This window comes from Loxodonta africana, chromosome 13 (genome assembly GCF_030014295.1).
Source record: "Loxodonta africana isolate mLoxAfr1 chromosome 13, mLoxAfr1.hap2, whole genome shotgun sequence".
Taxonomy (NCBI): Eukaryota; Metazoa; Chordata; class Mammalia; order Proboscidea; family Elephantidae; genus Loxodonta; species Loxodonta africana.
This window is the reverse complement of record NC_087354.1, coordinates 52,245,529-52,389,707: the sequence shown is the minus strand read 5'-3', so window position 1 is coordinate 52,389,707 and position 144,179 is coordinate 52,245,529. Positions and strand designations below refer to the sequence as shown.

General features: G+C 42.8%; 1 protein-coding gene and 2 long non-coding RNA genes across 4 annotated transcripts; 1 reads left to right on the top strand and 2 right to left on the bottom strand.

Annotated features, from left to right (window-relative positions):
* Positions 1-43,166: 43,166 nt before the first annotated feature.
* Positions 43,167-54,836, bottom strand: LOC104846707 (uncharacterized). Its single transcript, XR_002787754.2, has 3 exons — positions 50,160-54,836; positions 49,433-49,643; positions 43,167-48,657 (listed from the first exon to the last, which is right to left on the bottom strand). It is a non-coding gene; the product is annotated as an uncharacterized LOC104846707 (long non-coding RNA).
* A 262-nt stretch (positions 54,837-55,098) lies between these two features.
* Positions 55,099-142,999, top strand: USP3 (ubiquitin specific peptidase 3). 2 transcript variants are annotated; one of them, XM_003418345.3, is made up of 15 exons: positions 55,101-55,312; positions 82,221-82,281; positions 86,520-86,651; positions 105,412-105,495; positions 109,778-109,859; positions 111,067-111,149; positions 112,508-112,621; positions 115,455-115,568; positions 122,262-122,408; positions 127,176-127,282; positions 127,457-127,537; positions 138,799-138,917; positions 139,364-139,477; positions 139,629-139,696; positions 142,192-142,999. In XM_003418345.3, the coding sequence occupies exons 1-15, from the start codon at positions 55,222-55,224 to the stop codon at positions 142,355-142,357; spliced, it is 1,563 nt and encodes a 520-aa protein (XP_003418393.1). In that variant the 5' UTR covers positions 55,101-55,221; the 3' UTR covers positions 142,358-142,999. The 2 variants fall into 2 exon arrangements, with proteins under 2 accessions (XP_064123503.1, XP_003418393.1); XM_064267433.1 differs by lacking the exon at positions 122,262-122,408 and having other exon boundaries at positions 55,099-55,312.
* On the bottom strand, positions 74,494-79,270 carry LOC135227273 (uncharacterized). The gene is made up of 2 exons (XR_010317427.1): positions 77,102-79,270; positions 74,494-76,724 (listed from the first exon to the last, which is right to left on the bottom strand). It is a non-coding gene; the product is annotated as an uncharacterized LOC135227273 (long non-coding RNA).
* Positions 143,000-144,179: the final 1,180 nt, after the last annotated feature.

The following is a 144,179-nucleotide window of genomic DNA, read 5'->3' as shown; positions in this document are numbered from 1 at the left end:
TAGCGATTTTCTGTGGATTGGTGGCCTATGCAATTGTCATGGAAAAGGAAACAGAGGTTCAAAGGGGTTAAGAGCCTTAGACCAAGGTCACCCAGCCAGGAAGCAGCATGGGTAGGATTTGAACCCAAGTCCCCAGAACCCACACCTCTGCCCCTGCACCAGGCCACCTCTCCTTGTCTGGGCATCCCACTTAGATTCTGACCCCAGGCAGCCTGGACATTGGCCAAGGTGGGGGACGCATTTTTCTCTTACAACTGGTGGTTCTACATGAATAATATGCAACAGTTTAAAGAGATGAGTGAAGAGAGAATTTTGGAACATGACGTGCCTTCTGGGAAAGGAAGGCATGGACAGGACTTAACAGTGGGGTCTGGAGCAGGAGGTACAGTCATCAGAGAGCTCCAGAGGACACCAGAGAACACCAGACACAAACCCTTCTCCACAACTTTTCCTCAGGCCAGCCTGGTGATAAGAAGGGGTTTGGAATGAAAGTGTTTACCCTACTCACTCCCCTGCCACATGGCTTTTCCCCAAAGGAGCTGTCCCTGGTTCACATACCACATGTGGTTCCCTGGTGAGATCTGGTCTCTGGGCTCAAGGTGGTGTGTCTGCAAGCCCACCCCCCACACATGCTGTTTGAAAATAAGAGACCAAAAACAGCAAACCCTTAGACACCAGTGTTTTTCATCCTAACCAAAAAACCAGAGAGTTGGTTTCCAGAAGTTCTTTCAGTTGCCCAAGAATGGTATACACCTCCCACCATCTAAAGATGTTCAGAATAGCCCCCAGACAGAGCCCAGAGCTTTTTGAGGAACTCGGGAGCTCAACTGAGTCACAGCTTTGCCTTTTTTTAGGTCAAGACTATTTATCTAAATAAGGCACAAGGGAAGCTGGTGTTTTAAGCCGCTGTGACAAGATTAAAATAGCTCCCCAGCCTCCCTTCTGTCCACTTTCCACCTCCAAACACCTGATTTACAGAAGTCACCAGTCCTGTGGCCAAGGGTCTCTAATTCCACCTGTGGTTAAGAGAACGCTCATCAGGGAGGCTCCTGTGTTAGCACTGACCAACCAGTGAGTGCTGGCCTCTGGCTGCTGTGCTCTGGGCTGGCCCTACAGACCCCCGCGTGTCTGAGCCATGACAGACAGCACGTGTGGGGTTCTGCTCACCAGCCTTCTAAGGGCACCAACTGACCAAGCTGAATGAGGTGACGCAAGCCTTGGGCTTGAAGGAGCCCATTGTCTGCTGAGGAGCAAAAGTAGCTGCCTTTTCTAGAGTGTGCTCCTAGTAAGGATTTCTGTGTGGGAGAGATTCCTCACTGAAGTTAAGCTGTAAAGAGCAGCCACCCTAAGCAGAAGAACAAATTGGCACTGGAGACTGATGCCCTAGTCAAGCTCCCCTAAATTGTGGGTTCCATGAGGGATGGCACCATGGCCGTCTTGCTCACTGTTCTTCTAACACGTAACACAGTGCCCAGCTCATAGTCGGTGATCAGTAAATATTCAGTGACTGAGCGGATTCAGTCTCTGCTCTTGCAGCACTGGAGTCAGCGTGCTTTCTTGGAAATACCTGATGTCGTAGCACCAGTTCTGCTGAGTAACAGCCCACAGTTTCTTATCTGTGTTGTTAGGTGCTATCGAGTGGGTTCTGACTCATAGTGACCCTATGTACAACAGAACAAAACCCTGCCCGGTCCTGCATCATGCTCACAAATCGTTGTTATGCTTGAGCCCATTATTGCAGCCACTGTGCCAATCCATCTCATTGAGGGTCTTCCTCTTTTTCACTGACCCTCTACTTTACCAAGCATGATGTCCTTGTCCAGGGACTGGTCCCTCCTGATAACATGTCCAAAGTATGTGAGACGAAGTCTCGCCATCCTCACTTCTAAGGAGCGTTCTGGCTGTACTCCTTCCAAGACAGATTTGTTCTTTCTTTTGGCAGTCCATGGTACATTCAACATTCTTCGCCAACACCATAACTCAAAGGCGTCAATTCTTTGGTCTTTCTGTTCGTTGTCCAGCTTTCACATGCATATGAGGCGATTGAAAACACCTTGGCTTGAGTCAGGCACACCTTAGTCCTTAAAGTGACGTCTTTGATTTTAACACTTTAAAGAGGTCTTTTGCCCAATGCAATGTGTCATTTGATTTTTATCTGTAGAATGGCTATAACTGAAGCCCCCACCCCCAGCCTTTCTCCCAAGAGTACTGCAATGAATATGGGAAATGCCTTTTTTTTTTTTCCTTGTCTTATGTTTGTTGTTGTTATTGGTTGTTAGTTGCCGTTGAGTCAATTCCAAGTCATGGTGACCCCATGTGTGCAGAGTAGAACTGCTTCATAGGGTTTTCAAGGCTGTGACCTTTCAGAAGCAGATCGCCAGGCCTGTCTAACCAGGCACCTTTGGGTGGATTTGAACCACTGACTTTTTGGCTAGTAGTCAAGTACTTAACCGTTTGCACCGCCCAAAACTCTGGGAAATGCTTTGAAAACTGAAAGTGTTGCACAGATTTAAGGGATTATGACAACTGCCCTCAACTCTATTGTGCCCAACTTTGAAAGTTCTCAGAATCTGAGATGTGACTTGTTTCTTCTGATCATGAAAGATGGTATCTTGAATTTGAAGCTATTTTCACACTTCCTGCTTTCTGCTATGTCACTGAAACGTGGCCACCTATATGAGGCAAATGTTGGATCAACACACATCGAAGGGATGTTAACTGTCATATATACGGGACTTAACTGTGATCTCAGTATTCACATCTGAGCAGTGAAGAGTGAAAAAGTGGATATTCTTCACCTCTCCTAGGCATATTTAAACAGAACTGACTGCTATTGAAAATCAGTCGTTGAAAACCCTGTGGAGCACAGTTCTACTCTGACACACATAGGGTTGCCATGAGTCATTTCAACTTGACAGTAACCAGTTGGTTGGTTGATTAGGGTGTATGGAAGATCAGATACAGTGCACATAAAGCACCTGGTGCATAGTAGGTAATCAGTGAACAGTAGCTGAAGGAGCACCACAACCTCCAGGTGTCCTGCCACCTAGACAGTTGGAGAACCACCTGCACAGTTACATCGTCTACCCAGCAAGCTCACTGCAGGTGGAGCCAGGCATTTACCTAGGAAAAGAGAAGATTTCCAGAAAGCCAAGATGTCTGCTCAAAGGAGCAGAAAGGGATCCTAGGAGCCAAGACTCCTGGGCCTTGCTCTTGCTTCTCCTGTCACCTGACAAAGCAGGAGGACACTACTCCCTGTCTCTCCCCAGAGGCACCAAGTTATAGCCACTCCAAAGAGTGTGCCATCCTGAACATAACAGAGACACAAGGCTTCGTGGTAATCCCCAAGCCCACATTATGTAAATGTGGGCTAGGGAACAGCCCAGCATGGAAGGGCCTAGCTGGAGGGGACCCATGTGGTCTCCTGGAAGCCACTCCCTGACAGCACAGCATGTGGTCAGAATGACAATTCTTCTAATCCCAGCTTAAATGCATAATGTGCTCATTATACATTTAAGTATATTGTTTATGTTTTGAACAGACAGTTTCAACAACATTTCAGTGTATAACTACCATTAAGGAGAGGTTTTTTTTTTTAAAATAAGCTCCTTTGTATTTGCGTGGAGGTGAGAGTGAGACATCAACATGATGCTGTAATCTGACCTTTTTAGCTTTCAAATGATGTCACTTAATGACTTTGACCTAAATACACTTAGGACACAGACAGCCCCAAGGAGAGAAAGTCGCACCCATCTTGAAATGCCTCCCTCACCGCCTCACCCCTAGGTCTAGGTTTGGCACCATTAGTCACACTTTTGGGTCAGGACCCAAAGCGAGAGGAGAGAAGAGAAGGGACAGAAGTTAGGTGTGTTAGTTTGCTTAATATTGGAATCACCTGGGGAGCTTAAAAAATACTGGTGCCTGGATCTCACCCCCCAAAATTCCGATATGATCGCCCTGGGGTACAACCTGGGCATCAGCATTTTCAAAAGCTCCCCAGGTGACTTGAATGGGCAGCCCTCTCACTCCATGCTCAGCCCTCACCTCCAACCTCCAACTCCAGTCCTGGTCAGCCCAGCAAACCCTGGGGCTCAGCAGACACCCAGTGACAAAATTGCAAGGTAGGTATTGTGACCCCCACTTTACAGATGATGAAACTAAGACCCAGAAAGGCGAGGTGACCTTGCCCAAAGTCACACAAGTGATTAATGGCAGATGGGATCTCTCTGGCTCCAACGTGGTTCCCAGCTCTCCAGGCTGCCTTGGTAACTTGGGAGCGTTAACTTATTAAGCTACTAATCCGTCAGAGGAGTTCAGTTATAGTGATAATGACCCCTTACATTTCTATGGAGGTGTTGTGGTTCACAAAGTAGTTTCATATACATTAATTTATTTTATGATACAAAATATTATTCTCCAGATGAAAGATGAGGAGACTCAGGCCCAGAAACATTAGCTTCCACATGGTCACACAGCAGAGAAACCGGAGGTTGGGCCCAAATCTTCTTACTCTTAATTCCAAAGAAGGGAGCACATTGAAAGATGGATCAGGGGAGAGGTCGTTGTTTTGAATGTAGGGAAAGTTGGAACATTTCAGAGCAGAGTCAGCCCTCAGGTTCACCAAAGGTAGGATCCCATGGGTCTTCAACACCCAGAAGACAGCAAAGAGGGCAGGAGTTTGGAAAGAATGCTCCGTCACTTCTGCCATCTGGCCTCCTCCAGCCAGCCCAGCTCAAGGAAGCAAGTGTGTGTGAGTAAAAGCCCCGAGTGTCCAATCTGGTAAAGACAGAGAAGGGAGAGAGGTCTTTTGTCCAGCTCCCTGTCCAGCTGCCCCACATGATCAGCTGAGTTTATTTTATTTTTCTAAAATACATTCTATCGCACACCCAGCACCCAGATCTTGATTTCTAAACGCCATTCTCCATTAAAAGGAACCAGCTCCTTTGAGGAATGGCTGGTTGCAGGACTGGAGCTGGGAGACACAAGGTAAGCCTGGAACATCTTGGGAGGCCAGTATTATGTCTGATAATCTATTTAAAGACTGTCAGAGCACCCCATTGAGCCAACGAAGTCCACACTCCTTATCTGGGCACTGAAAACTCTTACAACTGGCTGCAACCCCCATTTCCAGAATCATCTCCCTTCCCACCTCCAGGTACTCTGTAGACCAAGGAGGGGGGACACCTGGCTCTTCCCCCAAGCAGGCAGTGTCTTTTCTTGCCAGTGTCTTTTCTTGCCAGTATCTTTGCAAACATTCTTTCCTGGATGGAGGCTCTTCCCCTGTCTCTAGCAGGTACAGTCCTTCACCAAGTCCCAGCCTAAGCTCAGCTCTGTCCCCAGCCCTCCGAGGAAAGGTGGCCCTGATTCCCTTCCTGCTGTGTAAATGTCCCTGAGGAGGCACCTGCCTCACTGTATTGTAATGACATGATATGGTAGTGGAGCCTGGTGGTGCAGTGGTTAAGAGCTTGGCTACTAACCAAAAGGTTGGTAGTTTGAATCCACCAGCTGCTCCTTGGAAACCCTATGGGACAGTTCTACTTGACAGCAATGGGTTTGGTTTGCTTCTCCCCCTTTTTTTTGGTTTAATATGGTAGTGGTAGTATTCGTTGAAAATTACAAAGCGCATAGGAGGGAGTAACTTTTGCTTATCCACTTTTGTAGGATAAAACCAGAACCTGGTGCTAATATACAGTATGACTTGAAATCCCTTCTCTCCTTCCTCCCTCCCTTCCTTCCTTTCTTCCTCTCCCCTCCTTCTCTCCCTTTCTTTCCATCTTCCACAAACAGTACCAGGACTAGCTATACACGTCGCCTTCTAGTGCTCCCAGTCCGCTGGGGAATATGCACAGTTTGTCTAACGATTCAACCGCTATCATCGGGTAAGGAATGGAGAAGAGTGGAATTTAATATCATAGAGTGGAATGAAATACAGTGGACTTGACAGAGCTAAGATACAAGTTCTAGACCCAGCTGTTATGACTAAAATTAAAAAACCAAACCCGTTGCCGTGAAGCTGATTCTGACTCTTAGCGACCCTATTGGACAGCGTAGAACTGCCCCACGGGGTTTCCAAGGAGCAGCTGGTGGATGCGAACTGCTGGCCTTTTGGTTAGCAGCTAAGCTCTTAACCACAGTGCCACCAGGGCTCCCTCTTATGACTAATCAACATTTACTGGGCACTTGCCAAGTGCCAGGTGCTGTGCTAGGCACTGGAATTGAATTATCTCCTTGCATCCCCTCAGACTGGGACTATGGTGAGGCCAGCGAGGGGCCCAACACACAACATTTAAGGATACACTCATTCTCAGGGTTGTACACCTGTGTCCCCATCTGGACCTGTATCTTTTCAACAACCTAAGCCCCATTTCATAGAGAAGAAAACTGAGACTTAGGAAGGTTTAGCAGTGTGTCCAGAGTCACTGAGTTAGTTACCAGTGAAGTCAGAATGCAAGCCCAGAAGGCCAGTTCCCAAGTCTGTGCCCACAATTCCCTCCCTGGACTACCCTCTGAGTAGCAGGTGGTAGAGCTAAGAGTTGAAGCAGTCTGCTTTCCACCACATGTTTTGTACACAAAAGTTCATTTGAAATGGAAGGAGGGTGTCATGGATGGAATTATGTTCCCCCAAAAATGGGTGTATCAGTTTGGCTGGGCCATGATTCCTGTATGTTGTGTGATTTTCCTGTATGTTGTAAATCCTTCCTCTATGATGTTAATGAGGGAGGACGGGCAGCAGTTTTGTTAGTGAGGCAGGACTCAACCTACAAGATTGGATTGAGTCTTGAGGCCTTATCTTGAGATATAAAAGAGAAAAGCAAGCAGAGAGACAGGGAAACCTCATACCACCAAGAAAGCAGTGCCAGGAGCAAAGCATGTCCTTTGGACCTAGGGTCCCTGCGTGGAGAAGCTCCTACTCTGGGGGACGATTGATGAGAAGGCCAATAGAGAGAGAAAGCCTTCCCCTGGAGCCGATGCCCTGAATTTGGACTTCTAGCCTACTTTACTGTGAGGAAATAAATTTCTCTTTGTTAAAGCCATCCACTTGTGGTATTCCTATTACAGCAGCACTAGCTGATTAAGACAGAGAGTGTAATTCATATGCTATGTATTAATATTAAATTTTCTTGAATTTGGTGATTGTGCTTATGGAAGAGAACATCCTTTCCTTACAATTTACGTGCTGACGTTTTAGGGGTGAAGAGTCATACTATCTCCAACTTACTTTTGACATCTTTTCTCAAGAGAAAAAGAATCTAGCTGAAGTGTAGGCCTTCATATTACAGCACTTTTCCTCCAATTTAATTTTTACTTCAGGGTGAACGCAGTCTCTATACACGGGGCATTGTGGACAGTACTGGGAGTGCGGTAGGGCATGGAATCTATGTAAATCTATGAGCTTAACCCCACAGTTATACATTAGAATCACCTGGGGAGCTTTTAAAAATCCTAGACCTCACCACAATATTTTTTTAACCACATCAATACTTTTAAACCTTCTCAGGTGATTCCAAGGTTGAGAATCAGATCCTTAGACTTAAGAGTGCCTCTTACCTGACTGACTGGACAATCCTCCAGACATTGAAGAGAACTTGTTTCTGCCTGAACCTCCACTCTCTGAAGGCCTGAGAGCTCTCGGGTGGCCAAACCAGGCAGGCTGGGGTGTGCCGTGTGAGGGGTGGATGGTGGCATGCTGGAGGCTGGTGACCTTTAGCCTTCCTGCTTTCCTATAAACAGCCAGGGCAGGAAGATAACAAGATGGGTGTTTGGATCCCAAACATACTTGTTTTAGGATAGGCAAGACTGTGACATTTTTTAATCCTGAATCGTGGGGTGAGGCCAGGGCTGGGGGGGGCAGGGAAGGGAGAAATTTTGCTTTCTCTGTGATCTTGCACATCTGTTAATACCATTTGCTTGGGGTTCTCTCTCTTGCCTCTTTATCCCCAAAGCTGCTATGTTTATATACCAGACCAGAGGGAAGATCTGAAGTTGGATAGCACCCTCCCACATGTCATGCTGAGCCAAGAGGGCACAGAACCCAGGTGGAGGGAATAGTGGTCTTCCACATGCCCAGGCTCGCCCAGGGACAATCCAAGTGGCCCTTACAGATCATTAAAGCTGCCTCAGCCTCAATTTTCTCATCTATAAAATGAGGATAATCCCTCCTACTCTGCTACCTCATGTTGTTGTTGTTGTTGTCATTACTGTCGAGTCAGCTCCAACTCATGGTGACCTTACCTACAACAGAACAAAATGTTGCCCAGTCCTGTGCCATCTTCACGACCGTTGATGTTTGAGTCCAGCCTACCTCACAGACTTGACATAAGCAGATTAAAGGAGATATTAGTTGCAAACCATGCTTGGAAAATGTTGATGCTCCATAAACTGTACATATTGCTACTAATATTTATGGTTCAAATTAGTGTTTCACATGTCAACTCTAGATTCTTGTGAAAGGCTATTCCCGTGGATACCTGAAAGGCCTTTAAAAAAAGCCTTTGATGGTATATCAGATCCTATCTTTGCAAGCAGCTTGGTTACAAAGCCATAGTAGTTTCTTTGATCACTATCTACCTTACATAGATATCAAAAGTTTGCCACCTGATGAAGGGTCTGTAGATCATTCTAGCGCAAGAGTTTCAGCAACTTCGTACCTTGCCATCAGGTGTGAGGGACCAGCAACATCAGCATCACCTGGGAGACTGTTAGAAATGCAGAATCTCAGGTCCACCCCAGCTCTACGGAATCAGAATCTGCATTTTAACAAGATCACTAGGTGATCCTTTTGTACAATTTTATTGTGCTTTAGGTGAAAGTTTACAGAGCAAATTAGTTTCTCATTAAAAAATTTATACACAAGTTGTTTTGTGACATTGGTCGCAATCCCTACAATGTGTCAGCATTTTCCCCCTTTCCACTCCGGGTTTCCCACATCCATTCAGCCAGTTTTCCTGTCCCTTCCTGCCTTCTAATCTTTGTTTTTGGGCAAGTGTTGCCCATTTGGTCTTTTGTACTTGATTGACCTAAGAAGCACGTTCCTTATGTGTGTGATTGTTTTATGGGCCTGTCTAATCTTTGGCTGAAAGGTGAACTTTGGGAGTAGCTTCAGCTCTGAGTTATCAGGGTGTCTAAGGGCCATAATCTTGGGGGTTTCTCCAGTCTCTCTCAGACCAGTAAATCTAGCCTTTTTTTGTGAATTTGAATTTTGTTCTACATTTTTCTCTCACTCTGTCCAGGACCCTCTATTGTGATCCCTCCCAGGTGATTCTATGTACATTGAAGTTTGAGAAGCCTTGCCCTAGTCACTAAACCTACAGAGCTTGAGAAAAGGAAATGGGAAGGACCATCACTCATCCATCAGTTTGTTGCACTGTGGTAGCCTGCATGTTTCTATGATGCTGGAAGCTATGCTACTGGTATTTCAAATACCAGCAGAACCACCCATGGTGGACAAGTTTCAATGGAGCTTCCAGACTAAGACAGACTACGAATAAAGGTCTGGCAACCTGCTTCCGAAAATTAACCGATGAAAACCCTGTGGATCACAACAGAATATTGCCCAGTATAGTGCTCAAAGATGAGCCCCATAGGTTGGAAGTCGGTCAAAATACACGGTGGCCACAACAATGGACTCAAGGACACTGACGATTGTGAAGATGATACAGGACCAGGCAATGTTTCATTCTGTTGTACACGAGGTCACCATGAGTCAGAGCTGACTCGGTGGCAACAACAACAAGCAGGCGAAAAAAAATGGCTCCTATGCACATTACAATTTGAGAAGCATCCACTGAGAAAAGTTTCCAGACCTTTGTGTCTAGAGGTTTGCTTATACTTGCCAGAGGATTCACGTGACCTCCATATTACTTGGGTGACTGTTGATATTAGAGAAGGGATGAGAAGGGGAAACAAATGGCAACTAAATGTTGAGTGCCAGGCACTGCCATTACCTACAAGACTGATTTTATTATCCCCATTTGACAGATGAAGAAACTGAGGTTGATGAAAGGTAAATAAACTTGACCAAGGTCATGTATCTGGTTAGTGGAGGAGCTGGGATTCTAATTATTTATCTGAGTAGCTAATTTCTAAAATAGGACCTTTTCCACTCCACTCTGCTTCTCAGAGTAAAGACCGGCTTATAAATGTTCTTTTAGGCTCAAGAATCTAGCCAAACTGTAGGTCTTTATATTATAATACTTTTCACATTGTGGCTTTTCTCCAATTTTATTTTCCTTAGATTTTAATCAAAGACCATCTTTTTTTTTGAGAAGCAATTCTCATACCATAAAATTTAATACTTTCAAAATGTATGATTTGGTGGCTTTTGGTTATTTTCATCACCACTATCTAATTCCAGAACATTTTCATCACACCCCCTGCCAGGAGAGCCCCCCAGAAAAACCCCCTACCCATTAGCGGTCATTTCCACTTTCCTCCCTCCCTAGCCCCTGACAAGCACCAATCCACTTTCTTTCTCTATAGATTTGCCCTATTCTAGATATTTCTTGTAAATAGAATCATATAATATGTGGTCTTTTGTGACTGGCTTCTTTCACTTAGCATATTTTCAAGGTTTATCCATGTTGTAGCATGTATCAGTGTTTCATTTTTTTTTTATTGTCAAATGATATTCCATTGTATGGGCAAACCATATTTCCTTTATCCATTCATCAGTTGATGAACATATGAGTTGGCTATTATAAATAATGATACTATAAACATTTGTGTACAAGTTTTTGTGTGGACACAATGCTCTCATGTCCCTTGGGTATATACCCAGGAGTGGGATCGATGGGTTATACGGGAATTGTATTAGTTTCCTAGGATGTCTGTAACAAAGTACCACAAATTGGGTGGTTAAAAACAGCAGAAATTTATTGTAGTTCTGGAGGCTGGGAGTCTGAAATCAAAGTGTTTGCAAGGCTGTGCTCTCCCATACAGTTTCCAGATCCTTCCTTGTCTCTTCTAGTTTCTGGTGGTTCCTGGCCATCCTTGGCGTTTCTTGGCTTATAGATGCTTCACTCCGAGCTCTGCCTCTGCCTTCACGTGGCTGTCTTCCTTCTGCGTCTGTGTCTCTTCGTCTCTTTCTATAAGGATGTCACTCACCTTGGATAGGACCTACCCTACTCCAGTATGACCTCCTGTTAACTTAAATAATAACATCTTCAAAGGCCCTATTTCAAACAAGTTCCCAACCACAGGTAATTTTGTAGAAAAATGAAACATATCTTTTTGGAGGATACAATTCAACCCATGGCAGGAACTCTATGTGTAACTGTTTGAGGAATTGCCAAACTGTTTTCAGGGAAGTTCTTGACAAATGTTTTGATACTAAATTGGATCTGAACAAGGAAGACCCAGGGAGCCATGAAAATGAGTAGATAAAAAAGAGAAGTAATTCAATGAACTTTAACCCAAACTACATATCGCCGTGCAGACTCTGAAGAGTAGGCAAAAAAAAAAAAAAAAATGGATTTCACCAGAACCTAAGAAAGTCAGTTTCTAAGGGCCTGTGATGGTGACATCGGCGCACAGGACTCTGGGGACCTGGGCTCAAGTTCCTGCTTGACACTGACTCACCGTGTGACCTTGGGCAACTGCCTTCCTCTTTCTGGGCCTGAGAAGTTACGTCCGGATGCATTCTCATTGCCCATGGCTCTATGGCCAATTTTTGGCATTCCCACACCTCTGTAGCTCATGGTTCTACAACAATGAGGTCATGTGATTTCCTGGTATAGATAGTCAGTCTGGGATCCCAGAAGCCTCCGGGAGTTTGTGGAATTACAGGTGAAGTGCAAAAATCACAAGCTGGGAAAACATGTGTGCTGTGTATACATTTCCTTACATGGCTCAGTTCAGAGAAGAATGTCTTAGTAATTAGCAGTAACGAAGAGGGAAAAGCCAAAAATGGATTACCGAGTCAAATGTAGTGTTTTCACCAGTGTGTTCTGCAACAGAACCAATGACAGCAACTGAGGAGGGTTTTCCAGTCAGCTGCTCAGTAGCAGGCAGAGTCTGATACCCCAGGGATAGCTGGTACTTAGCCACTGTGGACCGAATCAGGTGGGCGCTCTGTTCTTGGATCCTGCAAAAATGAGAATGAAGTTCACCTGCATAGAAAAAAAGAAGAAAATAGCAGTAATGGCACCCACCACACCACACTCCATGTTTTAAGCTTTGCATTTATAAAATAACATTTATTATATTTTGTTAATTATAAAGTAGCATGTGCTCGTTGTAGGAAAATTCAAAACACAGAAAATTTTAAATGATGAAAAGAAAAACAAATTATGATACTACCATCCAAAAATAACTATTTACATTTTGATGTTTGTCCTTCTAGTCTTAATCACTGTATATGATTTTTCTTCACTAAGTTGCTGTTAAAACCTGTCTTTAAAACCTGTCTAGTGGATTCCAACTCATAGCGACCCTGTAAGACAGAGTAGAACTGCCCCATACAGTTTCCAGGGAGCGCCTGGTGGCTTCAGACGGCCCACCTTTTGGTTAGCAGCCGTAGCTCTTAACCACTACGCTGCCAGGGTTTCCTCTTTTTTTTTTTTTTGTAAGTTGCTATTGGAAACCCTGGTGGCGTAGTGGTTAGGAGCTATGGCTGTTAACCAAAAGATCAACAGTTTGAATCTACCAGGTGTTCCTTGGAAACCCTATGGGGCAGTTCCATTCTGTCCTATAGGGCCACTATGAGTCAGAACCGATGCAACGGGTTTTTAAGTCACTATTATGTGCTATACACAGTTTTGTATTTTTTTCATTTATGTTCCCATGTCATTAAAAAATCTTCAGAAGCTTGATGTTCATGACTATAGAATATCCTATCATACAGGTGCACTATTGTTTATGTAACCATTCTTTTATTATTGGATCTTTATTGGGGGCATCCCTAAGCTTTGTCTCCGAAAATGAATTTTCATCTCTGTTTTGGAAATACCAAACACCTTGGACTTCAAAGCCCTCCATGATTTAACACCAACCTGTTTTCTATCCTCAGCCATCACAAGTCTGCAGTGCAGGGAGGATGTTTGGCTTACATATGCCACTGGAGCCATCCTGGTTGTTTAAAATACTAAACTATAGTTGTTGTTGTTATTAGCTACGGTTGGTTGAGTAGGCCCCTGACTAATGGTAACCCCAAATACCTCAGTAACCTGTTGGCATCGAATTGATTCTGACTCATAGTGACCTTATAGGACAGAGTAGAACTGCTCCATAGGGTTTCCAAGGAGCGGTTTGTGGATTCAAACTGCTGACCTTTTGGGTTGCAGCTGAGCTCTTAACCACTATACCGCCAGGGATCCCTCATAAAGATTACAGGAAACCTAGGAAAAAGCCTAGGAAACCCTATGGGGCAGTTCTACTCTGTCCTATAGGGTCTCTACGAGTCAGAATGGACAAGACGGCACACAACAATAACAACCACATAAACTGGTGGAGCTGAAAAAGTAAGGCAAAATCAAACACTCAAGCAGGCAAAAGACACCATGCCTCACTCAGCTTTAGGTTTTAGACTTTTTTGTGGTTCCCTAAGTGTTTTTGAACTTTTGGAGAGCCTGTAGTCATAAGCTGCAGGGGTTTGGGGCAGGTTTAAACCATAGCAGCATCTGATCCAGTAAAAAATTGTTGTTGAGGGACCCATTAAAAGATGGTAAGGAATTGGGAGGATTCTAAGAAGGAGACAGGGCAAGAGGTGGGAGGACAGGTTTGAAAGCAAGACTGAGAGGGGGCTTTTGTGTGGCTCCTTCAAGAATAGGAAGACAGTCCCCAGCTTGAGAGGCTCAGACCCGGGTTGAGGGTGGGGGGGCAGGCACCTTCAGACCCAGGGTTAGGGTGTGGGGGGGTGAGCACCTGGAGACCCAGGGTGAGGGTGGGCACCTGGAAGGGAAACCCAGGGTGGGGGGGGCAGGCACCTTCTGACCCAGGGTGAGGGTGGGGGAGGCAGGCACCTGGAGACCCAGGGTGAGGGTAGGGAGAGCAGACACCTGGAGACCCAGTAGGTGAGGATGGGCACCTGGAGAGTAGCAGGAGGGTGGCAGCCAAAGCAGAGGTGCTGCCTTACAGCCTGCAGGGAGGTAAGGGCGCCCCAGTTAGGGGCTGAGGGCAGGGTTGCGTGAGCCTGTGTCTGATGCACAGGCGCCCCCTAGGGGCCGGCAGCAGCTGGGGACTCACAGGACACCCGGGGCCTTTGAGAGCGGCTCCTGCCAGTCCTGTCCATGAACAGGAAGAGAGTCTTTCTCTGTGCACTCGTCAGAACTCAAAGCCTTTGTGCAGAGGGGAGGCCCGCTGGAATAAAAATTACCTCAGGCTTCCAGAGCCATTTTGTGGGAAGGTTCAGGAACTCAGGGACAGAACAATCCTAAAACAGACATTTGGAATTTTAAAACTTTTAGAATAAAATATGGGAGACTATCTTTATGGTCTCACGGTTAAAAAAAAGAAAAAGGATTTCTTGCACATGACACAAAAGATAAAAACCATGAAAGAAAAGATTGAGTTCAACTGCCCTAAAATTAAAAACGATTTATCAAACAGCATCACACAGAGAGTGAAAAAGCATGCCATAGACTGTGAGGAGATAATTGTAATATATGTTACTAGCAAAGAATTAGTGTCTGGGATCTATAAAGAGCTACTACAAACCAGTAAGACAAGAACAGACAACTTGACTTTGAAAACGGACAACAGACATAACAGGCATTTTAGCGGCAAAGACACATGACCAGCCACCAAAACGAAAAAACCAAACCCGTTGCTGTCAAGTCCGTTCGGACTCATAGTGGCCCACGTACTACAGACTAGAACTGCTCCATAGGGTGTTCTTGTCTGCAGTCCTCACAGAAGCAGATCACCAGGTCTTTCTTCTGTGGAACTGCGGGGTGGATTCGAACTGCTGACCTTTAGGTTAGTAGCCTATTGCAAACCCACTTGTGCCACCTGGGGACCTCCTTGAAAAGAGGTGTAACCTGCTTAGTAATGACAGAAATGCACACTAAAAGCAAAATGAGATACCACTTCACAGCCACTAGATTTGGAAAAAATTATAATACTAGACAGGGGCAGGGATGTAGAACAAGGAGGACTCTCACACAGGGCTGTGGGGGTGTGAATGGGTACAACCGCTCGGAACAGTTTCGCCTTCTCTGATAAAAATTAAAGGCACGTATTCCTTATGACCCAGGAATTCCACTTCTCGATATGAACTCTTACACACATGCAACAAGCTTTGTTTATAATGGTCCCCAACTGGAAACAACCAAAATGTCTACTCACAGTAGAGCGGGTCAGTGAACAACAGCGCATTTCCACAGTGGACTGCTATGGAGCGGGGGAGATAATGACCCACAGTCACGCCTGTCAACACAGGTCGGCCGCAGATTCAAGAGGGACGTTATAAAAGGATACTTGCAATGTGATTCCCTTTGTAAAAGTTCAGAGACTGGAAAAACTAAACAGTATGTTGCTGAGGGGTAATACTTCTGTTATAAGGCTAGTCTTTAAAACAAAATTGAGGGTAATAGAGTGAAGGGGATACTTTACAGAGGGACACATAGGGGCTTCACAGCTACTAGTGATTTTTTAAGCTCAGTATGTAGGTTGGTTTTATTATTCTTTAAATTATGATTATTACGTATACTTTAGAATGGTCCTTGGATGGTGCGGATGGCTTGTACCCAACTACTAACCTAAAGACTGATGATTAAAACCTACCCAGCAGTGCCACAGAAGAAAGGCCTGGCAATTGGCTTCCATAAAGATTGCAGCCAAGAAAAACCTATGGTGCAATTCTACCCTGCAACACACGGTGTCGCCATTAAGTCTGAATCAACTCAACAGCAACAAGGTTTTTTTTTCATACTCTAGTATGAGCGAGGACCCCTGATACCGAAGTGTTTAAGAGTTCAGCTGCTGACCAAAAGTTCGGCAGTTTGAAGCCACCAGGCGCGCCTTGGAAACCCTATGGGGCAGTTCTACTCTGTCCTATAGGGTCACTATGAGTCGGAATCAACTCGACAGCAACTTTTTTTTTTTTTTTTGAGTATGAATGAATTTGTCACCAAAGAAATATTTTTTAAGATCATCATGCTTGGTAAAGTATAGGGCCAATGAAAAGAGGAAGGCCTTCAACGAGATGGATTGACACTGCCTGCAACAATGGGCTCAAGCATAACAACAATTGTGAGGATGGGGCAGGACCTGGCAGTGTTTCAGTCTGTTGTATATAGGGTCGCTATGAGTCAAACTGACTCGACGGCACCTAACAACAAATATTAAAATGAAAGAAACCAAGTCCTAAAGAGGTGATGTAATGTGGTTGAGGACTAGGCACCGCCAGGACTGGGTCTGAGAACTCCTGGTCAAGTGCTCCACCCACCACAGCTGCTGCCTCTGTTTGGAGTGTGGTGGGCAGAGATTCCACCACAAGCGCCCCTCTCCTAAACAAAATAAAATCTAAACCCACCACTGTCGAGTCTACTCCAAGTCATAGCAGCCCTACTGGGCAGGGTAGAACTTTCCCACTGGGTTTCCAAGGTTGTGACCTTTAAGGAAGCAGACAGCCACATCTTCCTTCTGCGGAGCACCTGGCGTGTTCGAATCACCCATCTTTCGGTTAGCAGCCAAGTGCTAAACCACTGCGCCCCCGGGGCTCCTTGCCTAGTACACAGTATGTGCTAATCAAATGTTAGTTCTTATCTAATCATCCCAAAAAAGACCGGTGAGGTATTAAACTAAAAAGCCTCACTAACAGAGTCAAGATTGCTCACCCTCACAAGGCCGAGTTCCTAACATTTGCAGTCTCCTTCCAGGAGGAATGACTTGTGCCTGGGGCCCTGCGTGATACAGTATTTTGAGCTTCCAGAGAGGAAAGGCCCAAAGTATGCAGAAGAGGCATACCACTCCAAACCCAGAAAGCTTTCCCAGAGCTCTGCTCTAATAATCAAGCAGGCTAAGCTCATTCACACCACACTAAGGACAGATGACAGAGGAGCCCAGAGCTAGCCAGCTCCTCTAGTTTGCTCTGTCAGCCTGGGCAAGTCACTTCTCATCTCTAGGCCAGGGGTTTGGACAAGATCATAAGGACCCTTCCGACTCTGACACTCAAGAACGTTCTATATTTTTCAGAGTCACTAGGAAACAAATTAACTCCGCAATCACAAAATTTCCATTTGCATTATTGTAAACGAGGCTGCCGTCCAACCGTTTTTCCTAAACACTGGGAAATCATGTCATGTCAAGCACAGCCAAGGTGTTAGTCACTTTTCTCACTTAGTAGTTCTAGGCAGCGGAAGAGACTCGCAGAGATTCTAGGAACAGCTGGGTTTTCTTTCTTAGGAAGATTCCAGAAGGAGTTATTAACCTGGTGAATAACACAGTAAACACCATTCTGACTCCCTGGACTGCAGTCCTGAAATCTGCTGTTGCTTTCCCTCTTCTAAGGAAAGACATCAAACAAGCAAACAAGGAACTCATTCAAGTTTTTAACCACACCCTAAACAGACATTTCACACAAGAGCAATTATAAACAGTACCTGTGCAAAAAAGTGCATACCTACTAGCAGCCAAAGAAATGCAGATTAAAGCAAATTTGGGACCCCACCTAAAAATATGAATTTCTCAAAAATGTGTTAACCATATTCAGTGCCCCTGAGGTTGCAGCAAAATTGGCTCACTGATATGATATTGGCAGCACTGTAAATTAGTAATAGTTCTTTTGGGAAGTGATATGGCAACATATAGGAAGAACCATATTCATGATTACTGAGAAGTAACACAATTTTTTTTGACGTTGTATATTGTTTATTATGTGTTATATCCTCCATCTTGTATCCACCTACCATCTCGTATCCACCTACCATCTTGTACCCACCCTCCATTCTCCATCTTGTACCCATCCTCCATTTTGTCTCCACCCTCCACCTTGTATCTACCCCATTTGTATCCATCTTCCATCTTGTCTCCACCCTCTATCCTGTATCCACCCTCCATCTTGTCTCTACCCTCCATCCTGTATCTATCCTCCACCTCGTATTCATCCTCCATGTTGTTTTCACCTTCCATCTCGTCTTAACCCTTCATTCTATATCCACCCTCCGTCCTGTATCCATTCTCCATCCTGTATCCACCCTCCATCCTCCATCTTGTCTCCATCCTCCATCTCGGTTTATTGTATTAGGTTATATAATTGCTTATGGTGAGGCAGTGGTGGTTCAGAGTAACGCAGTTTTTTAATCTGCATAAAGAAGTTGATATTGGTAATAGCTAATATAACAACAACAAAAAAACCCAAAACAACCCATATGTCTAAGCTTAAGGGATTTGCTACATAGATTTCGATACAGGCCCACGATTGCCTCTTACATAGCTGTAAGGATAATTACGAAGATTAAATAGCAACATAGAAAAAATATTTATTATGAGTAAAATATAACAAACTTCAGGATATTATATGCATTATGATTATAGCTCTGTAACAAATGTGCAGGCCAGTGTACAAGGCCCGGAAAGTGTTGAAATAAAATAGCTGTCTTGCCGCCCTGTCAGGGAACACAACAGAGAGTCCCTGACGGAGCAGGAGAAAAGTGGGTAAAGAACTCAAATTCTAGTAAAAAGACCAGACTTAATGGTCTGCCTGAGACTGGAAGGACCCCGGAAGACATGGCCCCTGTTAGCCCAAAACTGAAACCATTCCCAAAGCCAACTCTTCAGACAAAGATTAGACTGGACTATAAGACATAAAAGGATACTCACGAAGAGTGTGCTTCTTAGCTCAAGTAGACGCATGAGACTAAATGGGCAGCTCCTGTCCGAAGGCCAGATGAGAAGGCAAAAAGGGACAGGAGCTGGTTGAATGGACACGGGAAATCCAGGGTGGAAAGAAGGAGTGTGCTGTCACATTACAGGGAGAGCAACTAGGGTCACATAACAATGTGTGTATAAATTCTTGTATGAGAAACTAACTTGAGCTGTAAACTTTCATCTAAAGCACAATTAAAAAAATAATTCACAGAATGAAAAAATTAATGAAAAATAGCTGTCTTGTTTGGAGGTGAAATATTGTGCTTTAAATTATTTATTTTACTTAAATTATTATTTTAATAATTTTCTATTTAGATACTATTTTCTGTTTTCATTTAAATAAATAAAAGAATGCATATAACAAAAAAGAGTGAACTATCACCAAATTTCCCCACTAGAGGAAGGCATGAGGAACTCGGCCTGTCTGGTTCAACTTTGTTTGCCAAATCATGTGCCCAGCACGTGATAGTGCTCTGTAAACATGTGGGGACGAATTAGCTGGCTGACAACTCACTCTCAGCCTCCTGGACAAGGTTTCAGAAATCACTGATGAAGATCTCTTCTTTTGCTCTTTCACAGTCTCCAAACCCAAACCAATCTTCATGTACAACCAGCTTTTCAAAAGCCAGCAGCTTCCTCTCTCTGAGTTTCATTGACCGGAGAAGGACATCGCCTTAAAGCTACCACCCACACCAGGGCCAGCCCAGGCTGGGAAAACCTCTCCCGTCTTCTTCCGCGGCTTCACTCTTGGGGCAATTCCTCACAGTGACACAAGGGGGAGCAGTTTAATCCCAAAGTCATCTGGACACGAGCCCTTTTCACCAGAAGGTGGCAGTCTACACATGTCCTTACAAGAGGGAACCAGCAGGGTCCATGACACTGGCGGTTAATTGTTCAAGTTCTGCTCCCCAGAACACCCTCCCCAAAGGTGGTGAGGATGTGACTAAGGTGGTCAGGGCCCCAGGCCAAGGTCAGGAACAGACGTAGGTAATGGACTCCTACCGTGCTTGATGCTCTGAGAGATAGCATCACGCCCATTTTACAGTTGGGGAGCCAGAGTTCAGAAAGGCTAAGAGACTGCCAAGTGCCCAACCACTAGCTGAGTAACGTTGCCCAGACCCGAGCCCAGCCCCCCTTACTCCGATGGCCACTCTCTTTCCACTACATCATGCCACCTCCCAGCTCCCCAGCAACGGTTGCCTGGGAACAAGTGGACAAAGATATTTCTGAACCCTCGGTTAGATGCTCTTTAAATCACCATGTCAAGTTATAAAACTGATCATACCCTTTGACCTTGGAACACCGGCTTGGATAATGTGTTCCAAGGAAACAAAGAAATAAAACTACAAAATAAAACAAAGGTACATAGAGAGACGGTTAGAACTGAGCTTTGAGATTTTTATATTGCTTAATAAAACTGGAGGCATCCCAAATGCCCAACAATTGGGGGCAGAGAGAGACACACTATAAGACTTAACAGTAAGTAAAAGGAAGTAGAACTTGATATAATGAATATAAAGAATAGCAAAGAGGCAAATTTATATTTGTATAAACAAGAGTTTCTAAGAAACCACCAAACCAAAAAAACCCAAACAAACCCGTTGGCACTGAGTAGATTCCAGCTCACAGTGACCCTACAGAACAGAGTGGAACTGCCCCATGGGGTTTCCGAGAAGTGGCTAGTGGATTCAAACTGCCAACCTTTTGGTTAGCAGCCCAGTTCTTAACCACTGCGCCACCAGGGCTCCAAGAAGCCACCAACCAAAAAAAAAAAACACCAAACCCGTTGCTGTCAAGTCAATTCCGACTCATAGCAACGCTGTAAGACAGGGTAGAACTGCCCCGTGGAGTTTCCAGGGAGCACCTGGCGGATAAAACTGCCTATTAATAGCACCTAACCACTGCCCCACCAGGGCTCCAAGAAGCCACAGGGTCTGTAAATATCTGGTAAATTAGCGGATGGAAGAGTTGACAGATATTGTCAGTTGTCTACTCAACGGCATCTCCCCCTCCTTCCTTCCTAAAAGTTGCGATTTTTTCACCCTCCAAGTCCTTCAGGGAAGGCTGAGTCTCCTGGTGGTCTGGGTAGTTGCAGTGGCATCTCCAGAGTATCACACTGGCCCCGGGCATGTGGCACCACTGTTAAACCAGCACAGCTCAACCTCATTCCTCAAGCATGGTAATGTGTTAATTAAGAGATGAACGAGCTTGACTTGTATTTTTGAGCAGATGTTATGGTACAGTTACCTAAAAGAGGGGTGTCAGTTGTTTGGACAGGGGTGCAGCTTCGGTGCTTGCCATAGATGCCATTTCCCATAGAGGGGCCACTGGCCGTTCCAGGTTAATAGAAAGCGCTCAGTGGCACCACTTGCCCAGGGCCAGTGCATTACCGCCATACCTGCCGTACTATGGTTACCCTTCAGGGCCGCAACGCAGATCTGGGCTGCCTAAACCAGGCATGGCGGTCCATTCCCCTTGCCAAGTGATGGATTTAGGCACAGGCTGGTGGTGACATGGCTCTGGACAATGAGGTGGAAGGGAAGTGTACTCAGAGGATTCTAGCAAGACTTTTCTTTGCTCATGTAAAGGGACCACGACAAGAAATGTCCTTTTTGTTTCCTTTCAGAATGTCTTGCTTAAAACGGAAGTGAACATTTTGCAGACCCAAAGGGAAAGTTAAGAGAATCTCAGAAAACCTAAACCTTAGCCATGATATCTCTGAGCCATTAAATTTACCAATCCTGGACCTCCGCTGGGTGGCACAGTTTGCACTAGAGTAACCGAAAGGCTGGCAGTTCAAACCCATCCAGCAGCACCATGGAGGAAAGGTGTAAAGATTACAGCCAAGAAAACCCTGTGGAACTCAGTCAGCCCTGTAACACAGTGGGTCGCCAATGAGTCAGAATCGACCGGCTGGCAACAGGTTTGGTTTTGTTTGTTTGGAACTGCAGTACCTCTAGCCTTCTTGTTATTGTTTGTCACTCTAGCTGGGTTTGCAGAGTGAACTCTTCACTGCAGTGTCCCGATTACCTATAACAGTGCATAGCAGGAGCCCTGGTGGTACAGTGGTTGAGAGATCGGCTGCTAACCAAAAGGCTGGCAGTTCGAATCTACCAGCTGCTCCTTGAAAACTCTATGGGGCAGTAGGCCCACTGTAAATGTTTGTTGAAGGGATAAGTGAATAAAAAGCACCCTCGCTGATGTAAAAGGATGTTTAGTGGTGTTGGTGTTAGGTTTTTCTGTTTAAAAAAAATTTTTAACATACATTCAAAGCAACGAATGTTACTGAGCATCTCTTAGCTCCAGGGCAGTAGTGTTATGGGACGTGGCAGACAGTTCTGGATTTGAATCTGGATTTGCTACTACCAGCTAAGTGCCCTTAGGCAAATTACTCATCTTCACTGCACACACCTGTGCAATGAGCAGAACAACCGAAATTACAGGCTTGCCGCGAGACTTGAGAAGCAGCCACAGAGCCCAGCGCATGGGGGTGGGGGGTCAGGCCGTGTTTGTTCCTCCCCTCCCTGCACCCTTCATCCCCAGGTACCTGGACACTAGGATGAATCAGCCTGAGTCCCTCCTCGCTCTTGAGAAGGGCCTTGTGGGCCAGGGAGTAGTTGGACATTTCAACAAATCAACCAAGTGGCCAAAGTTAACACTGCCCAAAATAGAACAAACTGGCTTCTTGTACCTCCTGGTAAAGGAACCCTGGTGGCGTGGTGGTTAAGTTCTCAACTGCTAACCGAAAGGTCAGCCGTTCGAACCCACCAACCACGCCATGAGAGAAAGATGTGGCAGCCTGCTTCTGTGTACATTACAACCTTGGAAACCCTGTGGGGTAGTTCTACCCTATCTTAGAGAGTGGCTATGAGTCGGAATTGACTCAGCAGCAAAGAGTTTGGTTTGGGTCACCTCCTGACAGGAGCCCCTGGGTGGTGTCAACAGTTAAGGAACACAGTTCAGTGTTTTACCCGTGTGGGTGCTGCAGGCAGGCCTGCCATGTTTCCACCCCGGGAAGCTAAAGGCCCGGTCCAAATTTGGTCCTTTTATTGCACAACAGTCCGGCATTTTAAAGTCAAATTGAGCCAATCCATTCATTCAGCTCTCAGTAAATATTTGCCAGGTGTTACTGTGTGCTTAAGGGACTAATCTAGAAGGAAAATGGGAAAGTGGGTAGGGTGAGAAAACATCTAGGTTATATTATGATGGGAGTGGATTTTCTCGTTGGGGTTTCACCTGGTGTATCCCAACTAGATAGGGATTTGTTCCCCCATCAAATTTGAAAACTAAATGTTACCTTTAAGTCATTCCTAGCTTAAGGATGATCTAACCAGGCAATGCCTGGCATAGAGTAGCATCCTGAGCAGCATATTAAACACTCGTGAAGCACGATGGGCCCTGTGTGGACTGATGAAGTTCCCTAAATGCATTACACTCCTGACTTACCCGGGGCTCCTTGTAGCATTTAGGTTAACGATGCCGGGTGCTCTGCTAAATGTTTAATGTTTAACCCCTTAAACTTAACTTCAACCCTGCAAGGTAGATATCTTAGAGTTGAGGAAACTGGGGTTCAGAGAGGTTAAGGGATTTGCCCAAGGCCACACAGCCAGTTAGGAGCAGAGGCAGGATCTGGATTCAGGCCTTCTTGTCTCTAAAGCCTGTGATCGTTCATTCCACTGTGGACATGCCATCTCCTACCATAAAATGGGAAGAAATTTTCAAGTAAATGAACAAAAGCATCTGCCAAGTCAGTGGTCCTCAAACTCTAGTGTGCTTCAAAGTCACTCAGGACTTATTAAAAGACAGATTGCTGATCTCACCCTCAGAGTTTCTGATTCAGTAGGCCTGCAACTCTAACAAATCCCCCAGGGGATGCGGATGCTGCAGGTCTGGGGGCCTCACTCTGAGAACCACTATCTGAAGGGCTAGCAGCAAGCTGACTGCCCTGGCTGCCCCTGGTTTTTTTCTGTGCAGTTCAGCATAGTCAAAATCTACCCATTTCACCTACCTAAAGAAGAAGGCCAAGGTAAATGACGCCCTCAGCTCCTACCCTCTGTGTTTTTGGAAGCCCATTAGACACTGCAGGCTCATCCGAACCCAGCCACAGAGTATTCCTGGTGGGGCCACTTGCTCCCAGGTGTTTACATCCTGGTCTCCTCTAAGGTCACTGCTGGCCTTCTGAGCCCTGGACCTAGAACCCCAGCTCCAGGGGCTGTTCTCAGGCCTCCTGGGCTTTCCGCTTCCTTGCTGCAGCTCTGTGGCCTGAACGGGCTTTCATCTCCTTTGACAAGTGTGGTCATGAACTCCAGTCACCTACAGTACCCTCTCCTTATCTGCCGGACTTTGGACGGGGAATGAGAAATCTGTTCCAGGACAGTGTGGGACCCAGAGCTTGTCTGTGTTGCCTGGGACCCTCGCTTGTCTTGGGAAGATAAACTTTCTAGCAGCTTGGTGACCAGCCCACATTATAGTTTAACAAGGGAACATGTGCTTCAAAGACGCCCTGCACCTTTAGACTTGGAAGAAATCTTAGCGGAAAAGGGGAAAGGAAGAAAATAAGTATTGATTGAGAATCTGCCACGGATCAGGCACAAGGTTGGGGGCTTAACACGTGTCATGGTGTTTACTTTTCACAGTAACTCTACGAGGCAGGCCTGTTCTGTTTTCATCCCTATGTACGGTTGAGAAAACTGAGATTCTAAGAAGATGAGCACCTGGTCATGATCACATGGTTAGTACGTGGCTGAGCGGACATTTGGACCCACGTTGGCCTGGGCTCCTTCCCTTACTGCTGGTTCATCCGTTCGCAGCATTTACGCTTTCCCTAAGTCTGACATATTTATTGAGTTTTGAGACACGCACTATCCCCAAAGCAGGGCTTAACAGGACAAAACCTGGGCCAGTCATACAGTGGCCAGTGCTGGGCAAGCAATGGCGGGTCTGGTTTAAGCACTGGTGTGGTATGGGCAGGAGATAGGTTGTAGGAGCTGGAGAAGACATGGTGGTCAAGTGCTGGGTGAGCAGATGGGAGATGCCAAGAGGCTGGTAGAGGTGGTAGAAGAGCTCCCGGGAGCAGGCCAAGGCATCAGGATCACAGGGACCTGGGTGCAGGCAAAGCTGGGCTGCTCTATAGGGCCAGGTGCCTGGCTTCCTGCTCAGGCTATGGGCCTGAGTAAAGGCAGCTCACCTGTCTGCCATGTCTGCCAGGTGCCTCCTTGTGTACCCAGAATGCCAAGCGTTGAGGCTACTTTTGTGTGTTTTAAATGAAGCATCCCTGTCTCCAAAGAGCTCACAGTTCAGGTACAGGTGCAGTCAATTAACTAAACAGCAGCCAGACAAGTATGATTTGTAATATCCTAACACTATGTGGTGCTCTGTAGCTTAGAGGGCCCGTTCATGTTTAACACACGTAATGCCCGTGACCCTCCCAGGGACGTTACTATACAGAGAGGGCGAGGGCACTGGTTGGGCATTCCCCCTTCCATGTCTGACATCCCAAGGACCTTGTAACAGCTCCCTGGGGAGCACAGAGGAGAGTCCCAGCTTCTACTTGGGAGTGGGCAAGGCTTCCTGGAGGTGAGGGGTTGAGGAAGCGTGGGACTTCGTCATGCAGAAAAGAGGAAGGGGGTTCTTGCTGGTGGAGGGAACACAGTCACTTCTTACATTGTCATTCTGGTGTCATAGACACTTTTAGCTTTACGTGGGGAGGAGGCGGTTGAGACCAGCCCCTTGACTTTCCCCATTCCAGTCTGAAAAGACCTAACTGGTTTTATATCTGTCTTCACGTGGCACCACCTTCCAGAAGAGCCAGAATGCCTGAGGTGCTGCCCAGCCACTTCACAGGGGCTGGGGGGTGTGCTTGAAGCTGACAAGGGCTGGCCTGGGGACAGAAGCTAAGAAGGTCTCTCCTTCCTCTCCCTCTGCCATCCTTTTTTCCTCAGTGACTCTAAGAGTCCATCCGGGTGACCATGGCAGGTCAGGGACAAATATGGGAAGAGCCACAAACCACGAGTGTCCTCTGGCCTCACAGAGTCAGTGAAAAAAATGTTAGCCTGGAATCAATGAAAAACTGAGCATGAAGCCAGAAAGGGGGTGGGGAGGGGATTTAAATGTGTGTCAGTCAGCTAGTGGCATGTGAGAGAGCAGATTCTGGTTTGGAATTCAGGAGAGTGGTTCACCGTAAGTGGCTGGAAGATCAGGAGAAGGGAAGACATGAGAAAGGACCCTGGAAAGAACTGGCATGGTGGGGGGCAAGACCCCTCATCCTCAGGCTGCTGGGTGGTCACTTGGCTGAGCTACCACCATGGGGAACACTAGAGGGACAGTAGTTAGTCCTACAGGACACAGACACCGCTGCCCCTTGGGAGTCCTCCATGGCAGGGTCAGGCTGACACTGCCCGAGGAGACTGCCTCTACAGTGGGCCCAGATGGAAGCAGGCGAGAACCCAGCCCTCCCTCCTCCCAGCAGCACCGACGAGGCTGCGGCTAGGAGGCAGGCCAGCAGTGGTGGTGGCAGGACAGGCCCCAGGAAAGATACCGTGAACCAGTTAGGCAGCCTTCCACTGCTGTCAACAGGCAGTCACTTGTCTCCTCTCAGCTCCACCCCTCCCCACACGCGCCCCCACAAAGCCAGGCACAGGCCCATCCTGTAGAGAAGCAGCAGCAGCAGCAGGAGGAGGAAAGGACCCTGAGATTAGAAAGTGCCTGTGACTGAGGTTTTAAGAGCCAGTTCAACTACAGAATCTCTGGAAGGACAAGTGGAATACCTGAAAGGGACCCAAATAAGCTGCTTGCTCTAAGACCATGGAGGGGTAATTTGCCAAGAAGGATTAATGCGATTACAGGAATAAGCTAGTTTTTGTTTGCCTACATCGAGGGGTGACCATTCACACAAACCCACAAGACAGCCTTTGGGGTGGTTTTTATGCCCATGTCGCCCTTGAGACTTTGAGGCTCAGAAGGTGAAGTGACCGATTCAAGGTCAATCAGTGGTAGAGAGAGGACTTGAACCCAGATCCTGCAACTTTCATGGAAAGAGAGAAGGTTTGTTGTCAGCTCCTCAGTGACCAGACCTTGGTAACAGTCTCTAGGGTGATGTCCTGACCTCTTGTCTCCCTCCCTCCGTTCGTCTTATACACAAGGAGCAGATTCATCTTCCTACCACAAGGCTGGGAGGCATCATGTGCTCCTCAGACTCAGCAGGTCCCATTATCATCGAAGACTGAGCTCCTTTACCTGCTTTAAGCTCAATGTTGATGTAATCACAGAGCAACCTCCTCTTCGGTGAGCAAGCGAGGGAGCGAGCATGAGGCCCCCAGGAAACACTTGAGCATCCTTCCCCGTGACAATGCCAGGAGTGGAGACTGATCCCAGCCCAGCCTTCTGCTTTAACTTGTCCATCAGCTGCCAGCCAGCCTGCATTTGCCCTTTAGATTTCTCAGGGGAAATCCAGCACCAACCCGGGATCCACAAACTGCAAGAAAACGTATCAAGTTCTCTGAGGGTCCCTATTGGAGCCTCCCTCACCTGACGTGGAGGAAAGGTCAGGAACTCCCATTTCCTCACCTTGGTTATAGCTAAATTACTATAACGGCAAATAATAGATGCAATGCAGACTGATATATATAGACACAAATATATATGTGTTAGCTGAAATTATACTAATGATGTTTTCTTAGATGCTAAAGGTAAAAATTACATATATAGTGTAATTCTGTTTCAGAAAAAAATAGAGAGAGAGGGAGAAACAGAGCGCGAGCATTGTTTTTGAAGCCATGCACATTATTGCATAAGGAAAAAGTCTGAAAAGACACAGTACTCCAACATGGTAATGATGGCTCCGTCTGGCTGGTGTGAGTTCAAGGGACTTAAATTTTTTCCTTATGTTTATTTTCACATTTGCTAGTTTTTTTTCCATAAAAATATGATGTTTGTAAGAATAACAGTGAGGAGGAGGAAAGAAGTCCCTGTAGTGTTTACACACCTCATCGTGGCCCCATACCATGACTCATTGTGTATACACATCCCTTCTTTTCTCCTCACCTGAGACCAGGGATCTCCTCTTACTCATTTTTGCCTTCTTCATGACAAGCTCAGGAAGTAATTAGCTAACTCATGAGCAGACTCCAGGCTCTACTCCTTCTAGCCCCTCCTGAGGTATGAATGGGGACACTCAGCTGGTGCAAGCGCTTTGATACCAAACACTTCACGACGGCTTAAGCTCCTGACACTGCCCAGCTCTGGGTTCCTCAGGTTTCCTTCCACACAAGGGTGCCAGTGAGTAAAAGAAGGGTGGCCGCAGACATTTGCAAAGAGAAGGAGCCCTGGTGGAGCAGCTGTTAGGAGCTCAGGTGCTAACCAAAAGTTTGGCAGTTCGAACCCACCTGCCACCCTTCAGGAAAAAGATGCAGCAGTCTACTTCTGTAAACACTGACAACATTAGAAACCCTTTGGAGCAGTTTTATTATGACCTATAGGGTCGTTAGGGGTCGGAACCAACTCTGTGGCAATGGGTTTGGTTTTGGACTAATCTGGAAGACAGGTCTGGAGATCTGCTTCCGAAAGGTTACAGCCTTGAAAACCCTATGGAGCAGCTCTGCTCTGCACACATGGGGTCACACAGGAGTCGGAATTGACCGGGAAGTAACTAACGACAACACTCTGTTCCTATATTTACGAGGCCAAAGTTGGAGGGAGGAGCAGCGAGTGTGTAGCCCCAGAAACACTCTGTGCTGTGGATTTCCCTGAGGTATGATTTCATTACTGGAAGGCAGACGTTCCATCGCCGGGGCAACCGGGAGGGGAATATGCACAGAGCCTCCGCCTTAACTCTGTTTTGTTAAGTTTACTCACATTTGTGGTTGCAAGAATGTAAACATCCTTACAATTCTGCTTGGGAGGGTGTCTTCAGCTTGTTTTGTCTCTCTTTGTAAGGTCTGGGCTTACATGTATAGTTTCTCCTGCAATTTACTAACTTGACACATTTTATTTTAGCAGCTACCCTTGATTCCTTTCCTTCCTCCTGTTCTCTCTCTCTTTAAATAATATCTTATTGTGTTTTTGGTGAAAGTTTACACAGCATCAAATTAGGTTTCCATCTGACAGTTTCTACACAAAGTGTTCAGTGACATTGGTTACATTTTCCAAATGTGTCAACATCTCTTTAAGTGCCCTCTGGTTGTTCCATTTCCAGTATTCTAGTTTCCCTGCCCCCTTATCTTCTCATCTTTACTTTAGAGTAACTGCTGACCTTCTTGTACTCTGTGACACTATTGCTCACTCAAAATAGATGAATGTATTTTCAATGTATTAAAAACTAACTGGGATTTCAGAATTGGAAATTTCCAGTTGACAGAATGAACAGTTTGCTCCCCCTTGATTTGCCCTTTTTCCCTTGATTTTTTTTTTGTTCCACACAAACACACGTACTTCCAGGCTGCATCAGGGAACAGCTCTCTGTGGCCTGTTTGGGGTGAGGCGCTGAGTTCTCCCTAGTGAGGCTCAGAGGCCTCCGCGTGAAGGGCAGAGAACTAGACTCGTCCACAAGAACAAAACTCCCGTAGGCTCCAGTTCCCTCTTGTGTTGTCACTTATTGCAGTAAAAATACCTGCTAATTAGACACCATTTGGGGAACTATGTCACTAACAAAGGTGTTTTCTGGGGAGCCTCAGCTGCCTAAACACATTTGCCTTGCCCAGCACCTGGCACTTAGTTGTTGAAAGGAATTACGTCTAATCGAATAGAATCAAACCAAACTGAACCAGCAGGCTATGAACCAGCCTTATAAAGAAGGGCCACCAGCCCCTTGAATGCAGGCCAGATGACCCCACAGTTCTCCCTGTGCCTGAGAGGAGCAGAGGCGTAGGGCCAAGACCCAGCTCTGGTAGTGTGGGGTGTTTCTCTCATTAGTGCTTTGGTCCTCGGGTCCCCTCTGATTTCTCACAGTCTCTGCCTGTGGTAAATGACTGGCTCTGGACCAAGTCAAGAGCGTGAGTCTCTGATGAGAGCCTGAATGTGAATGAGGACGAAGAGGGGGTGAGGGGAGGAGCCCCCACAGTTCTCAGTGAGAAACAAAGAAGTAACTATCAGAAACAGGAGAGAATTAATGATGTGAAATCAGCTGTGACACATAAACCACGGTCCTGTCCTCCCTGGATAGGTCTCTGCTCTGAAAATAGCTGAGAGCAGTCAAGCTCAGAGAGACACCTGTGGGGCAGCCTAGGGTGCGGCTGCTGTGCTAGGCTATGCAATTAGTTCCCACAACGAATCTGTGAAGTAGATGTTATTCCCATTTTACAGAAGCAGAAACTGAGGCCCAGAAGGGTTAAGCAGTCTAGTGGAAAGGTCATCACCTTTGGAGGCAGATAGAACTGGGTTCTAATATCACAGGTCCCGTCCCCTATCACCTGCATAACTTTGGGTAATTGCTTACCCTCCCTCACCCTCAGATTCCTCATCTGTATGTCGGAGATGTTGACGTTGACCTCACAGGGTTGTTGTGAGGATTAAATAAAGAGAATGATGCAGATAAAACAGACCCTGAGACTCAAGAGGCAGGTGTTCACTGAATGGGACTCCAGTTGCTCCAGCTGGGCAGGGCCACCAGGATGAAAACCCAGGCCACCTAATGGCCATGTAGCCCAGCCTTGTCCTCCAGGGGGTGAGGCGGAGACTCTGCTCTAGCATGGGATCCCTATGCCTGCTGGTGTCTTCCTGTGCCTGGCCAGGGATCAGGAGCTGAAATAGATTCTCCAGCATCTAAGGAGGAGACAGGCTCCTCCGTGCTCCAAGCCAGCTCTGCTGCCCCTCACATGCCCCACCACCGACCCCACCTCACTCTCCCACTTGGTGGCACTGCCGATGTACTCACATCCCGAGTGACACACCCTAAGGTCCAGAGAAGGGCTAGTTATGTCCAGTGATGCACACAGAAGCCCCAGCTCAGGCCTCACCACCCTGACCAGTCCCTCCACTTCAGCCTCGGTGTTAATACCACCATGCTCCCCTACTTGCCCATATCCCACCACCCATCTTCCACACAGAGGAGAAATGTTGATGGCCTCCTCTGGGAAGCCTTCTGTCACACTGTTAGCTGCAGTAACTTTGTCTGGCAGGGCCCACTTGCTCTTGACCCTCTTACAGCACGTGTCACTTCCTGTTCTGTATCCTGGTGGTTAGGGTGTGCCTCATCCAGGAGGCAGAAGCTGGAGGCTTATTTTTCTCCCTCTGGTTCCTCAGCAGAAACGAAGGCCCCTGTCTCCCTCCCTCTTCAGTGGCTTCTCTCCTGCCCTCTCCTCCACATGGGAGCCCACCAGGTAGGTCCTGCCATTTTAAGAGCGGTCCCCGGCTGTTACACATCTGACCAACTGAATTAGGTGGGAATGGAGGAGGACACCATTTGGTCTCCACATTTCTCTCATCCAGCTTTGTGAACAGTAAAGCCATTCTTTTAGCCCTATCTGACCCCTGTGTCTGTTTCTCAGTTGGAACTCAGAGGGGAGAGCTGTGTGATTACCACTCAAACCTCAGTAGCAGACTGGGAGCCTCTTCAAGGCAGAAATGTTTTCTGTCTTATTTTTAGTAAGTAAAAAATAATAAAAAGATTGCATAATATTTAATATATATAAAAGAAAAAGGCAGCATATATGTAAGTTATAAAGCACTCTAAGAAGTAATCTCTCTCCTCCCTATCCCATCCCCCAGCCTCCCCATAAAAGACGACCACTATCTTAGATTAGGACCCCTGGTGGTGAAGTGGTTAAAGCGATTAACTGATAATCGAAAGGTGAGCGGTTCGAAACCACCAGCAGTTCCTCGGAAAAAAGATGTGGCAGTCTGCTTCCATAGAGATTTACAGCCTTGGAAACCCTACGGGGTCACTATGAGTCGGAATATACTAAATGGCAGTGGGTTTGATTTGGCTCTTGGATTGTGTGCCTTTTTTTTTTTCTTTCCAGTTTTAGTAAATATGTATGCATTCCTTAGTTATGTATAATTTTGCTTCTTTGGTATCTGTATAAATGATATCAAACTGAATTTAATCTCCAGTGGCTGTAGGTTTACGTGTAAAGATAGACAGGCACTTCCCCTGTGACTTGGCAATTTCACGCCTAGGTATATACTCCAGTGCGGTGGTTCTCAAACTTTTAGGTTTCAGGAAGCTTTTGTGCTATTAAAAATTATTGAAGTTCCCAGAGAGCTTTTGTTCATGTGGGTAAATCAATATTTACCATATTAGAAATTAAAACTGAAATTTAAAAAAATATTTATTTGTGGCTGTTATTAGCTGTCGTCGAGCCGGCCCCCAACTCATGGCAACCTCACCGACAACAGAACAAAGCCCTGCCTGGTCCTGCACTATCGCCATTGCCTGTGCATCAGGCAATTGTGATCCGTAAGGTTTCCACTGGCTAATTTTTTAAAAAGTAGACCTCCAGACCTTTCTTCCTAGTCCGTTTTAGTCTGGAAGCTCCGCTGAAACCTGTTTAGCATCCTAGCAACATGCAAACTTCCACTGACAGGTGGTAGCTACGTATGAGGTGTGCTGGCCAGGAATCAAACTGGATCTCTCACATAGGAGAGAATTCTACCACTGAGCTACCACTGGCCTCATTGATTTATTCATTAAAAAATAACAAAATTAAACTTATTACATGTTAGCAACATGTATTACAAAAAGTAATTACATTTCTTAACTTAGGGAGACAAATGGCATGGTCTTACATTTTACAAATCTCTTTACTGTCTGGCTTAACAGAAGATAGCTAGAATCTCCTATTTGTATTCAAATGATTGCAGTGTGTTTTTTGGTTGAAGTACGTGAGGAAAATTCAGCCTCACATATAAATGCAGTTGGAAAAAGGAGGACTATTTTAATGATTTTTTAGATAATTGTGGTTATATCATACACCCCCTGGAAAACTCCACTGTGTATGCCTGACAAAATGAGTGAAAATTATAGTAAGACCTGCGAAAGCCAAAACCTGTGTAAGGCAGAAACCTGTCAGAGGAGGAAAACCCAAATATTTTCCACTAAAAAGAGTGATAGAAAATGGTAAGACTGTACCCTGTCAAAGGCAGAAAACTTGCGAGACTCAGAAAAACAAGACAGTCCCATCGAGTTCCAGCTCTCACAGGTTTCACTGTATTATCAAAATAGTTTTGACCTCATGGATCCACCTAAAGGGCCTGAGGGTTCCCCATGGGCCCTATTTGGTCCTGTAAAATTCAGTTGCCTTAGGGTAACTCCTGAACTGGTACCCCAGCAGGAATGTAGAGGATTGTTCACTGCACATTGCTTGTAATAGAGAAAAAACTGGAAGCAATCCAACTGGCCATCATGGGAGAATGGGTAAGTGGATCGTGGTTCAGTCACACAAGGAAATATTTTACATCAGTGAAAACGAAACCTCTTCTCCCATCTTTGTACAGGGGAAGTCTATGGCTTAGCAGAGTCCTTGCACTTTGAGTAGCTCATGCGATTGGTGTGAACTGACATGTTAAACGGGGCCACCCACAAAGTAGGTATTTAAGAGATGGACGAACGAACGAACATGTCCAAAAGCTGTGAACAGAGAGGCACAGCCAGAGTCACCTGACTTCCTGTTGCGACTTCTGCCACGTTAAATTCTCCAGCTGAAGCCTTCTCATTTTCTCAAGTACTCGATTTCAGAGCAATGACTAAAAGCTAACTTCCTGTTTTGAAACCATGTTTATGTTGTCATAAAACTCTCTGCAGACAGTGGGACTTAATAAACAGGAGCTCACTGAGAATTCAGGAAATATATGAAAGATCTTCCCTTTAATGTCTGGGAGCACAGAGCTAAAACAAGTACATTTATTTCGTGTTCAAAACTGAGCCTTCTTGCTGGAATAAAAACATTTCAAGGCAAAATTTTCCCACACCTCTGACCCCCAGTTAGAAGGGAGGAAAGAACAATTGAGTTTTACAGGACCAAATAGGCCACTGGAATGAGCCCTATCAACACAGATCCTCTGGGTTTTAGGGAAGTAGGCAATGACTCATTTTTCCTAAGAATGGAATTGATTCCCAAAGAGGCCCACCCCCTTCCACTACCACCTCCCCCAACACACACACACACACACACACACACACACACTCTTTCCTGTTGTGTACCATGTTCTCTGTCAGAGTATAAGTGGTACCATCGCAACGGCCAATGATGGCTGAGATGAGAGGGTGTATTAAAGGATCGCTCTGTATCTACACTTCAAACACATACCCATATTCAAACCAAAAACCCAATGCCATCGAGTCGATTGCAACTCATAGCAACATAGTTCATTGTTGTGATTTAAAAAAAAAAAAATCCATTGCCATCAAGTTGATTCCGACTCATAGTGCCCCTATAGGACAGAGTAGAATAGCCTTATAAGGTTTCCAAGGAGTGGCTGGTGGATTTGAACTGCAAACCTTTTGATTAGCAGACAAGCTCTTAACCACTGCGCCACCGGGGCTTAATATGGTGATACATCAGGTAACCAGAGGCCCTTACCAGCAAACTCACCGGTCTTGAACACAGATTTTCCACATAATGGTACTTGAATGCTTTTTTGAGGTATCAACTATTTTCCGAAAAGAATGTCCCATTTTGGTGTTCCTGTATTCCCCCCCATCTCTCGCCCTCCGCCGCCCAGCTTCTTCTCTGGCTTAACTCCTGAGGTGCACGCAATCAGGTGTGTACCCATTAGGCAGGAGAATGGAGTTTTTTTCCTCAGGAGAAACTTGACCAAGAGAAAAGACTTCAGAAGGACCGTTAAAGCTCACATAACTAAACCGCAGAGTAGCTGTCTAACCATCCTACTTTGAAGTCTTCTGACGAAGAACCTACATACTCTTTCTCAGTTTCCAGTGAGCTTTTTGATGCTCCACTCCTCAATAAGGACAAATAACCAAGAATCACACAATTGAGGAAATTCTTTAATATAAAAGACAGCCACTAAAACAAAACAGTGAACTCAGGAACATCAGAGGAAATGAGATGGGCAGAGAAGAGAAGGGAAAAATATTCTATAGTTTAATACTCAGAAAGAGAAGAGAAAATATTACATCCACGAAACAAGAACAGGATGCTATTTTTTAAAAAAGAACGTTCAGAAAACAATAAAAAGCTCTTGGAAATTAAAAATATGATATGAGAGCCGAAATGGGGGGCTGGTGTTGGGAGTGTCTAAAGCAGCTAGAGGCTGAAGCAGAGGCTGTTCTCTGCTGTTGGAGTGAACAAGAATAGGAAAAAAATCTTCCCACTCCCCATTTCCCACTAATGCCTCCCTTTACAGACCCTAACACGAAACCAGCCTTCAAGAGGCCTTAGCATTACAGAGCAGAATGTAAAAGGGTAGCCTTAGAGCTGAAAGACAGTAAGAAAATAACCAGTGCACCAATGAAAATCAGGGTCAGAAGCCATTAACAAGCATCTGTATCCAATCCCTTCTTTTCTCGATAAGCAAGCCGAGTTCTAGAGAGAATGTCACTTCTCAAAGACTCACGTCTAGTTATGAATATTGCTAAACGGAGAAGTCAGGTCCCCCCTTTTTTTTTTTTAATCATTTACTGAATTCTCCTATATCCCACTATATCCCTCCATGCCGGTTGCTGCTACATTCTAAAGTAGCCATAGCAATTCCATGTGACTGTAGAAGAATCAGGCACCATTAAGCAAATTGGAAATGCGCATTTACTCAGGCATGAAATGGCACAAAAACTAAAGCATCTCTGAAGGCCAGAATGAGGGTGCTGGGTAAGTTGGCAGTGGGTCCAGAATCTGCCCGTTCCTGGTCCAAAGCTCCTTATTATATCTCTCTGGAGGGAGAGCCAACTGGCCTCAAAACCTCCCTCTGCTCACATAGCTTAATACTGGCCAATGGAAGAGTGTGGAAACCAGAGGTAAGGTCCAAGTTTTCCTTTTACTCTCTTGTCCTGGTGGCGCAGTGGTTAAGAGCTACAGCTGCTAACCTAAAAGTCGGTGGTTCGAATCCACCAGCTGCTCTTTGGAAACCCTGTGGGGGCAGTTCTACCCTGTCCTATAGGGTTGTTATGAGCCTGACCCGATGGCAACTGTTCGGTTTGTTTTTTCTTTTTTCTCCTGTGAAGCACAGGACTCCAGGATTCTATGGGGATAGGCTTTGGCATACTCTGCAGGTGTGTTAGTTCGCCACTGCTGCTATAACAAATGACACAAACTTAGTGGTTTATAACAACACAGATTTATTGTCTCACAGTTCTGTAGGTCAGAAGTCCGACACTGGTCTGACCAGGCTAAGGTCCGGTGTTGGCCGAGCTGCATTCACTTCTGGAGGCTCTGGGGGAGATATTGTTTCCTTGCCTTTCCAGCTTCTAGAGGCTGCCCAGATTCCTTGGCTCATGGCCCCTTCCTCCATCTTGAAAGCCAGCAATATTATATCTCTCTGACCATTCTTCTGGAGACCTATCTCCCTCTGACTCTCTTCTTCTGCCTCCCTCTTCGACTTTTAAGAGCTTTGGTGTTTACATTAGGAATCCCTGGGTGGCAGTTTGAACTGACCCGGAGGTGCCTCAGAAGACAGGCCTGGCGATCTGCTTTCCAAATGTCACAGCCTTGGAAACCCTGTGAAGTGAAGTTCTACCCTGCAACACATGGGGCCACCATGAGTCAGAATCGACTCAGTGACAACTGGTTTGTTTTTTCTTTGGTTTGTGATTTCATTGGGTACGCCTGGATAATTCAGGATAATCTCCCTATTTAATTAGCAAACTTAATTCTATCTACGACCTTAATTCCCCTTTGCCATGTAACCTAACATACCCACAGGCTCTGGGATTAGGACCCGGACATCTTTGGGAGGCTATTATTCTGCCTACTATCGCAGGTAACAGTCACACCAAGAAGACGTTGTTCATCCAAGCCTTACCGGCATTCTCCAAGGACCACAGGGAACCAGTGTTATCGGGGTCATTGGCAGGGTGGAAAGGCAATTTCTGCAGTCTGTAGGAATTTTCAATTCCTTACTGGCTGATGCTCACCACTCAACTCGTCAAAATGTGGTCAAAAAAAGTACTTCAGAGGAAAGAAAAATAAATAGCCAACAAACATGAGAAAACAATTTTTAATGTTCAAACTCATTACAAGTCAGAGAAATTTAAGACAGTAAGACTTTTGTTTTCTTTTTACTTTTTAAATGGCAAAGGCTTAAAACAAAATAGCCCTCAGTTCAAGGCTGCCGTGGGGGCGTTGCGGGGCTTACTGTCCTGCAGGGCCACTGGTAACATCATCAGGGACTGCTTCTCTGGAAAACAACTCCCTGTGTATTAAGCTCCTTAAAGAGTGCCTACTGTTCGATTCCAATTCTAGGAAATTAACTTAAGACAACAGTCAGATAACCCTAACAAGTTCCTAATTAAAGACACCAGAACCATGTCATTTACGGTAAAAAACTGGCAACAACCTAAGTGTCTAAACTATCCATATTTTACTATAAACTGTGTATTTTACCATAATACAATAAAAGAAAAATGCATATACTGCCTGACTCAGCAATTCCACTCCCAGAAATTTATCATCCTAATATTTGTGCCCAAGTGCCAAATGATTTATTATGTACGGTTTTTTTTTTTGTTGTTATACAATGGAACACCTTGTCGCAATTAAAAAAAAAAACTGATTTGAAACCATCCAAAATATTTTGTTAAGTGAAAGAAGCAAGTTGCAGAAGGGTGCGACCATTTGTGTACAAATATATAGATATAATTTGGTTACACAATATGTGTAACACACAGAGTATATACACATTTGTAACACTGTAAACACTATGTATGTATATATGCATGTATGTATGTATAGGTGTGCGTACACAACAGTCATAATCTCTGAAAGGATAGAGAAGAATGCTAATAGTTGTTTTCCCTTCAGGGTTGGGAGCTGGGGAGCTGGGAAGGGGGGTTTAATGTTTATTGAATATTCTTCACATATTATCAAGAGTTCCGTAGCTTTACAAAACCGGCACTGGATCAATACGTGGTCTTCCAGGGCCTAAAAGAAACTGAGGCGTAGGAAATAAACATATAATCCAGTTTTAAAATACGACTCAGAGATACAGTAGTTCTTCAGGCTACAAATGCTACCCGTCATTAACTATTCCGGCGGCATTTCCCAGGTGAGCGTGGGAAGGGCTATGAGAAAGTTTTGTAGGTCCATTTTTTAAAAACGGTAAAGCCGTCATTAATGCTGATTTCCCACCAAAGGGCTGATCATTAACTGCTTGCTCAGAGAGCAGCGTTGACTCTCAGGAGGAGCCCCGGCTCCTGCAGCACCACCGGTGTCCTCTAGGGGGCGCATCTAGGAGCGACCTGAGCCCCCAGTGTAGCTCTGCCAGCAGGTGGCAAGTGAGAGAGAATTCGTCCAGCAAAGCCTTCACAAAGTACAGGCCATGTCAGAGAAACCAGCGCTAGGAGTACACTTGGGAAACAGCTTTCCTGAGCACTTTATTTTTACAAACCAGGAGATGGAGACCCAGAGTAGCTACTAATGGTCACTCAGGCTTTAAGCATGAAGTCAGCTATGTTGCAACGCACATTGTGGGGAAAATTGTCTGGGGAGAGTCTGACATAACTGAGTTGGAATCCCCATCCCCACCCGCCACCCCATTCCCGCTGCTTACTTAGATGTGTGACCCTGGGGCAGTCAACCTTGGTCAGCCTGCTTCATTATCTGTGTAATGGGGATAGTAACATCTGCATGAGGCTGATGCAAGGAAGAAGTGATACCTCGTGTATGCTGTTGTTGTTAGGTACCATCGAGTCGATGCTGACTCACAGTGACCCAGTGTGACAGAGTAGAACTCCCTCATAGGGTTTCTTAGGCTGTAATCTTTACAGGAGCAGATCACCAGGTCTTTTCTCCTGTGGAGTGCCACCAGGACTCCTTCGTGTACATAGCGGACTTCACTTATGCTTAGCTGATAAACATTTGTTGTGTGAATGAATCTTTCCCTCCTCTAGCTCTCCCAAAGGCCATGGTTCCACTGCCCAAATAATCTTTACTGATGTCGTTTTAGGATTATCCTTGTCACACGTCTAGTAGGCTGACTCCGGAAGGGAAGGAAAGGAGAGTTTGGTTGTTAGCCTCACTCCTGTCGGGGTGGGTAAGTTCCTTTTCCTACTCTACAAACTCCTCTGTGCAGCCCAAGCTGCCCCAGTTACTGCCCCGCTCTGCTGCCGACGTGTGGAGGCCTGCACATCTGTCACCCAGAGGTCCTCGGAGCTCCCAGGACACAGGGTTCTCTACCAGCAAAGTGGGGTCCCTGGTCATGGATCCAAAAACCTTTTGAAGCCAATAAAGACGCAGCCCTGTTGGTCTGCTTCCCACCTGCCCTGCCCCAGCGCCCTGACAGAGGCTGGGTTTGGCTGTACCCGAGTAATACCAATTGGAGCGTTTTATGAGCGCCGTTGCTTACGTCCGGCTACACAGATCGTGCATTACAGTTGACACATCAGAGTAATATGGTGACAAAGTTTATTCGGTTGCATTACGAAATTCAGGTCATGTTTGCTTAGTCTTCATAATTTATACCTCATGTGGCACAAGACTAAAAAATTAGTTGGCAGTTCGAGCCCACCCAGAGGCACCTTGGAAGACAGGTCTGGCTATCTGCTTCTGAAAGGTCACAGCCTCCAAACCCTATGGAGCAGTTTTACTCTGCACGCATGGGGTCGCCATGAGTCGGAATCCACTCTACAGCAAAGAACAACAACAACGTTGTAATTCTCGAAATTCTTCCCCCTGCCTGCCCCCCGGGAAGCAGGCTGGGAATGGGGCTCAAGTCTACTTTTTCATCATAAAACAAATGCAGCTACAATATGCAAAATGGGAAAAACAGAGGACAAGAAAAAAACATCTCCCATAATCCCATCACTCAACCACTGCTGTCCCCACCTCCATCCCACAAGCCGCCCCATCCCAGGGACCTAGATTTTGGACAGGCTAGTGGGGATGGATTTTTTTTTTTTTTTAGTGGGGATGGAGGGTGGAGGAAGGGATGGAGGGTGGAGGAAGTAGATGAGTTTATTCAGGGGAGTTCAGCTCTGAGCAAAGCTGGTGGCCCTGCCCATACTCTCAGGAGACTGGAGTGAATCAAAATATCCGTTTAATGATTTGCGCTGAGAGCCACAGCTGCCAAACATGATAGTGCTCTGCCACTGCTTTTCCCTTCTGCACCCCACTCCTATACCCTGAACCCACCGCCTCTTTCCAGTTTGGCTGCTCCTGGGAACCAAGGTAAGAAAAGAAGGATGTTTAGCAAACGTGAGCAGAGAGGAGGAGGCACTCTTGTCCTCCAATCCTCCAGGACTTCTGCCCCCTCATCCCCAGGGCCAGAGACACACTGGCCAAGCTCCTTTTGAAAACTCTCTCTCCCTGCTCCAAGCTGCCTTTCCTGTTCTCCTACAACCCTGCCCCAAATCAAAGTATGAAGATGGCTTTGGGGGAAGATCTCCAGTGGATTGTAATCTCTAGCAGAGGCCTGGAGATTGGAGGAGCTGATCTCCTGGATAACGTCTGACCTCTTTAGCTGGGGAGGGTGTGGCCCCACCTCCTATAGGCCCTAGGGCTGCCAGCTTTCTGCCTCTCCTTTCTTCAAATCCCTTCAGTTTTTTTCACCCACTCAGTAATAGGGCCAGGCTTACATGGAGGTCATCTGTGCCTTCCCATGTGAACATTCTAGTAGCCAGTGGCATCACTAGGGGGGTACAGGGGTACAGACCACACTGGGTGACACTATCAGAGGAGGTGACACCAAGATGACTGTTTATAAAATTTTGGTGCAATATTCCAGCAAAAATTTATTGTTTTTTTATAAAAATATCCCTGTAATTAGTTATAACTACAAAAACATTTTTGGATAGTCCAGTTTACCAAAACCAAAACCAAATGCGTTGCTGTCAAGTTGATTCTGACTCATAGCAACCCTATAGCACAGAGTAGAACTGCCCCATAGGGTTTTCAAGGAGCAGCTGGTAGATTTGAATTGCTGAGCTTTTTAGTTAACAGCCAAGCACTTAACCACTGCACCACCAGGGCTCCAAGCCCAGCTTACACCCATGAATATACCTACAGGGCTAACACTCTGTGCTAATTTACTTTTTCAACCTTCTAATTTTTTTTTTTAATGTGCTCTAGTCAGAGCCGTCATTATTACCCAATTACAAAATTGCCATGCCGCTTAGAATCATAGAATCATGTGGTTTCGTCTGTATGTGCTACAATGTTTTCATTGCCAGGGGTGTTTTCATAGTCACTGACTTTGTCTAATTTTCTAGCGTTTTAGCTACAATATTGTCGTAAGTGGTATTTGTGAACCTATAACAATAATTGTTTTGAGAATGAATTAATTAAAGGAAAAAAAATTTTTTTAAAGGAAAAGAAGGAGAAAAATCAAAAAAGGTTTCCGTTCAGTTACTAATAATGTTATAACCAATAATGTGATTCAAGGTAGAAAGATTTTAGAAAACAATTTTTGTTGTTAGTAGTCATATAATCTAAGAAATATTATATTAAAGCAATTTACAACTATATTTGTCACGTATTATTCTATGATTAAATTTGGTAATAAATATTACTAAGGATTCTGCATGGTAGAGGAGAAGGTCCGTGGGGGGACGGTGACACCAACCCTAGTGATGGCACTGTTAGCAGCCTTCTCTCCAGATACCACTTCAGGAAGGCCGGGCAAAAGTAAAAGTTCAAAGTGTGTGTAGGATGAATTGGGAGGAGTGACTCATGTTTATCAGGAACCTACTTTATGAATGGCTGGAGTTGTGTGTCCTATACACTATCTTATTCAATCCTCATCATCTTATGGGTAAAAAAAATAACCCCATTGCCATCGAGTTGATTCTGACTTATAGTGACCCTATAGGGCAGGGTAGAACTGCCCCATAGGTTTTCCAAGGCTGTACGTCTTTTTTTTTTTTTTAATCCATTCTGCCATTCTCTATCTCGTTATTGGTGCATTCAGTCCATTTACATTCAGCATAATTATTGATAGGCATGAGTTTAGTGCTGTCATTTTGATATATTTTTGTGTGTATGTTGTTGAGTTTCTTTGTTCCACTTAATTTTCATGCTGAGTTGTTTTCCTTTATATATTTTCTTTTCATCTTTTTCACTGTTCATTTTGTGTTTGCTGAGTCTTTGTTTTTCTTCTTTTTATTTTAATATGTAGGATTGTTAGTTTCCTTTGTGGTTACCTTAATATTTACCTCTATTTTTCTAAGTTTAAACCAATCTTTTATTTCTTGATATTGCCTTGACTTCCTCTCCATATGAAAGTTCTACGAGTACATTATTTAGTCCCTCTTTTTTGTTTTAATGTTGTCATCTTTTACATATTGATGTCTGTTTCCCTATTTTCAGTGTTTTAGCTTTGATTTATTTTTGTGACTTTCCTATCTGGGTTGATATCTGGTTGTTCTGTCCTGTGTTCTAGTCTTGGGTTGTTATCTGATGTTATTCTCTAACCGGAGGACTCCCTTTAGTATTTCTTGTAGTTTTGATTTGGTTTTTACCAATTCCCTTAATTACCATTTGTCTGGAAATGCCCTAATTTTGCCATCAATTTGAGAGACAGTTTTGCTGGATATGTAATTCTTGGTTGGCAATTTTTTTCCTTCACGGCTTTATATATGTCATCCCATTGCCTTCTTGCCTGCATGGTTTCTGCTGAGTTGTTCAAGCTTTAGTCTTATTGACTTTCCTTTGTAGATGACTTTGTTTATCCGTAGCTGCTCTTAAAATTCTCTCTCTATCTTTGGTTTTGGCAAATTTGGTATGTCTCGGTGACTTTCTTTTGGGATCTACCCTCTGTGGGGTTTGATGAGCTGCCTGCATAAATATCTTCTGATCTTTCACGATGTACATCTTTATGGAAGCAGACTGCCACATCTTTCTTCCACAGAGCGGCTGGTGGGCTTAAACTGCCAACCTCTCCGTTAGCAGCCAATCACTTAACCACTGTACCATCAGGGCTCCCTATGGGTGGATTGAAGATGGGTAGGCACTATTAAAGCCCTTATTTTATAGGTTTTAGACAATGCAGGTTCAGAGACGGTAGGTCACTTGTCCAAGGTCACACAGCTATTAGCAGGTGGAACGGCACTCAAACCCAGCTCTGTGCATTGCCAAAGCTAAGGCTATGTCCACCAAGTCACAGTACTCAAGTGCCAAACATTTCCTGAGAACCTACTATGTGCAATGCCCTGAGGCCAGTGGTACTTTGGTAAATATGCAGATGAATGAGGGCTGGGTAGCTCTTGCACTGGGGGTGGGGGGTGGGGAGGGATGAGAGTTTCTAACCCGGGAGGTTGTATGAACACGAAGAACATGGAGAGCTTTACTCCAAAGCAGAAAGAGAGAAGTGCCATCTCAGAGATACAGGCAGAACCCGATAGGAATATGGATGAAGGAGGGAGATTAATCCACTGTGACACTCTGTGTTAGGGTGTGTGTGGGTGTGTGTGTGAGTGTGTGTGTGTGTGTGTCTGTGGGTGTGTGTGTGTGAGAGTGTGTGTGTGTGCGTGTATGTGAGTGTGTGTGTGCATAGACAGAATATGAAAAGACGGGTGCTGGGGAGACTTCTTCTGGAAGATGGGCTTTTCCCTGGGCCTTGGTAGATGTGAGGATGTGCACAGGCCAGAGTAAAACAGGCAGAGGAAACAGCTTGAGGGAGAAGCCAGGTAGAGAGCATTCAAGATCTTCTCAGCAACCAGGCCTTGTAAGGTTGTAGGGAGAAGCAAGGCCGGCCGGTCAGCCAGGATTAAGTGTGGGGGATCTCTGATCCATGGAAGGGTCTGGGCTTGCTCCTGGGAGCAGCAGGAGCTGCTGAAAATGGCTGCTAGGGGTCAGGCAGGAAGGAGCTGGTGGGAGTTTGCCCTGAGAACTGGCAGTGGGGTTGAAGCCTTTGCATGGTCCTCCTGTTTGGGCGCTGCCTGCTGCCAGGCTGGACGCTAAGGGGGCTACAAAGAGGAGGGTGGGCCCTAGCATTCTAGTAGCTCCCTATCAGGCTAGCATTAGCGCCACTTGAAGGCTGTGGGAGCTGGGAGTTTCTTGGTATTTCCTGGGGGCCCAGCAGGAAATGAGGAGGGTCCAGGGCTGCAGGGGACAGAGAGTCCTGGGGGCGGAGGAGGGCCTGCGCATTAGCAGGGGATAAGGACTTCGTGAAAGAGAGGCTATTCAGCTCAGCCAGGACAAAGTAAGTGCTCTCACCCCGTACAAATTCAGCCTCATCCCTGACTGTGAAAATCTTTTTTAAGGAAGTGCAGGTGAATTTTTCCCCCCAAAATTCAGTAAAAGCTCAATGAACTTGAGAACTCAGTTGCCTGCAGCATTCAATTCACTAGAATTGTTTTTTGACTCAGTTATATGAAAAAGAGGTAAATGACCACAGACAAGTTAATATCAAGATGTCAACCATAAAAATACCTTCTACGGTGCCACAGTGGTTAAGTGCTCGGCTGCTAACTGAAAGGTGGGCAGTTTGAACCTACCAGCTGCTCCTTGCGAGAAAAGATCTGGTGATCTGCTTCCGTAAAGCTTACAGCCTAGGAAACCCTATGGGGCAGTTCCACTCTGTCCTATAGAGTCTCTGTGAGTCAGAATCAGCTCGACAGCACATACACCAAAAACAAGAACGATCACAGGCACAATCAGTGACACAGTGGAAGGTAACTCTGTGTAGGATGCGTTTGAGAGACATGGTGGAAGCAGCCCTGCCTCAAAGTTTGCTCCAGCCTCTTACTGTTTTTAGAGACCCTAAGTCCTGAACAACTCATGGTGTCCTCCTGCAATATATAATTCAAAATTTAAAATTAATATTTATGCTGTGTACATTCTCAACAAAAAATAAAATAAATTATAAAAATCAAAATCAAATGTAAAACAAAAAAAAGCTTACAAGCAGGCTACAATTCAACTGCTTTCTCTGACTGCAAAATCCTTACCTTCATTAGAAATCGACTTCTCTTTCTCTTGCTTGCTGCGTCTCCTTACCTGCTTTGCTGATTCCTTAACCAACACTCCCCTCAAAAGCCTGTCACCATATCTAAAGTCTGCCATGAGACTTCTGTTTTTTAAATAATTTTTATTGTGCTTTAAGTGAAAGTTTACAAATCAAGTCAGTCTCTCACACAAAAACCCACATACACCTTGCTACACACTCCCAATTACTCTCCCCCTAATGAGACATTCTGCTCTCTGAGACTTTTTTTTTTTAATCTGAAAAATGTTTGAAATTTAAGAATTCTCTATTGAGAGGCAGCAGAGTGGAGGTAGGGGCAAGTGCCTCAGCCTCTCTGGGCCTCAGTTTTCTCATCTGTGAAATGAGGAGGAGGAGAGTAGTGTCCCTCCCCTAGGGTCGCCCTGAGGATGAGACAACACACAGAAAACGTTCAGAAGAGTGCTTGGCACGTACAGAGCCTCTGTAAGTGTTGCCAGGTTTCACCCATCACCCTCACAACCACCAATGGAGGATCATCACCTCCATTTTAGCTAGGTGGTAGGCGGCTCAGGGTCCCTGGGTGGCACAAACAGTTAAGCACTTGACTACTAGCTGAAAGGTTGGCAGTTGAAACCCACCCAGCGGCACCTCGGAAGACAGGCTTGATGATCTGCTCCAGAAAAGCCACAGGCTTGAAAACCCTATGGAGCAGTTCTACTCTGTGCACTTGGTGTCACCATGAGTCGGAATCAACTCAACAGCAACAAGTAGGAGGCTCGGAGAAGGTCTGTTGTTGTTTTGTGTGGTCTAACCCATGCCGACTCACAGCAACCCTGCAGGACAGAGCAGGACTGGGTTCCCTAGGCTGTAATCTTTACGGGAGCAGATTGCCAGGTCTTTTCTCCTGTGAAGCCACTGGTGGGTTCGAATTGCTGACCCTTCAGTTAGCAGCTGAGCACTTAAGCATTGTATTACCGGGACTCCTTCAGAGAAGGTAGGTAGCTTGGTTTAGGACACACAAACAGGACTACCTGGGAGTCAAACCCACCTCTCCCTCCCACTGTTATATAAATGGCTTTGAGCACAAAATCACGTTAGGCTTTAAAAAACTTTTAAAATGTTATTTACTTATTTATTTTTTTTAGTACAAACTCAAAAGGAACAAAAGGGTGTACAGTGAACTTCTCTCCCTTTCCCTTCTCCCACCCAGTCTCCTTCCCCAGAGCCAACTGTGGCTGGTTTATATGAATCCTTCCAGAGATACCCTGCACATATACAAAGCTCACCTGTGCTGTACACGTTTCACTGCTTCTTGTTGGTAGTTGCCACAGAGTCAATTCCCACTAGTGGTGACCCCATGTGTGCAGAGTTGAACTGACCCATAGGGTTTTCGGGACAGGTCAGGGGCAGAGGCAGAGGCAGAACTCCAGCCTGATTGGGTCTAAAGCCTGTTTTTCCCAGTGAATTCGTTGGCTCTTGGAAGGGTCTGGGGCTGTGAAAATCTATGTTCTGGATATTTGAGTAATCTGTTTTCTGGCTAACTATCTGAATATTCCGGATAGCTGAACTGTCAGGTCAGACTAAGGCTGGGAGAGAAGAGGAGGCAGACATGGAAGGTGGACATTCTCTAAGCCCAGTATCTTTGCCTCACTAAAATTTTACTTCTTAAAGTATCTTGGCCTTTTCCTCGCAGTGGGTTGTAAGCTCCTCAGGGGCATGGGCTCTGGGGGATCAGCTTGTGATGAGGGTGGGTGGAGTCACGGCCACATTCTAATCCCTCCCTACTTGCTTCTAGCTAGGCATGCACCGTGGTTTTAATTTGCATTTCCTAGATGACTGATGAAGTTGAACATCTGTAGATGTTGAATAATTATTAGAAGGCCGCTGGGTGGCGTACACACTGTTAGGCACTTGACTACTAGCCGAAAGGTTGGTGGGTTCGAACCCATCCAGAGGCGCCGTGGAAGACAGGTCTGGCAATCTGCTTCTGAAAGATCAAAGCCTTGAAAACCCTACGGAGCAGTTTTACTCTGCACAAATGGGGTCACCACGAGTTGGAATCAACTCAAAGACAAATAACAACAACAACTAACCTAAAGGTTGGCAGTTTAAATCCACCCTGCCACACTGCTGAAGACAGGCCTGGTGATCTGCTTCCGTAAAGATTATAGCCAAGGACACCCTGTGCAGCAGTTCTGCTCTGCAACACATGTAACACCTGGGGCCGCCGTGAGTCAGAATCGACTTGATGGCAACAGGTAATGGTAACAGTTGTTAGCTCCTTTATTTATCCTGTCTTATAGCCCCTTCTTTCTACATCTGTGCTCTTTCCCCTTCTCCTAGGACCTGGCCAAGTAAAACCCTGACAGATGCCAGAATCCTGGGGACCCAGATTTCTCTGTGTTGGCAGCTCTCTGTTAGAGTCCTTCAGCAGTCCTTTACCATCTGTCCTCTGCCTACCTTGCCAGCCTCAACGCTCAGTCTTCCCTCCCTTGCACATGAGTCTCCAGCCAGACTGGCAGTCTCAGATCCTCTCTGAGCCTTTGCAGATACTGTTCCCTCTGCCTGGGACACTATGTCCGTTCCAGACACATTACCTGGCTAACTCCTAGTGTCAATCAAGTCTCAGGTCATATGTCATTTCCTACAGGAAGCCTTGCCTGATCTCCTACCCCCACCCTAACCCCACCCACCAGCCAGGGCTAGTTGCCCTCGCTTGTGGCTAAGCAACATCCTGTACTTCCTCTCCTCGGCTTATCACTCTGTGTTGCAATTGCCTGTTTGCTGGTCTGTGTCTTTTGCCCTCTCCCTTGGCTCTTTGAGGATGAGGCTGTGTATTGTTCACTTTGTATCCCACGCACCTAGTGCATCAGTGATGTTTTTTGAACAAATGCTCTGGCCCAGATCCCTTTAAAAGGGCAAAAATCTAGACTTACTAAAATCAATGATTTCAGGCCTTCATCTCCCAGCCCTTCTTCCTATTTGCCAAATTCTCAAGGAAACAAACGGACATTTATTGAGAGTGTACTCTACACAAGCACCAAGCCAGGCCCTTTACTCTCTGAGGTCATTTGCACAATTAAAAGGCTTAAAGCTCCTGGCCTAGCTACGTTTGACTAAAACTCACTTTGAAGTCCAATCAGGCATCCAGTGAGCCCAGGGGAATGAGTGGTATCACGACATATTCCGTCTTGACCGTGTAGAAGAGATGTCAATAGAGGTGGACCAGTGTAGTTCTGTGCTCCAAGTCTCTGTGTCTTCAGTGCCTGGCAGGTGGCAGGAGCTCAGCCAAGATTCATGAATGAACAAATGGTTGAAGAGGAAACACAGAGAAAGGCAGACTGGCAGCCTCAATGATCCACATTTCTTTCTGGGCTTGGCCTAATATATTTCTCCCATTTCCTCTATGTGTTGATAAACAAAACTGGACACTGAAGTATTTCTGTCGAGGGCAGCTGTCCACCGCGCCAGCTGGAGCTGATCCTTGTGATTTCTGCTCAGAAGCCACTGATGAAAACATGGCCGCGCCGAACTACAAGGGAAGCTGAGAGACTTGTAGAGTGAACTCAGGAGGAACAGGAAACCAAGTTAGGGTGAAAGGCTAGCAGTCTCCGCCACAGGATACAAAGACGACCTTGCCTCTTCCTGTGTCACTAGGTGGCCGTGAGCTAGTCACAGGATCATTGGATGCTCTCTCTGGAAAGACCTTTGGTGATATTTAGCCCAACTCTCTGATTTTACTGATGGGAATACTGAGGCCCAGAGACAGAAGTGATTAGTCCACCATCAAAGTGTTGCTGGGTGCTACAGCCACACTGCTCTGCTGCTTTGTCAGTGCTGTGTCTGCAATATGGGTCATCACCTCTGTAAATGTATATGAAGGCACATTTTAATACTCAAAAGTTAAAAAAAAAAGCAATGCAAATTAAGATGTTGATGATGTAATAATTATTAAAAATGGCTCTGAACATAAATGATCCTTTAGTTAGTCAGAAGGCTCTTCTGTATCCTGTGGTCTCTAAGAGTCTTCCTCACTATTAGGAACTTCGGCAACCTCCCTCCATGTAATACTGAAAACTCATTCAGCTGACCATGGGTATGAGGGGTGAAACTCTATCTTTGATAAAAGACCAGTTGCTAGTTTTGCAACATAATATTTGGTGCCTAGTTGAGATAAAAATAAATGGAAGTTTCTGTTTTTAGGTAGTTGAAATACTTTCTCTGCATAACCAGGGGGCCATTACACTTAATTATGGGTATAATCAGTCTGAAAAGGGGCATTTCCAAGGACATTAGATCAACAAATACAGTCACGTGCCACATAACGTCCGTTCAGGCAATGTCTGACCACATATACATCCGTGGTCCCATGAGGGTATAAAAGGGCTCAGAAATCCCAATCGAAGAATGGGACGTAGTAGATGTAACTGAATGTAGCGAACACAACAGCTTCGCAAATACAACATGTGTATCTCATGCCTCTTGCATACAAAGCGACTGTGCTGCAGGCATATAATGGTACAGTACACACATAACCTATAACACGTATGTCTTGACAGCCTAATAAATGCCTGCGTTGCTAGCTGATGTATGTACTGCACTTCCTCTTGTTATTTTAATGTGAGCATTCCCTACTTACAGATAAAAAATAGTCCATATAGCAGTGTATGCTTTGACTTGTAGGCAGCAGTATCCAATCTTGTGTATCAAGCGTCTCTTGAGTGTTGCAGCATTCTCTCTCTGTTTAATTTTCTTTCGAAAATATTACTGTGAAGTGTACCATGCCTTCCAAATGTAGCAAACACAGTGCTAGCGAGAGCAGCAGCAAAAGGCAAAGGAGAAGGATCGATCTGGAAGCGAAACAAAAGGTTATTAAATGACACAGAGGTGGAAAATCAGTAAAAGCTGTTGCTCGTGATTGAGACATGTTCGCACGAGGTCCAAATCACATCACGCCCTATTTCACAGAACGTTTTGTAGATGCTAAGTGACACATGACTGTATATATATTTTTAATACAAGCAGCCCCTAGATTATGAGCTAGTTCCAATTCCAAGTCTGTCTTTAAATAGAATTTGTATATAAGTCCGAACACTTAGGTACAGTTTGTATCTAACATTAGTTAGTCAAATGTTTGTCTTAGTACATGATGTATCTTTCTATGCATAAAAAACCATTAAAGAAACACTTCCAGATACACTGAAACATCTTTAACATACAGTAATAATAAAAACATTTGATGCACGTTGCAAAGTAGCACCCGTTTGTAATTACAAACCATTGTATGTACCCGGAATTTTTAATATAATAGGCTTTACAGGGCTGGTTCGTAACTACGGGTTGTACGTAAGTCAGACATTCCTAACCTGGCACTGCCTGTATCTGCTATTGCTGAAGCCGAGGCTGAGGGTCCACAGATGAAAAGCACCTTCTCGCAAGGGGAACTGATACATAAACACAAATAAGGACACTACGTGACAAGCTGCAGGGACAGAATGGGAGGGGGCTTAGAAGTCTGCTTGGGTGAGTGATGGAGGGCTTTCTTGGGGAAGCTATAGGTGCTGCTGCTTCACGGGGAAGGAGTAGGAGCTGGCCAGGTAGGAGGGAAACAGGTAGGGGAGGACACAGGCGTGAGGAAGCATTTGTTACATACTCAGAGAACCATTTAGGTTCTGCTGGAACAATTAAAAAAAAAAAAGCTTCAGTGACAGAGATGCTAGGTGATGGTGATGGCTCATGTATGCCAGGCAGGGGGCTTCTATTTTATCCTGGCAGAGATGGGGCACCACTGAGGAACTCTGGGTAAGATGATGCAAAAGGGCTGCATGGAAAAAAAAAAAAAACTGGGGAGAATGACTGCAAACATTCCTGAGTAGGGAAGACAGCTCATGGATGAAGTCCATCCCTACCATTCATTTATTAAGTCATTCAACAAATAGTTACTCAGGGCCTGCCATCTACCAGGCTGGAGTCCAGGAGCTGGAATCAGGCAATGCACAGGACTGCAAGCTCTGTTCTCATGGGGGAGACTGACAATACACGAGAAAACAAGCGAGGAGGTATCAGATACGTGCTGCTAGGAAAATTCAGCCAGGTGATAGAAGAGTCCCTGAGCGGCAGCTTCCCCCACTCCCCCTCCTCCCACCAACACTCTGAATACTCACCAAGCCTCCTTTTGATCTAACTTTAGTTTCCCAAGGAGGCTCTGCTCCTAGAAAAATTTCTACTATAATTAAACCAGTCCTCTAGGTATTTCCAATAAGCCTTGTCCGAGTCGGGTGGCTAGAGTTAGTTTTCCCCAGGGCCTGGTCACTTTTACTATATATATATAGAGAGAAAGAGAACCTAAATAGTTCTCTGATTATAGAAAAAATGTTTCCTCACACCTGTGTCCTCCCCTACCTGTTTCCCTTCTACCTGGCCAGCTCCTACTCCTCCCCCATGAAGCAGCAGCACCTATAGCTTCCTCAGAATTTTGTCAGAATTCTCAAGTTTAAGGCTACAGGAAGGTTGCAGCAACCTTGAGACCTTTCCTGATCATGATCCCAATGGCAACAGATGTCTTTCCCCACTCTTCCCATCCCTTCAAATATATATGAATATGTGTGTATAGATAGATAGGCAAATAGATAGGTGTAGACGAGAACCATTTGACAGTATGATCGAAATTGCGGCTTCCTGTTTGCCTGGAGATTTTGCTCTTTTAAAGAGCTCCATCTACATGGGATCAAATTGACAACAGCTACTTGAAAGGTTAGATAGGAAGCTTAGGGGGCAATGAGATTAGGTTAACGGGGGAGGAACAATTCGGAAAAGGAGGGTGAAAATGGTTGCACAACTTGAATGTAATCAACGTCGCTGAATTGTACATGTAGGAATTGCGAACTGGCGTATGTTTTGCTGTGTACATTTTCAACAAAAACGAATTATTTTTAAAAATTGTGCATTCCTCCCCTCTGAATAATACAAACTTTTAAAACACGTGGGCAGGTTGACATCTAGAGCACCCTCCCACGGCCCCCCCCCTTTCTCCACCCTGGCAGGCAGCCGGGCGTCCCCTCACACCGGAACAAGAGGCTGGTGCATCATCACTACGGCACTGATATGTCAGGGCTCTTCAGTGCCAAGGTGATGCAGGCCAAGAACAAGAAAGCCAAGGTTCCCTGAAATGCAGCTGAAGAAACAGGGACTGGAACAGCAGATTTCCCAGCGTGCCCTGTGGTCTTCCCCATGACACACTCACTGCGGTTTCTATCTTTTTCTTCTTCTTCTTTTTTAATCTTAATTACGAAAACTTTCAAAGACACTGGAAAGTTCGCTGTGTTTTTTTTTTTTTTCGGCCGGGGGGACTCTAGCGAAAGCTCCAGAAAGGCCTTTCTGATTTTGCCCAACTCCCTGACAGTCATATTTTGCTCTCAGGGACTCTTGTAGCTAGGGAGTCACTAACCAGAGCCCCTGCTCATAGGGGTTTTCATTCTAGTTGGAGAGAAAGAAAAACCCAGTGCCGTCGAGTTTTTTTGTTTTTTTTTTAGTTTTTATTAGTTGGAGAGAAGCCACTAATAAAAACTAAAAAACAAATGAACAGCTTACAATTTACAAGGTGCTTTTACTTTCCTGGTTCCATTAAAATCATAAACTCAGAGCTGAAAGGAAATTTAGAGATCCCCTCCAAGGAAGCAAATACTAGGTGTATATAGGTTACTTCCTAAGCTCCTGAACATGGTAGACACTGCTCGCTGATCACTCACTCCCTCATCCATTCACTTACTGAACACTTATCTACTGGCCACCCTCCATGGTCCTTCTGCAGGTTAGGTTAGGGAGAGAGCGGGGAACCAGACACACTTGTTTGCTACCCTTCTACAAGTGGAAGGCAGACATTAAAGAAAGAATCACATGCATGAAGAGTGGAGGGAAGCTGGGGGTGCAGCAAGGTCAGGAAAGGCTTCTCTGAGGAAGTGGTGTTCAAGCTGAGGTCTAGAGGATAAGGAAACAGAATCTCTGAAAGGCTGAAGAAGGAAGCAAGCACCTACCAGCATGAAAAAGGCAGGGCGTGCTCCATGGCCTATGCAGGGGACGTGGATACTAACTGGAGGAGGTATTCCGGCGAGAGCTGAGAAGTCTGGCTCAAGTCAGGCCTTAACAAGAGAACAGGACGATAGGAGGAAAGGTGTGGAAGAGCTTGAGCAAACGTCAGGTGTTAATCTATGCTCTTTATCCTCTTCCTTTCCAGGGAATTATGCTCTCACCCTATGCCATTAAATAACAAGAGCAACAACCTGTCATTTATTGGCCACCTACTACCAGCAGGCAATCCTCATGAATTCTAACATCTGTCTTGTGAGATCAGTATGATTTTTCCCATCTTACAGATGAACCAAAGTCTTGGGGGGGCTAAGGACACTTGCTACCGGTTAGCCATCAAGTAGTCAGCAGACCAGGATTTGAACCCATGCTTCCACAGCAGGCACACTTTCCACAATTCCTTACTGCCTACCGGTTAGCCATCAAGTAGGCAGCAGACCAGGATTTGAACCCATGCTTCCACAGCAGGCACACTTTCCACAATTCCTTACCGCCATAAAATCCGAGGACCGAGCCTCCAACAGTAATCAAAACTTGGAAAACGACAGGGGACCTTTCACTGGAGGAAAGGGTCGCCAGGATAGCCCCAGGTGGATGGACACCATTAGGGAAAGGAATGCGAGGAAGAAATCAAGTCATGGGGGAGGGCGGGCAGTGGAGGGGTGGGAGAAGTGACCGAGGGGACGTCCCTGGGTTCCAAGGCTGCACTGCGGGGAGGTGCCCCGCTCTAACCACTACCCTGCCCGGTTAATCATTTCCTGACCTTCCTTCCTGCTCTCGCCCTGCCTGCAGGATTGCCACATCAGCCTCCTCCCTGCCGCTGCTCGCCTCCTAGCCCGGTTGCTCCTCCGCCGGGTTTTACAAGGAGCCCCAATTTTGAAGCAGTATTTATAATTGCCCCGGACGCCTCCAAGACGGTGCCCCAGAGAGGTCTTTAGCTCCCTAGGAAGTAACCCCTGTTCAAACGGCCTCTTGAAGCTTGGACTTTACCCCCAGCGACTTTCTAAAAAGAGGCCAGACAGCAGAGATCCCATCCTGACCCTGATCAGTTACAGACTCGGTTTTCCCAGCGGTAGAAAGGGGCGGTAACAGCAGCGGGCAGGGTGTTGCCTGGTTAAACGAGGTAATTGTATGCAAAGCGCCCGGCTGGTGATAGCTGTGGGTGTTTAACAAATATTAGAGCCCTTCTGTTTTTATCTCCTGTTTTTTTCTTTTTTCTGGGCTCAGGTAGCAGACTCAGGTTATGTGGATCTCACTTAAGCTTCCAGCAGGGGACGAGGAATGCAACTCCAACGGCGAATCCACAGGCAGGGTCGGAACCCAGATCTTAGGCGCACCTTTGGGCTCAGCCACCCAGCAGCCAGGTGGCTGGCGGGGCCCCGTGCTCAGCCCCTGGCGCAGGGCCAGGCCGCACCTGCCGCAGAGCGCCAAGCACCCAGTCAGGGCTGCAGTCAGGGCCGCAGGGCGCCGAGCACCCAGTCAGGGCTGCAGTCAGGGTCGCAGGGCGCCAAGCACCCAGTCAGGGCCGCAGGGCACCGAGCACCCAGTCAGGGCCGCAGGGCGCCGAGCACCCAGTCAGGGCCGCAGGGCGCCGAGCACCCAGTCAGGGCCGCAGTCACGGCCGCCCTGAGACCCGCCAGTCCGCTGGGCCGCCCGGGCCAGCCCTCGGCCTCTCTGGGCGGGTTTCTTCGCGTGTAACACGGGGCCGAAGTGCCGCCCGCCCGGCCGCCCGCCTGGGTGATTCCCTTCCTCCCGCCGCCGCCTGGCCGGGTTGCCACCACCGAGCCGCGGTGCAGTCAGGCCGCCCCACACCGCGCAGGGCCAGCCCTCTCGGCCTGGGGGCGCTCGCCCGGCGGCGGGAGACGCAGCCGGCAGGACCGCCGTGCCCGGCTCGGCGCCCCACCCTCCCTGGGGCCAGGGAGGCAGCAGGCGCGGGGGACCGCGGACTTGGGGAGTAACTCTGTGCGCCGCCCGACTGTGGGCCGCCGGCCAGCTCGCCCCGACCCCACTCGGCGGGGGGGGCTGGGGGCGGGGCGGGCTGGGGGCGGGGCCTGGTGGGGGCGGGGCCGGGCGGGGCGGGGCCGGCCTGGGAAGGCGGAAGCCCCAGCCGAGGGGTAGCGGCAGAACCCGGATCTAGGACTCCCACGTTCTCCGGAGCGGCGCGCCGGGAAACGGCGGCCGGGAAAACCCGGCGCCCGGAAGCGCTTGCTTTCTTTGACGCAAGGGCTCGGGACGCAGCCGCCGTCGGCCGAGCGCCCGGCGAGGAGCGAGCCCAGACGGAGCCTCCCGAGTCCCTCCGCCCCCACGTCGCCCGGCCCCGGAGTCTCGGTCCTCCTCGTGGCCATGGAGTGTCCGCACCTCGGCTCCAGCGTCTGCATCGCTCCGGACTCCGCCAAGTTCCCCAACGGCTCCCCGTCGTCCTGGTGCTGCAGCGGTGAGTGCGGTCCGGGCCGGCGCGGCTGCGCACCCGAGGCCCCGGCTCCGCCAGGCCTGCCGTCTAGGGGCCCCGGGCGGGCGGGCGGGCGTCCCGGGCCGGGGCTGAGGGCCGGCGGGGCCGGCGGGCCGCGGAGGGGCGGGAGCGGCGGCCGCGGCGGCTCCTTTGTTTCCCGCGGCCCGACGGCCCGGCCGGCGGAGGGGAGGCCGCGGGGGCGGGCGGGCGGGGACCCCGGGCCGGGCGCGCCCGCCTGGGCGCCGGGGCCGCGCGCTCTCGCCGGCCGGCTGGCTGGTGGCGGCGGGGCCGGGAGCGTGCCGGGCTCGGCGCAGCGGCCGCACGTGTGGCGGCCCGAGGTGCGCCCCCCGCCGGAGCCGAGCGCGCTCAGGGCGCAGCTTTGTCTGGCGCGGGGCGCCCGGGCCCGTCTCCGCCGCCGGCCGCGCTTCCTCTCCTCCTCCGCGGGCTCGGGCGCTCCCAGCGCGGGCGGCCGGGCTTTCGTCAGCCGGCGAGGGCGAAGGTTGCGGACAGGCTCGGAGGCTGCGCCCGCAGCTGCTGTGGACGAGCGGCGGGAGTCGGGCTTTGCGATCTTCGGGGCCGTCTGGGATGGTTGCAGGAGCCCCGCGCTGCCGTGCCCCGGACACTGGCTGGGTTTGTGTAAAGCTTCTGCTCGCCCAGCTCGGGCTTTTTAACTCCTCCTGCCGGTCCCTTTGGAAGCCCCGGTGCCCGCTCATTGTCTGCTCCGGCGACTTCTTAGGATCGCGCCGGCCACACGGCTTTGATTACTTCCTGGTCGGGCCCTGGTGCAGCAGCGAGAGTCTTTGTTTATTAGCTCACAGATGGTCAGTGGTAGATGGAGTTATAGCGTAAAATTTGCCGTGTGCGTTTCAAAAGTCTTAAGTTCATTGGGAGAAATCGACGAAAGCAGCCCTGATGCCATTTAGGTGTGTGACGTTTCTCCTAGTGGGCCGGAGCCGGGAAGGTAGTTTTGGAGAACGCCATACCACTTTGACAGGTGGTTATGTCCTTGGAGAAAAACAGCGGCGCAAAGAAAAAGGTGCCCTGGGATAAGGAACATCAGTAACTGCAATTTCCTGGAGCTCACAGAGGTTTGGTGAGCTCACAGAGGTTTGGTGCTCGTGCCGGCCTTTGTAAAGTCGGATCGCTTTTTCTGCACGAAGCCTTTCAAGAGCAAACAGTTAATTGGTTTTTCAGTGCCGTATTGCAATTCTTTGCGAGGGTGCAGACATTTGCAGATATTAGTTCTGACCTATAAATGTACCCTCAACAGTGAAGGGTTGAGGATGGAACGAGGAAGAAGGTGTATAAAATTGCTTTACAAATTGGTGACGCATTAACGGTAGCTGGAGCTGTAACTTTTCATTTGCTTTTCCCAAAAAAAGATTTTGAGGTAAAGAGGAATGACCGAAGTAAACACTAGGAAAGGCATCCCTTGTGAGGAGTAATAAAATCGCGCTTGCTGATCCCGCCGTAAATCACATATAGGAAAAAAATGGACAGTTACCACACTCCTGGCTTTTCCTATGTAAAATCACATCAAACTTAAAAATGGCTTCACTGGGCACATGCATCTAAAAAAGGAAAAGAGTTATGCAAGTGGCCCATATCCTGTTGTGAGTCAGCCTTGCCTCCACGAGTCAGGGAGTCCACTTGACTGTGGAAAAGAGATGCAGAAGATTGAGCATCCTTGAGGGACTTAATAAGTTAAAGTGGAGCATAACTGAGAGACTTGTGCAGATAACATGAACAAAGGAGTGTGTTTAGCCCTAAAGGAGGGGTAATTTTTATCCAGGAGCTAGGATGGCCTGTTTTGTATCTTGCCACAAACTTTGCCTCTGACGTAGGTTAGCAGGGGTGGTTCTAGCCACTTGCTTGGATTTGTGGAACCAATACATCTAGTTTCTCAACTTTGTGAGGGTTATTTCTTCTGTCCACACTGTGTGAATTGGACCCATTTCACGTGGGCCTCCCATTTTAACATATTGGCATGTATTTGTTGGTATAATCTAGTGTCATTGTATTGAGCTTGATCTTTTTCTTGCCTGCCTGTTGTTTCAGTGATTAAATGATTAGTAAATCCGTGAGTCCTAATCTACCTCATCACCTTGGAGTGTTGTATGTTCTGGTATTTGTTCTCCAACACTCTTGGATTTCTTCTTTTTTTTGATAGGGGACTAAAAAGGCCGCTAATGTTTTGAATAATGCTGTGACTGGGTATTGAGTCTGGTTACGTTCTTATTAAGGTGTGTGGGGGTGGGCGGGATCCCTATTTTGGCATCAGGATGATAAAAGTAATGCCTTTACCTTGTTTTCTCTGGGAGCTTACAGTTACAACAGCATGAGGCAGCCTTAAGGTAGCCAAGCAAATGGCAAAAGACCAGCATCCTAGGGTGTATGGCAGTACATCCTTGGACAGGTAGCTCAGAGTATATATTTCATTATGTCATCTGTAAATAAATAAATAATACCTTACATTTACTTCACAGGTTGCTGTTAGGATGAACCAGGTAATTTTTTTTTTTTTTAATTTTTTATTGTGCTTTAAGTGAAAGTTTACAAATCAAGTCAGTCTCTCACATAAAAACTTATATACACCTTGCTATATGATGAACCAGATAACTTTTCTGAAAACTTGGAGAAAATCTTATACACTATTCAAGTAATAAAAAAATATAGGTGGTGTTATATAGGTCAGAACACCTTTGTAAAGAAGACTCTAAATGTATAAATATCTAAAGCCCCTTCAGTGGGGCCTGCGGCAAGCTCAGTTTTGCTGAATTCTGCTTTACGGGGAGATATTACTCAATGAGATTAGGGGGTGTCAGAAGTTAATTATACTTCAGAATAAACCTGAGTCTCTCATCTGTGGAAGGTACTGCCTTATGTAATTGTGTACTACAGGGGCTTCAGACTTTTTGTTCTCAGGACCCGTTATACTCCTAAACATAATTATGGAGAACCCAGAGAGTCTTTGGTTGTGTGGCTTATATCTATTGATATTTATTTACCATACTAGGAATTAAAACTGAGAAATTAAAAAAAATGTGTAATAATTCATTTACAAATAACAATTGTAAATTCTGTTAACATAAATAACAATTTATGTAAAAGTACTGTGTTTTCCAAAACAAAAAAAATTTAATGAGAAACCAAAAACCAAACCCACTGCTGTTGAGTCAGTTCCGACTCACGGCGACCCCACAGGGTTTCTGAGGCTGTAAATCTCTCCGGGGGCAAACTGCCACATCTGTCTCCCACAGGGCGGCGGGTGGTTTCGAATCACTGACCTTTCAGTTAGCAGTTGTTTTAGCCACTGCACCACTGAGACTCAGTGAGAAGAGTGGTATTATTTTACATTTTTGCAACTCTTTCTGTTATGTGGCTTGATAGAAGTCAGCTGTATTCCCCTATCTGCCAGCCCTTTCAGTCAGTTGAGATCTCATAGCCTCTGGAAAACCCCACACATCCTTGTGAGAGAAGGAGCGTGGGCAATAAAAGTAACATCTTAGTATTATTTATGAAAACAGTTTTGACCTCACGGATACCCCAGGAGGGTCTTAGACACACTTTGAGAAGCCATTGGTATTAAGTACAAACCTGTTCTTATCAAAATAGCTTTAAAATTTTAGAGAAATCTTTCTGGTTGTAAGGCTAGCAGTGTTTATGGGGTCTCCATGAGGCAGGGGCTGACTCAGCTATGACAGCAGCTAACGAGAGACTGGCAGAGTTTTTGAAATGTGTTTGCTGGGAAACAGATCATGGGATCCACTAGTCCCTTGCTTTCAAAAAAGTTACAGTCTAGTTGGTGAGCTACAGGAAGCTAGTTGGTTACAAGATAAATCCATGTTATGGTTTAAGGTAAATGTTGAAAATAGCAATCTCCTTATAAGGTAAAAGATGATTTATGTTTAATCTTTGCTAAAGGCATTCTAGTTTTAAATGAAAAAGTTTTAAATAAAAACTAGGAAATTCTCTCAAGCCTTTTCTTATGTGTACATACCAGATGTTATTTTCAGAAACAGGAGACTTGGGTATACCTTATTTTTGTGGGCAAAAGAGTTGAACCAGTAGCAAAATACAGAGAACACAAATTGTTGAAGAAGATACCCTGAACACACCTTAAAAAAAAAAAAAAATTATTGTGTTTTTGGTAAAAATTTACATAGCAAATTAGCTTCTTGTTTAACAATTTCTATACATATTATTCAGTGACATTGGCTACACTTTTCACAGTATGTCGGCGTTCTCATCCCATTTCCATTCTGGTTGTTCTGTTTCCATTAATCTAGCTTCCTTGTCCCCATTACCTTCTCACCTTTGGTCTAGGGTAAATGCTGACATTAGGTTTCATTTAGATTGTTTAGAGAAGCACCGTACTCACAGGTGGTATTATTTATTTTATGAGCCACGCTGTCTTTTGATTTACAGGTGACTACGAGTTCCAAGCTTAAAGGGTATCCCAGGGCAATAGTCTAAGGGGGTAAACACAAATGTTTTTAATAACTAAGGAAAGCCAAAGACCCAATGCTATTACGCCAAGCTTTTGAATTTCAGAGGTTTGGGTTATTTATTTAATCAGTTAAGTTGGAGACATTTTAATAGCATAGGCATGAGAATTTTTCCTGTTAATTCTCCAAAGAGTTGAGGGTGTCTTTTTCCAATCCACACTAGCCCTCATGTTACTCTACCCAGGAAGGTAGATGTGGGTGAGGTAAATGTTCTGCAGTTTTGAGTGGATGTTGGAGAGAAACCCTTTTATAAAAGATTTGTTCAGTGGGATGAGGTGCTGATTACTGGTCCTTTGTCAGTGGTAATAAATTTGTGATGGACTGATCAGCTTGTGATAGAGGTGAGAAATCACCTTGATGGAATCATGGGATGTTTTGTATTGTGTTTCTCTCACAGCCTACACCTAGAGAAGAGTCTTGTTTGCTCAGGAGACTGAATTTTCTAGAAAGAATCAGGGATTTGTTCGTTGTTAGATCAAATGCATTTACTCCTTTTTAGTACCGCTCGATGGAGTATTTATTAAGCACTTAATAGGGCACTCAGTAAATATTTGCTTAATGATTGAAGGAACTTTCTTCCATGTAGATCATGGCTGGGATGGTTATTAACTTTCTGTTGGAAATAAATGCATAGTAAGGGAGCTTCACCCAAAATGTCTGCACCAGTCCTTACTCCCAGCGTTTTAGTTGGTAAACTTTGGCTGGATTGTGAGCAAATGATCATCTATAGAGTGGTATTCTTTTGATGTTCTGTGTTATAGATAGGTAGGTGGACATTTTATCACCAAATTGAATGAGGCAGTTAAAATCAGTGGGCAGATGATAAACTTTTCATATTCTGAATATTAGTATTTGAATTTTATATAGCTTTTTGAAGAAATTAAGCTTTTTTTTTTATTTTTGTAAAGTATCTAAGCTTAAGTCTTTCTGGCAGTATTTCTGCCTCCCAGCCCCCAAACTTAAAGCTGCCTCAGTTTCTTTCTTTCCAGAGTCTGTAAATAATTGGTTGTGCATATGAAGGACCCAGAATTTAGTATGTGCTCCATGTGAGTGTTTGAAGAGGCTGAAATCTAGCATTTGTTGTTTTGAAGAAGTTTTGACACATGGCTCAGAAATTATTTTCCAAATAGTATACTTAGTAATATGCAAAGGACACCACCCTTCATGGCCGAAGCAGCAGAAGGGATGGCGGTTGTGGGGAAGAGGTCAGACTCTTTGGTTCGCTGAGTTATGTTGAGTTGTCCTCAAAATAATTCCTTCTCTTCAGTCTTGGCTTTTAGAACGTTCACCTCAGGTTTCGGGATATCCTACCTCTTCCTTGTTGAAATTTATGCGATTTCATTCTCAGCTGGAATGCCATAGATTAATTTCGGATCCTTCAAACTAGGTTTAGAAGTACTGGTGTTTTTATAGTGTTTGTAGCTCAGTGAGCATACCCGTGAGTAATTTAGTTTGTAGCTCAGTAAGTCGTTTAAATTCCTGTTTTAAAATTGAATCGAATCCCTCTTCCGTTGGGGAGTAACTGACATGTGTGGGGAATAACTTACGTGTGTATCTCCCCTTTACCTGCTTTGTTTGTTTCTTTTTGAGCTTCCCCCCCCCTTTCTAGCCTGATTTATGCTTTTTTCCTTCCTTTTAAAAAAATTAGTCCTTTGATTAAGCTGCAGTTTACAACCTATGTATGTGCAGGTTTTCTGTTCAACAGTAGAATTAGTTGGTAGCTTATCAATGTTGAAGTGGAAAATAGATATTGTTTAATATATTTTGGTGTTTTATGTTTATTAATACCCTGTTTAGGTTCTCAGTGGGGGCTAGTTCTTTTTGAGGTATGTTTATGATGAAGCTTGTCTTGATTGACAGTTTAGAATGCTGAGAATAGCATTAACAACAGTCGCAGCTTGTGCGTCTCACCTAGAATGTCTTGTGCCACCCCCTTGCAAGGCGTTCTGAGATTTGTGTGTAATAGTCTGTTTTGAGAATGTAGATAAGAGTAGGTGTATTTCTGACTAAAAGGAAATTTACCTAAAAATTGCTCATTTCAATTGTATGCTGAACTCTTCTGTGGTTGTTGAATGAATTTTGGCTTAGACACTTGTAAATAAAGATCATCTTTTAACTGCTTTGAGTCTGCAGATGTTAGTATCTAGTAATTCCAGATGTTTTCTCATCTATTCGTGCTCCGAGTAGTAGGAGTGCTGAGAACAACATAGAGTAACTTCAGAGTAGTTTGCTAGCATTTAATCCTGACAAATTTAATTAACTACTCTTCCATGTAGTTCTTCCTGTTTTACAGATTGTGAAACGGAGGCAAAGATTAAGAGAGTTGCTCAAGTTGCTGTTGGCATTAGAGATACCCCAGAGCTTAAACTCAAATACCATTCAATTTAAATACCATTCAAATCATACTTTTTAGGTTGCCTTTTTAAAAGCAGGATTTTTATTTTGTATTCTGGTAACTTAATACATGATCATTTCAATGATAAAAAAGTCAACATAATTGAAATAATTCTTTCGAAAAATTTTGACACGAAGTTTTAATTTTAAGCTCCACATTCTCAAGTGGTGCAAATGGTTAATGTGTTTGGTTGCCAACCGAAAGATTGGAGGTTTGTGTTTATCCGGAGGCACCTCACAAAAAGGCTTGGTGAGCTACTTCTGAAAAATGAGCCATTGAAAACCCTGTGGAGCACAGTTATACTCTAACACCCGTGGGGTTGTCTTGAGCTGACTCAGTGACATGTGGTTAGGTTTGTTTATTGATTACAGTATAGGCAAGTTGGAACAAGGAATTGGTAGTACAATTGGAAAACAACTATTTTCCAACATTTCAACACTTTGTGACGTCTTAACTTCCTTACATCTCAGATCTACGTTTTTTGAAGGTTGAAATTTACATCCAGCCATCCCTAGTTACCCATGATTTACATACAGGACCCTGCCGGATACGAAAATCCCAAGATGCCCAAGTCCCTTACGTAAAATGACGTAATATTTGCATGTAACCTGCGCACATCCTCCCGTATACTTAAAACCATCTCTAGATTACTTATAATACCTGATACAATGTAAGTGCTATGTAAACAGTTGTTATACTGTATTGTTAGGGCGTAATGGCAAGGAAGAAAGTCTTTTTTTTTTCCTGAATATTTTTGACTCGTTGTTTGAATCCAAGGATTTGGAACCCACGGATACAGAGGGCTGACCGTACTTTAGCACGTGCATTAAATCAGCCTCCTCAACGTAGTTAGGGATAAAATGTAGGTAGCTTTTTGGTGTTTTTGACCCGTGCTTCTCTTGTTGCAGTTGCCCCCCCCCCCTTTTCATTTTATTTCTGGCAGAGATTCTTCCTGCAGGTGGTTTACTGTGGGGTGGATGGGGAAGGGAGAGAATTCTTAAGGGAGGGCATTTTGATTTGGATCTTTGCTACATGCTTTGTTGCTGCCATGTAGTTACATTCTAAGATTTTTCAGTTGTATTTCCTGTAAAAGTTAATTATGGTCTTTAAACTGCAGAGCTTAAAACAGATTTTCCTGTCTCTTCAGATACCCTGAAAAGTATATATGTGGGCTGTTTACAGATGTCTAAAATCCAGATGAATTTAGGAAGGTTATTTCAGATTTTGAAAACTATTGTGGAGATTAAGAACAGTGGACGTTGAAAAATGAAGTTTGCCATTGTCTTAAGTGTTTGTGTTAGCCAAATGCTTCACAATTAATAAATGCTAGCGAATTAAAATTTACAAGACCCTTTTGAGGCAAGAATTGAGAATTTATTCTTAAAATGCACTAGATTGTATCTTTTAACAGATATCACTAACCAACTGGATTTTGTCTTCAGATTTTGTGATCTGCCTTAGGATGGCGTAGCTTTTTTCTACTCTGGAGTAGACATTCAGTCCCGATATCTTTGCTTTGTCTGTTCCAGCTGGGTTTAAGACAGCCTTGTAGAAATCTGCTTGTCTGTGTATTCGTGCCCCCCCGCCCCCCGCCTCCGAAGACTCTTAATTTTGTGAACTACTTTTACTCCATCTTAACCACCAGGAAGGGCAGGACGGCAGTTAACTGTCATATTCCTGCAGTTTTATTTTGAGTGATTACAAAACTTACTGTAAATGATTATAGAAGTTACTGTTTTAGCTTCTTTATATTCTTGTCTTTACTGTGCATTCTCAGTTGTTGGTTTTTTTTTTTTTTAAATAATAGATTACCATGCCTTTCTTTGTTTTGAACATTTGTTGTGCAATGTTGGGATGGTAATAATAGTTTCATCAGAGTTTTCGAAGATCATGCTGAAATTTGTAGGCAATATAAATTTCTGTGATTGACTGTTTCCCAGAATAAAAGTAACATGTTAGAAAAATGTTCTAATATGGTATTAAAACCAAACCAGTTGCCATTGCATCAGCTCTGACTCATGACGACTCCATGTGTGTCAGAGTAGAACTGGGCTCCACAGGGTTTTCAATAGCTGATTTTTCAGAAGTGGACCATCAGGCCTTCTCAGGCACCTTGGGGTGGACTTGAACCACCAGCCTCTCAGTTAGCTTAACTAACCAGTTGAGCCACTCAGAAGTGGCAGATATGACATTAGACATTTTAAAAAGCATTTTGAAAAAGAACTTCTGTATAACCTTGGGACTTGTGGGGCTGGCACTTATGTTTTGATTGACTGTGGTCCAATGAAATACTTACTGTGGCTCTTCTAGCCATAGTCTTTGTGACTCACATACAGCGTTTGAGTGGAACCATGCAAATAAGGTATATGGAGCCCTAATGAGGGATTGATCAATTTTGCCATCCTGCTAGGCTTAAAATGAGCCATCCCAGAGGCAAGCATGGAGGACCTCACCACCACCATCAAGGAAGAAGAGCCAGGAGTGGAGCACATCCTTTGGACCCAGGCTCCTTGCGCTGAGAAGCTCCTGGAACCAGGAGACCAAGAGAGAGAGCTGTGACACTGAGGACAGTGAGAAATGGCAGCAGAAAAACAGCAACAGGAGATGGCATGGTTGCCTTCCTGGTCCGTGGAGTGAGAAAGTTGAGCGCCTCCGGGCAGGAGTCTTATTGGCGGAGTAGGGTGCCTCTGGGCACTGGCTGGAGCTAGATTTGCCAGCCCCAGAGCTAGAGCTTGGTGCCTTCAGGCAGGAGGCTTCCTTGTGGAGTGGGATGCCCCTGGGCACTTATCGGCAGAGCTAAAGAGCTTTGTAATACTCCCACGAATAGGGCAGAGGCCAGGGACCAGAGAGAGACCTGCCCTCAGGCACAGCTGAGAAGAGGTTGTCCTGTTGGAAGAACTGTATTCTCAGCATGCCTCAACCTGAATTGTAACCTGTTCCTTCCCTAGTAAACCCCATAATGGTGGGTATGGTCTGTGAGTTCTGTGTGGCCATTACAATGGATTATCGAACCCAGCAGAGTTGTAGAAAGTGCCGTGGAAGGGACGGCTGGTGTCAGAATTGGTAAAAAGGTTGGACATAGGAGGTGCGTCTGAGCTCCACTTGTAGGAATCAGCCTTGGGCTGCTGATCTTGATTCTCCTTCCGTCTTGCGAAGTGAGAGGAGGTGAGACGCCACCCTTGTGCCATTTTTACATCGGCTGTAATTTTTTATTTTAGTTTCATACGGTAGAATACCCCTTAACTTAATTGAAACTCTCTTTTCCCGTTCAAATTATTTTGGATGTTAATAGCGAGATGCTTTAACACTGGAAAAATCACCCTTCGACAACTGAAGGGCTCAAGTTGCCCTTTATTTATATGAAGTTACTGCCAGAGCTGAACATTCACGCCATGGGAATTTAATGCATGGAGCTTAACTACGTCAGGTTCATTTTAGCCATTTTGAGTGTTGCGTTTGTATGTAGTCTTTAGCCTCATTTAAAAAATATATTTTCAGGCTTTTGTGGGGTTTTTCAAATTTGAAAATTGTGTTGTTGGTTATAAAAAAAGAAATAACTCTTGGCCTTTGTTAAATAGAACAACTTTTTTTTTTTTAATACATAGTTAATTTTAGGGTTTGCAGGTGCCTCTTTTCTGGAATGTTGGGTGTCTAGCCCTTTAAGGCGGGAGAAAGATGTGACAGTCTGCTTCCATAAAGATTTACAGCCTTGGAAACCCTATGGCACAGTCTTGCTCTGCCTTGTAGGGTCCTGCTTTGAGTTGGAAATGACTGGATAGTAACGGGTTGCAGCCCTTTAAGCAGAGTATAACTATATGCCCAGTTTATGTATTTTTTCTGTTTCTTCATAAATAAACCAGATTATAATTTTTTTTTATATAAGGATAGAGTTTCCCAGCACACCAGTAATTACTACAAATGTGATTTTTTTTTTGACCTCGTGCCTTAGTGTTAGCCTTTATTACATAATCACAAAAAACTAAGAAGAGAATCGTACAGTACGAATGTAAAACCTATTGTTCGCCGAATAAAGTCTTTGATATAATAGCTTCCTAAGCCTCTTAATTTTTTATTTATTTGGAGGATGGAGGGCTCCCATAAATAAATAGATCAGTCTGTGTTTTCTTATATTGCCTATTTACTGTTGTTCTGAAACAATAGTTGTGTGATGTTTACATTTATGACTTGATTGACTTTTTTTGAAGATGCCACTACTGTTTAACCATGTATGTGCTCACTCAGGTTCCTGGCAAGAGCATGGAATTGCATCAGATCTTGCTATGTAAATATATTAAATAGATGTCAGAATTTTTCTTAAGTGATTCGTGGTTTTTGTGTTCATTCTCCATTCTCTCTGATAAGTCTTATGATTTTTGCCATGAGATAATTAGCTTCATAGGAGAAGTTATTTTTGAAGCAGTATAAACTCTTGGTGATTTTTCTGTAGCTACTTGTGTCTGTTCTTCCAAAGGCAGAAATGGCCCATTCCGACTCCTTTAGTAATTTGCTTTGGCTTCAGTGGTGTTGCACCTTCCCCCACTCCCCTTTTTCCTCCTTTGGAAGGTAGAGGGCACAGTTCCAGTATTTAAATAAAGACTGGAGGGTAGATACAGCGTAAATTGCTTCATTAGGGGTGTTTCTCCAAAGTAAGTCTGAACAAGTCTGAGTTTATAATAGAAGGAATAATAACAAATTTGTTTAGTGCATTATAGTTTTGAGAATGTCATTTCACATACGTTGTTTCCATCTGATGTTGGAAAACTGATTTCAGAAATCCATTTAAAAATAAAATACTTGAGCCAGTGGGGGGACCAGCCTTCTGGATGGGAATTTGCCTCCATGTGGGAAGTCAGCAGGGCCAGCTGCCCTCTCTTTTCTGGCTCTGTAGGTATCTGGGTCTGTTAACATATAGATGACATGTTTTGACCAGCTTTGAAATTACTTTGGCTAGTAGAGGACACATACTATTAGCTCTGCAAATGGACTGGCAGTACAGAGGGGCCTCTAAGTGCCTGGCCTCCACTGATAAACTGCTATTGTAAGTTTTATACTGTGTGACAGATTTTAGATACACCCTTTTTTTATAACTAAAAAAAAAACGGTTTGGGCAGTTTCATGAATTGATATGACTGTTGAATCACTTTACCTTTTGAAGAGTAAGTCATGTTTTCAGAAAAGTGATACTTACACACAGCTAAGTAGTACCAAAGGGCTTAACCTGAAACAGCAGGCTCTTTTCCCGCAACCTCAACTCTCCTGGTCCAGGGACAACTGCTCTTAGCTTTATTTAGCTCTCTCTCATATTTATCTGCGTACTTCTAAGTAATACACTGCTCTTCCTTAATTTATTGAGTTTAGACGTTATCCGCTGGCATCTTGCTGTGGTAAATGAGAACACTGGTGCTTATTCCAGCCTTCTCCTCTGCCCTGCTCTCCCTTTCCCTATATAAGATCACCAATTTGGGTTAATATGGTGATTACTTTTTCTTTCTTGTTCAACATTTTATTTTTCCTTGAGTTAATAATTGCCTCTTTTTTTTTTTTTTTTACCTAATTGCTGTTTACCTCCTACACAGCTTCTTTGAGATGTACATATATATTTGTCAAATGTCTGTAAAATTTTCCAAGTGCTTAAACAGATTGATTTCTTAGTCCCACTTTTTTTCAGAAAACCTGCTTCTCAGAGTCCTCTGTCCTCTTGCTCCTGTTTCAACTGATTGCTCCCCGGGGCTACGAGACAGTTTTTATCCTGCGATTCTCTTCACTGGTCTCTCCTGTCTCCCGTTTCCTGGATTCCGTGTCTTTCTCTTTCTTGCTTATGCCATTCTTTTGCTGAAATATATCATCCCTTCTCATGGGAGGTAAAGGTTTGACCCCTTGCAGGTCAGATGTTTTTATTGTATGTACCTTGCTACTTGATTGCTTGGCTGAGTGTAGAGTATTAGGTAGAAATTCATTTCCCTTAGAAGTCTGAAGGCACTGCTTCCTGGCTTCCAGGGTTGCTGTTGAGGAGCCTGCTGTCTCCCTGATTACCGTTCCTTTTGTTTATATATTTTTTACTGGGATGCTTTTAGAATGTTCCTTTTATCCTTGCTGTTCGGAAATTTCAAAATGATGAGTCTTGGCATGGGTATTTTTTTCTTTTACTGTGATGGGTACTACTCAAGGGACCTTTCAATCTAAAGACTCACATCCTTAAGTTAAAAAAAGTTTTCTGTGTTGTAAATTTGACAGAACCCTTTACGTCCCCTAATTTGTTTGTTCTTTCTGGGACTCCTAAAATTGAGCGTTGAACCGCCTGGTGGAACATCTAATTTTCTTATCTTTTTATTTCTTTGCCTTTGGGTTCTCATTTCTGGGATATTTCCTTGATTTTCTTTTCTACTCCTTCTATTGAATTTTGTTTCATTTATCGTATTTTTAATTTTCAAGACCTTTTTCTCATTTTCAGACCATTCCTTTTTTTTAATACACCCTGTTGTTTTGCAGTATCTTCTCTTTATCGCTCCAGCTGTTTGGAGGTTTTTCCCCCTCGAAGATTGTCTGTGCCCCATGCATTGTTTCTGTTTCCTCGGGGTCCCTCTTTTTATAATTAATTCTTTTAGACATTTTCTTCAAGAGTCTGTTTTATCCTTGGCTGTCTGTTTACATAAGAGTGAGGCCCTAAAAAGCTCTGTAAGAGGGTGGAACTTATTTCCCAGTGGTCTTCACTGTGAGGTCAGGTGGCACACACTTTTCTCTTTGCAGGAAGATACCAGAAGTCTGTATGGAGCATTTTTTCTGGCACCCTTCAATTTTTCAGCCTTCCTCCTGTGGACAGACGTACACCTGGCAGCTGATGTGCTGACATCACGGTTCAGGACGCTCCATGATTCCGTGGTTTTCGGTACCGTCCTTACCCTTGCCCTCTGCTGTGCCGGGTGTCCCTGAGCCCAGAACCTCCTCCCCTCTCTTTTGCTGGCCATCAGGTTGTAGCTTCCTGTACACTGTCAAGGTTGTCACCTCCTCTAGCTTCATCCTGACTTCCCAAAACGAGTTGAAACCTTTTGTCTGTTTTGGTTGCCTCACATATTCTCGTTATCCTTATGAGCTTCTGTCTGTTTTATTCCTTTCTTATCATTTTAGTGAGGTTTTAGAAGGAAGAGGAGGTAAATGAGAAGTTCGTCTGTCATCTTTAATTTTGTGTCCATATTTAAATGAAATTTATCATTTTAAATCCAGTTTTTATGGCAGAACGCTTTGTCGTAATGCTAGTTCTTTCAGAAATGAATCTTACTAGTTATGATTTAGAGAGTTAAATCACGAAAATGGAAATGTTGCGTTAACCTGTCTGAAAGCCCATACTCAGATTTTACCTTCTCTGATGAACACAGCAAAATATTGTTGCTTTTATCGGAGTCAGCAGAGGGGAGGCAAGCCAAGGGGGTTGACTCTGCTAGGAAAGCCAAATCACAAGCCAGGCGTTGGCTTTGGAAATGAATGCCTGTGAAAGAAACATAGTTAGAAGGTCATCTGCACCATTGCTGTTAAGATCTGGGAACACTTTTACTGGACTGGTTCATCAGCCATCAGTAAAGGAAGCTAGTGTCAGGTTTGTAGGACTCTTTGCACATTGGTAATTTAATCCTTTTCTTTGTGTTTTTGTTAAAAAATAATCATGTTCTTAGTTGAAAGTAAAGAATAAGATATTTATATTGTGGTAAAACATATATAACAAAAAGTTTACAGTTTTAACCGTTTTAAATGTACAGTTCAGTGACATTAATTACATTCACTGTGTTGTGCTACCATCATCACTAGACTTTCCCCTAATGGTGTAGCATCCATTGGAGGGTTTTGATTATGTCAGTCATGACCAGGATGGTTGTAAAACGGCGACTTTGTAACTCTCATTCTTTCTACCTATATTAATTGGTTTTCTAATGTAAGAAAGCTTTTCTTATCCCCTATTTTTAAAATTCATTTATTTATATTAGTATGGACTCATAGATTTTTATTTTATTCCGTGATACTTTGTTATTATCATTATTTATTTTGATGTTCAAATTATCTCAGATTTGGCCAGTGGGAATCCCCCAGAGTTGTGATTTTGACATGTCTGCGTAATTCTTTGAGCTCTTTCTCATTTTCAGGCATACTAAGATGTTTGTCTTGCCTCAGCCTTGGAAATGGCCGTTTTTTGAAGTAGACCTCATTCCTATTGTTTGGGAATAATACGTATAAACTGTGATCTCTCAGCAGACAAGAGCTAATACATATTAATATACAGATACACACAGATCTGTGTGTGTGTGGTTTTGAACCATGAGTTCTATTGATACCTCCAGTTCCAATTTAAAACCACAGGTCTGCTTTTCATCCCTTCCATGTTTGTAATGCCCTTTTCCATCAGTGACAACCTGGTTCCCATACTAATTTGCTTATTTCTGTAGTCAAAGAAAGTAGTTCCAGAGTTGCTAACCCATAAAGCCGAACCAAACCAGTTGCCATCAGGTCAGTTCCAACTCATAGCCATCCCACTTGTGTCAGAGCAGAATTGCATTCCATAGGGTTTTCAGTGATTGATTTTCAGAAATAGATTGCCAATCCTTTCTTTTGAGGTGCCTCTGGGTGGACTCGAACCCCCAGCCTTTCAGTTAGCAGCTCAGCTTGTTAACCGTTTGTACTATGCAGGGTCTCCCACTCATCCGTATCACTGCAAACAAACCAACCAACTTTGTAAGTAGAGAGCAGTATTTGTCTACAGTTCTTTTTGTCTGTATACTGACATTATATAGAATATTATGTTCAAAAATTATTTGGGTTATCCCCCCCATGTACTTATATTATGTACTTGACATACAGTTGGGTTCATTTGTTTGTGTTTGATTTCCACTTTAGATTTTTTTTCACCTCATCTTTGTTGATTTTAAGTTTCTGAGTATATAAAACATTAACATAGTTCCAAAAAATCAAAACCACATAAAAAGGTGTACTGAGAAATGTCACTTCCCCGGCCCTTCCGCTCATGCCCACCCAGCCCTGTAGATAACCAATCTCATTAATTTCTGACATATCCTTACTGTGTTTCTTTTTTGTAAAAATACACAGATACATGAATCTTTTATTTCTGTCTTTCTTTAACAAAAAGTAGCAAACTGTGTGTATTCTTTTGGACTTTGCTCGCTATTTCGCTTATTTATTTATTAACAGCTTCATAGTACTCCTCTCATGGATGCGCGGTGAATTCACCCAGTCTCCTATGTGTGGGCGTTCGGTTGTTTCCAGTATTTAGCAATTACAAATAATGCTGCAGTGAATATCCTTGTGCAAATATATTTTCGTACTATTTGAGCATCTTCAGGGAAGAATAAAAGTTTTAGCTGTTTTACTATTTGAGCAGTAATGTGTAAGCTATTTTAAAACTTGAAGCTGTTGGCCTGCTTGCTTCTATCTTCCTGTCTCCTGTGGTCTTACAAATGTATTCAAGGCTGTTGAAGTGAAATACTTTATTGTAATTATTTTTTTGCCTGGAAAATCTTGAAATCAGAGAGCTAGAAGTGGCCTTGAGAACATTTTTAGTTAAGTAGTAGCTAATCATATGTTCTGGGCCTGAATCCATTTTAAGTAGTTTACTATTCTTTCTATGTACTCTTTAATGCTGCTTTACCGCCTAAGTGCTCAGACCCAGCTGTTTCTGGTGCTTCTCTCTTTCTTTTAATTTAGTTCACATTAGGTTCTTTCATGTAGTACTGTTGGCTGGCTGCTCCCTGGGGTTATAGAATGGCAGTAGGACAAGACAATTGGACATAGGTATGATAAAAACAGGGATTTGGGCATTCATTTTCTCTGATAGGTCCCAAAGTATTGTTGAGTACTATACACTGCAGCTCCTCAGAGGAACGGCATCTTGGAGTCTCTGATAACCCTGCTGGCTGTCTCAGGTGATTGATGACTTCTAATCTTTGTCCCAATAAGTAGGCATGAGGGTAGAAGGGAAATCTGCTGCATTGCTAAATAACCATGGGGAAGACTGGCTAGCATAGCTTGTCATCACAGGGGCCGCAAATGGATCACATGTGTGTTGAGATAATGATCCTCTCAGCCCAGGGGTGACTGGAGCTCCAATCAGACCACCTCTGACCCTGAGCAGCCTCTTCTGTTTATGTTACCATTTATTCTGCACGCCGTGACATGGGAAAGGTTGGGAAGGTAGGCAGTGTTTTGTTCTGTTGTACGTAGGGTTGCTATGAGTCAGAACCAACTCGATGGCACCGAGAACAGCAACAACATGGGAGTGACTGCACATCTGGATTTGAGTTAAGATAATGTTGGTAAGATGTAGAAAGAGCCAGTTCAGAGGACAATGGCAGCTCAGCTGAGGGTCATCTGCCATGCCTTTTCTCCCTCACCACCTCTGATGTAGTGGGGATAGTCTAGGCTTTGGATAGTTTTGATTCCTGTTGGGGTAGAAGAACCTCGAGAAGGTTCTCATCCTTAAGTTTACAAGAAAATGGTGTCAGTTAGTCCAGTGAGTTATTTGGCAGGGGTAACTGTTGCCGTCAAGTCGATTCTGACTCATAGCAACCATATAGGACAGATTAGAACTGCTCCATAGTGTTGCCAAGGACTGGCTAGTGGATTCGACCTGCCGATCTTGGCAGAGGTGGGTGATGTTATACCACTGACTACGCCTCCCTCTGCAGGTGGTGTTGTGGTTATCTATTGCTGTGTAACAAACTGTCCTGCATCTTGGTGGCTTCAAACAACCATTTTTGTTTTGTGGGTCATGAACAGGAAGAACTTCGCTGGGGTAGCATCAGCTGGAGTACCTGGCCTGGAGCATCCTCTTTAAAGATGGCTTCTTAACACACGTCTGGTATCTCTGTGCTCCTGGTGTTACACTTTCTCTCTGTTCACATGGTGTCACATTCTCCAAGGTCTCTCCCTATGGTTTGGGCTTCTCATAGTATGTTGGTCTCAGGGTAGTGAGACTTTTTTGCATGGTGGCTGGCTTCCCCCAGAACAACCATTCCAAGCAGTAAATAGCAAGGAGAAGCTGTCAGTTTCTTAAGGCCTGAGTCTGCAAGTTGGCACAATGTCACTTCTGCTGTATTCAGTTGATTAGGGCATTTGCAGAGCCTGCCCAGGTTCAATGAATGAGGACATAGTCCTTGACTCCCAACAGGAGGGATTGTCAAAGAATTTCTGGCCATCTTTAGTCTACCATAGAGCCATTAAGCAGAAAGGGAAAAATGAAAACGGTTATAAGAAATGCTGAACTGTGACTTTACCAGCAAATAGTTTACTTACTGAATGATTTAGGAGAGAATAATTGATTGCCAGACTGGAATAAGGGATAGAGGCAAGAGAGAGCTGCCAGAAGGAGGAAGGTGGAAAAGATTCTCATGGAGGAAAGAGGAAAAGCAGCCGAGATAAGTTTTGCTTCATAATTGCCTTCTCTGCCTTGGCCCTGAACTCTTGGTTCTTGTGATCTTGGCTATTGGTCTCAACTAGCCACTTCTGATCGCTTTGGATTTATGGATTTGGTGCTCACGCTCGGTCTGTTCTCCTCATATTTGGACCTCTGCTTAGTCTCCCAAGGTCTGCCTAGGCTTACTCTTTTGGCCCTGGGTACCTCTGTTGCTTTTTACAAGTAATCTCCTGTTGGCCTGTCCCCTGGGAATCCAATACCTGCTCCCAGAATGAGCAGCATTGGGGAGGAGGGAGGGGTGTGTACCAGACAGTGATTTGGGCTGTGTTCTTGCTCCGTTAATACCTTGGCAATTGCTTAGAATAGCTTGATTTCTTCTTTTCTGGACTACGTTATGGCCCAGTTCCTGCTCTTTTTGTGACTTTACCAACTCCTTTCCCACAGAGGAAGACAGAAAAGATAGACTTCAGAACTTTCAGCCAGAATAGGTTTGCGAGCATGTGGTTCACAGGGCATTTATGATACAAAGATGATATGCCTTGTTCTTAAACATCTACAGATACATCACTGAGGGTAAATTGAGTTACTCCTGGAATATATTTCCACTTACATGTACTGTAAAATCTATAGATTTTTTTAGGATGATACTTGCCCTATCCAATTTTAAGAGGACAACACTTTCACTATTGATAATTTATGAAAAGTTGGTTTTTTTTTTAATAACAGCTTCGAAAACTTCAAAGTTTTCATTGATCATATTTTTACAAACCCGTAGAGTTGTAATCTTGGATTTTGGTTTAATTTACCACTCATGATAATGTAGAATAAATTTGTGTAATTAGTGTAACTCTATTTTTTTTATACCAATATCCTCAAATTTAATACATTTTAAAATTAATTTTTAATATAAAAATAGTAATGGTTTTTGAAAAAACTCAAACAGTATAATTGAAAGTGAAAATAGGTCCACGTAGCTCCAATCCCCAATCCCATTCTTTTTATATAATTGGTAACGGTTATTGTATAACCTCCCAGACTTTTAAACATTTACATGCAGGTATATACACAGACAAGAGTCCCTGGTGATGCAGTGATTAAGTGCTCGGCTGCTAACTGAGAGGTCTGTGGTTTGAACCCAGCAGCTGCTCTGCGGAAGAAAGATGTGGCAGTCTGCTTCTGTAAAGATTTACAGCCTTGGAAACCCAGTGGGGGCAGTTGTACTCTGCCCTATAGGGTCGCTGTGAGTTGAAATCAACTCAACCAGTGGGGTAAATACACAGACACAAAAGTGGCATTCTTTTTTTTTTTTTTTAATTTTAATTGTGCTTTAAGTGAAAGTTTGCAAATCAAGTCAGTCTCTCACACAACCTTGCTACATACTCCCAATTACTCTCCCCCTGATGAGACAGCCTGCTCTCTCCCTCCACTCTCTCTTTTCGTGTCTGTTTCGCCAGCTTCTAACCCCCTCTACCCTCTCATCTACTCTCTAGGCAGGAGATGCCAACATAGTCTCAAGTGTCCACCTGAACCAAGACACTCACTCCTCACCAGCATCCCTCTCCAACCCATTGTCCAGTCCAATCCATGTCTGAAGAGTTGGCTTCGGGAATGGTTCCTGTCCTGGTCAGCAGAAGGTGGAGGGCCATGACCACTGGGGTCCTTCCAGTCTCAGTCAGACCATGAAGTCTGGTCTTTTTATGAGAATTTGGGGTCTGCATCCTACTGCTCTCCTGCTGCCTCAGGGGTTCTCTGTTGTGTTCCCTGTCAGGGCAGTTATTAGTTGTAGCTGGGCACCATCTAGTTCTTCCGGTCTCAGGCTGATGTAGTCTCTGGTTCATGTGGCCCTTTCTGTCTCTTGGGCTCATAATTCCCTTGTGTCCTTGGTGTTCTTCATTTTCCTTTGATCCAGGTGGGTTGAAACCAATTGATGCATCTTAGATGGCTGCTTGCTAGCATCTAAGACCCCAGACAAAAAGTGGCATTCTTCTGGACTGTTTGGCAACAGTCTGTGCCTTTAAACATTGTCTGAGTTTGAGTTCCAGCTCTGCCACTTACTAACTTATGTAACTTCTCTGTGCCTGTCTCCTCATCTAGAAAATGAGCCAAATAATGTGGATTTCACTGGATCGTCATGAGGATGGAGTGAAGTGATTTTCATAGAGTGGCTACAGTAGTGTCTGGCACGTAGTATGTACTGTATACATACTAAGTAAATAAAAATGAACTTGCTTAAAAAAAAAACACATGGGTGTTTCCTTATTGGTTGCTAATATTTTTAATGTTGCACTTTGAAAATTGAGTGTGTGTGTGTGCGCGTGTGTGTGTGTGGTGGGGGTGTGTCTCGAGTTTCACTGTCATAGCAGCATGCTTGTCCAGAATGGTTTTGAACAGTGATTCCACACCTCCGACCCCTGCTGTTACAGCAAGTTATTACTGATGGGCAATATGGTGGGACTGTGTCTGCCTTTCAGGCTGGCAGGAGGCAGGAAAAAAGCTGAAAACCGCTTATTTAGAAAATAATGCTACATTAGTGATCTTTTTGCTAAGCCTTGAAAAAAATTAGGTAGAAAATGGAATTGGAAGAATTTTGTCTATAGGGGAGGATGACATGACTGTTCCATCTAATTTTTGCCTGTCCTTGTCATGCTTTTTGTTTGAATCATTTTATAATTGAAGGATCACCACCTACTCTTCATCTTAGGTTAAAAAAGCAGACCCAGAATGGTAGTGAGATGCTCAGTTCTGTAGCTGGTACTGTAACAATAGAGCCAGGATGACAGTCTGGTCATCAGATCCTCACCTTTCTGAATTCTTGAGAAGATACAGGGCCTTCTCTCCCTGTTGAAGCAACTCCTGAATAATGGATGCGCTCTGAATAGCTTACCTGTTCAGGCCGTGTGCTTGAACTAGTGCTTGTAGGGACGGTGACTATGTTGTATCATAAAGCAGTAGTGTCTGATGTTTTGTTAAAAAAAGTAGAAGTCTAGAGTAATTGGTGATAGGCCTTGCATATCAAATGTACTATTCATCCTGGGTTCTATGTAGTGGACACCAGGAGGGTACCGAAGATCAGCGGTGGCCCTGCATATGTAGAAAGAACATTATATTCACTGTGGGTGCCATTTGTCTCTTAAACTCCTCCTTGTCTTATGAACACAACCTGAAAACATTTGCGTGTAGATAGGCCCCTTCCAGCACAGACCCCCTAGTTCCCTGCCCTTCTTTATTTGCTGTGCTGAAGGAGCAGAGGATTTCCCTTACAGGAATAGCAGGGTCAGCCCACTCTGCTCTGTAGATCTCTTGGGTGCCTTCCCTCTGTCTCTGTGCACTTTCACTTCTCACGTCCTGGCTTCCAGAAGAGTTAAAGCATTTGGGGGCTTTAGGAAGAAGACACGAGTCTGAGGCATGTTTTAGGGATCCCCCCGCCCCCAACCCCTCTGTATATGTTATAACTCTACCTTCTGGAGAAAGGCCCAGCTCAGGAGAGGATCAAGATTCTTTATTCACTCCTGCTTGAATTCACAGCTTAAAGAGCTTGAGGCTGAGGTGAACACAGGGCCACAGGGAGGCTCTGAGGTCATGGCTGAAGGAGAAGGGCAAGAGAAGGAGCCTAGTTAGTGCCAGCTTCCCGTCTGAGATGCCCAGGGGCTGAGAGGAGACAGGCTGGGGTCAGATTGGAAGAACCCAGGCAAATGGGGAGATTTGCTAGAGGCGAGAGTATCTTGGTTTGAGGAAATTTTATCATCTGAGTGAAAAAAGAGGAAACTTACTCAGTTTATGAGACTCCGCATGACCCCCTGTGGCCAAGTGTAGGGTTAGTGTGAGAGTACGTGGCTTCCTTTTCCTTGACGTCACCTTGAAGTATAACTAGGTAATGAAGAGCCCTGGTAAGTTTCCATACTTATCTGTTTGAACTTTTGTGAGTTTCCATCCTCATCACCTGCTTTCTCTCAGTACCAGCTTTTAAGATTAAATAATGAAAACAAAAATCTCTGTAATGTTTTTATGTTTTGCTGAATAGATAAGACGGTATATTCATAGCTTTAAAAATATTTTAAATGTATTTAATATTTATAATACTTATAATATGTAAACAAATGTTTATGAACTAGTGTGGTTTTATTGTATATGTGTTATATTTCAGCTATGTAGTGGTTCATGTAGAGTCTTATAGAAGAGCCTGGAAATCTCTGATACTGTTGCCATGGGAAATAGTGTCATCTTACAGATGAACTTCTGGAACTCAGCTGTCTGTAAATTGAGGCTACATTTTATGATAAGATAGTTCTCCTGAAGGCGATTAAAATAAATGATTTTAAGATTATCTGTAGTATTTTTTTATTCATGCTATGACCAGTTCTACTACTTTTACCAATAACTGAGAGGTAGTTTAATGGTGTTGATGTTTTTCATTGTATTTTATAATTGTCCTGAGTTCATTAAGGGCTCTTAATTTGCATAAGGCATATATAAACAGAGTGAATATTCCCCAGAATATTGCAATAAATGATTTCTGGATTTCCCATCATACCTCATCTTCTGTAGCTTCCTAGCCTTTCCAGTGCTTGTCTGATGTGAACATACTAAGCTAAGCCTTCAGAGACCACTGTCGTTTAAACAGCCAAGACCAGGTGTCCTAGCAGAGACTAAGTCTTCACTTTCTCATTGTAAATGTTCATGATAGAAGAAATTGGATTTCTTGACTCAGAAAGTGAAGTCGATTTCAGATTTATTAAAATGTTTCTGACATTTGGGAAGTCAGTACTATATTTCCTTTTATTCTGTCTCTTCATCCCTGTCTTAAGTTGCATGTTTTTGTTAGTTGTCTCCAAGTTGACTCTGATTCCTGGCAGCCTTATGTACAACAGAACAAAACATTGTCCAGTCCTGCACCATCCTCATGATCATTGGTATGTTTGAGTCCATTGTGACTGTGTGTCAGTCCATCTCATTGAGGGTTTCCCTTGTTTTTGCTGACCCTCTGCTTTACCAGCCATGATGTTCTTTTCTAGTCAAGTTGTGTGAGGTATTTATTTATTCACTAATAAACTCTCCCCTCTTTCCTCCTTTTCTCTTTTTTCTCCTCCTCTTCTCACCCTCATTGTTAGTTGCTGTTGAGTCAGTTCCAACTCCTGGCAATCCATGTGTGCACAGTAGAACTGCTCCATAGGGTTTTCAAAATTGTGACCTTTTGGAAGCAGACCACCAGGCCTGTCTTCTTAGTGCCCTGGGGTGGGTTTGAACCAACAACCGTCCCGCTGGTGGAGTGCTTAACTGTTCACGCCACCCAGAGACTTCCTCCCTCTTCCTCAAAACCAAAACCAAACCCATTGCCATGGAGTCGATTCCGACTCATTGTGACCCTATAGGACAGAGTAGACCTGCCCCATAGGGTTTCCAAGGCTGTAATCTTCATGGAAACAGACTGCCACATCTTTCTCCCGTGGAGCGGCTGCTAAGTTTAAACTGCCAACCTGAATGCTTAACCACTGCACCACTGGGTGGCATAGTGGTTAAGAGCTGTGGCTGTGCTAACCAAAAGGTCGGCAGTTTGAATCTACTAGGTACTCCTTGGAAACCCTTTGGGGCATTTCTACTCTGGCATAGGGTTACTAGGAGTTGGAATCCACTCGAAAGCAATGGGTTTGGTTTTTGGTTTTTTGGGAATCAATAGTAAATAACAAGTCAAACAATGGTACTATAATTAACGTATTAAGGAAAGGTGGAGCCCTTGGCTTGAAGGGGACTTTACCACTTGAAGCTTTAATCTTCAGAAATATTAGTAGTTAAGGGCTCCTCTGCTAACCAAAAGGTCAGCAGTTGGAATCCACCAGCCACTCCTTGGAAACCCTAGAGTACGTTTCTACTCTGTCCTATAGGGGTGCTATGAGTCAGAATTGACTCCTTGGCAATGGGTTTGGTTTAGGGTTTTGTGCTGGCTAGACAGGTGAGATCCTTGGGCAGTATATCACTGGGCTGTGTTTTGTTCATGTCCAGGTTCCACTGCTTACTGGCTCTTTGACCTAAGGCCAGTTACTTAGTCTCGCTGTGCTTCACTTCCACATCTTAAAAGTGGCGATGATAATACTACCTTTGGGTTGTTCTGAGGATTAAGTAAGATAATATAAAGTACTTAGAAAAGTGCCAGGCACCTAGTGAAGGCATTTTAGCTATCTTGTCTGCTGCTCTGGGCCACCAGTTTTCAACTTTCGCTCTTTTTTTTTTTTTGTGCCGTTTGCTTTCCTCTTCTCAACATATATCTGGATCGTTATTCCAAGACAAAACATACAGATCTAGCTCATTTTTTAAAATTGAGGTTTAACAGACGCACTGAAGAGGACAGAATCTTAAGGTGCATGATAATGTGTCATGTTAAAAACCAGTCTCTTGTTTTTATTGATTCAGTTCCCTCAACAGACATTTGAGTGTGTGTTTGTCACTGGTCTAAGCACTGTCGTTCTAGCATGAATAAGTTGGTAAGTCTGCCATAGATGGATTCTCCTTCCAAGTCACAAACCTTTGTTGAATACCCTTCAGTGATACGACTGAGGTTGGTGGCATAATAAGCATATCGATACCATTTACTTTTAGGGAGATATTTCAGGGAACTTCACTTCTCCACCTCCTGAGATGTTGAATTTATCATGTGTATTTCTTTGATGGTTTGGGTTTTTCTTTTTTCCTTGCAAAGATAATTGATATGAGAGTAAGCAGAGCAAAGCAACTGTGTGAAAAGCTTACAAGTTCTCGTTTTTTTTCCCGTTCCCCTTCTGCCCTTTTCTCTGTAGATTTAGATCGAGTTTTACAACTCATCTTTGGTGAGAGCTCAGGGAGGGACAAAAACTCTGAAACAGTACCTGAGAATGAGGAAGGGGAAAGATTGTACAAAGTTTCAGAAAAATACTGATAGCAAGACCAAAGCTTCAAAACCGTTTAGAAGAATTGCCCACCAATTCTGCTTGTATAGGTGTACCAGTTAATTATACAAAACTTTTCTTCTCTCTGTCTCAGAAAGCTGTTTTGAAATTATTGTTGAAAATTAAGTTACGTCCATCTGTGTGAAGAAACTTAGGCAGGGCATTTCTACCTTGCCTTTGTTGTTGTTGTTAACATTAGTTTAACTGATTTGCTTAATCCCCTCTCATTAGAAAGGATTTACAGCGGCTTCCTCAAGACATTTCACAGAAATACTTTAATTGTTTAAATAGAAGTCATCTTGACCTTCTGCCATATAAATTCACTTCCATGTAAAGAGAACAGTCTCCAACAACATGCTAATGCTGTGGAAGGGAGAGAGACATCTTATTGATGAGTTATGTGTAATAGATTTAGTTCCAAATTCATGAATTTAACATATTTGAAAGCCTAGATACGTTAAATAAGTCTTATAAAAATTACTGTTCTTCATAATGGAAAACGTTTTTGAATTTACAGATTGTGTGGGCTTTTGTCAATGAGTCCTTTCCCTTTTTCTTTCTTTTTTTTTAGCAGTGAGAAGGGCCTGCTTGTGGTGCGTGATAAGGCAAGAGGGGTGTAGGTGGTCACCACGTCTTGGAGGAGCTTGGTATCCTATACTAAGAAAGTTGAACTGACTTTATACAAGTATTGAGAACCCACTGTGTGCCAGGCAGTGGGTTTATTATAATCCTAAGCGCTTGGTTGTGCTACGATGCCCCTCCGATGCCCCTGGGAAGCCGACTAGAGTTTCCCAAGGATCAGCTAGGAGTCACCTGGGAAGCTGCTTTTCTCAAGATCGTGCGTGTTCTTGGCCCTCCTGTCCCTGTCCCTACTTAGATATCTACCTGTAGAACATATGTGCTTTGAAAAAGCTTCCCAGATGATTTTTATATCCCTCCCCTTTTGAAAATCATTGTCATATAGACTTGAGTTTTTTAATCAAACAGGTAAATAGCAAGTGAAATTGTATTCAATATTTTAAAAAGTTTCGGTACCCCTTCTTGCCTCCCCACCCCCATAATACTTAAACTGATGTAATTATGTCCTGGTGCACCTTCAGCAAGAATTAGGTGCAACTGTCATATTTAAAATTATATTTTATGACACCAAGACATTAATTTGGGAAAACTGGGCTTCGTCTTCTTAAATGTATCCCTATCCTATTACACCTTTTATTAAATAAGCTCGGAGAGATGTCATTTATATTGGTATATGACCTGTATGGCAAAGACACACGAGTAAAAAAAAAGCTGGACTTTTATAAAATGTGTTGGGCAAATAGCCTATTGCTAACTCGTCGGAGACCGTGGTGAAAGGAAATAAGTAATAAAGGAGAAAAAATGTATATGTGTCTAACTTGTGGGTGAGCTGTTTGAGTTGAATCAGCAATTAAAAATGAGCAGCCGTTGTGGACGTGCGTTGAAATTCTTTTCAATATAGCTTTAATTAGACAGCTGTTTTTGTATAATTGTACTCACAAAGCAGGGATTTGTGATTTCAGGACACCTAAGCAACCGTGGTATTTATAGCTTAATCACAGGGTATGGTGTTGCAGATTAGGGGAGAAATTGGGAAATAATATGATACAATTGGTATATTGTGTATTTTTCTTTTTATTAGTGTGCCGATCCAACAAAAGCCCCTGGGTCTGTCTGACTTGTTCAAGTGTCCACTGTGGAAGGTAGGTGACGAACTTATTAATTCACTACCCTGCTTTGTTTTTTAATTCGCCTTTCAGCTTTATGCCAAAGCTTTGTTGATTTGAACTTGTTTAGAACAATCTCGTAATCATAGTGTATAATTCTCCACGGGCTTCCCTTTTCCAGTAGAGTCCCTTTGTTTAGTGACACAACTGGGAAGAATCTGGGGGGAAGATCCTTGTTTTTGATACTCAGAAGAATTCTTTTGATGATCAAGAGAATCTAGTAATATTTGACTGGAAAATGAAACAAGAACTCCGAAATCTTGAATTAAAAGCTTACCTCGTGGTAGTTTTTAAAGCTTTTATTAGGGGAAGATTTCAGCGTATACAAAAATAGAGAGTTAATATAATTAAACCCCGTGTTCTCATCACCCAGCTTCAACAGTTATCAACACATGACTAGTCTTGTTTCACCCATTACCCCCGATCCCTGCCTTTACTGATTTATTTTGAAATGAATCCCAGATATCATTCTTCTGAAAAAAACCAAAATATTTACAAAGGAATTCTCTTTGAAAATGATCTCATAGAGTTCATTATTAATTCCTGTCTAAAACCAAAAACCAAACCCACTGTAGCTGAGTCAATTCCGACTCATAGTGACCCTGTTGGACAGAGTAGAACTCCCCATACGGTTTCCAAGGCTGTCACCTATATGGAAGCAGATCGCTGCATCTTTCTCCTGTGGAGCAGCTAGTGGGTTTGAACCACTGACCTTTTGTTTAGGAGCTGAGTGCTTTAATCACTGTACCAGCGGGGCTCCTTAATGCCTGTCTAGCATGTGCCAAGTGTTTCATAGTTCCATTAAAACATTTTGCTTCCAATTGACGTAGCCCTCCTCTCCCCCAGTTCAAGCCTGAGCATTTCTTCCCAGTTCTTGGCTTCAAAATGGTGTTAGTTTAGTAGCTCTTTTCTTCTAACACAAACTCAAATAAATATCAAACTTTGTGTTTTTTAGCCTGGTAGTAGCACATTTATTTTTACTGCTCTTTTAGCTTAGAAAATGCACTTGGAATGTGCTTCAGAAATTAATAGCTTTGCAACAGGCAGATGGGAAATCATAGTCATACCGGCTTAAATCTATATTGTATTTATCTGAAATATTTCCCCCATTGTTATTTTTAAACCCTCATTGCATGAAGAAAGCATCTTGGTTTGGTTAACTTTTGTTTTTTCACATATTTTTAGTCCTGGAATTGAGTGTTTTTTCCGTGTACACTTAAGAGTACCTTTGGAAAATGTTAACTGCGTATCTTAATTGTGGCTGTTGTGGTTTTGAAATCTCTAGGATTTGGGGAACCTGAAAATACTTTGTACAGATAACATTTTTTTAAAAGAGAAGAAAAGTAGAAGCACTTAAATTCTGCACTTGAAGAGACAGATTCCTCTCCTAGATTTTGAGAGGTGAGAATTATAATGCAATCAATTGATGTAGCTCTGTTCTCCAGCCGTCTCATAGTGCTCTACAACCTAAATCTTGAAGGTCATGTGCCAACGAAAAGACCTGGCAAGCTCTCAAGACTTGGAGAGATCAGTGTTCTTAATAGCAAGCAACAAACAATTCTCTAAGCATGTTTTGGAAAAATAAAGTAGAAATTTTCTAGTCTCTGCAGGTAGGCTGTTTCCAGTTACAAGCAATCTAAAATTTAGAAATTCAGCATGGTTTTGGAGAAACACGATTAAATAGATGAAACAGATAATAAAGTAGCCTGGACTTGGATCTCCATTTTACACAGCTGCTTGGTTAATTTTCTGTTATCCTGGGTGCCTGGGCGTGGCTTGCCACGTGTTCAGATTTTTCAGTGATTTTAAGCCACGTGTCTGAAGAGAACTCTTAAACCGAACACCCTTTCAGCTAGGAGAAATAGTTTATCAAGAGCACATTCAGTTATATATTCTCTTGGTCTTCATGACACCGTTGCATCTAAGTTTTTGAATTTTTAAGATTGTCATTAGAAATCTGTGGCTTCTGTGTAGCTTGAGACACTTCCTCTTGGGCTGCAGGTCAGAGTGTCTAGTTAAAATCTAAAACTAGATAAAGGAAACACTTGTTTTATGTTAGCCAGCTTAAACGAAGCTGTTACTTTCTGACTGATGTATTTGAGTATTAGCCAAAACATTGCTGATCTTAATGTCAGTGGTCATCATGCTTCTTATCTGGTCACTGAGATACACGGTAACATTTAAATATCCAGTACATTCAGACACTATGGTCTCACGATGAAATGAACTGTATGTACTTTACACAGTTGATCAGTTTTCAGAGAAGAGAAAGTGGTAATGCCATTTATTATTATTATTATTCTCTGATTCTGAAGGTATTCCTCATCATAAACATTGCTATCGTTTTTCATGGCGTACAGTATGACAACAATACAGTAAATACACTATGTATAAGGGTAGAAAATGGAGCTAATTAGATGTTGAGCTTATATGATGCCCTGGAGTTTACTTTTTAAGTGAAATATTGTGTGTTTCCTGTTTCATGCAGTAACATGTCGCAGTATGTGCTTAACGTGAACACTTTCTAAGCAATTATATTCTTTGGATTCCGAATAAATAGTAGTTAAGCAAGTAAAGGAGAATACTAATAAAAATAATTGCTAACACTCATTCATTTATTGTGTGCCATGGATTACTTAACTACCCAACAACCCATGAGATACAGGTACTATTAGGTCCATTTTACAGAGGAGGAAAACGAAGCACAGACAGGTTAAGTAACTCACCCAAGCTCACATGGCCAGGCTGTGACAAAGCCTGCTTTTGAACCCAGGCAGTCTAGTTTTAGAGCTTGTACTCTTAGTTATGATTTTATTTTAAAATGTATTTTAGTCCACTTTTTGGACAGAGGACCCATGAATACCCAAACGTTAGTTGCTTTTGCTACTATGAATAAAATGGGAAAAGATCAGGGTCAGATTCTGAGTTGAGGTTAGCAGTGCTCTGATGCTTCCAGCTTTCCTGGAATGTAGAGACTGGGCTTAAAGTTGATCCTCCCTGCTTTCCACAACTACTGTGCTTTCCCCAAGGTAAGTGTTACTCCTGATGCGGCTAAGGGGCCTTATGGCAAGATCGTCCTCTGAACTCCCGGAACCTGCGCATTTTGGTACCATTTGGCCAACATTTGTTTTGACTGTTCTGACTTTTCAAGTCAGCGATGTTTTCTACAAATTGGCTTATATCTAGGAACTGGGAGATTTTTGTTTGATAAGGGTCTTCACAGTAGTGGTCAGTTACAACAGTGTGCAGTATTTTGGTGAAAACCAAAAAAAAAAAAAAAGCAAACCCGTTGCCGTTGAGTCAATTCCAACTCATAGTGACTCTATAGGATAGAGTAGAACTGCCCCATAGGGTTTCCAAGGAACGCCTGGTGGATTTGAACTGCCGACCTTTAGGTTAGCAGCTGGAGCCTTTAACCACTATGCCACCAGGGTTTCCATTTTGGTGAAGGTGTAGATGAATTTGGGTGCATACCATCTGCATATATGAACCTGCATTTTGCTTGTTGTAATGCAATGATTTAATAAATCAGAGTTGGAAAGTATTACAGATTTTTATGAAGGTAGCCAACTTTTATTATCTTTGTCCATGTAGAGAAATAACAGTTTATGTAAGCTTAAAATGATTTGTGTTTTGTGTGGATCGTTTCTAAACAAACCCCTTTCAGTAGGAGTGGAGCCGATTATTCAGGTGTTGAAATAAAAGATCTGAAGCCGTATATATCAATGAGACAGAGGTGGAAGATTATCTTGTTTCCATATCTGACTCTCAGGTTTTATGTTAAGCAGCAACCAGAGTAGGTGGAGCATGTGGCCCTGTGGATAGTGGCTGAGCACTTTACAAAGCTGGTCTGTGATGACAGCCTGAGTTGGGAGTTACTGGTCTAAGAAAAAGCTTAAAAAAAACTGTAGCAAAAGCATCAGCAAAGGAGTCTATATGAGTGATAATATCAATGGTATTGACGCTGATTTGCATAGATAATGCCCTTCCTTGCCTGGTCCTAGTCTTGTGTGTATTTAAGAGTTGACGGTAATAGTTAATGGCAAAAAAAAGGAGCATGTTTTAAGTATTCAGCTTAAGAAATCACAAAATGATTGAATGTTCTTTAAGAGTGTTCTTTCTCATTCTGCTTTGATTAACATGTAATTTTCTTACTACTTTAACTTCCAAAGCAACATTTAGGTTAAAATGAATTTTCATTTGGTTTTTGGAAGGTATGTGAACGGCCATGCAAAAAAACATTATGAAGATGCCCAGGTACCCTTAACCAATCATAAAAAGTCAGAAAAGCAAGACAAAGCTCAGCACACGGTGTGTATGGATTGCAGTAGCTACAGTACGTACTGGTAAGTTAATGTTTTCTAGAAATGTTAATCCTTCCTGGTATGTGCAAGTGTTCTCCCAGCTCCCCACCCCCTCCCAGCCTCTAAGCTGCTGCCATGACCCCTTTCAGTCTCCTAAGGGTTCACAGGGGACTGGAGCCATCAGGAATGCCTACCCTTATTCACTCTGGTTTTACTTTGCATTGTTCCTTTCAACTTCTAGGCCTCCTCTCCTCTCCCACCCCCTGCTTCTTGTCTATCCCAGTAAGCTTCAGGGAAATGAGAAGTATCTGTTTCTTTGTGTCCGTTCATTATCATTCTTTTTCTATCTTTGTTGTTTTTGTTATTAATTGAAAGATGATATGATAAACCCTATGTGCCTTCTCTCCAGTTGACATTTTGCCATGTAAGCTTCAAAATTTTGACTTCTATATTGAAAAAAAAAGAAAACAAAAACGTTTTGACAGTTTTCTCCCAGCCCAGTTCTCTTCTCTCCTTCTCCTTCCCTAGAGGTAAATGTTAAGAATTTCTTGTGTAGCCTTTTAGTCTTTTTTTTTTTTTTAAGTATTATGTTCTTTAAAAGGAGGTTGAAGGCTCTGTTCTTTCTTTGTGATATAATATACGTGCCTGTTTCATAGAAATGACGATAAAGTAGATATCTATTTTTGTGGCTGCTTAGAACTAGGCTGGGTTATTTAGCTTACAAGTGATATTTAACAATCCGTATCTATTTAGTATACTCAAAAGGTCAATATATTATTGCCATTTTAACTTCAATGTAAAGCACATTTGTTTCCTTGACTAATAAATTATGATGAATAATTCTTTATTTGTTTTAATCAGTTTGGTTTCCGTTCAAGAGGTTGTTGACATTAAAGGGGGAAAAAACAGGCTTATGTTTAAAGGCACCCTTTGGGTTTCTTTTTCCCCTGCCAGACAGCTCTTGAATGTCACCCAAAGGCAGTACTGGACAGAGATGGGGACTTGAAGTCCAAAGATCATTTTGATTTCACACATTCAGTGCCTGTCCTTTTTACACTGTCCTTCATTGATAATTGAATCATAGAAATGTCTCCATCAAAGAGGGGAAGAAAAGGTCGGGAGTTTGCTAGGTCTTTTAAATTTTTACAGGTTTAACATTCAATTTTGGTTACTGAATCAAATATCTTAAGGTTTGGTCATTCAGATCACTACTGTTTCAGTGATCCTCTGTATGGAAGAAGGTGTCCAGGTCAAGAAGGGAGACAAGCTAGAGATAAGTGAAGATTTCAGTAAAAATGAACATCTTCCCCAGATGTGCACACAAGAGCTAGCGTTCACTTTTTGGTTAGTTGCTGTTATGTAACCTGCTTCCTACGAGAGTTAAGCAGGAGCCAGTCTGTTGAAGTATTTTCATTTGTATTTCCCATTCCTCTGGGAACCTCATGTATGAGAGTGACATAGGTGCCGCATTTACAGAGCCACGCGTTTGCATGTGGTTGTATTTCTGCTTCAGACAACAGAGATTAAGACCATTCTCAAGGTCTCTCACAATCATAGGGCATGCCAACTTCTACGTACCAGGAGTCAAAAACATTCAGTCTCTGTTTTTTATTTTTATTTTTTTAATTTATTTTGCACTCTTGATTTTCAGTTAGCAATGTATATGAATTGCTTAATAGGAACTTTGGAAATACACTTAAATCTCTGTGCGCTGTAAGTTTCCAGTAGGTTTTCTTGCAATTTGTAAGATTATGAGGAAACAGCTCTTTGAGGAGATTTTAAAAACAGTGGAGTGGCCTTATATTCACAGGGCTCCTTAAGCATGTAGGTTATATTCTTTATATATTGCATTTTGAGGGAATACTTTTATTAAACAGAAACTGGAATTTCATTTGTTTTATATTGGTATGGTGCGCTAAAGTGTGTGTCGTTTCATGACTGAATTGGAATTAACTGGCAGATCTTAAACCTTGGGAAATATATGCCATGGCGGAGGCTTCTTGGCCAGGTGCCAGCCTTTTGTGTGAAGTTATACAGAGCTGCGAGTGTGCAGACACCCAGAGCCTCTGAAAGGCAGGAAGGGAGCCGCAGCTGGTCACATTACTGTCTCGTTTATGGGTTTTAGAGCAAACTGCCAGGGAATCACCCTCATCACACTCACGGCCAAAAAGGAACCTGGGATACTTGGAAGCCAATGAAGCTGTGGTTTAGATTAACATTTTCCCACACCTCACTATAATTAAGAAATAAAAAGAAATTTCCTCTTTCTGTAGGGTGTGTGTGTGTGATTTTCCAGTGCACTTCCCGTAATTTCACTTCAGTTTACGTATTTTCCTTGTGGTTAGACGGAATGATTTGCTTCAGGTATAAAATATTGGTATATTGCGTTTAAGCTACTTGATTATGAATTACTGTGCTTGTAGTTGAAATATTCTGGCATTAGCTAATGTTAAAGCCCCTTTCCCAGTATTCTGTGCTCTAGAGAGGTTGTGAGATGCTCTCAGACTCACAGTTTTTCTGTCTTTATTTTCTCCCTACCAAGAATCCCTACCTTCTCCTATCTTTGCATATCCTTTATGAAAGTATTGCCGATCTCCACCCCCCTTCCCCAAGCCTCAATTGTAGCTGGCCATGATTTTGGCTGACCTTATAGTTCTTGGGATACTTGTAATTTCATGCTGCACACTTAGTTATTTGGTAAATGTCCTTGGGGGCTGCAGGAGCCATATGTCAGATCTCCATATCTGCTGTAGTACTCAGTATCTTGTGCAGAGCAGACAATGTGTGTTTGAAAGATTGAATTTTGTTAACTTCCAGAAGTGGGGAAAGTTATACCAGGTCAATAATATTGGGTCCTCTGGTCATCTTGGAGGACTGAAGAGCCACAGAGCTTTTTTCCTGAAGAAGACCTAAATCATGGTATTGTGTTGTTGGGTGCCGACAAGTCAATTTGGGCTCATATTGACCCCATGTGACAGAGTAGAACTGCCCCATGGGGTTTTCTAGGCTGTAATCTTTAGAGAAGCAGGTCACCAGGTCTTTCTCCCATGGAGCCGCTGGGTGGCTTTGAACCGCCAGCATTTTTGGTTAGTGGCCGAGTGCTTAAGTGTGCCCCTGGGGCTCCTTAATCATGGCATAGATGAGCTATTGTATTTCTCTTGCAAGAGGGATACCCTCAGTTCTGATATAAACAGGACATCTAGAAGAAGCACATAGTAACCAAGCAGAACAACATGAAACAGGTCACTATTCCAAAAGAGGGAAAGTGATACCAATACCAAAAGGGATAATTTTGATTTGACAGGAACTCATCCCTTTGGGGGATAAATCAGATCAACATGATACCAAGTTGGAGGCAAATGAAGATTTCAATACAAATGAAAATCTTCCCAAGATTTGCACTCAAGGGCAAGTGTTCAGCTTATTGTTTAAGTAACATTTCCTTCCCTCCCACCCTAACTTCCCTCCCTAACCAGTACAAATGGAATTGTGTATGGGATACAGTATTGTGATTGAAAAGAAACAAAGATTAAAATTAGGAACTTTAATATGATTTTTTATGTAGATAGACATTTGGATTAGTAGATGTAAAATACTAAAGAAATAGAATTTTTTTACTTTTGACATTGTCTTGGCAACTTTGATCCTTATCAACAATAACAATTTTTGAGAATATAAAAGTGTAAAAGGGATATTAAAACTAAATACTGGAATTTTCCTTTTCAGGCAGGTAATGTTTTAAAACATTCCCTTCAAACAAATATTATAAAATGCTAACCGATTCGTTTGTCTAGAAAAAAGACTTGTATTTCAGATTTTAAACAATTGTAATAAATAGCAATTTTATTTAAAATTAATAAAAGTAAAGCTCTTATTTGTGGGTTTAAATTGATACTGGATCAGTTCCAAAGGCAGTTGTGATTAAAAATAAAAAAGAGGAAAGTCTTTGTTGACTATACCTGTGAACTATTTGGACACAAATTTTCAGTGTTGTAAAATTAGAGAACAGGGAAGCTTTTTATTTAAAAATAGTGTTTTGAAGTTTAAAGGAAACTTTCTAACAAAGGTGGTCTGAAAACGTAAAAGGCTCTTCTTTAGTAAGCTGGTATTTGTCTCCTTTTAGCAAAGAATATGGGGCTTCTCTACAGGTATTCTTCTAATTTTCCATAATTGGCTTATTTGATGGCAACACATCAGAATTTAATAACAGATAATTTAAAATAGGCTTATTTTCTAAACGAGTTCTTTTGGGTTTTAACATTTCTTGGTTTGAAATAGATTAAGCCATTCTATTATCAGTGTTTTTTTTTTCCTTCAGTATTCTGCATCTGTCATTCGTCATAAAACCAGAGGTCACATTTACCTCTAGGCGTCAAAAGGTTATACAAGTGGAGGGAAAGGAATTTAAAACTTAGTGGAGGACCTGACACTGCCCCCTTCTGGAAGGGTACTTTTTGCACAAAGGTTTTTTTGTTGTTGTTGTGTTTTGTTTTTATATTAGTATTATACATAACTTCCTGTTTAAAGGTAACTTTACAGTAGATAAAGGACTGGTGATGGAAAGATTTCTTCACAGTTGCATAGAAAAATCAGGTTCAGTATATTATGAGTTCTTCTTTCAGAAGAGCGAAGGATAGTTTGGTTTGGGAATACTAGTTTTTCAAGAATATGATGCATAACCTTATTGCTTGGGTAGTTCCAATAGCACTGGCAACAGGAATGAAAAACAACTTAGAGTTTAAAAGCTGAGAAAGAGGTAAGGGTTTTTCTCTGTCTTGGGTGTGATACACTCAGTGAGGTGGTAACATTTTGGGTGAGAAATGAAAACAGGAAAAATGGCAGCTTTTGGTAGAGGAAGCTATTTATACAAAATAGTCTTAAAATACTCTTAAGAGAAGCTAGTTGATAACACATTCAATTCATATTGTGCTAAAAAAAAGGGGGGGGAAAGTAAAACACTAGGCTGATTCTATTATATGAAAATGTATACCCTTCACATATGTAAATCTCTCAGTTTTGTATTCTTTGAATAGAAGAAAATAGTGATAGAGATAATTTTAAAATCTCATCTGTTTGGCTTTTAGGGAATATTTTTTGTATGTGTATTTGTAATTAGGTTTGTCTAAAATAAAGTTTTAAACAAAGATTAAAGCTATACAATATAAAATAAATACCATTGTCTAAATTCCTCATTCTGACTTAGTCTGACTATGTTCTAACTATCCACTCCTGTTGAGGTAAAGTGGCCTTCTAAGAGTAAAAAGAAAGACTAACTTGAACAGAACTGTCTTCCCTTTTAAGCTCGTTTTCTATTTGCTTTTTCCACCTCTGGGCTTAATATAGACAATGTATCTTGATTTATAACATTCTCCTTTTATTTTCAGTTTTTTATTGTTTATTAATGGGAATTCTAGGCTAAGAATTTTCCTTTTGTGTGCAGGTTTAACTGTCTCCTATATATATATTAATATGTATTGTTTTCATTATTATTTCACAGATGTTCTGCAGTTTACTCTTTTATTTCCTTTGATTTAAAAATTGGGAGAGACTCTGTTTCCAAGTGGTCAAGTTGTAATTTCTACTATTGTTGCTCATTTCCATTTTTTTTTTTTTTGCATATGGCCTGTGCTGTTTCTGCTTTCAGGATCTTATGGATGCTTTCATTTTAAGAACTAATAAATAATCAGTTATTTTAAAGGTTTCATGGGCACTTAAAAAGAAAGTAAACTAAGCATTCAGCTTCAGAAGAAAGAAAAGTAACAGAATAAAAGAGAGCAGAACCAAAGGAATTAATAAAGCTAAACATATTTAATAAAAAGAAAAACAGTAAAACAGTAGCATTGGCAGATAAACTCAGAGGATGGTTTCAACAAAAGAAACCATTGTCTAGCCTAATCAAAAGTCCCTGGGTGGTGCAGATGATTTGTACTCAACCACTAATCAAAGGGTTGGCAGTTCAAACCCACCCAGTAGCACCACAGAAGAAGGGCCTGAAGATCTGCTTTTGTAAAGATTACAGCCAAGAAAACCCGATAAAGCAGCTGTACTCTCTAAACATGGGGTTGCCATGAGTTGGAATCAACTCAGTGGCAGTGGGTTTTAAGCCTAACCAAGAGAAAAGGGGGAACAGGATAAATACAAAAAAAAAAAATTTGGAGTAACAAAGGAGAAATAACCATAGGTATGAAAGAAATTAGAAATAATGGAAATCGGGATAAAATGAATAACTTTCATAGAAATATAAATTTTCGAAATTGATTCCAACCAGAAAACTTATTGACCAATAACTGTGGAAGAAATTGAGAAGAGTTGTGAAGAGTTAATTCTTGTTTTTCATGCACGAGGCTCAGCTTGCTTCATAGATTAATCCTTTCTCATCTCATGGAATGATACAATTTAAAGTTACCCATAGCACATGAAGAATAAAACAAAGCATTATATGGTTACCAGAAATTGAAATAGATAACACAAAACTAGTTTTTTTTATTAACTTAATCTGTATTTTGAGATAAGATTTTATTCTTTTGTGGCTCCTGGTGGATTATGTAGGCTTTTAAAGTAAGAGCAGAAGTTAAGGTATATATGTAAATGAAGCAGAGAAGAGTAATAATGTTAAAGTCAGGATCTGCCAGAAGCTCAGGGGTAAAGTAGAGAGGAGATTCTAGAAATTAAGAACTTAATTCCTGTTTAGAGAGACAAGGTTCTGTCTTAGGAAGAGCCCTGGGTCTGAAGTAGAATACCCAGGCTCAAGTCTTGACAGGCTTTGAAATATAGGCAGGGCCACAGTGGTGTCACTAGGGTTGGTGTCACCCAGTGTGGTAACTCATGTTGTCACCCCGACCTCTGTGGGCGAGGCAAGCCAGTGGGGGGTAGGGAGCCTCTGTGGGTGCAGCAACCCTTCCCGCAGCTCCTCCCGTCTCTCACTGGCCAAGGTGGAGACCCTCCTCTCCGCCCAGTGACAGGAGGTGACAAGTTACTGCACTGGGTGACACCAACCTTTGTGACTGGTGGGGGGGGATGGTGACGAGATGTCACACTGGGTGACCAGTACACCAACCCTAGTGATGCCATTGCCTTGATGGTCCGTTCCCCGAGAGTGCCAGCCCACTCACCTTTGCTGCGGTAGACCCTGGGGTCATTTTGGTGTCACCCCCTCTGACTGTGTCAGGAGGTGTGATCTGCACCTCCCACATGCCTCTAGTGATGCCACTGTAGGGTCAAAAAAAAATGAGCCCAATATTCAAGGTAAGAAGTTCAGGTATTCTTCTGTAGGCTGGCCAGTCTACAAAATGTAAAACTCAAGTAAGGGCTTGGCAAGATTCTTGGCTAGCTCCCCACTGGCCAACTCATCCTCTCGGGAAAGCATATTGTAATGAAAGTGAGGTGATACTATAAGGATGGTATTGAATATCTTCTAATTTATGAAAAAGTGAATTGTTTCTACATTTCAGTCATAGGGAAGATATTTTGGATACACTTTTAAGATATGTGATTTTGTGTCTGTGATTGAAAACTACAGCTGTAGATGGTGAATAACCACTAACGGCTTTTAAAAGCCTGACCATATTTGTATTTTAGAAAGCTCTTTCTAGTGATTAGTAAATATATATTTTTAAATTGAAATAATTATACACATGAACAGTAAAAAAAAAAATCTCCTCTCAGGCCTCAAATTCTAGCCCTCTTTCTCAGGGTTAATTGTTGTAAATTAAAATCCAGAGTACTTATGATTTGAATGAGGAGGGTGAGGGGAGGAGGAGCACCAAGAGTGGTGCCTTGGCCTGGGCTTTTGGGTGAATGTGGTACCATTAGCTTAGAGGGAAATTCCCAGAGGGAAATGATGGTTTTCCAGGTAGAAAATGACAAGTCTGTAAGTGTGGGGTGCTTCGAAATCAGGCGCCAGACACAAAGACTAAACTGGGCCTTAACTGCTGGCGTCTTAAACAGAGATGTCTCAAGAAGGCAAGAGAAATAGTTTGTGTTAAGGTGGTTTTGGGCATAAATCACTCACAAGTTTTCTGCGTGATTTAATAAAACTCTTTTCCCCATTCCTTGTGTTTCCTTTTTTAGCATTGTGCATCCAGACATTTTACATATGCAGAATAGATTTGTTTAGTCTTTTGGTTTCAGACTGGGAGTTTCTAACTAGGAGACTTCTCCCAGTGCTGTCCAGTGGAGCTGTCTCTGCGGAGGGACATGTTCTGTATCTGTGCCGTCTAATACGGTAGTGACTGAGCAATAAAATAAGGATGAGAATCAAAGCAACGTATCCATTATTCAGTGCTTTTTTGTTTTTGTTATTTACGTTATGTTTGAGACCTTCATGTAAGTCAGACTCTGTCCCATGTAGAAGTTTCAAAGATAAAATAAAAATTTCCTTGGGGGAGGGGAGGGACTGCTTGCTTGTAAGACTAAGTTTTCTTCATAAAGAATCTATACCTTTAACTTGTACCATTCTTAACACATTTATTCCTAGGTATAGAGGAAACCCTGGTGGCGTAGTGGTTAAGTGCTACAGCTGCTAACCAACGGGTGGGCCGTTCGAATCCGCCAGGCGCTCCTTAGAAACTCTGTGGGGCAGTTCTGCTCTGTCCTATAGGGTCACCATAAGTCAAAATTGACTCGACGGCACTGGGTTTGGTTTGGTTTTGGTATGGTTTATAGATCTTTATAGAAGGAGCCCTTCTGTAGTTAAGCACTCAGCTACTAACATTTGTTGGTGGTTCAAACCTACCAGCCGCTCTCTGGGAGAAAGATATGGTGATCTGCTTCCATGAAGGTTAAAGCCTTGGAAACCCTGTGGGGCAGTTCTACTCTGTGTTATAGGGTTGCTAGGAGTCAGAATGGACTCAGCAGCAGCGGGTTTAGTTTTTTTGGGTTACAGTATACAGTTTTTGTCATTATGGTGAGTGTTTTGAGCAATGAAAAGGTGCTTAATCCAATCTAGGAAATGAATGTTTTGTTTTACTTTATTGTAATTAATGTAAATTTAAATAGCCGCATGTGGCTAGTGGCTATTATATTGGATAGTTAAAATAGGCACAAAAAATTATACCTTAAAGCAAATTTAATCTGGTAAAATGTATCAAAAAGAAAAATCATGTAATTACGAAGTAGAGGCAGTTTCAGCTGAAGTTTGTCAGTAATCTGCTGTGGGTTATTATACCACTGAAAAAAAAACCCGTTGCCATTAAGTCGATTCTGACTCACAGCGACCCTATAGGACAGAGCAGAACCGCACCATAGAGTTGCCAAGGGGTGCCTGGTGGACTTGAACTGCTGATGTTTTGGTCAGCAGCTGTAGCTCTTAACCACTACACCACCAGGGTTTCCATTATACCATTAGAAGCAAAAAAAAAAAAAAAATTAAGAGCCATTTCTTTTTAACCTAATAATGTTGGAATAAAAGGAAACTATTAAAATGTAATAGTTTAGCAAAAAGAAAAAACACAGAAACATATTAAATGATGAAGTGCTAGCGCCATTTCTGTTACAACCAGAAACAAGACAGAAATAAATATCTCCTATCATTATCATCATCGTTATTATTAAACATTGTTTTGGCAGTTCTAGCTGTTGCAGTAAGACAAAGAATGAAATAATTAGGATAAACATTGGAAAAGAAGAAAAATTATTTCTATTTTTAAGTTCTATGATAAAATGCCTAGAAAATCCAGGGAACTTTAGTAGAAAACCACAACTGGAATTAATAAGAGAAGATGGAATGGTGATGTGTGATAAATATACAATAACTAATAGCTTTCTCTTTATTAGCAGTCATCAGTCAGAATTGGAAATGACAAAATCACAAAACAAACACCACCTAATGGCAAAAACTGTAAACTATACCTAGGACTAAATGTATTAAGAACAGTTCAAGTTAAAGGTATAGATCCCGTGTGAAGAAATCCTGGGATTATAAGCAGTCGTCCCCCAAGTTTTTATTTTATCTTTAAAACTTTTACTTGGGACAGAGTCTAATTTACATGATGGTCCTCAAACATAATTGTGAAACATTTAAAAAATCTGAATAATGAATATGTTACTTTTATTAATAGAGAAGTATTTATTTAGAACCTGCTATTTTATGTGCTAGCGTCCTTGTTTTTTAATGCAGTGGTCTTCAATATAATATACTGAGTATGGAAAGAAAATATTAGCATTTTTATTAAAAATTTTTGTCTGAAAAACATTAAGCTTTGTTAACTATTGAGTATGCCTGCTGCCAGTGGTGTGTAGATTAGATGGCCTTGTGTTATGAACTACAGTGAACTACACACTTCTAAACAGGACTTCTACAGATGTTAGCCTCACCATTTGTTCATGTTTTACAGTTTGCAGTGTATTACAGTTTGTTTGCTTAGTTAATGTGGATTTACTTAGTTTTAACCAATCAGCCCTCATCAAATGGACATAACATTTTAAAAGGTTTTTGCAAAAAATACCACATGGTGATGTTGATGACGTACACACCATTAACAAGAAAAAGGCAAGCTGGCATACATTCCTTCTCCGAGCACATCAAACATAGAACAAGGTAGAAATTCTGGAGGACACCATGCTTGGTAAAGTAGAGGGTCAGCGAAAGAGAGAAGACCTTCAACAAGATGAACTGACACAGTGGCTGCAATGATGGGCTCAAGCATAGTAGCGATTGTGAGGATGGCACAGCACCAGGCAGTGTTGCCTTCTCTTGTACACAGGGCTACTCTGAGTCAGAACCGACTCAGTGGCACCTAACAACAAGTAAAATCATGGATGACTCAGATCTAGTAAGTTGGACAAAAAGTTAAAAAATTATCAGGAAGAGTATACGAAGTACCAGTTTATACCCAGTATCATTAATGTTGAACCTCACTCTATGTGTATATTGTACTTTGAGATACTAGTTTAATAATAGTATAAGATGATCAGGAATAATGAAACATCTTAAAATAGTTTATTTCATCTCTAACTCATTCTCTTAAATCTTTATAACATACACATAATAATTTAGAAGTACTTGTATGTATGTAATTAATACAAATACATATTTTGCGGATAGTAGGTGACGAGTTTTGTAGTTTATTTGTAACTTGATTAGGAGCCTTATGAAAATGGTTTGAAGATCTCTTAGTAGACCGCTGTTCTGTCTTTTAGAACTAGAGGGCATAAGGAGTGCAGGGCAAAGATAGGAAGGGAAGAAGTGTTCTAAATTTAGAATTTTAAAAAGGAAGTAAACCCACATTAAATTTTAGGGCCAGAAAATGATTGAACCATACTGAACGTTTTCATTTTTGAAAGATGAGGAGAGAAAGTAAGGATGGGAGTACTCAAATGAGGAATACTTTTGGCTATTAAACAAATACCAAGAAATGGAAAATGTTGAGGAGTAAAGGAGTTGGTAGGATAGGAGATGAGGGCTCAAATAGAAAAGAAAGCGGACAACACTGAGGTAAGAGGGAAGATGGGCGGAGAGGGCAGGAGAGAAGAAAATTTAGGTGAGGCCGTCTCTGTGGGGACTGTCAAATTTAGCTGAATTTGGCTACAGATGGCTGTGGATGTGGGAGTCACTGAGGAAGGGAGGGAAAGGAGAGATCACATCAGAGGAAATAACCCAAGTGCGGAATAGGGTGTTAGTGGAAAGGGAGGAGAAAAAAGACAGGTTTTTGGGAGATTATAGGAGGAAGAATAACAAGGATTAGGCACTCTTAGATGCTAGCAATTAAATGTAAATCAAAATCTAAAAATGAGCACAAAAGAAATGTAGTGATAAAATGGAAAAGTTTCACTTTTTTGTTTATTAAAGTAAGCAGAATATGGAATAACTTAAGCTGCGATTTTATCAATTTTTTTAGCCCTTAATATAGTATAACTTTTTTTTTTTTATAACTTGTTTTTCTTATGAAAATTTACCTGCTACTTGATGTGTATTCTTTTAGTGCAAGGTAGTGAAAATAATGGTGTATCTTCTGTTCCTGACAGTGGTATGTATGTGTGTGTGTATATACATTATTACTGTGCCATGCATTTAATTAGGAGTTTATTAAATAAATACTGGAAACCCTGGTAGTGTGGTGGTTGAGAGCTATGGCTACTAACCAAACGGTCAGCAGTTCGAATCTAGCAGGCGCTCCTTGGAAACTCTATGGGGCAGTTCTACTCTGTTCTGTAGGGTCTCTTTGAGTTGGAATTGACTTGACGGCAATGGGTTTTTATTAAATATTGGCTTAAAGAAATTTAAAGCTACTTTAAGATCATACTTGGCTTAAGGAATTTGAGTTTGAGACTAATCTAGACATGGCCAAGATGACAGTGAAGCTTGTGCTAGGTGTTAGAAATAAGGCAAGACAAAATTCTCCCACACCTTGCGTTTTTATACCGTTTTCTTATCTAACATCTCTACTGTGTTACCTAAAATGATTTATAAATACTATTTTTTCTCTTTAATTCTCAAATTACTTCAGTTCTTTTCCATAGTTCTTTCTACTAATACAGAAATGAGCCTTTGTCTTTCTCTGATAATCTCACGATCCTATAGAATTAGTAGAGCTCATCTTTACTTGAAGAATCACCTAAAATTGCTAAATGAAAACTTGTTTAAATATAAATTTAATAGTATCAAAAGTTAGTCACCTAATGTTGGCAGTTCCTGATTTTTGTTTAGCACATGAAGTCTGACGTATATAAAGAGAATCCGGACCCTGAACCTTCTCTTCTACTGAAGTTCTCATCAAGTTATTGAACCCTGCCCAGATCCTCCCTTCACAATTTCTTGGTGCCAGTAGCACGTAAAGAACAAAGAAGGAGTAGAATTTTTTATAATATGATTTCAGTTACATTTTGGGAAACAGGTATATCTTCACCGAGGGCATTTAACCATACTTTTTTTTTTATAACATTTATTTCAAAATGGGAAATGTATTCTGTTATGGATTGAATGGTCCCCCCAGAAATGTGTGTATCAGTTTGGTTGGGCCATGATTCCCAGTATTGTGTGGTTGTCCTCCATTTTGTGATTGTAATTTTATATTAAAGAGGATTAGGGTGAGATTGTAACACCCTTACCAAGGTCATGTCCCTGATCCAGTGTAAAGGGAGTTTCCCTGGGGTGTGACCTGTACCACCTTTTATCTTACAAGAGGTGAAAGGGAAGCAAGCAGAGATTTGGGGACCTCATACCACCAAGAAAGCAGTGCCCGGAGCAAAGTACGTCCTTTGGACCTGCGGTCCCTACGCGGAGAAGCTCCTAGTCCGGGGGAAGATTGATAAGAAGGCCGACAGAGAGAGAAAGCCTTCCTCTGGAGCCGATGCCCTGAATTTGGACTTCTGGCCTACTTTACTGTGAGGCAATAAATTTCTCTTTGTTAAAGCCATCCACTTGTGGTATTTCTGCTGTTGCAGCACTAGTGACTAAGACATATTGCAAGTTGCAGAGGACCAGTCTATACGTATTGGAAACACAACCTATAAGTTAGGCACCTTTTTGTACTTCTTATTCTAGTGTAATCTTCTTGAAGGGAAGGTTAAGAAGAGTGGCTAATTTTTTTTTCAGGTGTTAGAAGTAAATTCAGTTCTGACCAAGTAGCTTAAGATAATTGTCGTCAAACAGGTAGAGAGTTTTAGAACTTGTTTCCTTTAAGTCCTCTGTTTGTCTCGGGATTTTCATAAAACACCAGTATTAGTGGACTAGTTTCAGTGTGAAAGCAGTGTCTCAGTTGAAGACTAAAAAAAAAAAGTAGCCAGAAATTGTTCAGATTCTCCATTGATTTCTTACCTTTGCCACTTCCTGTGTTTTGACCTGTAACTGGGAGGGGGAAGAAATCCAGATGGGGTGTGCAGGCAGCTAGTTTTCCTGGAGAGGAGTGTGCACGTGGCAGGTCACAGTCTGCAGAGGAAAGAAGGGAACGTTTATTGAGCCTCACCAAACGCCAGACACTCCTAGAAGTTTCAGCTTATGGATGTAGGTACTTTTCTGACAAAGATAAAACAACACTAGTATGGTGTGATAAATTCAGACAGTGCAAAAGTTACATCATGAAAAGTTGATGTCCCTGTTTGAGACTGTGAGAGCCTGGAACTAGACACGGTGGGTCAGAGGCTCCATGCTGTCCGTTTCCTGTTCTGATCATTCCTGCCACATTGTCTTTTAACGAGCTTATACCACTTTACACTTCATGAATAGTGATGAGATTATCTCTCCTTACAGACAACAGTTCTGATCTTTCCTTGCTGATATACTCAGTCTTTAATTGTCTACAATATTTGCTAAATGTCTTCAAATTTTTTTGATTAAAAAATCCAAATGATAGAGAAGTGTGGTGTGAAAGCCTCATCACCTGTCTCCAAAAATCCCACTCTTAAGAAAAAGTCCTTTTAATGGTTTGCCTGAACACCCAATCGGGTAGGAAGACATACGAATAAAGGATCATACTACACATGCTGTTTATGCAGTTTGCTTTTTTAACAAAATGCTGTGGACATTTTTCCATGTCAGTATTTATAGTTCTGTGTTTTAGTGATTATAAAGATGAATGGTAAGAAAAAAATATTTAACTTTTTAAACAGACTACTCTTAAAGCTCGTGGGGGCAGAGTAGCACATACTTCCCAGACATAACCACAAACCTCGTAGGATTGGTTAACTGGGTTTAAAGGCTTAGGACCATAGTCCCAAGGGACAACTTGGTCAGTTGGCATAACATAGTTCATAAAGACACTATTCTACATCCTACTTTGGTGAGTAGTGTCGAGGGTTTTAAAAGCTTGTGAACAGCCATCTAAAATACAGCTATTAGTCTCTACTCGTCTAAGGCAAAAGAGAAAGAAGGAAACCAAAGACTCAAAAAAAAAAAAAACTAGTCTACAGGACTAATAGCCCAGGGGAACCATGGCCTCATCTATCCCGTGACCAGAAGAACTAGATGGTGCCTGGCTACCACGAACAACTGTTCTGATCAGGGACACATAGGTAGTCCTGAACAGAATGGGAGAACATTTAGAACAAACCTCAGTTTCCTAAAAAAGGCCAGACTTACTGGACCATGTGCATGTATGGCTTGTAATATTTCTGTTAGCTAGGTCTGCTAGCCCAGGGAGTAGGATCCTTACTGCTATAAAATTCTATAATATCACTAGTATCCTACCAATAAATATAATTGTACTAAATTGTAAGAATCAAATTTTATTTTGGCCGGTTTTGTTTTCACTGGCTTAAGAAAATCTTTTAATTTTTTTTTATAGTTATCTGTTTTTCAGGGGCTTGTTTGAGGACCCTAAGATTAAAATGTAAAAGACTTCTTTTAACCTTACATGTTTTTTTCCTCCTGTGATCACTCTTTGTGAAACAACAATTTTGCATAGCTAACACATGGTTTAAAATCAAAACCATAGCACACGTATGGGTTTATCTGTAGACATATGCATGTAATGCATACCTGTATACTCATCTGTGCTAAGGTTGTGGTTTTAAACCATGTGTGAGCTCTCTAGAATTGTTGCTAGCTAACAGAATCTAATTTAACATTTTCTAGTAGCCACATTAAAAAAAGCAAAAAGAATCAGGGTGAAATAAATTTTAATCATGTATCTTATTTAACTTTATATAGCCAAAATATTATCCTTTAAACATGTAATCAATATAAAAATTAGAGATTATTTTCATTCTTTTTTTTCATGTAAAATCTTCAAAATACAGTGTGTATTTTACACTTAATGTCATATGTTCAGATGTTAAATTTTCAGTGGAAATATTTGATCCGTATTTAGAGTCATAAAAATTAAAGTAGATTCACACTATTCCAAACATTATTAAAAGTTTTCCAATAAGTAAATCAATTACCAAAAAATTGTTTTTCTTTAATATTCACATTCATATTGACAAAACTAGCTCATCTTTTTAGAACAATTGATTTGACTCCGAAGCAAAAGCATATCAGTTTCAAAACTTTGTTCAACTTAAGTAAATTCACGGACTCTGACATCTCAGTGCCACATTGATTTCAGAGAAGTGTTACATAGACTGAAAAAAAAAACTCTTAAATTTATCCATAACAACAAAGTGTTCTTCAAGTTTTTCTTGTAAGTTTTGTAGCCGATTTACATAATGCCCTCGATCACAGTTAAAGTCTCCTGCATATTGATTCATGTAGAAGAATGTGTAAAATTATTATTATTGATTTGTGTTATGAAAAGTTTCAGTATCAACATAAATTCACATACCTGTCTAGCAAGGTCACAAATAAACTTTTTCACTTCTTGGATCTTCATATTTAGCTCATTGATGTCCAGTGTGGCGTAGGTGAAAGTATGTAAATCACACGGTCGTACTTCCTTCGAGAAACCCTTGAATTGGAGTGAGCAGTCCAGTAAATTTTTGCTACTGTTCCATGACTCAAGCAATTGCCTTGGCACAGAACACACAGTTGTTAAATTCATTGTCTTCTGTTTCTTTCAACAGTTCCGTAAACCGGTGATGATTCATAGCATTTTAATAACTATCCATGATAATCTGCTTCAGAAAATTGAGCACAAATATTTTCAGTTTGTGTCACACAGTGGAACAAATGAGGGAAATAATCCCAATACATCTATTTTTGCTGTGGCATAGCTGACCCATTGTCTGTCTTGATAGAAACTTTTTTATATTTAGCTGAAAATGACAGATATAAATGATTCAAAAATATCTACAACATGAGACCCTTTTTTAAAGGTTGCAAATAGACGAAAACATGTCTTTGTGAATTTGGAAGTCATTTGAGATAAAATGTACCCAAAGTATTAATTGGGCAGTATATCTCTTACATTGTAAAACTTACCTAAAACTAGAAGGTACTTGCAGTTTTTTCACATTTTGGTTTACTTGCTCTGTGATATTGTCGAGAGGTCTAGAATTCACCAACAGTTGTGTGGTGGCTCAATTAAGATCTTCGACTTTTTGTAAAATACTCTTTAATCATTTCCTCATAATTTTAAAACAAGACTTGTTTTACTTGTGACGGTTTAGTTTTTCATCTCGTCATCTAAAAATGGTTGTCTGATACAAGAATACAAGCTGGCCAAAGTTACAAGCTCAAATCCTTTAAAAATTGTTTAAAATTTTTTTGTTCCGATTCCAGATGAGTAATTTCATGGGTTATTTTTTGACTGTTGAGAGGCAACTTCTTGTGTATTAATGTACATTTGCTCTGGAGTCCCTGGGTAGTGCAGTTGGTTAAGTGTTCGATCACTAAATGAAAGGTTGGAGGTTTGAACCCACCTAAAGATCCCTCAGAAGAAAGGCCTGGCGATCCACTTCTGAAAGGTCATAGCCTTGAAAACCCCATTTAGTCAGTTCTGTCCTGTGTGTGTGTCTGTGCACACGTGCACGCGCACGCACATACACACATAGTATGCATTTGCTGAGTGTCTCTTAATACTGTTCACTTTAACATCTTAAAACTTTTTGACACCAAGAGCTTTTTAATTTTGCTGTACTACAGCAAATTGCAATTCCATTCTTTGTAAAAATAACCTTCTTCGAATCTTTTCTTTATCTCCTCTCTATTCTACCTCAGTAGTATACTTTCATTTGGAAGTTACTTTTTTTCTATTGTATTTCATTTAATAACCAATTATGGTTTATATAGCGGTCACTGTAACTTAAGCTGTCTGCATAAAGTATTTAAACAGGCACATGACAGTGTTACATTTATTACACAGCAAAGTCCTTTGAACCAAGTCATTCCAATGACATGAACTAGATTGGTGATGTTGTTGTTAGGTGTCGTCAGGTGGGTTCCAACTCATAGTGACTCCACGTACAACAGGATAAAACTGCCGGGTCCTGCGCCATCCTCGCAGTCGTTGCCATGTTTGAGCCCGTTGTTGCAGCCACTGTGTCACTCCATCTGGTTGAGGGCCATCTTCTTTCGTGGACCCCCTCTGCTTTACCAAAGCGTCATGTCCTTCTCCAGGGCGCTAGAAATAGCGCACACACCCGGCACGTGCACTGTAGCGCAGCGTCTTATGGGATGCAGTGATAAAAGTGAAATATGGTTTTACCAAGACAGTATCTTGGTGCCGGCTTTGTCAAAATTGCCCTTATCCCGGGAAAAAAATTGAATGCTCTTGTACCAGTTAAAAATTATTATGTGTAATTCCGTATCTTAATTGCTTATTGACTTGTTAAAACGCACACAGACAGTATCAATTTTTTAAAAAGCCTTAGAGACCTTCAAGGCAGTTCTCAGTTTTCTAAAGATTTAGCTACTGTTTTATCCTTCCGTTTTTAGCACCTCAGGATGAAAAGAGTCAGTGCCCCAACTCATCTGAATTCAATTTATTTTAATTAAATTATGGTTAAGATATACAACTTTATTTTTAAAGTCTTTTTAAAATTCAAATATTCCTATAGATTGTTAATTACCTTTCCTCTCTTTTCACTTACATCCCTCCCGCCCTGCAGTTCCCCAGTAATTTCTGTTGGGACGTATCCCTGCAAGCTTTAGGTTTAATGTTGTATGCGTAGACTTGCTGCTTTTCATCTCATTTTCCATGTATTATGCATCACTAACAGGAATGTAACACGTGTAACAGCTTGTTTCACTTTAGGAGAAATTGAAGAGCGTTTGAGTAAAAATGTGAGAAGCAGCTAGTGTGCGCTGCCCACGTGGCTCTTCAGACAGGCTCTGAAACGGCATTCCATTGGGGGTCCAGGCCCCCTGTCGACTTGCCACCGAGGTAACTGCCCGCAGAGCCACGCGATCCATCGGCTTGGCAGCGGCGGCCCCTTCAAGTGACTCCCTCAGACTCTTCACACACACTGACCAGTGCTTTCCTTGCAGTTATCGCTGTGACGATTTTGTGGTTAACGACACCAAGCTGGGGCTGGTACAGAAAGTCCGAGAACACTTACAGAACTTGGAAAAGTAAGTAGTAGGCCTTGAGAAAGGCAAGGAATGGGATGGGTGGAGGGGTGTTTTAGAATTTTGGGGTGGGATTTTTGTTTATGAGCTTTCTTACCATATCCAGGTTTTTGTTTTGTTTTAATTATGGTAAGTATATATATATATAAAACGAAATATTTTTTACGTGTACAGTTCAGTGACATTAATTCATCATGTTGTGTGGCCATCACCACTATCCAAATTTTTCTATCACCCTTAACAAAAGCTTAGTGCCCCCTAGCAATGGCCACTTCTCTTCCCCTCCTCCACACCCGTGGTAACCACTAATAAACTTTGGTCTCTCTACATTTGTCTATTCTAGATATTTCATATAAGTGGGATTGTATAGTATTTGTCCTTCTGTGACTGGCTTATTTCACTCAGTTTAATGTTTTCAAGGTTCGTCCATGTAGTAGCATGTATTGGGGCTTCTTTTCTCTTTATGGTGGAGTAATACGCTGCAGTGAACGTTGGTGTACATGTATTTGTGTTCCTGCTTTCAGTTCTTTTGGGTATATACCTAGGAGTGGAATTGGTGGGTCACAGAGGAATTCTGTGTTTAGCTGTTTGAGGAACCTCCGAGTTGTATTCCACAGTGGCTGCACCATTTTACAATTGTACTAGCAATGGCTGATCTACATCGTGTTTTTAATGTGATTGAAATATTGATAAAATAAATCTTGGGTTTAGATACTTGAAACTGTATCCATAGTTAATGTTTGTAGCTCAGTATTTATTCCATTCAGTATTTGTCATAAACCATATCCAGGGGCCCAAGAGTTTTTTAGTTATTGTGCTCCGATTTATAAGCTAGTTTATTTGCAAGAGAGAGTTCGTGGGTACAAGAAAGGGGCAGAAAACAAATATGAATCATTATAGAGTTACCTTCGATAATAGAAAATCCATGTCAAGTGTCTTATCAGGTCTGCTTAGAAACACTAAGATTAGGCATTATTTTTAAGGGAAATTAGGTTTAATGATCATGTAATTTGTCCACTTTGCATCCGTATGATAGCACGAGATCCTGGTTTTACTTTTCCCTTCTAGTATGGGGCAGTGTATCATTTGAAGTTACAAAGAGCTGTGAAATGCTTGGTCATCATCAAGAAATTATTTATGTGAGTAGATGTTCTTGCTGTAGCCAAATAGAGTATTTAGATAATACTCACTGAACTTAAAATTCAAGCAATAAACAGAAACCCAGATAGCCATTGACGCTACTGTAGAGAGAGCCATGGCTCTGGAAGGCCTACTGACTCAAGTGAAATAAATGCATGTAAGTCGTCCAGACCATCCGGGGCTATCTAATTTATCTTAGCAGTTGTTGTATAAAAGTTATTGTGAGAACATGCCCAAAGCAGGGTCCCTTAGCAAACTTAAATGTAAAGAAAAGAGAATATTTTAAAATTATATACTGAGGGGAAGTAATGTAAAGCTCACTTCTTCAGGTGAAGCACTGTATGGTTTTGGTTAACCAGTGTCTTCATGCCTGTCTTCTTGACTAAGTAGATTATAAAGCTGATAAAAGAAAATTTATTTCTTAATAAAATTAAAATAATTAAACCACGTTGGATTTAAGTATTTTTGGCTTGTCATCTTTTGACTCTTTCCTTCTTTGAAGTGATTACACCCTTTCTTTTAATTTGAACTCAGTGGCATGAGCCCTAACTAGGACTAGAGACACAGATCTGAATATCCACTTTGTCTGAAATTGCTTACAGTTAACTGTCAAGTAGGAGATTCCTGCAGTGACTTATGTAACATCACTTTTTGGTATGGTGTTGTCATCGTGAATATCTTACTAACTTTGTTATAGAAATGAATAGTGAATATCTTACTAACTTTGTTATAGAAATGGGTAGCTACAAGCAGAATATTTTTCTGCCACTTATAGTTTTTCTTAAGAAAAGACTACCATCTTAATCCCAAACAAATTAATAGAATGAAGCCAAAGGGAGAAGAGGGCATTTAAGAACCTGCATGTGTTGTGCAATGTCTTGGTTACCTAGTGCTGCTATAACAAAAATACCACAAGTAGATAGATTTAACAATCAGAAATTTATTCTCTCACAGTTTAGGAGGCTAGAAGTCTGAATTCAGGACAAGAGCCCTAGGGGAAAGATTTCTCTTTTGGCTCTGGAAGGAAGGTCATTGTCTCCTTTCAATATTTGTAGGCCCAGTGTTCCTTGGAGATCTCCATGTGTCTTGACATCAGTCTTCCTCTGGGTGTAGGAGGTTCTCAGTGCAAGGACCCCAAGTCCAAAGGACGTGCTCTGCTTCTGGCTCTTCTTTTCTTGATGGTGGCGAAGTCCCGCCTGTGTCTGCTTGCTTCTCTCATTTATCTCTTGTAACATTTTTTTTTAAGATAAAAGGTGTGACTCAAACAAGGGTGTGACTTGAGTAAGGGTGTGACTTGAGTCTCGTGAGGCTGTTACTCAACCCTCTCGTAAGGCTGTTACTCAAGATACACCCTACACTGATTCTGCCTTATTGGCATGTAGAGGTTAGAATTTACAACACATTACAAAATAGAGGATAATTACATCAGATCACAAAATGGATGACAACCACCCAATACTGAGAATCACGGCCTAGCCAAGTTGACATATATTTTGGGGGGACATAGTTCAGTCCATGACATGCAGTTATCAAATCTTTCATTTCCATCGACCACTTCATCAGGTAAAAGGTGTCACAGACCACCTTGTCGTCATTCCTAACTGGCCTCACCAAGAAATCTACCTTGCATTCTGTTTCCTTTGTTGAAAACATTACCTACATTAATTTTTTTTTTTTTAAATAACAGGCTTTAATCTCCAGTAGAAGCTACAATTTAAAAACAATTATTGCATTTGTGTTTTATTAAGTTGAGATTGTTCTGCATATCATCTAGAGCAGCGCTCTCCATTAGAGCCTCTGCTGTGATGGAAATGTTCTGTAATCTGTGTGGTCCAGTATGCTAGCCGGGAGTCACATGTAGCTGTGAGCACTTGAAAAGTGACTCGTGCAACTGAAGAACTGAGTTGTTAATTTTATTTAAGTTTAATTAATTTGAATAGTTACACGTGGCTACTGTACTAGTGTGGATCTAGATAGAGAATTCTGCCACTCTGCGAAACAGGGTAAAGTTTAAAAACTTTTATTTTAAAAAGCTAAATGCTTTATTTATATACATCAAAACTGAAAGTTATTAGGCATTGTTGCTAAGTGTACATATACTATGGTTATGATTCAACTTCTTCACTTACAGAATTTGTGAAGGAATAATTTAGCACGATAATGTAAAGAATTCGCTCTCTGTCTTCCTTGGAATCAGCAGCGCTCAGACACGCGCACACAGTCCTGCAGTCATGTTTTGGGGGAATATTGATTGATGCTCTGAAGACATTATATCTCATTTGGAAATGTTGGAAAGAAAAATAGTTACAGATTTCCTTCAGATTAGCCGGGCACTGTTAGCGACGGGAAAGAATTGTCAGATTTAGAAGCCTGTGTGGTTTAACCATAATTTTTATTTCCTTTGGATTGCTTCTCCCGATGTGTAATTTTAAAGTGACCCTTTGAAGATAGGAATTACGTTCTGATAAATTTTACACAAAATGTCTCTTTCATCAAGAAAAATACTGAATAATGATTTTAATTCAGAATTTTTATGCTTTAGAATACTCATTGCAGTAGAGCTGAAACAAATAAATTCATATAATTTAATATTATATATTTTATTTATCATTCCTTGAGCCCAGATCATATCATAATCTATTAAGCCAAATGACCAAAATGTATCTGTATCAAAATTAAGAAAGAAGTAGCATTTTTTTGAGATTTAATGTTAAATCTTAGAATAATCCTATCAGATAGGGTTCCCCTTTTGTTGGGAGGAATGGGTCTTCTCATTTTTGAAGCTTCTCAGTTAATTAGGCAGATAGAGTGGTGGTGGAGAGGGAGTGAGTGTCTCACAGTCTCCACCTACCGGGCCAGCTTTGCTGGAAGCACCTGGTGCTGGCAACTTCCAGCCAGGCTCCCACCCCCAGCAGTGGACTACACCAAAAGCAGTGGGGTTTCCAAGGGAAGTGGACACTTCGGTCATTTTCAATACTTGTGGGCCCTGTGGGCCTAATGGATCACTTCATGGACTGATGGAGCAGCCAGGCTGGCGCCATGCCCTAGTCCCTTAGGGCACCTGGAGATTACTCCCTAACCTGTGGTGTAGCCTGTCACATGAATGCCTTTTTGACCATCTGTTTGTGTGTTTGTGTTTTAATAGCTCAGCTTTCACAGCCGATAGGCATAGGAAAAGAAAACTTTTGGAAAACTCATCACTAAACAGCAAGCTATTAAAAGTAAATGTAAGTAATTAAAATTTATTCAAAATAAGTTGAGATCTAGGCACTGTTTTATTATAACTTTAACATTTAATGTTGCCTTATTAACTTTTATAAATGTATGTCTTGGATTTAGAGTATTTTCCAACATGATTGCCGCTTGTACTAATGATTCTCAATGTGGCTAAGTCCCCGTGAGTCTGCCTGTCACTGTCTTCTTGCCATTAAATGACTCTGCCTTACAGAGCCGTTTGCTTGTTCCATCTACTCACGTACCCTGTGAGTTCACTTCTGCAGGATCCCAGAGATCCTTGCTCCTTCTGTTTACAGGTCACTAGTGCAAGTTACATGGTTCTGAAATTGTAGTAAATTTTATTTCTTGGGACTTCATTCATACAATTTCATCTTAAAAGAATATGCTTCCTCATTCTGGTAACCTTCATCTGTTACAATGGTGTGTGAGCCATCAGCGGATTAACAAAATTGTAAAGATGACTAAATAATTTTAGATAAAGCTGTGTTTACCTTGCATCCATCCCTCTACTGCCATGCCGACTGTGTTTAGACAGGTGCTACACTGAAGCGTTAGGATTCGGTGGGAGGAAGAGCTGAGTACTCTCGTGGCAGAGATGCTTTGGGTGGCGTTGGTAGATTCACCTCTTAGTGCAGTGTTCAGATGTCACAGTGCATTTGTAGAGCTAATCAGAAAACCAAGGTGTAGTCTTTAAGAGAAGTTCTGATAGTTTTTCAAGGTTTATATACCATCACTGGGAAAACATGGACTGATCATTTATGCATGGCTTAAAAGTTTGGGGACAGAAGTACTTTGGAGCATATATTTATATGTTTTCAATTTCTAGTGTTTTAATAGAGTGTTATAAAGGCATTAAGCCTTAAATTTTGTTTCTGTTAGGATTTTTCTGTGGTTTTGTTTTGTTTGTTTTTACGACGATGCTTCTTGGTACTCATTAATGCTGATTTCCTCATAAACTCCATAAGATTCTCCCATTGAGAGCAGTCCCAGGGTTGGAAACAGCCTTCTAAAAATATCTAGACGCTTAGGTAGAGATGAGAAGCGTTTGTTTGAAATACTAATTGCACAGAAAAGGACCAATTCCAAATTGGCTTGTTGCTAGACTTTCAGATAGAGGCTATTGTGTGCTTTGCTTTTTGAAATAGTTGACCTTCTCTTGGTGCTACTAATGGCCTCTCTTCTTGTCCCATTTTACAGGGAAGCACCACTGCCATTTGTGCCACAGGCCTTCGGAATTTGGGGAACACATGTTTTATGAATGCCATCCTTCAGTCACTCAGGTAACATATTTTAATGAAGGCTCTGGGTTCAGATCCTGTCTCTGCCACTTACTGTAGTCCTGTGGCCAGCAGGGTAAGTTACCACACTTCCCTGTGCCTTCGTTTCCTCATCAGTAAAAACGGGGATGTAGTTCCTGCCACATGGGGTAGTTGGGAGGAGTAAATAATATAATTGATACAAGTGCTTAGGACAATACCCAGCATAAATGCTAGCTGTTGTTATTTACTGTTTCCTGTTGTTTTTTCAGTAGGCTAAAGCAGGGGTCAGGAAACATTTTCTGTAAAAAGCCAGGTAGTAAATATTTTAGTCTTTGTAGGCTACATACAGTCTCTGTCACATATTTTCATTAGTTTTTTTTTTTTAAACAACTCATTAAAAAATGTAGAAAACCAATCTTAGCTCACTGGCCAAACAGAAACACCAGGCCATCCAAAAACAGGCTGAGGGCTGGATTTGGCCAGTGGGCTGCAGTTTGCCAACCCCTGGGCTTCAGGGAGCCCTGTTCAGAGAGCTTATTTCAATCGTTAGTTAAGTCATATGTATAAGATTTTGTGTTTGGAAAATTTTTAGAGCGTAAAAGTAGTACTAAAACAATCAGGAAAGCTGAGCTATGTTAAGTAGAAGTTATTTTTAAAGATGTGTACTTTTAGATTTTAATGAGACATTAAAAGCCAGAATAAATTACCTTCCCAAGGTCACGTTGTTAATAAGGCACAGAAGCTGTATTTGATCTTTCCCTAAAGGTGCTGCCTCTCTGCTTATGTATTCTTGCTTAAAGAAGGAATTTTAGTTTCTATTGAATTCTGATCATTATTCTGTATAACCCATTGCTGTTGAGTCGATTCCGACTCATAGCGATGCTATACAACAGAATTGAACTGCCCCGTAGGGTTTCCAAGGAGTGCCTGGTGGATTTGAACTGCCAACCTTTTGGTTAGCAGCCTTAGCACTTAACCACTATACCACCAGGGTTTCCAATAGTATATCTAAATGATATGGTTGGTTTCATGGTCTTTTTTACTTTAGTAAATTATCGAATACTTGGAAATAAGCACCCTGAAAAGAGAAATGGTGATAACCTATAGATGGGAGTAGGGGGAGGGTTGAGGAGTCTTGAACAGAGTAAGAGTCATCTTACTCTGTCTGGTCAGAGTTTTGGTCATCTGTCTATACTGTTTATCTTGGAGTTAATGAAGAAATTTAATGAAGAAGCTCAAGGTAAGAGATTGCATTGAGTGCAATTTAAATGAGATAAGTGAATGATTGCATTTTCAAAGTCTATATGTAGGTTTCATAGAACTTTCTTTGCAGTCCTATTAAATTCTTTTTTTATATAATTTTCTTCCTTTTAAAATAGTAACATTGAGCAGTTTTGCTGTTATTTCAAAGAACTGCCCGCTGTGGAGTTAAGGAATGGGAAAACGGCAGGAAGGCGAACTTACCACACAAGGAGCCAAGGGGATAACAATGTGTGAGTTATAAGAGTATGTTATTTCTGGCTTTGAGCTACAAAACAAATGACTCTTACTGGTGATTTTCATTGCGTTACATGAGTTAAGAGGCACAAATAAAAATTCTAAATTTTTTTCTAAAGACTGTGCTTAAATATCTAGCTGGCAGTCTGAATAATGTTGGAGTTCTTTTGTTCTTATTTACCATAACAGGCAGGATAAATTTAGCACTCTACTTACTGAGGCTTTTCGAATTTGGGCATCCTAAAATTGATGACATTTACATATGAAACGGAGACCTGGTGGCGTAGTGGTTAAGAGCTTGGCTGCTAATATAAAATCTGCAGTTCCAATCTACCAGCCCCTCCTTGGAAACGCTATGGGACAGTTCTACGGTATCCTGTAGGGTCGTTATGAGTCGGAATCGACTCAAGGACAGTGGGTTTGTTTTTTTTGGTTTAGTATATATGAAATGCAGTTTAGTCAGTGTGAATTAACATGTCATATTTTTTGGGTAATCCTGTCTTGGAAAATACAATGAATTTGTAGCCAGCAAATTAATTACAAGGCAATGCAGTCAACTTTTAGTTGATACGAATAGGGGAAAAAAGTAGATAATTAATTATTAAGGGCCAACCCTGTATTCGAGTTCAGGGCGGCCCAGACCTGTCTCAGGGTTAGAAGGTCTATCATATTTCATGATTGTAAGGGATACTTTTTTTTTCTGTATCTTACCATTACTGACAATAGGGCTCTGATTTAGGATCTGTGTATTGAGTGTAAAGCTTTCCCTGCCTGCTCATTCCCGCTCCCACGTACGCCCATTCTCGCATATTCCGAAAAGGTATCTTCTAATCTGACACCATCCTGACTAGGTGACTGAAGGAGAAAGGGACAGAATACGTTGGAACAGTGGGCAGTAGGGACAGAGCCACAATATGAGGGGACTTGAAAGCCAGGCATTGGAGCAAGGCTGGAGTGGCATCACTAGAAGCAGTGTTCTGGAAGAATCTCCCGGGGAGCAGCATGTGGGATGAGCCTGAGTGCGCCTGCACTCGAGGAGGTCTCATGCCTTACAGTAATCAGGTGGGAGGGGGAGCAGTGAAGTGAAGAGGAGGAGAATGCGCGTGCATGAAAGTTAAGGGAAGAATTGGTAGTACTGGTTGTGTTAGTGTCGGTTGGAGTTGGGTTTAGTTAGAAGCTGCAGAATTTGCCTCTGGGCCACTTTAGGCAGAAGGATATCTGTTGAAAGGCTGTTGGTGAGCTAGCCATTACCAGATGGGGAGAAAGCCAGGTCTGGAGTCCAGGCAGCCAGCACCATAGCCACAGTCACCCCACGGAACTGTCCCATAAGGACATGCCTGTCACTGCCGTGTGGCGTGATACTACAGTTCATGTTGTCAGCATAGCTGGAGCTGGTGAGCTGCTGTTACTGCCGCCCGTGGACTCCACATGACGCTGTTGCCACCAGAGAGGATTCGGTGCTGTCCTGCCTTTTTGTGTCGCTAACTCTTGATTCAGATGGGCAGAGCCCAGGTCTTGGCTGCGAAGGAGGCTGAGAAAGCAGGTATCTGGCTTCTTCAGCTTCTGTAGTGGGAGGCGAGCCCTGGCTCTCACCAAGTCTGGCAAGGTAGGGAATTTCCCAACACAGGAAGAGGGTTCAGGTACTGGACAGTCAAACATTGTGCCTCAGGGGCCTACAGGATAACAAGGGGTGAAAAAGAAGATGTTGCACTTTCTCTGGGGTATCAATTAAATATTCAAGAGTATGGTGGTTACGTCAACAGATGTGATCATCGAAGTTGAGGAGGTGTATCAGTTTAGCTACTTGCATAGAAAACCAAAATTGACTGTGACTTAAACATCCTTGATTTATTCTTTCATGTAAAAGTTGGAGGTCATCTGTCTAGGGTTGTTTCGCAAAGTCATGAGGCTGCTTCTAGCTTTCTGTTTCAAAAGCCCTGGGGGGTGGGGCTCTCATCCACATAGTCCAAGATGGTGCTGGAGCTCTGCCATTACGTCCTCATTGCAGCCAGCCGGAAGAAGGAAGAGATTAATGAGAAGGAGTGCTCTTTCCCTGTAAGGAAATTTCCCAAAAGTTGGACAAACTCACAGTCCTCTACTCTGGGAGGTCACGTGCACAGCAGAGAAATGGAAGTTTGATTCCTGTGGAAGAAGAGGAGAATGGAGGGAGCGTGTGGAACAGGCAAAGAGCAGGTGCTGAATAGTGTATGCACACTGACCTTGGAGTGATAAGAGTCCATTCAGTAGAAAAGCCCTTTTGGCAGCCAGAGAAACCTGGAGAAAAGTGGTCATGAGAAAGTCTGGTCTGGAGATTTGGAGTTGAGAGTCTTTGCTGTAGGATTGAGTGTTGAAGTTTTGTGGCAAACTTTCTGCAGCAGAGATGAGAGGTAGTCACAGACGGAGGCCTGGAAAGTGCCCCTTGTTGTGGGGGAGAAATAAAAGAGCAGGAGCTGGAGAAGAACCTGTTACTTGTCTTAGCTGTTTAACTTGTTAATTGTTAAGTCTGCATTCCTAAGTCATTTTGCTTGTGACTTATCCACTGCTTTATTGGATTTAAAAAAAAAAATTCAGAGTGTACAAGTATAGCAGTACTTGACACCCTCAAAATTCGCCATATGGTTAAAGAACTAGTTTTGTCCGTAATTACTGCTGTTCACAAAGGTTCATGGGATGCTTTTACAGAACTGTCAGACTTAGTTCAGAAAAGACCAAATCCTTTTTATGTTTTCACTTTTGACTGGTCTGCTATGCACTTTAGACAGTTGGACGTTATGGATTGCAATGGTAGCCTCTCGGTAATGCTACAGGTATCATCTTTCTTTTTTCCAGGTCGTTGGTGGAAGAGTTTAGAAAGACACTCTGTGCTCTATGGCAAGGCAGCCCGACTGCATTTAGTCCAGAGTCCTTATTTTATGTTGTTTGGAAGATTATGCCAAACTTTAGGTAAGTCTTACTTGAGGGGTATTTTAAAACCTTAATGTTACTCTTGATACTGCTCCTGAAACAATTTTCAGTGAAGTGGTATTCTTCTAAATAATAAAGACCGGTTTGTCTTTTGTCTTGTTTTGTTTTTGAGAAGAACAGAAGTTGAATGTATCTGACTAAACCAACATGTTTGTTTAAATAATAGATGTTAGAAATGACTTTAACAAAGGGTAGGGTATCCTGTTGTTATAAAAACAAAGCACTTATAAATAACTTATATGCTCTAGAAAAGTTACTGGCAGCATTTCCTTGTTTCTTTCAAAGTCTTATAATGAATAATCACCAGCATATACTTTCTTGTTCCAACTAAAAAAATCCAGATGTAATCTGTAAAATCCATGGTATTATATTCATTGTTACTGGTCTGGGTTCTGAGCCTCTTAGACGACTGTAGTTAAGTCCATGAGGATTCGCTCTACAGAAGGCAGCTGAGCCACATCCTACTGTAGCCATTGAATTCGTGCTTTCTCTGTAACCTTGCATGAATATGGACATGCTCCCGTGTTCAGAGGACTCCTGTCTCCTAGGTTAGACGTTGCGGTGGAGATTCGAGTAATAGCAGATTTAGGGCGCTGCGGGCATTTGACAACAGCCTTACCACCTTCTGCTGAAGCAAGTCATGGTTCTTACTAATTGTTATGGATTGAATTGTGTCCGTCCAAAATGTGTGTCAACTTGTCTAGGCCATATTTCCCAGTAGTGTGTAATTGTCCATCATTTTGTCATCTGCTGTGATTTTTCTGTGTGTTGTCAATCCTGCTTTTATGCCTCTGTGATGTTAATGAGGCAGAACTCAATCTACAAGGTAAGGTTGTATCTTAAGTCAATCCATTTTGACATATAAAAGAGAAAAGCAAGCAGAGAGACAGGGGACCTCATCACCACCAAGCAAGAAGAGCCAGGAGAACGTGTCTTTTGGACCCAGGGGCCCTGCACTGAGAAGCTCCTGGTCCAGGGAAAGATTGATGACGAAAACCTTTCCCCCAGGACAGACAGACAGAGAAATTCAGAGCTGGCACCCTGAATTCAGACTTCCGGCCTCTTAAACTATGAGAGAATAGATTTCTCTTTGTGAAAGCCATACGCTGGTGGTATTTCTGTTATAGCAGCACTAGATAACGAAGACGCCAGTCATGGTTTTAGTACCTCATATACATCCCTTTCTTCTTTGTAAAAAAACCAGCACACTGTAGGAAAACTTAGCAGTACACCTTGCCCTTTTGCCAGATTGTGATTTAAATATATTGTTAATATAGAGAGAAACGCGTAAAAGGTAACAGCTCCATGGGATTGTAATTTTTGGGTTGCTTAAGCATCTAACTTTGAGGTTCTGACATGAGTGACTACTGTTACCTCTAGGCTTTGTTTTGAAGGAAACTTCTTTTATGTATCATGCCATTTAAATCCCCTCTCAGCAGAGACTAATTTTGTGTGACTCTTAGTTTCTTGACTCTAAGTAGGAAGGGTGGAAATGACCGTTAAGTTACCTTTAAGCAGGCTTAGACTTAATATAAAATTTTTAATATGATCACCTAACTCGATTCTTGATAAGGATTTAATCTTTACATTTTTTTATTATGTATAGTAGTTTCCATTTATTGAATGCCTACTATGTGCCAAGCACTTTAGTTAATTTTTATATCTGATCTTCAGGAGCCCTGGTGGCGTAGTGCTTAAGAGCTCAGCTGCTAACCAAAAGGTCAGCAGTTCATATCCATCAGCTGCTCCTTGGAAACCCTGTGGGGCAGTTGTACTCTGTCTTACAGGGTCACTAGGAGTTGGAATTGACTCAACAGCAATGGGTATATCTGATCTTCCTTAAAAAAAAACAACAACAAAGCTCTGGCCAGGGTAGGAAGTGTTATCTCCCTTTCGAAGAAGACAAAACTGAGACTCAGGGAAGGGAAGCACCTGTCTCATCATGTACATCTAGTAGTTGTTAGGACCAGAATTAGAGCCCAGGTCTTTGTGGAGTTGGTTTATAATAGATGTGTTAACAGTAATCTGTCCGCACGAGACCCACTAACCAACTTTCTATTGTTCTTCTTCATTCTCACGGTGACCAGGTTCTCTCATTCTTAATTGAAAGTTTAGAAGTATGATGGTTTTATTCAGGAGAGTGCAACTTTTCATTCAAATCTGTACACATCTCAGCCCGTTTTAGTTTCTGTAGCCCAGCTGAGCATGATTTAGTTTTAAACTGATTAGTTTTACACATTCTGATATTCCTGCTAATGAAGAAACAGAACTTTTAGAAAAGGTAATCAAATTGAGGAACTGGGCATGGAGTTTCTGGGAGAGATTCTTGATATACTTGAACTCTGAGGTTTTCTTAGTCACTGATGGAAATAGGATGCATTTGTATTCTTAGTTCTGCAACTAATTGATACTGTTTCCCATTCATGTAATCCATGAATACTTTTTCTCTTGGTTAGATCTCGATCTGGAGATTATATTATGGATAATACAATCCATAATAATAAACTTTTTTTTTTTTTTAATAAGCTTTAGTGCAGGATCACTGTACAAGGCCCAGGTGTGAGACTGGTCGGGCTTATTCCTCTCAGGTACGCAGGGTGAGGGTCTGACAACAGGTATATATGGAAGGGCGTTAGTCTTGAGTTACGTTTCTTAAGGCCAATCTGAGTCGGAATCGACTCGACGGCACTGGGTATGTTTCTACGTTTATAATCCCAAGGGAAATTATTTTTTAGAAAGCCTTTTTACCTTGATTAACATGGGGAAGTGTCTAGAGAATTTGACCCCTTGGAATGAAATATGAGGATTCTGAAATACAAGCATGCAAGTAGAAGCAGGAACAACTTTTATTTATTAAACAAATCCAGGAAAATTATGCTCTAAATATCTTCAATAGCTTCGGATCTAGAAATCATCAAGGCTGTTATTTCACTTCTTGCACTCAAAGTAAAAGTCAGTTACTTAGCAGGGAGATTTTTCCTGAACTTTCAAGGTTTCCCAAAATCTGTGTTTGCCTACCACACTTCTGTGACTTCTAGGCTACCCAGCCTTTTCTGTCCTTTTTTTTAATAGTTTAAAATTTATATTTTAGTAGGCACAATGCATACATATGGTTCAGAATTCAAAGGCAAAAAAGGATATGCAATGAAAGTTTTTTTCATGCGGTGTTTCCCGGCCATTCATTCTGCTTTCTGGAGACAACCATAGTTACCAGATTTCCGTGTATCCTTCTAGTGATATTCTGTGTATATATACAAGCAAATATGTGTGTTTATATGTGTATCTAATTTTTAACATTAATGGTAACATACCATCTTTTTTCTCCCTATTTTGAGATAATTTCACCTTAGTATAAATAGCTTCTTCAGAAAAATACTAAAGACCCAAGGGAGCAATTAGTGCAAAGGACTAGTGGACTATAGGAACCACAGCCTATGTGACCCCTAGACCAGAAGAACTAGATGGTGCCCAGCTACCACTACCGACTGCTGTAACTGGGATTACAAAAGAGCACCCCAGACAGAGTGGGAGAAAAATGTAGAACAAATGATCAAATCCACAAAAAAAGACCAGACTTACTGGTCTGACGGGGACTGGAGGAACCCCCGAGACTGTGGCCCCCGGATACCCTTCTAACTCAGACTTGAAGCCACTCCCGAAGTTCACCTTTCAATCAAAGATTAGGCAGTACTATAAGACAAACAGAGCCCTAGTGGCACAGTGGTTAAGAGCTCAGCTGCTAACCAAAAGCTTAGCAGTCCAGATCCACCAGCTGTTCCTTGGAAACCCTATGGGACAGTTCTGTTTTGTCCTATAAGGTCACTTTAGGGCTGCTGTGAGTCAGAATCAACTTAGTGGCAACAGGTTTGTTTTTTCAGTATAAGACAACACATATGAGGAACATGCTTCTTAGATCAGTCAAGTATATGAGATCAAATGGGGGACACCTGCCCAGGAACAAAGCTGAGAAGGTGGGAGGGGACAGGAAAAGTGGACAAATGGACACAGTGAACCTGGGATGGAAAGGGAAAGGGGGAGAAACCTGGGATTGCAGCCAATGCCAGGAAACAATTTGTGTAGAAATTTTTGAATGAGAAACTAACTTGCTCTGTAAACGTTCACCTAAATCGCAGTAAAAAAAAAAAATTAAATAGCTTCCTCAATCTATAATATGGCCGTATAATATTCCCCTTTATGGCTGTGTTCTAATTTAGGTAATAGTCCCTATGGATAGTTGCACAGATTGCTTCTGATCCTTTGCGGTCCCAAAGAGTGCTGCTGTGAATAGTCTTACACATACAGATGCAGGTACATAAAAGAGGAGCTTCTGGGCAGAGGGCATGTGCCGTGTGGTTTTGATGGTATTCTCTGCTAGTCTCTGTTACTCCTTGCCTTCCTTAACACGACCTTGTCTTGTTGCCATGGTATCTTTGTATGTCATATGCTTCCTGTTCTGTGGTCTCTAGCTCTTATTTAGGACCCAGCTTAATGCTAACCATTCTCCAGGAAAGTCTCTTGATAATTTAGCTCAGGTCATGATGTTTATTTCCATGCTTTTCTTGTCATTTATGTGCTATTTCTACTTTGGTGTCCAATGTGATTTAATTTATTTGCGTGAACTTCCCAAAACAGAGGGTTTTTTTTTTTTTTTTTTTTTTTAGTTTTTATCAGTTCTGGTTGTGGTTCATGCTTAGAAATGATGGTGAATAAATTAATTAAACATAATTCTTGTATATATACTAGCTTGGCTTTGTAGACAGTATATCTTTGCATGTGATATTTTAATCTAACAATTATTTTTTAGGCCATTTATAAATAGCAAAGGATGTTAAAAATACTATACTGTTGATATTTTATATTTAAACACTATTCTTCTAGATAGGAATTTTGCTGTTGTGTGTTTTTTGTGTGTTTGTAAACAAAGTTTCATCTTTGTCATCCTTCTTTTCTGGCATTTTTGTCTTGAAGAAACTTAGCCATGATAGGATGCCAGATACTGAATAGGAATAGCTAAATTTAGCTGACTTTGGTTTTGCAGATATTTGGGACAGAATAATAATTTGAAATGCTTTATGAATGTTAAAGATATTTTAAGTCTGAACAACCTAAATTCTAATGTGTCCTAGGAATTTTAGAGGAAATTTGTTCAAGAATGATAAAATTTGATCCTGTAGAGGCCTATGATATTCTCTGTTGACCTTTGCCATTTTGCAGATCATGTCCTGGCACTGCCAACACATAGAGACTAGTCAGTAGTGCCCAGGTGTATGCACAGCTCAGCACGTTGGGCATCACCACTACCTGTGTGTGTCACTGTTTGGTGGTGTCTGTCTCATTATTTGGGATCTCTGTTTTTCTCACTCAGGCAAGCAAAAGTACCATTTTCTTTGACTGTTCTTTATTGGAATATTTCTTTGTCTTTAAGAGTTGGATAAACGTGATTTGTTTTCATTGTGCCAAAAATGGTTGTGAAGAGACAGTTTCCACCACATTTCTATATGTTGCGTCTTGGCAGCATTCCCTTTCTCAGCCCTGTCATTCAAAGGGGAGTGTCATGATCAGCAAGGCTTTTCGTATTTGCAGTGTGGTCTTCAGCGGTATTGCTCACAGCCTCTTGATGACGTAGATTTTCTGTTGCTCTCCCTGTAGACATTGAGGAGAAAGGCTAGTAGTATCTGAAGTCACAAACAAGTGAATGTGAGGAACAGTGTTAAAATTGGATCCAATGTTACTTCCCTCTGTCTTCTTTTGGCTGTCTGCCACAGTGACACCAGTTGGTGCGTCACCAGTCCACTTCCTCCCTAGCTCACAGACAACTGCGTGGGTGACATTACTGAAATAGTTTGTGTAGAAAACAAACATTGCACCCAAATGTAAGGAGTGTCTCCTTTAACCTCACTAGAGAATGAGAGAAACCTGCAGTGACTACAGAGGAAACTGTTAAAAAGTAGTTTAAAAGAAAGCTAAAGTTTGTTGAGATTAACATACTTACTAAGTAATATTTAGAAAGGCATTCAGAAATAATATTTAAAAATGGAATGGTAAATGTCTTTTAGTCAAACTCAGAAAAATTCGAAGCAGGGACTGTATGTTTTCAGGTAAATATCACAAGTTGAAACAGAAGCCCATAACCTACATCTGTAGAACAGCTGAGCATCCCAGATCTCACATGGGCCCAAAGCGGTGTTTGTAAAGGTGGAGGAAATGTCAGAAATTATGTATGTTGATATAAAAGAGAGGGTGCAGTTGGAAGGATTCATTAATGTACATTAGGCAGATTGTTTTAATGTGGTGGTTTAGACCTAGTTTTCTGGAAAAGGTGTGATGTGGAATTTCAGCCTTGGAGCACCTACTGGAGGGGCTCAGTGGGACAGTGGAAAGATTCAGGGTCCATCCAGGAGACTTGGGTAAGTGAGGGGTCTGTTGAAGAGATGACCATAAGGCCAACTAGCTCTCATATTCTTTAGTTTTCAAACTTACTTTCAAGTATTAGAATTTTTTCTTGAAAGGAGATTTTCTGTGTAAAATGTGAAGCTCGTGGAGGTGAAAGCTGAGGAGCCCTGGGTGCTGCTGAGCACAGAGCTGCAGCAGCCGTTTCCAGCTCTCTGCCCACCTGTTTGTTGCAGTGGGTGGCAGAGCCTCCCAGTGACCGAGTGTTCTGTTTGTTTTAAGGGGCTATCAGCAGCAGGACGCCCATGAGTTCATGCGCTACCTTTTGGACCACCTACACTTGGAACTCCAGGGCGGTTTCAATGGTGTTTCCCGCTCAGCGATTCTGCAGGAGAATTCCACTTTGTCTGCAAGTAACAAATGCTGCATGTAAGATTTAGTTTCCTTTTAATGGTTTACTGGCTTCAGACATTTCTGTTGGTGTTGCTATATACTAAACTTATACTGGTGGGAGAGAGGGTGTCCTGGATGTTTGCTGCAACTTTTGTGTACTTGAACTTTGTGACCAAGTGAACTAAATGTGCCCCCTGCGTCCAGCCCAGCGGCATCTTGTATTTACATGCTGGAATGGTGCTGGTTTTTAGAAGTCCCTGGGTGGCACAGATGGTTATGCGCTCAGTGATAATCAAAGGGTCGGAGGTTTGAGTCCACCCAGAGGCACCTGGGAAGAAAAACCTGGTGATCTACTTCCAAAAAAAATCAGCCACGGAAAATCCGGTGGAATAGAGTTCTACTCTGCCACACATGGGGGAATTGGAAAGGACTCCATGGTGACTGGTGTGGTGGTTCTAATTGTTACTTAGTGTCAATTATTTTTAAGCTTGAAAAAAATAATAGAAAACGTGTATGATTTAGCATTTAAAAGGTTTTCTCACAGATGTACTTTGCAATGGGTGGAAGACTTGATTTTCATATACCAAAATAATTGCATTTGTTCACTAAAAACAAAAGTTTAAACGTGAATTTTCCTGAAACCGCATTTTGGACTGAGATTCTCCTAAAGTATGTCTCTTCTTTAATGGTATTGAGGCATCTGTAAGTCCTCAGAATTTTTCTTGCCTGTCAGTCTGAATGAACACAAGCCCTCCGGATTGCTTTCCTCCGTACTAACAGCTGCAAACCTACGCTGAGATCAGACACTTGTTTTCCTTGAGGCAGGGATGACTTACTGTTATTTCAGCCTTGATTTCGGTCAATAGTGCCCTCCTTCTGTTGTTGGTACTGAGCTGTGCAGGGAAGCTGAAAAGAAAGAAAAGGGTACATACTATATAGGGTCGCTGTTGTATTGTCTGGCAGTCCCTAAGTCTGATTTACTAAGAGTACCAAAAAAAGACAAACCCACTGCCACTGAGTCAGTTCTAACTCATAGCGAACCTATAGAATAGAGTAGAACTGCCCCACAGGGCTTCTAAGGCTGTAATCTTTACAGAAGCAGACTGCCACGTCTTTGTCCTGAGGAGTGGCTGATGGGTTCGAACTGCCGGCCTTTTGGTTAGCAGCCAAACATTTAACCACCGCACCACCAGGCCTCCTTTAGTAAGACTAGGTTTTTTAATAATGAAGCAAGGCACCCTCAGCCTCATAGCCAATCTGGCAGTATCAGAAGTGCAGCCAATATGAATTGCAGTAATTCTTGAGGTGTTTGTCCCCTCTGTCCCCTCCCCAGGTCTTGGTAGCTGTGATTCCAATTAGGATCCAGTTTAGAACCAAAGGGCCTGTGACCTGGTAAAATGTATTTTATGATGGCATACTCATACACAAAGTATATTGAACTGGACTTGTATCAAAGATAGTCTGTGTGAAGTGAGAGGGTATGTGTCTTTATTATGATGCCTAGGACAGCCTTACGGACACACACTGTAATACTCATACCATTGCCGTCAATTCTGACTCATAGCGACCCTATAGCACAGAGCAGAACTGCACCATAGGATTTCCAAGGCTGTAAATCTTTACGGAAGCAGACTGCCACATCTTTCTCCTGTGGAGAGGCTCGTGAGTTAGAACTGCTGACCTTTTGGTTAGCAGTCGAGCGCTTTTACCACCAGGGCTCCTCTAATACTCATAGCGTGCTATTTTAGTACCTAATGAATTTTTCAGTATTAATTCATACTATTTCATGATATTTTAAAGAATGGTAATTGCAAATTCCATTAATGAGTTAAAAGTGAAAAGCATATCACCAAATTGACTACGTTCTGAATCCCTTATATTTCCTTGAAGTCACTGGAGGAGGTATTTCAGGATGTAAGGATCATAGTCACTAAAATTAGGAAATGCAGCATTTGTATTCAGTTGTACAAGCACACCCCACCCTACCGAAGATGGGGTGGTGGTGGTGGTGGTGGTGGTGTGGTAGAAATAACTGGCAAATTCCTTCCCTTTGGTACATAGAAAACCATTAGTGCCACTCTAAAGGACTCTAGCAGCATAAGGGAGTTCCTGGGTGGTGCTGATGGTTAACATGCTTGGCTGCTAACCAGAAGGTTGGAGGTTCAAGTCCACCCAAAGGTGCCTCAGAAGAAAGGCCCAGTGATCTGCTTCTGAAATGTCAGCCATCGAAAACCCCAGGGAGCACAGTTCTACTTTGACACACAGTGGGGTTGCTGTGAGTTGGAATCAACTGGAGGGCAACTGGTTTAACAGCATAAGAACCTGTCCAAGTAGTCAACGTTGAAACACACTTCATGTGTACTTACGGTAAATGGAGCCATTTCAGAGTTTATTTACGAGCCTTGTTTAAGTCATGGTACACCTCAGATCGCCACCACACAAATCAGTCGTAAGTTATTGCCAGACTTGGTGGGCATCCTTTTCTCAGAGGGGAAGGTTATGAAGGAAGAACCATATTGAGTTGAGATATATTGGGTTTTTAATAAAAGCCATTTCCGTATTAATAAAATACAACATCCGCATGAAGAATCAATTATAGCCCCTTCATTTTCAGTTGGTGTTTTCTGGCGTGTCTTCTGTTCACAGCACGGATATTTAGCCTGAGAGCTGAAATGGCCTGCATGTCCTGCAGTGCCCAGTGTAGCTTCCATGTTTATTTACCAAGGCCAGAGCTCCTCTTTTTTTTAATAAAGCTGCAATATGTTTCTTTTGCCAGGAAAGGAAGGAAGCTGTTTCCTAGAAAAGGAGGCAGCCTTTTAGAATGATAGAATTGGTTGATTAGGTTTAGTCTGCCTCATCTGTCTCGTAGGTTTAATTCAGAGCAGCTGAGAAAGCATGGTTCATTGATTGCAAGTGACAGAAACCACCTCAAAGTGCTGTTAGCAAAAAGAGGCATTTACTGACTCAAATAACTGCATTACTGCACTAACATGCAGGTGTTTGTTGTAGCACTGTTCACTTTAGCAAAAACAACCTCACTATCTGCCAGCTTATTGGTTAAATCTTGTATAGTGTTACCAGCACAGATGCTCAGGCCAGACCACCTGAGTGACTTATGCTAAGTTACTTACCTTTTGGGCCTCAGCTTCCTTGTCTGAAAATGGGGCTAATAGTATCCATCTCATGGAGTTGTTGCGAGGATTCACTGATTTGATAAATGGAGAGGAATGGAGCCTGGCACGTAGGAAGTGCCGTCTAAGCAAGTGTTTGCGTTACTTGGCTGTCATGGTGCACTTTCTCGATCATTCCTCTGTCTGTTGTATGTCCATACTGTGGTGTACTGAGCAGCTGTCAGAAAGATCGCAGTCCATGTTCAAGAAACACTCTAGGGGGAAAAAAAAAAGCCAGAAGCAAGCATGATTTAGCTTTATGCTAATAAGGTAGTGTGAACATTTTTAAGTGGTTTCCTTTTGCTCAGCACGCCTCTAAAAGCACTTTGCATGTTCTGCCTACACACCAGGCCACTGAGGTGGATACTCTTCCTGTAATCCCTATTTTACAGACGTGAAGTTGAGGCATGGAAAGGTGAGGTAACATTAGAACAGTGGTGTTTCCACTGTTCTTGACCTCTACAAGGAAATTACCGTATTTTTTTGCAGATAATACACGCCTTCTGTGTTTGTTTGCCAGCCACGCCCTCCCCTCATGAGACACTCCCACCGCCATGCCAATCCTCTTTCACGTGTTGCTGTAGAAAAAAATCAGCACAGCGCTTACAGAAATACTTCATGGGGGGAGGGCAAGACCGGCAAACAGACGCAGAAGCCACGTTTGAGTAAAAATACGGTACTTACACTTTTTTTTTTTAAAGTGGGCTTTTTAAAAAGGCTTGTTTATAGTAACATTCAGCACTTTCAATTATAAAGTCACACCTCCAGAAATAAAAATTACTGAATCTGTATTAAATTTCTTTACCTTCTTTTCCCCAAATCTGACAGATGCCTATCTAAAAATATCTAAAAGGATCTCTGATTAAGGCTGTTCAAAGTAAAGTAATAGACTTTCCAAAGATTCAAATACAAGGCAGGTTCCTGTTTTCTGAGAGAGATACACCTACTCCTCACTTACCAACTATCTCGTTAGTCAATGTTTCGCATTTGCGACAATAGTAAAAAATCTACTCAGCGTGTTAGCAGTGTACATCTGGCAGTAACGAATGCTAATGTGCGAGGCGAGAGGAACGCAGGCTGTAATGATTAAGGTTATGTGTCAACGTGTCTGGGCCATGATTCTCAGTGGTTGGCAGTTACGTAATGACGTAGTCATCCTCTGTTTTGTGATCTGATGTGCTCATCCTTTGTTTTTACATAACAGAACGACCTGGTCTTTGGAACCTAACCATGTTGATGAGTGAAGAGTGGGTGTATTTCTGCGTGTGTGTGTGTTTGTGTGTGTGTTGGGGGTAGGGTCATTATGGCCCAAGTATAGGCATGTAGGTGATATGCTAATTAATAGAGAGCAAAGGTCTGAAGGGTAGTCCCACACCCGTGTTAGTTACTTCTGGAGAAAATAATGGGTTTAGAGAGGGATTTGATCTTCCAATTGCATTACTCTTTTATTTCGTCTGTGTCTGTATAGCTTTGAAGTTTTTGTATTATTTTGTAATTTAAATAAATATAAGTGATGCACATATTCCCCCAAAGCAGTCACCTACAGGGGCTTTTGCAAATATTTGTTTCAGTTTTTCAAATGTCGAAGAGAGTGGTTTTTACTGAGATGTTTTCCTGTGTGTGTTTTCTTTAGAAATGGAGCATCTACTGTTGTCACGGCTATATTTGGAGGTGTTCTCCAGAATGAGGTTAACTGCCTCATATGTGGGACAGAATCTAGAAAGTTCGACCCATTCCTAGGTAAGACATATTTGGCTTGTGGATATATGATATTTTATTAAAACATTAATTTTAATGTTTCCTTTGAAGACTTAGATAGCAAAGAGATAAATCTCTAGAAATACATGTTTTTGAAGTTATTTATTACTGAGCATATGCTTTTTTAATGGCTCTGTTTTCCTATCTTCTTTTAAGATCTTTCATTAGATATTCCAAGTCAGTTCAGAAATAAGCGCTCTAAGAATCAAGAAAATGGACCAGTTTGTTCACTACGAGGTAAAGACACTTTCACGTTCTAGAATTTTTTTCTCCTCGCCTTAAATAGCTGAATAAGTTTATAAGTTCCTTTTAGCACGTACGTGGTTAATATCCTTCATGAATCTGGGTTGTAACTTAACAAGTCTAGCCTGAATTTCTTTTCCTACTTGAAAAAACTCCATTTAATAAGGATTTCATTAGATAATTAGGTCAAGCATAAAACATTTCTCACCGTTTTCTCCCTTTGTTTTAAATACTTGATTTAAAATTGAAAGTCTATAGCAAAAAATTTTCTGATCAAATGAGGTAGAATTTATTCAAGCACCATTTTAAAATCCACAGAAGGAAAAAAACAGCAAAGTTTTATAAATTATTGTGTTATTTAGCCTGTGTGGATATTCTGTTGGAAAATCTATTATTGAAAACACAGGAAACTGTTGGTTAAGGCTGAAGCCTTGTTACTAAACTGTAAGACTATTAAAATTCACATTTACTTTGGGAGATTTTTTAACATTTTTTTTCATTGGTGAGTATTAAGGCAGAAGACCTTGTTAAAAATTTTACTCCTGAACATAACTGTACCGATGGGTCACAGTCACAGTTATTGATCTTGTTAGTCATAAAAAGAAGAAACTGGAATAGAAAAGAAAAGACGTAGTCTTTTTTCTATCATGAAGTAACTCTACACTGAGGGTAAATAGCAATTTCTGTTCTGCATCGTGTGTTCACTAAAAGTAATGCTTTTCTCATTCTCAGCTTTTTTAGGGGTATTGACATGATGAATGAAATGACGAATGAAATTGAAATAAAAAATACTATACATATATATGTGAGTGTTGTATCTTAAAAAAAAAATAAAAAACAAAAGATTCTTTTGGTCTAGAACTGCACTGTCCAGTAGGTAACCACGAGTCACATGTGGCTATTAGAATTTTAATTAAAACAAGCTCAGTTCCTCCGACACACTAACCACGTTTCAGGTGCTCAGCAGCTACTGTATTGGACGGCACAGATACAGAACATTTCCATTACGTCAGAAAGTTCTGTTCGTCAGTGCTGCTCTGGAATCAGATTATACTAGTAGAGATAGAACTTTCTAAGAGACAGGCGTCTCCGTGTCACAGGTGTTGTACGCATTGTGAGGCATTTGCTTTTTAAAAGCACAGCAGCAAAATTGTTGCTGGTAGTTTGAAATCCCTCCGGGAATGACTATCAAAGACCTTGGATGACTGGAAGAAATGAGAGCAAAGCAGCTCTGTGTGTGAAAGCATTTTGTGGATGCTGTCAGTTCTTTCCCTTCCTACCCAACTGGTGTTGAATGCCTTCTTTGAACAGAAATACAGAAGAAATTTAAGGAAGCCCTATCCGCTCCACTTCCCCCCAAAATGTATAATAGCCATAGGATGTTCCTCCAAAACCTTTTTGGCCTATTTGAGATTAAGAAAATGTCATAATATGCATAATATCAAATGTCAGATCATTATCTCCTTACGTCTGAGGCATGTGAATACATGCTAATTTAATCATAAAACAAATACTATTTGATCATTTAGATAGGAAATCAGGGAAAATTAAATTATTAAAGTAATTAGCCTCAAAGCATATAATTTAAATTGGACTATGACTTCATTTTTATAAATTCTTTAAGAATTATAGTAATATTGACATAAAAAAAACAAAAACCAATGATTCCGACTCATGGTGACCCTATAGTAACACTAGCGAAATATAAAATACCATTCTTCTATATAAACACATGAATATATATATATTTGAATAATACTTCTTCAATGTTTAATAATACTCTGTAGGTCCAGATGGCCTCTGGTTGGAAGATACAGACACTGGTTTGTCAAGGCCTCTTTCCTTCTCGCCCTTCGTACAATGTCCCCCATCCTGATTGGTGGTACATGTAGTTCTTGTGTCTCCCATAGCATGGCAGTCACTGCCTATCCCAGAATACTGCAGTACCAAGCAGACTCACCTTGCGTTGAGCCGTCCAGAAGGAGCGTGTCTGACACAAAATGCGCGGTTGGTTGGTAGTACATATGAGAACATCAGCTAGGCAGAGGCACTTGCCTCACATCCAAGGTAGTATTTTTCTTAGCATAGACTCGTTACAATCTGGTGTGATTGTGATGAGCTTCAGGGGGCCCAGACCATCCCGAGGGGTTTAGGGTTTGGCTGGAAGCATGTTTTCTGTGTTCTTAGCTGGCTTTCCTTTGAATTCTCAGACCTGATTTTTATTTTGTTAAATAGCTTAATGTCAGCTTAAAAAAGTAAATGATAGGGTCTGGTAATTCCTCATTTTTGCAATTTTTTTTATTGTGGTAAAGTATATGTAACAAAAAGCTTGTCATTTTAGCCATTTTTAAGTGTACAATTCAGCGACGTTAATTACATTCACCGTGTTGTGCAGTCATCACCACCACACGTTTCTGAAAGTTTGCCATCCCCCCAAACGGAAACTGGGTGCCCTTTCAGCAGTCCCTCCCCGCTGTCCCTTCCCACAGCCCCTGATAGCTGCATTCTGTTTTAGTTTGCCACTATTTTCAATTAAACCCACTGCCACCGAGTCGATTCCAACTCACAGCGACCCTGTAGGGCACAGCAGAGCTGCCCCACCAGGGTTTCCAAGGCTATAGTCTTTCCAGAAGTGGACTGCCACATCTTTCCCTTGAATTACCAAGTAAAGGCATTTCTTTCTTGGACACCCACGGTGTGTTGAATTTTAGTTGATTTATACCCATTTCTTTCTGACCTGGAGATGGAGATGTGGGATTACCTGGTAAGTCTCAGTGTACACAAGAAATGTGTGCTTTTTGGATATGGAATCGTTAAGGTTGGTTTTAAAAGGAAAGGTGATGATGAGAAAGACCCGCGGGGACTGAAGTTCTTTAACCAAAGGTGTGCATATTACGAGAGGCTAAAAAACCCAGTTCTAATGCCTGACAAAGATAGCATCAAAAAAAAAAAAAAAAAAAAAACTCAATTTCACTAATATTATAGATCAAAAAAAATCCTAAATAGAATATTAACAAGGAGGATCCCATAACGTACTGTTCTAAAACAACACCGAACCGAGATCAAGTAGGATTTATTCCAGTAATTGCAAGGATGATTTAATATTAGAAAGTGTAATTTATTGGGTTAAAGGAGAAGACAAAATGCTCAGAGAGGTTTTGATCAAATTCCAAAGCCATTACTGATTAAAAGAAGAAGAAAAAGCTCTTGGAAAGCTGGGAAAAGGAATGTAAATTTACGTGGATTGCAGTCAGAAGCCATCAGTGGTCACCACGGTTCCTGGTGAAGCCCTAACAGCCTCGGTTAAAGTCAGGAATCTGCCAGGAGGCCTGCTACTGGCAGTGTCCCCCAGCCTTCTCCTGGAGGGCCAAGGCAAGACACAAGAAAGACCTATTGGTCAACATTTGCTGATGAATTGACCACGTCTAGAACATTTCAAGAGAATCAGCTGGAAAATCATGGAAGAATGTGTAACAATAATTGCCTCTGTGGAACAGGACTGTGCAGGAGACCTGCTTTTCTAAGACCCCTCAATTTTTTTGTTTTTTAAATCAAACACAGTACTATTTTGATAAATACGTTTTAAACATTGGACTAAAAAGTTTAGTAAGGTGGCCATATAGAAACTAGACAAAAAACCAACTGCTTTCTTACATATAACAAAAGGTCCTGTTTACCGTAGCAGTAAAAACGCAAACATTACTTGTACTTAAAGAATAAATTTAGATGATGAAAATTTAGAAAGCTTTAGCCAAAGGGCAGATAAAAGGCTGAATAAACACAGCCATGTCATATTTTTGGATGGGGAGATCCAATATGATAGAAATGTCCATTCTCCCCCAAATTATTCTCTTTTTTCTGATTGGTTTATAAGTTCCCCTGGAAGCAGAAATTCTGAAAAGGAGCTAAAAACGTTTTTAAAATGAAGATGAGGGGGCAGGGAGAGATAGGGTAGGGTAGGAAATGTCCTGGAAGTACTAAAATAGCATGTGCTGGTACAAAAACATGTACATGGGGATTTATTTTATGGCAGAGATAAAATTTTAAATGAGTGGGGAAAATGAAAAATTAGTAAATGGTATCTGTAAATGAAGACTGATTTGGGAAAACATTAATTTCATTCATACCTCGTATCATTTCCCAAATTAATTCAAGAAGTCCATGAGGTTTTATGAAAAATAAAACCACGAGGGCACTACAGGGAAACAATTTTGTGATCTTCGTGCAGTGGAGAGCTTTCTAAATCCAGTAACTGTGAAAGCTGGTACTTGTGTAAGGCGGAAACCTGTCAGAGAAGGAGTTTTCCACTAAAACGAGCGATAGCAAAGTGGTCATACTGCACCCTGTCAAAGGTGGAAACTTTCAAGACCCAGAAAAACAAGTCAGTCCCGTCAAGTTCCAGCTCTCACAGGTTTCACGGTGTATCACCAAGGCCAGAAACCATAAAGGGAAAAATCTGTAAGTTTAACTGCATGATGCTGAAGGCCACCATAGACAACGAGAAAGGAGATGATAAGCTTGAAACGGGTATCTGTAACATGAGAAAGAGCATTTGGGGAAAGTACAGTATATGAGGAAGAAAAGAAGGGCAGCTGGATAATTTCACATGTGAAAAAAGTATTAAGCCTCACTTATGGTCAAGAAAATGTTAGTGAAACAAGATTGGTGAAAATGATAAAGATACATAATATCCACTGTTAGTGATGGTTTTGGAAGTAGGTAGTCTGTCTCTTGGTATTAGTATTTAGGTAGTACAGTTTTGTTTGAGGGTAATGACCAACATTTTTAATGTCAGTTCCTTGGACAGTTATTTCAGTTGTAAACATGCATAATAATAAATGTACAGAGATGTTCATTAAATCACTTTCTTGTCATTGCAAAAAAATGAAAAACAACCTAAGTGCTCATCAGTAGGGCACTGGTTTAATAAATTGTACTGGGTAGCAAGTGAGTCAGTGGTTAAGCAGTCGGCTTGTAACTGAAAGGTTGACCGTTTGAACCCACCAGTCTCGGGAGAAAGATGGGGCAGTCTGCTTCCGTAAAGATTACAGCCTTGGAAACCCTGTGGGGCAGCTCTGTCTATAGAGTCACCATGAGTCAGAATCAACTTGAAGGCAACGGGTTTATATAACAAGAAATAAAGAAAAAGTTGATCGGTAGCTATGGCCAGACAAACACAGCTATTACATAATGAAGAGTAAAAAAACTCATCCTGGTTTTTTATATGTACATGGAAGTATAGATGTACAGTGACTCCATTTATGTGAGAGAGAGAGAGAGGGGAAAAAAAAAAAAAAATCTGCGCACCGAAGCGCATGCGCCATGCTGGTCCATCACCATCTGCTCACTGAAGCGCGTGCGCCATGCTGGTTCATCTACATCTGCGCACTGAAGCGTGTTTGCCATGCTGGTCCATCTACATCTGCGCCCTGGAGGGTGTGCGCCATGCTGGTCCATCTACATCTGCGCACTGAAGCTAGAGCGCCATGCTGGTCCATCTACATCTGCGCCCTGGAGCGTGTGCGCTGTGCTGGTCCTAGCTGTTAATTTAGCAGTGATTGCCGGGGAGGGGGTCGGGTCAGTTTCTGGAAGAAATGGAACTGGAACTTATTTTTCACCCACTTTTCTATTGTTTGAATTCCTTTTTTTTTATTTTTAATCTATTGTGTCTCATCTTTATAATTATGTAATTATATAATACTTCTTTTGGGGATGGAGCCTTGGTGGCGCAGTGGTTAAACTGCTAACCAAAAGGTAGACAGATCATAATCCACCAGCCACTCCTTAGAAATCCCCATGGGGCTGTTCTCCTCTGTCCTATAGGGTCGCTCTGAGTCCGAACTGACTCGATGGCAGCAGGCTGATTTGGGGGGAGTAAAACAAAACATATATTAACTTATGCATACTTCCCGTCTACTGCTTTTTAAAATTAAATTTATGTAATACGTAAAAGTGATCTAATAACGTCAGCACACCAGTGTTAGTCCCTGCCCTCCGTCGGGATGCTCTTAAAGCAGTTTATATAATGTGGAAGGCGGACATTGTGCAACATATGCCGTGAAACCCTTGAGGATCTTTAAAGAGTTCTGGAAACCACCATGGCATATGTATATACTTTTTCCTCAGGAAATGCAATAAAATGCGAGTGAAAAATTTAAGCTGCATCAGATCCCTAATAAGAAAGGCGAAGGTTAGGCAGCAAATAACGAAGCTTTCCTGAGGTGTGCGTGCGGGGCAGCTAGTCCTGTTCACTGGCCACGTGATTCACTTCCACGGCTGAGCTTTGAGGCGAAATTCGTCTGCATGCTGCCACGTATAATTGCACTGTAGACTATTTCTGGGTCATGGAGGCTTCTCAAATAGTTAAACCGCAAAATCAAGCTCATTACCTGCGAGTCCATTCCAACTCATAGCAACCCTATAGGACAGAGTGGAATTGCCCCACAGGGTTTCCAAGGCTGTGACAGCTGCTAACCAAAGGGTTGGCAGTTTGAATCCACCACGCGCTCCTTGGAAACTCTATGGGGCAGTTCTACTGTGTCCTACAGGGTCGCTAGGAGTTGGAACTGACTCGAAAGCACTGGTTTTTTTTTTTTTTTTTAATCTTTACGGAGCAGCTTGCCACATCTTTCTCCCTCAGAGCAGTTGGTGGGTTCAAACCACCAACCTTTCGGTTAGCAGCTGAGCACTTAACTATTGTGCTGCCAGGGCAATTGTTAAATCCGTGAATGTCAAGGATATGCTGTGTCTAAGTGGTCGTCCTCTTTAAAAAAATGTGTGTGTACACGTTTCAGTATGGGTTTCCTTACTACAAAGAGGGGCCCTGGTTGCATGGTGAGTTAAGTGCTCTGTTGCTGCCAGAAGAGCTGGTCGTTCAAACCTACCACCAGCTCTGAGGGAGGAAGACATGTAAGTCTTTGGTGAGGTTTATGGCCTTGGAACCCCTGTGGGGCAGTTCTGCCTTGTCCTATAGGGCGCCTGTGAGTCAGAATCAACTTGGTGGGAACAGTTCCGTGTTTTTTGTTATTACAAAGAAATATACGCTCATTGTAGAATTTGAGGAATGTTCTACAAAGAAGGGAATAAACATCCTCTCAGGAGCCCTGGTGGTGAAGTGGTTAAAAGCTACAGCTGCTAACCAAAAGACCAGCGGTTCGAATCTACCAGCCACTCCTTGGAAACCCTGTGGTACAGTTCTGCTCTGTCCTGTAAGGGTCACTATGAGTCAGAATCAGCTCAACGGCAATGGGTTTTATAAGCCCACAATGTAGAAATAACTTGTGGTTAAGGATTTTTATATTTAAAAACAGTGATTTCAAATTTGTTTTATAACACATCACTTGAAACTTTAGAATCTTTGTGTTTTGTTGGTTTTTTTTTTTTTAACCCTTTAAAAACTGTTAGAAATAGGCAGTGGGTTTTCAGGAGAGGCTCCCCAGGGGCACATGTCTTCTGACAAAGCTGTAGTCCTAAGGACACCCACCCCCTTGGCTGGGGTGCAGCGGTGGGCGTGGGGCTTCTGAGCCCGTGGTGACAGCGGGGTGTGAGGACACAAAAAGGGTGTTGTCAATTGGGCCACTATTTCTTAAACTGAGTGTTTGAAGATGTAAGCTCTGTTGTACTGCTTGTCTATGAATTGTCTGCTGGGCCTGGTTGTGTCTTCTATTTCTTTTTGGTTTATCATGGTATCTCATTGTTTATCGTATGAAAAGGAGAGAACTCTGCATGCTCTGTGCATAAATTAATTGTGAGACCACTGTGTGGCCACCCTGCAAGTTTAAGCACCTCGGGAAGGCAGACAAACACGAAGGAAGAAAATGTTGGAAAACAAGCAGAGGCTGGGAGGAGGAAAGGACCTCGGTTGCATTGGAGAGAGAATGAGGACAGGAAGGGGGCCACAGAGAGGAGGAGGACAGGAAGGGGGCCACAGAGAGGAGGAGGACAGGAAGGGGGCCACAGAGAGGAGGAGGACAGGAAGGGGGCCACAGAGAGGAGGAGGACAGGAAGGGGGCCACAGAGAGGAGGAGGACAGGAAGGGGGCCACAGAGAGGAGGAGGACAGGGAGGGGGCCACAGAGAGGAGGAGGACAGGAAGGGGGCCACAGAGAGGAGGAGGACAGGAAGGGGGCCACAGAGAGGAGGAGGACAGGAAGGGGGCCACAGAGAGGAGGAGGACAGGGAGGGGGCCACAGAGAGGAGGAGGACAGGAAGGGGGCCACAGAGAGGAGGAGGACAGGAAGGGGGCCACAGAGAGGAGGAGGACAGGAAGGGGGCCACAGAGAGGAGGAGGACAGGAAGGGGGCCACAGAGAGGAGGAGGACAGGAAGGGGGCCACAGAGAGGAGGAGGACAGGAAGGGGGCCACAGAGAGGAGGAGGACAGGAAGGGGGCCACAGAGAGGAGGAGGACAGGAAGGGGGCCACAGAGAGGAGGAGGACAGGGAGGGGGCCACAGAGAGGAGGAGGACAGGGAGGGGGCCACAGAGAGGAGGAGGACAGAGAGGGGGCCACAGAGAGAGGACAGGAAGGGGCCACAGAGAGGAGGAGAACAGGAAGGGGCCACAGAGAGGAGGAGAACAGGAAGGGGCCACAGAGAGGAAGGGGCCACAGAGAGAGAGGACAGGAAGGGGCCACAGAGAGGAGGAGAACAGGAAGGGGGCCACAGAGGAGGAGGAGAACAGGAAAGGGGCCCCAGAGGAGGAGGAGGACAGGAAGTGGGCCACAGAGAGGGGGCCACAGAGAGGCACTTTGGCTTTCAGAAAAGGACAGGGGTGATGGCCAGGCTTGGGTGCTGGGCTCTGTGGACCCGTGCTGTGGTGCTACTCGGTGGAGCCCACAGGGCCTGCACTTCCTCCTGGGGGGCTGCTGTGGAGCTGCAGTGGCCCCCCAGAGGGAGAAAAAGCAGGAGAGCATCTTGTGCTCTGCACTTTGTGTTTTGATCCCAAAACTGGAGTGCGTTCCTGTGAAGTGTTGATCTGTTCATTCTTTGAATAATGTCAATGGTTCTAAGGGTGTCAGATTGCAGAAGTTAGAGGACCTGTACAATTACAGAGAAGATGTACAGTCTCACCTACTAACTTGTTAGTAATCCTCCAAATGACACACGCTTTCACATGATGGGAGGGGCCCGTGTAGAAAGTGGTGCAGGCAGGTGAAGCGGAGGCAGAAAGGCTTCCCTGTGCCCAGTGGTCTTTGCGTGGCCCAGGCAGATATAGGGAGCAGTGTCTTCCCCACACCTAGGGGTCTCTGCATGGCAGTGCTGTGTGTCCTGGGCAGATACGGTGAGTGGTGTCTTCCCCACGCCCAGTGGTCTCTGTGTGGCACTACTGTGTGGCCCAGGCAGACATCTTCCCGGTGAACCTTACAGCCCCCTGGTCAGCGGGTGGAGGGGCTGATGCAGAGCTCCTCAGAGTTGTCATCCTGCTGCCCTCTCCTTTGTCTGGGAAAACTTCAAGCAGATGTTGATTTTAAATGTGGAAAATTGTGTTCTTTCTTCTTTCCTAATTCCCCCGCCACCACCGAAGGCCACAGCTCTTTGCATGATGTAACAAATCCTAGCTGATGAAAGCTGCCATGATTTCAGCCTCAGAGCTTACGAGCACCACAGCGATCAGTCTAAAAAGATTCACAGCACCAACCAGTCTGTGACGTAGTCAGTGCTCTTACAGACGTGGGATTTGGGAGGCCCCAGAGGACAGCATCCCCATAAGTTTGCACATTTGGGTTTAATGTGTGAGACTTGCATCAGGAAATGCAGTGTTAAACAGTGTACTCTCTGGTTGTCGCCCTCCTTGACATGACATAGCAAGATGGCAGTGTTGTATTCATGGCATCTGTTAGGACAGAGTTGGAGGGAGGAAGGCCGCTGTCAGCCTGGTGTTTGGAAAAGGCTAAAGGAGAAGTGGAGCTAGGGAAACAGGTGTGGGCTGCAAATTCCAGGTATTGGGATCAGTGAGCAAAGGTCTTGACCCCTGCTGGACTATCTAGTACCTGGCCCACACCTCAGCCCTGCTAGACTTTACCCACTGACTTACCCACTCAGGGAAGCCAAGGCTGACACTGACCTGGGAACTCTTGAGTACATCTTCCTTACAGCTGGGTGTGTGGTTCCTACTCAATTTTCCAAACTAAAGAAAAGCGAAGGATTAATTAACACAAAGGTCAGGATAGTGGCTACTCTGCTCGAGGGAGGGGCTCGTGACTGGGACGAGGCACACAGGATTCAGCTGACAGGGTCCCGCACATGGTCGTGCAGCTCGGCCACGTCCAGCTCGGCCACATGGGGGCCATTCCCAGAGGCCCAGGCTCCTCAAGTGCTGGAGAGAATCCATTTCTTAACCTGAGTGTGTGTACATGGGTGTTCAGCCTTTTCTCTAAGCAGAACAACAGACATTATTATTCTCAGAATGTATATTATTCTCTGCAGCATAGTACGTATGTTTTATGTAGCCTTCTGAACGTGTCACTGACTGCACCAGGAGTTGGCTGCCTCTTCTGTTACGTGTCTTAAGCTTATGGCACACAGGTCTCTGTCGCAGCTACTCCACTCTGCTGTTGGAGCGTGAGAGCGGCCAGACGATACACCGACAGAACTTTATTCACAAAGCAGGCTGCTGGCTGGGGCTGGCGTGGGGGCCATAGTTCACCAACCCCTAGATTACACAGTTAAATCTCTAAAAGCAAATTGCAGGTGTGGCTCATTCAGGTAAGAGTAGAGAGTTGGGAACAAAGGATTCCTTGATGGTTCAGCAGAAGATGTGGTTGATAAGGTAGCCTTCTGTAATCTGTGTTTATTTTTTCATAAATCATGCCTGTGAAAAGGTTGGTCCAAAATTGGACTTTCTTTTATGAACTGGGGCTTTGTCTTCTGTACTCTTAAGATACTGAGAGAAAATTGCTGTTGGGACTTCCATCACATCACGAAACCACTTGTACGGGAACTGTCTGGTCTAACTCTTTCATTAATAATAGCAAAAACACAACACTAACATCATCTGTCACCAGCTGATCATCCATCAGGCACGATGCCAGATGTTTTACACACATTTCTCTTCCTCACAGTAGGTCTCCAAAGTCGTTACTTTTCTTGTCTCCACTTTGCAACTGAGAAAGGTTGACTTTTCCAAGGACACGTAGCTAATAAACCTAGGATTTGAACCTAGGTTGTTCAGCTTTGAAGTTCGCAGGCGTTTTTCAGCAGCACAGCACCTCTGTTAAAGGCTTCCTGTTTTAATGGTGCCACGTCAATTTTGTTTCAGATTGTCTTCGCAGTTTTACTGACTTAGAAGAACTTGATGAAACGGAGTTATATATGTGTCACAAATGCAAAAAGAAACAAAAGTCCACTAAAAAGTTTTGGATTCAAAAACTACCCAAGGTAAGTTTTGAGTTTCAAGTTATGATACAGTTTCAAGAGAAAAATACATCTGATGAGAAGACAAAACGGTTTTTTAAGACTTTATGTGAAATATTCTGTATTCGCCCCTGGGATTTTTTCAGTAAAAGCTAAACCCTTGAGAACATCAAGGATCAAGAAACTAATAAAAACCAAACCCATTGCCATCCAGTCAATTCTGACTCATAGCAACCCTACAATGCAGAGTAGAACTGCCCTATAGGGTTTCCAAGGAGCAGCCAGGGGATTCGAACTGCCCACCTTTTTGTTAGCAGCCATAGCTCTTAACCACTGTACCACCAGGGCTCTCAAGAAACTAACAGGGAACCTAAAATATTTTTGAGAGACAGTAGTATCCTGTAGTTAATTTTGATTGAAAGGTAAAGTAGTATTTGTTCATAATCTCTGTCCTTATCTCCATTCCCCAGGTGCTGTGCTTACATTTGAAAAGATTTCACTGGACAGCGTATTTAAGAAACAAAGTCGACACATATGTAGAGTTTCCCCTGAGAGGTCTAGACATGAAATGCTACTTGTTAGAGGTGAGGTGATTGCCTGTGTTAGCACTATGAAAATACGGTTCTTCAGTAAATTTACGCCTTCACACAGAGGTCATGGAGGTAGGGGACACTGACTTCCTTGACCACTGCTCCTAACTCAGTCCTGGGGGGCGCCTTCTCCCTTGTTCTGTAGCCTGAGAACAGTGGCCCAGAGAACTGCCTCTACGACCTCGCCGCTGTGGTGGTGCACCACGGTTCGGGGTGAGTATGTCAGCGGGCTTCTTGTGGTTGGGAAATACCGGGTGGCCAGCACAGTGAAGATCTGCGGTCCTGCACAACCTCTGTCTTTTCATTTATGTGTGTGTGCGTATACATACATACACATTTTTTTTTTTTTTTATTGGTGGTGGTGGTTGAGAATATACACAGCAGAACATACACCAATTCACCAGTTTCTACATGTAAAATCCAGTGACATTGATTAGTCTTTGAGCTGTGCAGTCGTTCTCACCCTTGGTAAAATGGTGCGGTAGTATCATCAGAACCTGTCCAACTTCAGGGGGGATAATGACCAGGATCAGCCCAAAGCTGATTCCCATGAGGTGGAGGTCAGACATACGTCCACCCTCCAACCTTTTTACCAATTCTGACACCAGCCGTCCCTCCCATGGCCCTCTCTACTTCTCTTCTGACTCTGATAATCTATTGCAAGGGCCACACGGAACTCACAGAACATACTTACGGTTAAATGGTTTATTAAGGAAGCAACAGGGTGCAACTCAGGATCAGGAGCAACAGGCCACAACTGAGGATCAGGGTCAGGAGGTAGGTAGGCAAAGTCTCCCTTCTTCAGTGCAGGACAGCTCTCTCAGCTGTGCAGGCCTCCTCTTGGCCTTCTCAAGACAGGCTCCTCTTGGCCCCTTGAGGAGACAGGCTTCTCTTGGCCCCTCAGGACAGACTCCTCTCGGCCCCCCTGGGACAGGCTGACAGACTCCTCTCGGCCCCCCCCGGGACAGGCTCCTCTCGGCTCCCCCGGGACAGGCTCCTCTCGGCCCCCCCGGGACAGGCTCCTCTCGGCCCCCCCGGGACAGGCTCCTCTCGGCCCCCCCGGGACAGGCTCCTCTCGGCCCCCCCGGGACAGGCTCCTCTCGGCCCCCCCGGGACAGGCTCCTCTCGGCCCCCCCGGGACAGGCTCCTCTCGGCCCCCCCGGGACAGGCTCCTCTCGGCCCCCCCGGGACAGGCTCCTCTCGGCCCCCCCGGGACAGGCTCCTCTCGGCCCCCTTGGGACAGGCTCCTCTTGGCTCTGCTGTTTATCACCACTGACCCTGCCACCGTGCCCCTTCTGGGCCTTTTGCTGCTGGCTTTGCTGCTGAGCCCCTTCTGGGCCTGTCACTGTCTTCAATGTTACAGCCTTTGACCTGTGTTACAGCTCTTTTAGGAGGTTCCTTGCCTCTTTGCTGCTCTTCTCTTGGCTTTTCTTTTGTTTCTTCCTGGTTCCTGCTGTCTCAAACCTCTGTGGGGTTGGTTGCTCACATATGCAACTCCTTGTCAATTTCAAGGTATAGCCCTCCCATCAGGGTCACGAACTGACGAATCACCTCTCAGTAGGCCATAGACACTTAATTTGCATAGTAGGCTACAGACACTTCATTTGTATGGTCTGTAGTCACTTTATTTGCATAGTTTATTGACCAATCCCTGCAAGGTACAAACCAATCACAGGGCAGGCTGCAGCCCAGGGCCAGACAAAAAGTACCAAACCAAATTGTTCACAGCATACCAGGAAATATCAATCAACCTGGATAAAAGTAACAAACTCTCTGGGGTAGAAAACCAGGACAAAGGTAACTCCTCAGATTTTAGAGGAAAAATCTTTCAGGTTCTTTTTCCAAAGAGCCAAGGCAAAAGGCCACATAAAGGAACTCATTTCACCACACCCACCTTTTCCGAGTTTTTCCTCCATTAACATAAACTCACTCCCTCTTAAGTTTCCTATTTGATCTTTCCAGTTGCTGTTGTCAGTTTGATCCTGTATAGCTAGATCGTAAAAGAGCACAATGCTCAAGGCAGACATTCTTTACTAGTTAAGCCAAACTATTGTTTGGTTTTAAGAAGACTTCAGGGAATATTTTTGGTTTAAGGTTTAAAGATTATCTTAGGGCAATGGTTTCAGGAGTTCATCCACCCTCCATGGCTCCAGAAAGCCTAGAGTCCATGAAAATTTGAAATTCTGTTCTCCATTTTCCCCCTTTTGATCAGAATTCTTCTGTGGAATCTTTGATCAAAATGTTCAGTAATGGTAGCCAGGCATCATGCAGTTCTTCTGGTCTCATGACAAAGGAGGCAGTTGTTCTCATGGAGGCAGCTGGCCACACATTCCATTTCCTCCTCCTATTCCCAACTCTCATTCTTCCTCTATTGCTCCAGGTGAATAGACACCAATTCTTGTACTTCGAGTGGCTGCTTGCAAGCTTTTAAGACCTGAGGCACTATGCAACAAACTAGGAAGTAGAACAGAGCCACTAAACATGGTATTAGGCCAATTAACTGTGAAACCGTGACCCTAAACCTTCCATGAGGTGTTTGGTTGTATGTAAGCAGCTCCATCTTTAACAGAGTCTCTAAGATTTATTCTTTAATTATAGTGCTTATTAAATTCTATTATATATCTGACAGATTATATGGTTTCACAGATCCTTTTGTGATTTCTGTAGTCTTTTTTTTCTTCCTTTAATCTTTTGCCTTTTCTTTACAGGGTCGGCTCTGGGCATTACACAGCATTTGCAACTCATGAAGGTCGCTGGTTCCATTTCAATGACAGTACTGTAACACTGACTGATGAAGAGACCGTGCTGAAGGCAAAGGCCTACATCCTTTTTTATGTGGAACGTCAGGCCAAAGCCGGATCCGATAAACTTTAATACCTCCTCTAAATCGTTATTCGTCAACTATACCGGACAGACATTTCCAATTTTCCATAAATACTTGATCCAAGATTTAATTTCATTATGCACTTTTCAGTTTCCTACTTCGGGTTTAGTTTTATTTTGTCAATGGTAGTGACTTACTGAACATGGGCACCAACTAATTTTTTTTTTTTTAGTTCTACCAGAAAACCTCAGCAGATGTTTTGATTTGCTGCTTTTAGTTATAATAATTCAATTTTTATATGTAGTTTCAAGAACTTAGTTCTATTTGACTTTTTTATATTCATGTTTTCAGTTCTCACTCTGAGGCACATTTACATCAATGCTTTTGTTACTCTCACATGCAGAAAGCAAGATACGTTCCTGATTGTGATGAGAACACAACTGCCTGCCGCCTTGTCATGGCTGTGATGGAGATCAGGTTGACTCTAAATCAGAGGGTCATGTGTGCACATCATGTGTGGCCCACGAGATTTCACAGTGGCTGTTCAGTAGTCATTCCTGTTGCCTGTAACAGAGAACTGAGAGGGCATATCGTTAAGTAGACCAGGTAGCTGCTGCTCTCGGTGTCTCTCAAGGCTGCTATCCTTTAGCACTAACTAAATAAATTTGGTTCAGTTGTACCTGTACTGTAAATTCAAGAATTACTCTATTTGTTGGGGTTTTTGGTTTGGGGGTATTCTTTTTTTTTTTAAACGGGAAAGATAGGATGAGAGTACAGAAAAGTCCTAAACAGATCAAATTCATTTAATGTTTAAATGATCTGTGACTCAGCTACACAGTAGTGTTATCCAGAGACGGAAAATTGTGATGGCTCTTTGCCTTTTTGGATCAGCGCCTAATTGCCCCGTTAGTTGTAGCACCGGGAATAATTGCAGGTCCACTTGAGTCTTACTTGGTGCTCAGCCATCTGAGGTTGAGATGCTAACCTCACGTACACCTCAGGTGGTCACTGTGGAGCCGCTTCTTGGAAGGAAAGCAGAGTCTTTGCTACTTTGGGTTTTAACAACTGTCATTGGCCTATCTTGAGAGCAGAGCAAGTTGAAAATATTCTCACTTGGAACAAGTAGAGTTTCTATTTTTGAGTTCAGTAGTCTTTGCTTTAAAATGTGTTTTCAAGAAAAATAGGTACAAACCCTATTTAGATTTAACTCAATTTGAAATTTGGAACAGAAATTCCATTTAAAGAAGCTCACTGTGATTTCTGTAGGTGTCCTAAGGCATTCTGTTGATTTGGGGGTAGTTGTGGCATTATTTAGGAGCCTGGTGGTGCAGTGGTTAAAGCACTTGGCTGCTAACCAAAAGGTAGGCAGTTTAAACCCACCAGGCGCTCCACAGGAGAAAGATGTGGCAGTCTGCTTCCATAAAAATGTATAGCTATGGAAACCCTATGGGGCAGTTCTGCTCTGTCCTGTAGGGTCACCGTGAATCAGAACTGACTCGAGGATAGTGGGTGTGCTTTGGTGGCATTACTTGGCAATTAGAGAGTAGGATTTCTGAAATCGGCATAGGCCCACCTACCATTTTCACGTTCATCTCTTGCCTGAATCGTTGTTTTTCTCCTCAGTCCTCCACAAGCTGTTACGAGGGACAGAATGAGCTTCCTGTTAAGCAAGCCAGCCAACCAGACTTCTTGGTAATCTTGTTGTTTCTATTATAGGAAGAAACAGTCAAGATCTCTTAATTGTATGAATGTAGAAGAAGGTCAGGGTCCCTGGTGGTCTCTGCCTGGCTCAGCTGTCTGATGGTGCAGGAGCAGATGTGGCTCTTACCACTGGCTGGGTGATCCCACACCTTTCTCAGAGCAGAACACACC

Excerpts from the sequence above, each read along its gene's own strand:
- USP3 (XM_003418345.3), top strand. The coding sequence starts at position 55,222 with ATGGAGTGTCCGCACCTCGGCTCCAGCGTCTGCATCGCTCCGGACTCC. Across the intron at positions 55,313-82,220 it reads GTCGTCCTGGTGCTGCAGCG|TGTGCCGATCCAACAAAAGC; the intron begins GTGAGTGCGGTC and ends TCTTTTTATTAG. Across the intron at positions 127,538-138,798 it reads ACCAGTTTGTTCACTACGAG|ATTGTCTTCGCAGTTTTACT; the intron begins GTAAAGACACTT and ends ATTTTGTTTCAG.